Source organism: Camelus dromedarius, chromosome 10 (assembly GCF_036321535.1).
Source record: "Camelus dromedarius isolate mCamDro1 chromosome 10, mCamDro1.pat, whole genome shotgun sequence".
NCBI classification, from domain to species: Eukaryota; Metazoa; Chordata; class Mammalia; order Artiodactyla; family Camelidae; genus Camelus; species Camelus dromedarius.
This window is the reverse complement of record NC_087445.1, coordinates 75,894,119-76,025,382: the sequence shown is the minus strand read 5'-3', so window position 1 is coordinate 76,025,382 and position 131,264 is coordinate 75,894,119. Positions and strand designations below refer to the sequence as shown.

At 54.8% G+C, this 131,264-nt stretch overlaps 2 protein-coding genes and 1 non-coding gene across 8 annotated transcripts; 2 read left to right on the top strand and 1 right to left on the bottom strand.

The window, feature by feature from the left end:
* Positions 1-2,692: 2,692 nt before the first annotated feature.
* On the bottom strand, positions 2,693-2,882 carry LOC116152841 (U2 spliceosomal RNA). The gene has a single exon (XR_004136545.1). It is a non-coding gene; the product is annotated as a U2 spliceosomal RNA (small nuclear RNA).
* Positions 2,883-32,123: 29,241 nt separating this feature from the next.
* On the top strand, positions 32,124-51,790 carry UBAC1 (UBA domain containing 1). 2 transcript variants are annotated; one of them, XM_031450803.2, is made up of 10 exons: positions 32,124-32,385; positions 36,286-36,406; positions 37,229-37,302; positions 41,129-41,236; positions 42,202-42,304; positions 42,599-42,707; positions 43,300-43,513; positions 46,501-46,587; positions 47,305-47,443; positions 51,213-51,790. In XM_031450803.2, exons 1-10 carry the CDS (start codon positions 32,248-32,250, stop codon positions 51,326-51,328), a joined length of 1,209 nt encoding a protein of 402 aa, XP_031306663.2. In that variant the 5' UTR covers positions 32,124-32,247; the 3' UTR covers positions 51,329-51,790. The 2 variants fall into 2 exon arrangements, with proteins under 2 accessions (XP_031306663.2, XP_064346755.1); XM_064490685.1 differs by having other exon boundaries at positions 32,178-32,385; positions 46,501-46,591.
* A 22,935-nt stretch (positions 51,791-74,725) lies between these two features.
* On the top strand, positions 74,726-126,456 carry CAMSAP1 (calmodulin regulated spectrin associated protein 1). 5 transcript variants are annotated; one of them, XM_064490681.1, is made up of 19 exons: positions 74,726-74,868; positions 75,032-75,191; positions 89,223-89,485; positions 90,338-90,499; positions 99,627-99,707; positions 100,638-100,670; positions 103,173-103,314; positions 110,857-110,996; positions 111,084-111,180; positions 114,542-114,716; positions 115,151-115,242; positions 115,772-115,856; positions 116,404-118,762; positions 119,591-119,727; positions 119,835-120,043; positions 120,325-120,427; positions 121,889-122,004; positions 122,427-122,545; positions 125,331-126,456. In XM_064490681.1, exons 2-19 carry the CDS (start codon positions 75,032-75,034, stop codon positions 125,631-125,633), a joined length of 4,776 nt encoding a protein of 1,591 aa, XP_064346751.1. In that variant the 5' UTR covers positions 74,726-74,868; the 3' UTR covers positions 125,634-126,456. The 5 variants fall into 5 exon arrangements, with proteins under 5 accessions (XP_064346751.1, XP_064346752.1, XP_031306661.1 ...); XM_064490682.1 differs by lacking the exon at positions 100,638-100,670; XM_064490684.1 differs by lacking the exons at positions 74,726-74,868; positions 75,032-75,191; positions 89,223-89,485; positions 90,338-90,499; positions 100,638-100,670 and adding an exon at positions 90,524-90,706.
* Positions 126,457-131,264: the final 4,808 nt, after the last annotated feature.

The following is a 131,264-nucleotide window of genomic DNA, read 5'->3' as shown; positions in this document are numbered from 1 at the left end:
CTGTGCTGTCCGGGGGCACCCAGCTCCCAGGCCTTTCAGCCACCTGTGGTCCCACCCAGGCCTGGGCACACGGGGATAAGGGATGAGAGAAGGTGGATGTGGTGACATTTTGTCGACAGAACTCTCGCTGTGACAGAGTGAGGCCCTGACCGACCACGAGGCCATCTCCCTCCTTGGGCCCCACTTCCCTGGGGCGTCTGTGGCCACCAGCAAGGGTTGGAGCTGGGAGGGGGCCTGAGGGGGCTGTCATGGGGGTGGGGGTTGCTCCTGGACAGGGACCTCTGCCCAGGGCTGTCCTTCCCCTAGGGCCTGTGGGGAGGGGTGGGCCACTGGTGGAGGCCAAGGGAGGCCCTTTGGTGGGGGCTGGGGTGGGAATGCTCCCCTCCACCTGAGGTCCTGCCCAGCCTCCCCTCCCCAGGCTCCCTCGTAGAGGCAGGGCTCAGCCACAAGTCTGTGATTCCAGGCCCCAGAGAGAGAGGGGTGGCGGTGGCGGGGGGGGGGGGGGGTGCCTGGAGTGTGCATGTTCTAGCCCAGGCAGCATCCGAGGCGCTGGGGGTCTAGTCCAGATTGAGTGCCCTGCCCTCCCCTCCCTCGGGACGCAGGCCTCACCGAGCTGAGAAGGGGAAGCTGGTCCCAGCCTCCTGGGACCATAATTGACTAACAGCTGCAGACAGGCAGGCGGGGCTGGGAGATGGATGGCGCATTGCGTCGCAGGGAGGGGTGCAGAGGCCCCGATTTCCAGGAAAGGCAGCCTGGTTCTCCATCAGGGGCCGTGACCAGGGCCCAGGAGGACTGCCCCCAGCTGGGTGGGTGGCCTAGGGCCTGCCAGCTCTGGGCTCAGGTTCCATTCCTGTGTGAGGGAGGGGCTGGCCCAGGTGTGGTTCCTTCAGGTGAGGACAGAGCAGCCCTGGGGAGGAGCCCCCCACATTTGCCCCTCTGGCCTCCCTGTGGTTGAGCAGCTTCTGGACAGAACTGGCCCGTTGCAGGGAGGTCGGGGCACTAGGAGGCAGCTCATCCAGGGCGAAGGAAGTTCCACGGAGCCCCGCACAGGTGCCCCATACAGGTTATGCCTGCTGACAAGCCGCCTGCTCTGGGCATCCAGCTCTGTGACCCTCACCACCCTCAGGCCCTCAGGCAGCCCTTACCCTGGAGCAGGGGCAGGGGTTCCCCTCAAGAAGGCAGTCATGGCCCTCAGCTGGGGGGCTGCACTTGGGAGGGAGAGGGAGGAGGGCACCCCTAGTGGCAAGTGTTCAAAGCAGGCCCCTAGGTGAGATTCCTTGGGCATTCCCCCAGGGGACAGTCCCAAGGCAGGCATGGGGGACTTGACCTCCAGAGGCCCGGTGGTCTGGGTGTCCTCCCTGAGCTGTCGGTGTCCAGTGCCCCCTCCTCCCCTTGGCCCAGGGGCCTGGGCACAGCTCATGGCTGGGGGGGCACTTCCTGACCTGAGGGACTCAGCCGCTTGGAGGCCCCCAAACACCCTGGGCTTTAGTGCAGCGCTCCCTGCACAGTGAGACCGCTGCTGCTCAACCATCCATCCCCTTCCTCTTCCCCAGCCACACCCCTTTCCCAAGTCCCAGTCCTCCATCCCCAGTGATGTCCCATTGGAGACTCTGGACTGGACGAGGCCTGGGTTCCAGGTCTGCATTGGTGCCAAGGCTGTAAGGGGGCACGTGCCTGCCTGTCTCTGGGCCCCGACCCCAGACAGAGGGCAGGGTCTCCGGAACCTCCGAGCCCTGAGGCCCGGAGCCTCACCGCCCGCCCAAAACATAAAGGCTGCTGTGCTCAGGCTCTGGGAATTCACTTTGGCTGCGAAGGGATTGTTCTATGACCGACATCCACAGAAACATGGACGCAGAGGCGGCCAGGACCAGAAACCCGAGGGGGGATGGGGAGGGTGGGGGAGGGACAGCACTTAAGGACGCCCTGCCTTCGACCCCCTGTCCTCATGTCTTCTGGTCCCCTGACTGGAGGCAGCATTGCCTGGGGCCTTGTAGGGGTAGGGGGCCGAGTTTGACCCCAGCTGACCCTGCCGGCCTGCTGCCCATCGGGGCCTCATTGAGGTCCCACTACAGTCTTGTGAGGTGGTCCAATTCTAGCCCCATTTTTCAGACGGGGAAATGGAGGCTCAGAGGAGTTAAGGAAGTCACTTGAGCACAGCTGGAAGGGGGCAGAGCCAGGATTTGAACCAGGCACTGACCTCACTGACCCTGCTCTGGACAGCACCCCTGGCCCAGCGGAGGGAGCATCCCCAGGTTGGCAGGTTGGATAGGCTCAGAGGGGACCAGCAGAGGGGTGGTCTGGTTCCTTCTACCACCAAGCGCCACCTGCCCATCTGCGTCTCTTGTCAGACCAGGGTGTGGACGGCCTGGTGTCAACTGCAAGGGGAGGCCCCTGCCTGCCCTCTGAGGTGACTGAGGGCTCCTGAGAAAGAGGAGAGCGGCTGGGACAAGAGTCCCCATTACAACCTGACTCACCCGGGATACCTGTGTGGGGGCAAGAGCCCAGAGCTGAAGTCACCTGCCCTGGGCACCCACGTGGGGTTGGCGAAACATGGGTCGGGGCAGACAGCCTGGCTCAGCCTTGGCCTCACCCCGAGGGGTTCCAAGTGCACCGAGGCCAGATCGGCCAAGTCAGTCAGCCTTGAATACCATTTTATTTATTTTTATTTTTTAAAAGTCGGCTTTATTCCCCGAGAAGGTGCACTGTTCTTGGACATTCTGCAATACCAGGTCGATGTGTGACATGGATGGAACAAGCTCCTATTCCAACTCCCTGCTCCCAAAATCCATTTAATAGATTGTCCCGGGATAGGTGACGTAGCAGTTATTAAACTGATAAGAACAAACACTACACTCGATCTCACCAAAAGGCCAAGAAGCGATTGAACGCCATTTTAGAAGCCAGACCAAGATTCATGCTGACGGTGGGCTGGGGCTGGGGGGACGACCAGGGTGAGCCACCAACCTGGGGAAGGGCAGGGGCTCCCTCCTGTAACAGATAGCTGAGGGAAGCCCCAAGCCGCTCCCTTTCTGGAAGCCTCCTTCCAGGTAGCCTGTGTGGGTTTGGAGAGAGCCCTGTGTCCCAGTGCCCAGGTATTTTCACATCAGGGCTCCACACAACAGCCCTGCTTAGTCAGCACCCTGGAATCCTCTCCCTTCCCCACTCCTCGAGGTCTCCCTGGTGCCCACTCCCTCCCTAACGCAGCCCCCATCAACTGCAGCTTTGCCCACCCAGCAGCCCCACTTCCTCTGTGAGAGACAGCCTGGCACGGTGGGAAGTGCCCCAAACTGAATGTAAAACACCTGTGCGATGCCACCTTTTTGTCCCTCAGTTTCCCGTACATGTCCAGCAAAAGGGTGGGCTAGATCGTGCTTCCCAAACTCAGCTGTGCCTCAGATCCCCTGGGCACCTTGGTAAAATGCAGGTTGTGGTTCTGTGGGCTACGGTGGGCCTGGGACTCTGCATTCTAACCTCATGTCGTCTGGTGGACAGACTCCGACTCATCATTTAGCCCCACGTGCAGAGAATCAGAGAATATGCGGGTCTAGATGCGCAGATGGGGCATGGAGTGGATGCCGAGTGCAGGCTCGATGTGTCAGGTGGCCCATGGGTCTACAACGCTTGGCGCCCACGACAGCGCGCTGTCTGGCGTTCCGGGTCCCCAGCAGTGGTCCAGACTCTTGCTGTGGTCCACGCATCCTTGCTGGCTCCTCGTGGCTCGGCTCCCGGGTGCTCCGAGGGGAGGTATCCACCCTTCTTACAGACACCAGCGTGCAGGAGTGGTTTCAACGTTCGTCAGATCCATAGGCAGAAAATCACACTCTGCTTCCTACAAAGCTCGCCGGTGTCTCCTCCTTAGTGAAGCATCTCTCAGGTCTTTCCCCATTTTCTGACCCGGGGTTACCCTGTCCGTGTGCATCTGAGGAGCCTTCCTGTAAAGCCCCAGCCCGCTGTGTCCTCTGTGGGGGTGGAGGAGGGGTGGTTATGGCCAAACAGAGCCTCTGAACTTTTCTGTCCACAGCCTTGCAGTCCTCCTTGACCCAGGAGGCAGAAACGTGCCTTGAGGCTTTCTCCTGGACTCAGAATCTGGCTGTCCCCGTCTGTGGAGCTGGAGGCCCCTTCAGGTGGGAGGGAGGGCCAGGCACCCCAAGGCCCCTCCCCTGGGGAAGGGTCTCCCACCGGCTGCTGACTATGGGGAGCAGGACTTACCATGGGGCTGGCGCCCCACTGCCTCAGTTAAGTGGCTGCACTAGAACTGGTTCCGTAGACCCGGAGCTGCCCGTCTGGTTGGGGACAAAGGTGGCAGGGGAGGGAGGGCCGGCTGGCCCCGGAGCAGGACTGCTCTAAGCCCATCTTGGTGTCACCGCCAGCTGAGCCACCAGTGGAGGCTCTGCAGGGCGCTTGGGAGGCATGAGCCATCTGTCCACTGCAGGGCAGGACAGACGAGAGCGCAGGGTCAGGGCTGAGGGCCAGGGAGGGCGGCTGGACCTGGAATTGGAAGGGACATAGCCCCTCTGTGTCCCAGTGTGCAGGGGCAGGTTCCCGGGCAGCTCGCTCTCAGATGGGAGCCCGCATGGGCTCCTGCCCCTGTTCTGCCTTCAGCTTCTAGGATGGGAGCTGAATCCCTGGAATGGAGCCTGGGGCCTCAGCTGAGAGTCAAGAGGAACCAACTGCGATCAGTGGTAATGCATTGAGGGCAACACCACATCCATTACAAACCATGGCCCCTGAGAGCTCCTTCCGGTGGGGCAGGGGGAGGAGAGGGGCCGGAGCCCTCTGAGCCCTCTGCCACTCAGCAGCCAGGGCCCTCATCAGTTCCAGAAGGGCCCCAGCTCCACGAGGCACCCCATCCCTGACAAGGAAGCGATGACCTGCGGTCACAGCCCCCATTACACCACGTGGACAGGAGCCTGAGGCCTGCAGAGGGCCGCGGCCACAGCTCACAGCTGGCCAGCGGGGTGGGAAGGAGGCCCACGCCCTTGAACACCTGCTCTGCCCTGTAGAGGCCCACAGAGGGGCTGTCTCAGGGCGCCAGCACCACAAGGATGAAGGGGCACCAGGGTGGGGAGCTGGGCAGGTGGGAGTGCCCTGGGCCAAACGGACTCTGACCCTCCGGGAGGGGCTCCAGAACTGGTTTGCCCAGCTATGTGGGAATAGGGGGTGGGGGGTTTGTGAAATGAAGGCCCCACAGGGGCATGGGGCGGGGAGAGGGTTGGGGGAGGTGGGAGGTGGGAGGGCAGAGAAGGAGGGAGAAGCTGGATCCTCCATCCCCAGGACACGGGGGGGGGGCGGCAGTGGGTGTTGCTGATAAGGGTCCCTGTGGGCTCAGGGAGGGGCTGCAGGGGTCCTGGGGGCTGCAGAGGGGAACAGAGCCAGGTGCTGTGGTCTGTGTCCACGCGGGGCATGGGCAGTCAGGTGGCTATGGGACTCCCCCTCCCCACCCCATCAACGGCTCCTGTAGACCCCAAGGCAGCCCGAACTGGAGCACCTGCAGCGCCCTGGCCTCAGCGGGGGTCCAGGTTCTGCGTCCACGCCATTTGCCAGGGACATGCCAGGGAAGCAGGCTGCCAGTCCTGGGCCCAGAGTGATGCCTCCAAGACCGAGTGGTGGAGCCCCCTCTGGAGGGGAGCTGGACGGTGCGGAAGGGAGCAGAGCAAAGCGGGTGTTGGCCTTGGCAAGGCAGCCTGGCTGCGAGGAAAATCAAATCACTGCAGCCCCACCGACCCACCGTCCGGCGCTGAAATGCAGATAAGCCCGGGCGGGGGATCCGCCTGGCTCTGCTGCAGACCCACCCCAAGCGGGAACACAGAAGTGATTAGGCCTAAAAGCTCGGGCCATTTAGCTTTTATTCGATTGGCAGAGAGGTCCACAGTGCCCTCTGCTTTTTGTCGTTTGATTATACATCTGTGTTCAAAATAGGGTTCCTGGAATGGAGGCGGCAGGCAGGGCTCGTTGGAATGGAAATCAATTTGATTAGAGAGCAGTCAGTGATGAGGCTGCGCTCCAGGCAGAACCCAGCTCCGCACAACACCAGAAACTTTCTGAGGAAACGCCTGCAATCCTGGGGGCGGGGGCGTGGCTGGGGCCTCCCCAGAGCACCCCTGCCCTGCCCTCACCCCATGGGCCAGCAGGAGGGGTCCCTGCTGCTTACTCCCTGCCTGGCCTTGGTAAGTGCTTGGCCGCCTCATTTTTCTCCTCCTTAAGATGGGGTCATGCTGGTGCTGCCTCACAAGGTTTGGGGGACTTGAAGGGGCCATGGTCACAAAAAGCCCACTGGCACCTGGTATATAGCATTAATTCGATGAATGCTGGCCAGGTGGGTTCTCAGGCGGAGCAAACACTCAGCTCCCAGCAGACACACACTTGGAGCCCTGGAGCATTTCAGCAGGTGATTCTGTACCAAGTATCCAGGGAAAGCTGGGTCCAGCAGCCACAGCCAATTACATGAGGGACAAGTAACATCGGAGACAAGCCTTGTGAAGGCAAGGACCCTGGACTTATGCTCTGTGCGCCTTAGCCTGGCCACTCTGAACCTCGGTCTCCTCTTCTATAAATGGAGCAGTAAGTCCCACCTTGAAGCTGTTGAGGGAGGAGGGGTGATGTCCACCAGGCGAGCGGCACGATGTCAGAGCACGATCATAGCGGCCTCTCCCCGGTCCCCTTCTGCTGAGAGTGGGAACATGGAGGGCCTGGACTTCAGCCTTCACCCCCACATGGAGGTTGGCACTTGTCTGTACTGCCTTCTCCCAGTGATTCCTCTGGGCTGCTGGGCCAGTCTGGGGGTCCAGGTCCTCTCGGGCCCTGGTCAGGGAGGCAGGTCTGCCTCTAGCCTCCGCCTACTCCTGCAACAGAAGTGGATTGTACCCATATCACTGATGTGCAGCAGTGGGGCAGCCCAGAGCTCCCTGGATGGTCCTGGCACAGTGTGGGCATCCCCCTCTGTCGCCAAGGACCTACCCAGGCCTCCGCCAGCCCTCGCAGGGCCTCTGCTGTGCACAATGGGGGAGCAGAATGGGGACTGGAGAGTCACCCCTTCCTTCCATCCCCTTGCTGGACACCCTGGTCCAGTGAACAACCTGCATGCAGATGCACTTTGGCCCTGCACTCGGGAAGCCGGTGGGCCTGTGACCAGCTCCCAGCTCCACCCTCCGGAGGACTTTCGAAGTCACTTATGTGAGATTTCATAAAATAGAGATAACAGTTTCTGTCTTGCTAGGATGTCATGGAAATCAGAAATCACCTCTCCATTCAGTACTGATAGAGTAACTGTTCCGTGCAGCAAACTCAGCAGCTGGTGCCTCGCAGGGGCCCCCAGACAGGACTCCGACTGTTATGGCTTCATTGGCTGACCCGAGAACGCAGGGTTCCCAGGAGCACCGGCACAGCCCGTTTAAGAACGGGAGAGCAGCGCACAGCAGGTGCAGCTGCGGCACGAAACAGTCTGGCGGTTCCTCGAAAAGCCGGACATAGAATCACCACCTGACCCAGCAATTCCACTCCCAGGCTTACACCCCAAGGGCTTGAAGACAGATGTTTAAACCAAATCGCACACCCTTGCTCACTGCCACATATTCACAGCAGCCAAAAGTAGAAACCACCCACATGAGCATCAACAGACAGAGGATAAACAAGATGTGGTCCATCCGCATGACGGAATATGATTCAACCATAAAAAGAAATGAAATGCAGACTCACGTTACCACGTGGGGGAACCTGGACCACACGATGTCGAGTGAAGGAAGCTGGACACAAGAGACTATGACTCCCTCTATATGAAGTGACCTGAATAGGCAAAGGCAGGTGGAGGGTCGTCAGGGGCCAGGGGAGGGAGGGAGCAATGGGGGGTGGCTGCTGAATGGGTACAGGGTCTCTTTGAGGGGGAAGGTTCTGGCACGAGTCAGTGGTGTTGATTGCACAGCATCATAGGAGTGTGCTTAATGCCACTGAGTTGTTCAGCTTACAGTGGTTAAAATGGTAAACTGTATGTTTAGTGTTTTACCATGATTTTGGGAAAAAACAAAATGGCCAGTGAGTAGTGGAGGGGAGACAGGAAACTGGGCGCAGAGCGGCCCACTGTGCAGGTGGGGTGCCTCACTCATACGGGTGGGGGCTTGCAGGTGGGGGTCCTGCTGGCCCCAGGGTCCCTGCGCTGTGAGCAGAGGGAGCAGCAAGCGGGTCACTTTACTCCCCAGATGGGCATCCCAGAGGCGGCGACAAGCACTTCTGCCCTAATTGTGCTCGTGTCCGGTCTGCTCCTGCTTGTGCCGAAATATGGCTGAGGGTGACTCGCCCACGTGGGGACACTTGGCACAGGAGAGCTGGGAAGGAGGCATGTGCCGCAGCACAGAACCCACCCAAGGCACCCTGGACCCAGGAGGGGCTACCTGGCCCCCTTCCAGACTACGGATGACCTGGGCTGGGTTGGGGGGCTTCCAGGACAACTTCAGGAAAACTGGGGGGTGAGGCAGCCAAGCAGCAGGGGAAGGGAAAGGAGGGACCTCAGAGCCAGTGGACGCCCCACCCGCCACCTCCCCGACTCCTAACTCAGTCATCTGCCTGTGAACCCCAGCTCCCCAGTCAGTGAGAGGAAGATGCTCCCATCCCCCTAGGCCCCTCAGCCACCTGGGAAGTGAGTGCCTTGTCCCTTTAATGGAGCGGTCCAAACCGTAATGGACAATTGGAAGAGAAGCCAAGACCTGCCCCAGGGCTGAGTCCAGTGCCCACAGGCACCCATAACGAGTTCCAGGGACACCTTGGCACGTGTGACAGGGAGGGGCAGAGGCCCCTGGGCGCTCTGGGCAGCGGTCAGGGGTCAGGAAAGCCTTCCTGATGGCAGTGTCCCAGAGCGGCTCTGAAGGATGTCGGAGCAGAGGCACAGCATAAGCAAGGATGGGCCCAGGGCCAGCTGCTCTGAGCAGGTGGCCGAGTGAGCCTCAGCCCTGGCGAGATCCGGAGCTCCCAGAGCTGTGAGTGCCCGGCCTGCAACGTCCCCCTCCCCAGTCGGTCGGGCTCCTTGGCCAGCTCTGGGGCTGTGCCACCCGGAGAGAGCCCTGCGGGCCAGCCTGGCGGGAGGAGGGGCCCACCTCCAGGAGTGAGAGTTGTGCTGTCAGTCCCAGCACCTGGTTTCTGACGCTGCTCTGAGTCACGTGCTCCCCGCAGTTGTACTTGGAGAGTGGAGCAGATGGCGGTGCAGTAACACTTTCAATTAAGGACTCCAAAAGCACATTAAATTTAGATTTAATAAGACAGTTATTGTATGGAAATTAAAGACCCATTGATGATTCTCTGGGTATTGAGGTCCAGCCGTACCTCGTCTGATCACTTGCAGTGTTAATTGCAGGGATGGCTCGGGGTGTGCGCTGCGGGCAGGCATGGCTCTCCCGTCCCAGCCTCCCGTGCCCACCTGCCTCCCTGCACGGACCTCAGTTTCCAAAGCCCTGTCCCCCTGCCTTCCTCCAGAGCTGACCACAGCCCCCATGCTCTAGCCCGTCGGGGCCAGGAGCTACCTTCGCCGGCCTGGCGGATGTCACAGAATCCTCCAGACGGTGTTCCTACTGTGTTCACGCTGCAGGAGAGGAAACTGAGGCTCAGAGAGGAGAGGCCACTCTGCATGGCTGCCTGGGGCCAGGGGGAGGTGAGGGGGAGGGAAAGTGGGGAGGGAAAGGGAGAGAGGGACACGCAGTGCCAGGGAGGAGATGGGCCTGGGAGGGGACCTGCAGGGGACTGGAGGTGGACGCCAGAGCCTGGTTAAAAAAGCTCTCTGAGCCAGGATAGTTGGGGGAGGGGTGCTGTGCACCCCCCAGCTCTGGCCTCCCAGGCTCCCCGCTCCTCCTCCTCCTGAATCCTGCCCACCAGGGGCGATTCTGGGAGCATGGGGGTCCCTCACTGCCCCCTCAGCCCCCAGAGCCCCCCACTTCCCCTCAAATCAGGGGCTGGAAACTGCTAAGTGCATGATGATCTCTCGTGGCCGCAATAAATCTGGTCACTTTGTCCCTCCTGAGACAGAAGGGAGGGGCCCTCTGGTCTCCAGACTGCAGGAAACCAGGTCTCCCAACCTCGGGCAGATTAACACCCCTCGCTGCAGTTCCTGTAACTGGCAGCTGCGCTATTAATAATCAGTCCATTGGCCCTAAAAGCAAACGTTTGTCACCCGCATTCAGGGGGAGCAGAGTGGCCTCCGCGGGTGGGCTGGTGAGGTGGGAACCTGTGTGTGGCCCATTGTCCAGAAGGTGCCCAGCAGGGCTGGGCGAGAGGCCGAGGGCATAGGACCCACCTGGCCTCCTGGTACCTGGAACAGGGCCTCCAGGGACAGGGAGGGAGGCCCTGTGTTTCCTCCGCGAAAGGGGCCGGTTGGCTCAGCCTTTGCCTCTCACCGCACAGTCACCTCCAGGAAAGGACCGTGGGGTGAGGGTGCGGGAGAGCCGGGAGAGAGGCGGCTGCCCTTGGTGTCTACCCCCAGGGCAGGGGCACGGTGTGCACCGGGGATCTGCCCTGCAGCCAGGTGGGCGCCCTGAGTGTCTGTCTTCCCTGGCTAGGTGGCCAGATTTATCAAACAAAACATAACACCTTATTAAAACTGAATTTCACACTCACAAGAAATAAGTGTGTCCCATGCAATTTGGGGACGTACTTACACTTAAAAAAAGTCATTGTTCAAAATTCAACTTTAACCAGGTATTCTGTATTTTATCTGGCAACCCCCTGGCTCTGTGCTGTCCCAGCCCCTTGCTCTCATGCTCTGGCCCCTCTTCTTCTCTGCTGTAGGGCCTTTGCCCACGCCAGTCCCTCTGCCCTGGCTGCCCTGCTCCACCTGCAGGCCAGGCAGGCGTCCCATCCCCGATTGGTCACATCCCCAGGTGGGATGGAGGATCTCTCCTTGACGGCTCTCAGCATGGTTTACATGAACTCGTGATTTGGACCTGTCTGCGGCTGTCCAGCCCTGGGCCGGGCACAGCGCTGTTCCGGGGCACCCTGCCCCCCGCAGGCCCAGGACTAGCCCTTCAGAGGCTCCTCTCCTTTGTAAAGGTGGGGATGCTGCTGCCTGCCTGGGAAGTCCGGTTCCTGGTGACAAAAGCCAAAGTCATCTTGCCTGCTTTTTTTGGGGTACGGGGACCGACAAAGTCACAAGGGTGATGGGACCCAGCAGAGGCCAGTGGGAAAGGAGGCACCTGCACAGATGCTGGTCCCCTGCCCCCCCGACCCCCCACTTGAAAGTGCAAGATGAAGGGGGGTCTCTGTCCAGCTAGAAGCACACCACAGAGGGGTCCCCAGCATACAGGGGGCACCCCGAAACTGGGAAGCCAAAGGAAGAGGTTATACAGGGTTCTGTCCTGCAGTTGTAGGGGAGCATCCAACAGGACAGGGACCTGATGGCCTGACCTTCGGGCAGGGAGGGGAGGGGGAGGGGGAAAGGAAGGGGAGGGGAGGGGAGGGGAGGGGAGGGGAGGGGAGGGGAGGGGGCTGCCCGTCCACCTCCTCAGTGGAGGCGGAGATGGAGATGCAGTGCTGGGCTCTTCGGACTCCACCCTGACCCCCTCCCAATGTGTGCACAGCAGCACTAGTCACACAGCAACTGCCTGTGTCTATGATTTCTTTTTTTTCTAATTAAAGAAATAATAATAATGACCACTAGGAAGAGCAGCGATCATTTTCTGAGTGCTCTCTCTGTGCCGGGAGGGGATCCGGGGCTCTGACCCAGCAAATCCTCCCAGTCACCCACAGCCACCTGTCTTTGCTTATAGGGGCTCCCCAACCCCCAGGCCTCCCATACACCAGTGCTGGGGACCCCCCGCACCCTCCGAGTTCTCCCTGAAGGGGCCGCCTCCCCACTTCCCTGGTGTCTCCTGTGGGGGTTCAGGTTTCCTCCGGGTCCATGGGGATCTGGGGCAGGGGGTGGGGCCCAGTCCTCTAAAGGACTGAGAAGCTGCAGCCTGTCTTTTGAGAACAAGGACACCTGCCAGGGGAGGGGGCGCTGCTGACCTACTGCAGGTTAGGAAGCAGGCCAGGAGGGGAAGGCAGGCTGGAGCCTAGACCCCCCCTTCTTTCTCTCCCTCCTGCTCTGTGCCACTTCATCCCCGCCCTGTGCTGGAGTCCCCCGACCCTCCAGGCTGCCCAGGGATCCTCCCGGGGGTCCCATCCCAAGGCCAGTGCCCAGATGGGCTCCTCGGGTCCCAGGTGATCTGGGGGCGGCAGAGCCTCTTTACGGCTGGACACACACACACACACAATTGGCTCAAACACTCAGGAAGATCGAGGCCCCTCCGGCCCTCCCCCAGCATGGGAGGCAGGCAGGCAGGGGCACCCACCCACCATCCACCAGGCAGAGCAATGGAGAGGCCTCTGTGGGGAGCAGTGAAGGGCAGACACTAGGAACCCAGAAAGGTCTCCTCCAAATCCTTTCCAGCCCAGCCTGGCAGCCCACCTGTGGGGACCCCATCAGAGGGGTCCAAGGCCCCTCATCTTCCCAGGTGCCCACCGTGGTGCCGGGCCACGAGGTGGGCAGGAGGGGAGCCCCCCCACCTCCGCCTGCTCGGGCTCTGTCGTGGGCGCTGCTCCTTTCTTCTGTTTAACCAGCGAGGTTTCAGCTGGGAAACTGTCGCCTGCAGTCTGCAAACATCCCTTCCCGCTCTGCTATGCCGCCTGCCAAGCTCCGCCAGCCGCCAGCTGGGCTCACAGTCAGCCTGGCACGGGCTCCTCGCCGGGCTCCCTCGGGGGCTGGCCAGGGAGGGCTGTCCCCGCTGAGCTCCGGGCCTTGCAGCCCTACTGCGCAGCTCCCAGCCTTGTGCCCCCGTGGCCTCTTGGTCCCTAAGGCCCCACCAGCCCAGGGGGCATCAGGACCCCCGTGCTCAGAGCCACCTCAGGAAGAACTCTGGGGAGACGGTCAACTTGGGAAGGACTGAGGAGCCCTGGGAGGGAGTATGTGTCACTGAGCCTTGGGGACAGGCTCCCTCTGGAGGACAGCCCTGCGCTGGGGCCCCAATCCCTCCACCAGCCCTGTCATTGCCCTCACGTCTGCTCCACTGGCCCCTGGTGGCTGATCAGGGTCACAAGCACCTGTGGTTCCCTGGGGCAACCCTTTCCCTCGTGCAGACACTGATAGCAGCGCCCACTCTGGCCAGAGGCGGGCTGCAGGCCTAGGCCCCTTCTCAGCCTGAGCCCAGGCCGGCCATTCCCATGGCGAAGGGCCCTCCTCTGTCCCTTCAGAAAGGGGCTGGGGGAGAGGGGCTGGCTCTGTCGTGTCCTGTAGGACCCCTGGGGCCCCCTGGTTCCCCTGCTACCCATACTGGCCCCGGCTCCGCAGACCTCACCTCCCCAGGCCCTCCGCTGGCGGGAGGGAGAAGTTTGGTGCCTCCTGGAGCCCCCACCCCCGAGCTGCTCCCAGGTTCCCAGGAGCCCCCATGCGCGGCAGCTCTCAAGCTAAGTCTTTAGGACTGAGTTGCACAATTTAAAATTAATAATGGTGCTGTCTCATGGCCTCATAATTAAGTGTCTGTGCATCCCGATTATTGTCAGAGAGTGATTTGTTGTTCTCTGGGCAATAAAAATCAGTTTGCTTAAGGCGGGAGCCTGGAGGGGCTCATGCCCCCACCTGCAGTCAGGATCCCCGAGGAGGGGCCAGCTCTTCCGGCTGGGGGCCCTTGGCCCGGGCTCTGAGGTGGCCTTTGGGGGCTGCCAGGCAGAGCAAGGGACGGGGGAGCTGCTGGGATCTCAGGGTTCAATGAGAGAGTGTGGGTGCACACACGTGGGACCCAGGCACAGTGAGACTAAAGGGCATCTCTTTGGGGCTGGGGGAGGACCTGCAGGTGGGCTGCAGACGGGGGTTTGGGTCTAGTTGGTCTCGGTTCTTCTGTCAGGAGTCCCACTTGTGCCTCAGTTTCTCCATCAGAGAGAGGGTGACAGTCTCCACTCGCTCCCATCTCCTGGGGCCGCAGGACAGAGGAGCTTCTGCCCAGTGGCTGAGGAGAGCCAGCAACGTGCTCCCTAGCGGGCTGGCCAGGCCCTCAGAGCCAGAGCCACCTCGCTGCCCCTGCAGTCCCTCCCCAGTTGTGTCTGGGTGCCTGACTCCTGGGACCCCTGGTTTGTGAGCCAGGTCACCTGGAAACCACCCACCCATCGGGGTCCACTGGGGCCCACACCTCCTGGGGGTCTGGCACAAGACAGTGTCCAAGCCGCCCACTCCCAACCAAGAAGGGGTGAGCTGTTTAGTTTTTGCAGGTGTGGGAGGGGACAGAGGGGCCCAGAAGAGCTGGGCACAGTGCTCAGGTCCTGGGGAAGGTGGGCACCAAGGACAGAAGATAGGGCTGTTTGTCACAGAGGTCGCCTAGGTGTCATGCCTCACGGTCCCCACAGACTCCAGGGGCACCAGGATGGAGGAGGGCTCCTGGGACTAATGAGTCCCTTCACCCCCTAGGGTATCGCCTGGCCCAGGGCTGGCAGGGGCCTGGCCCAGTGCAGCCCGTCCCACACCAGCAGACACAGCCCCGGGCACCGGGCTTGGCCATTATCTTTTGAGCATTTAAAAAATTAGGCCAAAACACACATAAAAGAGGTTTTTGTGAGGGAGGAGAAAATGTGAAATAATGAGCTAACGGAAGAAATTTGGTCAAACATAATCTAACAAGAGTTGACTTTAAAATTATGGTTATTAGCCATATTTCCTTTCAGGAGCAGTTAAAGTTGCTTTGGAAGGTGAGGCAATTAATTTTTAAGTTTATGCTGAACATTATAGCACAGTGAGCCATTAATGAGGTGGCGGCTTTAAGCTTCCTGTACTTGGCAAACAGCTGTGGACACTTGCAGGACACTCGCAGGACGGCCCCTCACTGACCGCCCCAGCAGAGAGCTCCACCCGGCGCCCAGTCTGGGATGTGGGTCCCCGAGCCCGGCTGGTGGAGGATGGTGTCCGCCCCGAGAGGGACAGGGTGGGTGTGGGCTGCCCAGACCCTCCTGTGACCACACGTCCAGCAGCTCGACGGCCACAGGGGAGGGTCCAGGGGGACGTGGGGCTCAGTCTGGGCTGGCCTCAGAAGTCAGGGCTGTCGGGAGCCTGGTAGGAGGTCAGAGACGGGGCTGGGGCCTCTATCAGCGTCCTGCCGCTGACCTGCTGCCCCAGAGCTCTGAGAGCCCGGACTACTGGAGGGCTGGGGGCCCCAGGACCTGCTCAGCTGACAGCCCGGGTGCCTGGGGGTGGGGGACACTTTGCATGCTCCCTCCCAGGTCTGGCCTGACCCTGAAGTCAGCACTCCTGCCTCTCCCTGGACCTCGGTCTCCCCACCTGGGGGTTCTCTCCCAACTTCACCTACTGCCAGCGTCAGCTAGGGCAGGGACATGGCTCTAACCGCAGCTCGGAGGGCCCTAGGGGCTGGAGGTGGGGGCCACTTGGGCCTTTCTGCAGCCTGGCCCCCGTCGACGGACCCCTGGCTCTCCCTCTGCAGGCTTCGTGGCCGGCTTTCCCCTCGGAGGGGTCTGCGGTGGAGAAGGGGCACGAGTGAGCGTCCAGTGGCTGCGTGAATGCAGAGGACGCCACGTGCACTGGCATCTCAGACCCTGACACCTGAGCGGGAGGCGGCGTTGAGTCAAGGGTCAGGCACAGACTGACAAAGAGGGCAGCCCGGCCTTGTGGTCTGGGGTCAGGGACGGAATGGGGCCTCATGGCCTTTGGACAGGTTCTCTGGCCTGGGAGGGAGGGGTGCTCCCTCTGACACCCCCCAAGGTGAGCATTGCCGTTGCCCTCACATGGTTCTGATCTGGCTTCCTCGGGCTGGAGGGGGCTGGAGTTATGGGTCAGTGCATTTCCTTAAAGCTGACCCACTTGAATGCTAGACCCCATTAGGCCATTTGTGTTGGAGCTCTTCTAAAAAGCCACCTCCTGACGGCCTGCCTTCTCACAGCTGCTGTGGACGGTCCACCGTGGGCAGGTGGGGCCGAGTCCAGCTCTTCCGTCCCTCCATCTGTGTCCCCCAGCCCCCCTGCTCCTTAGCCATGGGGTGGGCGCCTGAGCCAGAGACCCAACTCAGGGTGAGGAGGTCTGGCAGGTGTGGGCCGGCCCTTTGTCACTGAGGAAGCTCCCCATTCCAGGTTCTGCTCCTGGAAGCAGCACCGGGCCCCCCACCCCCGCCCTCTAGGGTGGGGTCAGGTTGGGCTGTGCACAGTCGGGACCTGCTTGGGCCCCATCTTCCTCCCAAGGCAGGAGATGGGGGTGGAGAGGGCGGGGCTGCTGGGCAGCAGCCCCCACCTCTTGCCGTGGGCCTCCGCCAACGAGACTCAGATGGATCTGAGACGAGACTCAGATGGATCTGAGACGAGCCTCAGATGGATCTGAGACGAGCCTGCGGAGTCCCATACCTATAACTTTAAATTAAAAAAGCCATGTGCTGTTTATGGGTTCTCCCGGCAGCTCAGCCAGGCAGCCCCATAAAGATCAGATTATAGTACAAGCCATTCTGCGCCGAGTTTACTATATACACATTTCTAAATGGCTCGGCAAACAGCAGACTGCTTACGGCAGGGAAGGGGAACTGGTTCATTTGGGGTAACAAATGATCCTTGATTTGATTTTAAATGCAATGACAGCCAAATTTATTTCGTATTTAATCACTTCCCTGTGCTGCTGAGAGCAGGGTGATATTAAACTCCACAACACGGAGAGACTCCAGGATCAGCCGAAAGACGCACATGGATAGATTATGTTTATGGGGTGGAGTGAGGCTGTCGAGCAGAGCACATAACCAGAATGGGCGTTTGTGTCATTTATACAGTAGCTTATATCATCATTTCTTCCTGCTTCCAATTCTTCGGTAATAAAAATATAGGCAATGTGATTCTCTTTGCATTACAGATAAACCATCTTGATTCTTTATTAAATATTTTTATTAATCTGAAGGACTACAAAGCGTTCTCGCCGATAAATCAGGCTGGGAGCCGTCACCCCTCCTCTGCCAGCTCTCCGAGAAGCAGCCCCAGTCATGAGTGCGCCGCCTCAGAGAGGCAGGTTTTCATATTCATTGCCAGGCTCCCCTCTGTCCCTGTTTTATGGCCGCGTGTACTCGGCAGAAGTGGCGCTAACGGGATATTTGTTCTTCAAAGTCCAACCGGTTTGGGCAATCACCCCACCGTCCTCAGTGCTGTGTCCTGTTTAATTGGGCATTACTGCTCTGGGATCGCTCACACGCGCCCGCTGGCCCAGGAGAGCTTTTCTGCCTGGGCTGGAGGTTGATGGGGTCTCAGGGGCTCTGGGAAAGGCGTTGGCCCCCGCAGCACCCAGCAAGCATTTGGGACCCAAGAGACCATGGAGGCCACCTGGGTCATGCGAGGGCCCTGGTCCTGGGGGTGGGGCCCTCTTGGGGGCAGAGGGCAACAAAGAACAGGGGCCAGCTCTGGCCCAATCCACCTTCTTGGGTGGCCTGGGGTGAGCTTGCCTGTCCTCTTGCCATATTGAGGGACCTGGGTGAGAGGGGACAGCCTAGGATCACCAGTGGAGACAGTCTCTTGCTGGAAAGTTTTCCCTGTGTGGACCCACCAGAGCCGGGGGGATCCCCTCCTTGGGACGCTGTAGGAGCTGGTGGTCCCCCAGATGCAACCCACCCCAGCCCCGTGTGTCCTCCCTCCCCCCACCTCCAGACTCGTCTGCTCCCTGGGGGAGGGTCAAGTGTGTCGCCAGATGCTCAGGCTCCGAGGACATCACAATAGTAGGGCCCTTCCTGGGGTCCTCAGGGTGTCTGCTCTCGGGTGGGATACTGATCTCAGCCTGGCCCAGCTTGGGGACGTGTCTGTGAGGGATGGTGGCTGGGTCCTGGGCCTTGGAGGCTCCAAGGGTCCCCCAGGCTGGAAAGGGGTTTAAATGGCTCTGGGGACATTGCAGGGTGGCCAATCAATGGCCAGGGTGTGGGTGGCACGTGGACTAATGCTGAGACGGTGGTGACGTCTTCTACTCACAGGCCAAGATGCAGCCACAGCCATTCTCCCCAATGCCTGGACCCCCTCCTGTCCAGCCACCCCACCCTCGCCCCCAGCCTGTCCTGAGAATGACAAGGCCCAGCAGCCCCTCTTCTCCAGGCCCCTTGGCCAGCTCCAGCTGGGGCCTCTCCAGTCTCCGGCTCCTGCATCCTCCCTACAGAGGCCAGGCCCACTGACCTCACATTCGGGGCCCATGTGAGGCTTGAGTCAAGTCCTGATTCTGTCACCCAGGATCTGTGGCCTTAGACAAGCCCACCCTACAACCTCCACACCCAACTTCTGTCCTGGCAGGGCTGCTGGGGGTTCTGGTGAGTGGAGGAGTGAGCCTGTGGGAAGGAGCTGTGTCCCCCATGCCCTGGAGGACACCCCAGGTCCACCTCAGCCAGGTGATGCTGGAGGAGCAGTCTGGGCGGCTTCATGGAGGAGGTGCTGTCGAGAAGGTCCTGTGTCCAGTGTGAGCCAGGGCCAGAGGAGGAACCAGCCTGGGGAGGGGGCAGTACAAGGACAGGGGTTGGATGGGAGCAAGGTGGAGGGCAGTGCTGGATGGGGCAGATGGGAGAGGCCCTCAAACGCCAAGCTATGGAGCCTGCACGACTGCTCAGGGAGGGCGCCATGCCTGCAGCTGCCCAAGTGACGCCGCGTGGGGAGGAACAACCACATGACTCTTACTGAGAACCGCGTGGGGATGGCTCCACGCGGGTGTCCAGCACTGGACATCCAAAATGATGAATGTCCCCACGAGAACCTGTCAAGTACAGAAGGAGATAGAGCTGGCACCAAACCCAGGTCAGGCCTGAGACCCAAGCCTGGCGACACCCAGAGGAAGGAGTCCAGCCCAGGCGGGTCAACAGTGGCCAGGCTTAACTCCTGTGGGGCTCCTGGTGCCCCACCGTCCATCTCCTCCTTGGCTTACAGGCAAGCCGGGCGTCCTCAGGGCCTGGGCAGTGGACAGTGTGTGTGTGGAGTTGGGCAGCGCCTGAGAGCTCAGCTGCTGCTGCTGGAAGTGGCCCCACGGAGGGGGCAGGGCGGACGGGCCGCCTGGCCGGGCACCAAGGGAACGCCGCGTTCCCGCCACCCCCTCGGCAGGGACCCGCTCTGCATGCAGCGAGTGCACCAGCGGCCGCCCGAGTCCAGTGACGCTGAGCTGGGGGAGGGGAGGGGGGGCGTGGGCTCCTCCGGGACTGTCCAGAAGGGCAGGGGGCGCCCCCTATGGCAGAATCAGCTGACTGAGGTGGGGTCTCTCAGAATCCTGCCCCTTCCGAAAGTTCTGGACTTGCTGGAGGAATGGGGGGTGGAGTGGGGATGGGAGGGGAAGCCAATTAATTTTAAGAAGCTATCCCTCTCTGGGCTTCAGTTTCCCCTCCTCTTAGTCAGCCTTGGCCCCGAGGGCAGGAGTGGCGATCACATGTGGCGGATACTGCACGAGCCAGGTGGGTGCTGGCCGCAGCAGGTGGGGACCAGGTCACAGCACTCAGTGCCCCCACGTCTCCAGCTCACTCCTCGCCTGTAGTCAGAGGATCCTTGCTCTCCAACAGACTCACTCTGGTCTCACACACACCCCACGGCACTGGGGGCCCCCGCCCTTCCCTCCCCCAGCAGCACTCGCCTGCAAGGGGGTCTCTTCTCAAGCCCCACGCCAGGCTGGGTGCTGGGCCACCCAAAGGCTCTGGCGCAGCACGAGGGCTGGGACCTGGGCCTTACCTTGTGAGGTGGTCTGCCCTTTATAAGGTGCACCTGCACTCTTCTTCTCATGGGATCCCCAGACAGGCTGCTGGGGAGGCGGGGCCAGGCCGCACTTCAGCTGAAAGGTGGGAAGTCGAGTCTGGGTAGGGAGGGTGGTCACCTGGTGGGGCTCAGCATCTGCCTCCAGTCCAGGCCCCGCTGTCGCCCCTGTCAGAGGTGAGCCCCCTGCGGAGGCTAGACCCCTGGAGGGCTACCCTTGAATATGCATTTAAAACAGTGAGCCTGAGCCGGGGAGACCCGGCCCCAGGTCTTCTCTCAAGTCTGAGAGCCCCTGGGGACCCCCCAGCTTGGCCTGAGGACTGCGTGTGTGTCAGCCAAGGTGACAAGGGGCTTCTGGCCCTTTCAGGCGTGCGGGTGGCTTAAATGTGGGGCGTCAGACACAGTTTTGGGAACAGTGGGTCGAATCGAGCCACAGCCGAGGGTAAATGAGTCCAAAGTTAAGCTGGACCTTGGCCTTGAGCTGTGGGGCAGAGGCAGGGCCTGGGCCAGGCCACACAGGGGACAAGATGGGGCTGCGGCCAGGGCCAGCCCAGTGCAGACCACTTCCCCTCCCTCCACCCTGACTCTTGAGGAGTGTTCCATCGCTGCTACCTGTTTGCCTGAGTGCCAGGTCCCAGGGGGTCCGGAGGTGGACAGGGGAGAGACCAGGTGTCCAGTCCCGGCACCTGTGCCGACTTGCCTCAGGACTTTGGGCAAAGCATACCGGCCTCTGGGCTCGGCTCCCTCCCCAGAAACCAGGGCCGCTGTGGTAGGTCTCAGTGGGGGCGTGTGACCGAAGAGTGCTGGCTCTTCTCGGCCACCCTCAGGTCCTCAGGCTGGACCCCCAGGGCTTGAGTTTCTCCCGGGAGTGGGGTTGTGGAGAGGATGCCGCAGAGCCAGGCTGGGGTCCCTGAAGTTCAGACGCTGAGGCGCCCCGGGCCGCTCTCATGCAGGCAAGCCCCTGCGGGAACACCCCTCTGGAAGAGGCCATTCATTCCTTGAAAGAAATTAATTTTGTTTCATTCAAATCATGCCGGCAGCGTATTTGAACGGCACATCTAACGGGCTCTCAACAGCTCTGGTTTCTGGGATTTTAGGAGGAGTTTGGAAACTTCCCGGACTCTCTAAGGCACCATGGGGTTGAGGGGGTGGGAGCTGCGCCTAGGGTGCACAGGGTGGGGGCCCCTGGAGCCTGGGAGCTGGGGACTGGCCAGCCGGATTTGCCTACCTGTGCTGGGCACCCCACCCAGCCCCAGCGTGAGGGGGCAGGACTCTCCTCGGTGGCCCCCAGCCAAAGGCTCAACCCCTCTCAGTGATACCTGTGCTGAGCTGATGACAGCTGTGTAGAGACAGGTCAGCCAGGGTTCACCAGGGGATCAGAGGGCCCGGACAGCCCCCTCTGCCTGCATCTGGGGCTTGCCCGTCTCCCTCAAGGGTAGGGAGCCTTTCTGGGAAGTGACAGACTCTGTGGCCAGGGAAGGTAGTGGCAAAAAGTTCCTAGAAGGGGGAGCTCAGCATTGAAAAGGAAGGGAACCCTGAAACACACAGCCCTGACGAACCTGGAGGACATCGTGCTCAAGGAAATGAGCCCGGCGTGGAATGACAGGTCCCGTGTGATTCCACCCATGCGAGGACTCAGAGGCCTCAAACCCACAGAGACAGGAAGTAGACGGTGGGGCCAGGGCTGGGGGAGGGGACGGGGTGTGAGCGTTTAATGGGGACAGTGTTTCAGTTTGGGAAGATGAGACAGTTCTGGAGACGGATGTGGTGATGATCGCACAACCACGTGAATGTGCTTAGTGCCCCTGAGCTGTGAACTTTAAAGTGGTGAAGACAGTAAATCTTACGTGTGCTTTACTACAATTTAAAAAATCTTTAAATACATATTTTAAAAGTCCCTGTGGAGGGGGAGAAAACAGACCCAAACTGACGGAATAAATTAAAGGGACACAGGAGCCCTGAAAGCCCCAGGGACAAAAGCTGGGACAGTTGAGCAAAAAGTAACGCAGTATTGGATTGTGACCCAAAGCACAAAATAAATACCCAGGCAACCACACTGACGTGGATGACAGCTGAGTAGATCAAGAAAGGGGACAGCAGAGACGATTCTCAGTGCAGAACCCCGAATAACATGTGCACACGCCCCGGGGAGCAGGGCTGCCCGTTCAGCATGGGCTGCACACAGCGACTTCCTTCCAGAGGGCTAAACATGTGGAAGGAGGGGAGGAGCCACTTACAGGGAGAAACCTGACAAACCGAGGTCACCATTGGTAGTGACGGTCACAGTGACATCCTGCACCCCATGGGACAGGGGGAGAAGGCACCTCACCTCTGGGGTCTCCCGCAAGTCCCCCACCCCAGTCTAGTCCCAAGGAAAACATGAGAGAAACCCCAACAGAGCAACATTCTATGAGATCCCTGCCCTGTCTTCTTCCCAGCAGTCAAGGTCATCAAAAGCCGGGAAAGTCTGAGAAACTCGAGGCCCAGAGGACCCCAAGGAGATGTGATGACCCGCTGTCATGGGGGGTCCTGGGACAGGAGAGGGGCTTCAGGAAGAGTGAAGGAAATCTGATAAAGTATGGACTTCAGTTAATTAAGAAAAAATGTATTCCTGGGGGGTGCCAGGCAGCTCTCAGGTAGATGTGACCTTGGGTGAATCGTGGCCTCTGAGGCTGGACCCTGTGTAGGTCCCTCCAGCCCCAGACCCCAGGCCACTGTGCAGGTGGCAGATGGGGCAGGGCCTGTCCCCACCCTTCTGGTGTCACACAGCCATCACACGTGCCTCCATCTCTGCATCTGAGGCCTGGCAGAGGACCTCAGGACTGTAGACGGGTGGGTAGCATCTGTCCAGAATGGGGCGAGCCTCGTTTAGGACACATGGAACTTGAGGGCCCCCAGGGAGAAGAGTCAGGTGGACAGAGGAATGAGAGAGCCTGGTGCTTGGGGAGGGCGTTCAGCGAGCGAGTAGCCGGAATAACCACATTTTAACCCGTCATAATGTGGACAGTTTTGTTATAAAAAAAAAACACCAGAAAGCCATTAATGTAAATCATGAAATATTCAGCAAGGAAGTCACTTAAATGTCTCATGTTCCCAGAAACGGTGCCGGAGACTTCCTGCATCAGCGGCGCCCGAACATCAAGTCTTCTGTGCACCTTCAGAGGCTGTTACCTCAGGACTGAGAAGCGTTAGACCATTGCCTCGTGGGGGGTGGACACCAGGGTTGGGACAAGAGGCACTCCTGGGGCAGGGCATCGGCCACGGTCCACCTCCCATACAGCCATGTCCACGTCCTCCCATACAGCCACTCTCAGGGCCCTCACTCTCAGGGCTCCCACCAGCTCCCCCCGGGACCCCCACTCACACAGAGGGGCCAGCTCCCGGGCCCCGTGTGCTGTCCTCGGAGGACTAGGGCAGACGGTAGAGCCACCAGCACTGCCGATCTCTGGTGGCCCGGCTGCTCCCAAGGGTTCCTGGCTCTCAGCCTCCGGGGTGAGCAGCCCTCGGCATTCACCTCGGCCCGAGACACGCAGTCCTGCCTCCAGCCATGCAGACTGCAGAGGAGCCGCAGTGCTGTGCTCCTCGCAGACATTCTCTGCTTTCACCCCGACTGCCGTCTCAGAGCTCACAGCAGGTGAGCGTCGAGGCGAGGATTTGGATCCAGATCTGCTTGGCTCCAAAACTGTGCCTTCAACCATCATCCTGTCTGTCTCTGAACAGCTCCCTGCTGCAAAAACCCAAGACGAAGCAAAACAGGAAAAGCTGGGTGGGAATGAAGATGAAGATGGGGCCTCTGGGATGGCCACTGTCAAACAAAACAGCAAGTGCTGGTGAAGAGGCGGAGAACCAGAGCCCTCGCGAACTGCGGGTAGGAGTGGGAACAGGGTGGCTGCCGCAGCAGTCTGGAGATTCCTCAAAAAATTGAACGGAGAATCCCCAGATGACCCAGCAACCCCACATCTGGGTGTGTCCCGAAGAGACTTAAAAGCAGGTCTTGAAGAGACATTTGTACACCAATGTCCAGGGCAGCGCTATTCACAACAGCCCCAAGTGGAAACAACCCGAGTGTCCACTGACAGAGGAATGGACAAGCAAAAAGTGGCCCATCCATACCACGGAGATGATTCAGCCTTAAAAACCAAGGACGTTCTTACACAGGCTGCCATGCGGATGAACCCTGAGGACAAGATGTTCAGTGAAATGAGCCCAACCCAGAAGGACTAATACTGTATGATTCCGCCCACATGAGGCCCCAGAGAAAGCAAACCCAGAGACAGGAAGGAGACGGCGGGGTCAGGGGCTGGGGGAGCGGAGGGGAGTTAGTGTTTCATAGGACAGAGTTTCAGTTTGGGAAGATGAGAAAGTTCTGGAGACAGAAGGTGAATGTACTTAATGCCACTAAACTGTGCACCTTAAAAATGGTTAAAATGCCAAATTTTATGTTATGTGTATTTTATCACAATGAAAAAAATGAATGCAAAGAAGAGGAGGATGGCGGAGGGGGTGTGGGGGAAGGGGCTGCGTGTGTCCAGGCGTGACGGTGAGGCGGGCAGCCAGGGGCAACGGGAGTGTCTCAGCACCTCAGAGAGAGACACCGCACCTGGATTGCCCAGGGGACTCGGGGACCTGGTCCAGGAGGCGCTGGGCCCTTTCTGAAGACAGCCTGCTCCTTGCTCTGGCAGAAGCAGGCAGATACTTGGTGACACTTCTCGGGACTTTGCTCCTCTGGCTCCACAGGGCTCCCCTGGGAAGGGCGGGGCGTTCCTTCTAGAGGCTTCGCTCTTGAGGGCCACTCCAGCTCCTTGTGGGGAAAGGGATGTGCGAGGGTCCTCAGGTGCTGGGTTCCACCTGCCCTGTGACCTTGGGAAGGCCCCTGCCCCTCTCTGTGCCTCCTGACCCCAACCACGGCCACAGGGGCTTCCTGGAACCAGGGTGCCCATCTGCACCAAAGGCAGGACAGAGAGGAGGGAAGGTCTGGTTTCTTTACCCGCGCGCACCTGGCCTGAGACCTCCTTTACACCAACAGTCTCTCCTGGGGTGGTGTGGCCCCCCGACCCCTCTGGGGGCTCATTGCCCTCATCACAGCAGGGCACAGGGGCGTGCTACTGGCATTCAGTGTGCGGGGGCCAGGACTCCAAAGGCTCCTTGTGTGTGAGCCAGCTCTGCCCCTAGGACCCTCCCTCCCCGACAGGGCTGATGGCGTCCATGTGAAAAATCAGCAGCGAGTCCCACAAATGCCTTTTCAGCAAAGAGCACACAGCCTTCTGGAAACGGAGCCTCAGGGGCCCAGCCACTCAGAGTCTCTGCGACAAGATTCCCAGGGACGGCTAAAGACGTCCGGTTACAGGAAAATCCCCTGGTCCTGATTCAGTAGTTTTCCCAGGGGCACCACTGACGCGGTACGTGTGCACAGCTGTCCACTGATGGGTTCGGGCTTGCCCAGCGCAGGCTGTGCTTCCAATGGGGAGGTGGAGAGGCCCACCATCTGAGCCCCTCAGAAGCGTCCAGCCCCACAAGGTGTTGGCCTTATCTGTCGGTCCCACCCCTGGGCCTGCGTGTCAGTACCTTGGTGGCCAGCAGAAGGCACCATGGGTCCCTGGAGGCCAAATCCACTTCTTTGCCCACTGTTTGTATCACTGTTCTGGAAAGTGATTGTTGTGCAGTTCACTGGAAAGTGTTTTCTCTGTGGATCACACTTTGTAAACACGGTATTTCCAGAGTAAACTGTCAGGGCAAAGTCTCCAACATGAGCTTGTTCATTCATTCATTCATTCAAAGCAAATGGAAACTTGGAGACTGTCTCCTCTCACAGGAGCACTGTGTTACGGGCTGGGGTCCAGGAAATAAGACGTGTCATGGGGGGAGGGGCAGGAGTAAACGCAGGGACACTGGGAGACCTGAGCTCCGATCCTAGAGGACCTGAGTTGGGGGAGCATGAACAGGCCCCGGTCCCCAGCCCCATGGGGCAGCCAGAGATGCTCAAGGTGAGTCTCCAGGGCTGGGTAGGGGTGGGGGAGAGGCAGGAAATAGAACCCCAGAGCAGGGGCACTGCGGGGGCAGAGGGTAGAAAGCCCAGGGTGGTGAGGAGATGGGCCTGGGGTGTGTGGGGCTGGGCCTCCTTGGTAGCCACCCTGGAGGCCATGCTGAGGAGATGCCCCTCAACCTGCAGGGGCGGCTGTGGTGGGGGCCTTTGGGGGTCCCTCCAGCAATAGGCCAGGAGCAGGGAGGCCAGCAATGGAGAGGCACTGAGTCTCAGGAGGAGGGCTGCGTCTGGGGAGAGCCCTTCCCAGCCACCATCACCCCATCTCTGGAAAGGTGCTCCTTCCCGCATGAACAGCTGGAGGAGTCATGACGTCTGACTTTCCACTTAACCACGCATTTAGTGAACGGCTATGCTTTATTGGGCACTTGAATGGCCTATAGTTGCATCGAGTGATAGAAATTGCGTTGGGAAGACGCTCCTGGGGAAGCTGTGGGGCAGCACTGACCCCTGTCCTCTCCAGGTGCCATTGGCTCTGCTACATGCCAAACAGAAGCTCCAGCCTTCAGGCCAGCACACCCTGGTCTCCGTCTCTCCAGACCTGAGGCAATAGACTAGGGCACGAGAACACTGGCGCCGGTGTCAAATACCAACTCAAGACTCTCGTCTCACAGATGAGGAAACTGAGGCTCAGAGAGGTTAAGTAACTTGCCGAAGATCACACAGTGTCAAGGTTTGAACTGGAGTGTGCCAGACTCTGTGGCAAAGCTTCCCACGGCTTCACTTGGCTCACAGACGCTGGTTCTGCTGCAGCCCAGCACACAGTGTGGCTGCAGAGACATGGGAGCTGAAGGTGGACCTACTTATAAACTGTGAAGTGCCCAGAGGGGAAGAGGGGACATGCCGCTATGAACTAATGTGCCAAGCAGAGGGGCGGAGGGTACGGCACCTTAACACCATTTGGTGATGTTCCCACAGGCTGACTGCATGTCTGCAGCCACAGGCAGGGAGGCCTGGCACCCCCAACCCCATCCCTTACAGGGCAGGGACCAGGGAACCGGCTCCAGGGAACTGTCTGGCTGACCAGAGTAGTCACCACCATTTCATCATTTTAAGGCCTGGAAAATGGCTATCCATGACAGTCAACTTAAAAATGAAATAATAAGTCTGTCCTTTTGAAAAGCAAATTGCGACTCTGGAATATTCATGAGCTGTGACTTCATGGGGACCGGTAGCAGCCAAGAGATGATCATTGGGTTAAGTCAGCAGCGGAGGAATTTAGGGAAATGCACTTGTCACTCTGAGGAAACGGTGATTAATACTTTCCTGTTTGTGGGGCCCCTTAACAGACACATTTTTAATGCCCTAATTAATTAACCTAAGGACCACCACTCGCCTATCCTGCCCCCGAGGCCTCTGCCCAGCTCCGCACAGCACAGCCACTAGGAACTGACCTCCACTCGGAGCCGAATCTCCTGAAGGCGGTGGGGGAAGCTGCAGGCTCGGGACATCCCCACACACACTAGTAAATGCCCATGACCTCTGAGTTGCGGCTTGAGTAGGGTCCCCCAAAGCTCACATCCACCCAGAAGCTCAGAAAGACTTTATCTGGAAATCGGGTCTTTGCGGATGTAATCAGTTAAGGATCTCGAGATGAGATCAACCTGGAATTAGGGTGGCCCCTCAGTCCAGGGACTGGTGTCCTCTCCAAAGAGGAGAGGCGCAGAGACATAAAGAGAAGAGGGAGGTTGGGGATGAGGGGACATGTGCAGGCAGGGGTGCAATTGGAGGGCTGCGTCTCCCAGCCAAGGAACCCCGAGGATTTCTGGCAACAACGGAAGCTGAAGACAGGCCTGGAACAGACCCTCCCCACAGCCCCGGAGGAAGCCAGCCCTGCTGGCAACTTGGGCTCACACTGTGGCTTCCAGAGCAGGAAAGCAGCATGTCCTCAGCCTTACCCGCCACCCTGCCCACTTTCGGAACTTTGCCACAGCAGCCCTAGAGACACAGTGGCACTTGGTTGGGAGGTGGTGCTGGGGGTGGCTTTTGCAGCAGATAGGATGGGTGACAGTTGCTGGCCCCTCCTCTCTCTGGGCCTGGGGTCTCCCTGCAGGGGGTTGGACCAGAGCCCGCTTTTCCAACTGTGGTCCCCATGCACCCTACAGGGGTGGTGGGGGCTGTTTCCTCTTGTTGGAGTGCCTCAGTCCCTCTGCCCTACCACCATTTCCCATTCCCATAACCCTCCCAGTGGGTGAGGAGAGGATGGTGGCCAAGCCCCTGTGTTCCCAGAGTTCACCCGCTCGGCCCCCCTCCACCAGGCTCTCAGCATGGGCCTTGGGGAGACAGGAAGAACCCGCAGCCCTAGTGCCCGCAGGACCATGGCTCGCCCCCGCCCTCTAGTGGCCACCTGGGGGAACCACCAGGCAGCCCTGTTGGCAAGTTTGGTGACTTTCAGGGAAGGGTGGGCAGCCCTGGGGGTGACAAAGGCCAGAGTGGACACCTCCTTGTTCAGACTTGGAGCCCTCTTGGCAAAGAGACCCTCCCCAGCCTTCGTGGCCCAGCCGTGCCTGCTAAGGATCCAGGGGCTGAGTCCAGGGAGGGGTTGGAGGGGTAGGAAGACCACAGAGGGATGGTCATCTCCTTGGTCTCCAGCACCCGGGACATATGGGGCCATTCCCGGGGACTGGCAGTGCTGGAGTGATGCGCTGGACCCTGCTAACCAAACCAGGCCTGGCGGCCAGGGCTGGCTCTGCCCCACGCAGGGAAACCCTCGATGCTCACTGACTCCTGGCTGGGCCCTGGGCGGAACACTTACCAGCCGGGCCCTTCTCACTCCTAAGAGCGACAGTGATCTTGGAAACCTCCCAGAAGGGTGATGGTGTGGGCTCTCTCTCCACCTGACCCTTGCTGCACCTCCAGCCCATAAAGCAGCACCCAGCACGTAGCAGGTACTAAAAAACACATGCTGGACAGCCAGGTGGGTGTGCCAGTGCAGGTTCTTGGGAAACAAGGCCAAGTTTGGGTGGAAGATGGGCTTTGGGACCAGCAGCTGTTTTGGGGGAAGGGGAGGCAGCAAGGTTTGGCCAGCTGGGAGTGGGTCCTCCCCTTCACAGAAAATGTCTGGCTTTTTACACCCCACTGGGTCAGCACCGGGAGAAGCGTGACCTCACAAGGCTGCTCTCTGCAGCTTAGGCTGACTTGGAGTGGATGACAGCCCAGCATCTGCTGACCGCTCCCCGAAGGTGGGCAACTGGTCGTCCCTTGAAGGGGGCGCTCTCGAGACCACATGGAAACCTAATCCTCCTGGAGAAGAGGAAACAGGGCTCAGAAAGGGAGGAACCCACCGAGGACGCCCCAGGAATCCTCGGACAGCGCCTCGACACTGCTCCCAGTGGACAGATGGGGAGTGCAGGCCGAGAGGGAGCCCCGTCCCAGGCCCTCTGTAGCCTCCTGCATTCCCAGGGTGGGCGGAGTGGGGAGACAATTATCACCGACTGCCTCTGCTCTGAGGAGGAGCTGCCACCAAAAGGAGACCACATACTTCCATCCAGGTTCCTTGGAAATAAGGGCGTCCAGCCTGCAGGGCTCAGCCCTGGCGATGGGGTCAGCCAGGAGAGGGGCAGGCAATTCACAGTGTGCTGAGTGACCCAGAGGAGGTGCAACCAGGGCAGTCTTCCTGAAGGAGGAGGTCCTGAGTTCTGGGGAACGGGCTGAGTTTGCACAGGCAGTGAGGCCAGGAATCGGGAAGTCCGTGGGGAGACTCAGTGGTTGGAGGACACCAGGCACACAAGGCTTTTAGATCCAGACACTTTATTAGCGACATAGTGAAAGGAAGAGGGCCCTGGTCCCACACACCAGGGACAACATTGGGACAAAAGGGGCCAGTGACACTGTCAAGAGCTGGGACACCTCTCTGCCAAGGAGCCCCCAGAGCCTCAGTAGGCAGAGCTACATCCAGCCCCTAAGACAGTCTCTCTGAGACCATGAGTGACATCTGCAGTTCCCTCACAGGCCTTCATTTTCTCTTTGAGATCCCCTTGTGGATTCCATGGGGCCCCACTCTTAGAACTTTATGGTAGGTACCCTTTTCCCTCTGTTTTCTCCAAGCGCTCCTCTATGTAAAGTGGGGGCAGGGGAGGGGGGGGCAGCATCATTGTCTCAGCCACCACCCACGTGTTGACAGCTGCTCAGTCTTTGACCCCACCCTCTCTCCTGGACTTCAGCCCTGTGCATTCAGCTGCCCCCCGGCCATGTCCACTTGGAGGTCCCCCTACACAGCCAGGTCAGTTTTCACAGAGCTGAGCTTGACACACTTCCCACTCCCCCTCCTCCTCCGTTGGGTAGTGGCATCACCATGGCGACGATGGTGGTGTCACCTAAGCTGGAAGCTTCCCTGTCATTCTCAATTCTGTTCTTATTTACAGCCACCCTCCATCAAAGGTTCAGCTCACCTGCTGGTGCCACTGTCTTCACTGCCTCAGTTCAGCCCCGCGTCACTCCTCTGCCAGCACTCAGCATCTTCCCGACTTTCTATTTCCCAGGACTGTATCCAAGTCTCCAATCTTAATCATTACTATATTTTCAGTGACCAGCAGACGGTCTGGCTCATGGAGGCAAGCAGGAAATGCTAGACTGGACAAAAGAAATTTGGAATGGTTGGAATAATTGTAGGGGAGAATGAGGTGTGGATAAAATGGCAAGAGATGCTGGGACCACCTCTGCATTTAGACCACCAGCATCCAAGGACAGGGAATTGTGTTGCATTCATCTCTGCCCAGTAAAGGTTCTTGGATGAATGAGATGAGTGAGTGCAGGTCAGTCACCTGGTCTAGGTTTGTCCCAGCTGCAGCCTTCACACTTGTTGCCTCCCTGAAAACGAGTGCACTGAGTTCCACGGGGCAGCTGTGGGAGCTCACAAGTCCATGTGAGTGCACCTCTGCAGGTCTGCAGCCTGAGTGAAGGAACTGCAGAGTCCTGGGCCCCACCCTGGAGTCCCTGATAGGGGAGGATGGGGTGCAGTGGGAGAACCCGCATTTCTTTCTTTCTGTTTTTATTGAAGTATAGTCAATTACAACGTGTCAGTTCCTGGCACTACAGCATAATGTCCCAGTCATGCATATATATACATATATTCATTTTCATATTCTTTTTCACTAAAGGTTATTACAAGATATTAAATATAATGCCCTGTGCTAAACAGAAAAAAATCTGGTTTTAATCTATTTTTATATATAGTAGTTAATATTTCCAAATCTTGAACTCCCAAATTTATCTCTTCCCACCCCCTTTCCCTCAATAACCATAAGATTGTTTACTATCTCTGTGCATCTGTTTCTGTTTTGTAGATGAGTTCATTAATGACTTATTTTTTTTTCTTAGATTCCACTTATGAATGACAGCATATGGTATTATTCTTTCTCTTTCTGGTTTACTTCACTTAGAATGACAAACTCCAGGTCCATCCATCTTGCTGCAAATGGCATTATTTTATTCTTTTTATGGCTAAGTAGTATTCCATTGTATCAATATACAACTTTTTTCTCTAGACATCTGTTGAGGGACATTTAGGTTGTTTCCTTGTCTTGGCTATTGTAAAACTGCAGCTATGAACATTGGGGTGCATGTATCTTTCCGAATTAGAGTTCCCTCTGGATATATGCCCAGGAGAAGGACTGCTGGATCATATGTGTAAGTCTATTTTTAGTTTTTTGAGGAACCTCCATACTGTTTTCAATAATGGCTGCACCAAACTACATTCCCATTAGCAGTGTCGGAGGATTCCCTTTTCTCCCTTTTCCACAGTCTCTCCAGCATTTATCGTTCGTGGACCAAGTATGCATTTCTAACAAGCTTCCAGGTGCTGTTGCTGCTGCTGCTTGAACGGGGACCACTCAGAGACTCTGCTCTAGGGCAGTGCAGCCCAAAAGAAACACAACAGCAGCCACACATACAATCTAAAATCTTCTGGTAGCCACATCTTTAAAAAGTGAAAGGAAACCGGTGAAATTAATTTCTATGTATTTTATTTAACCCAACACATCCAAACTATTATTTCAATATGAAGTCAATATATAAACATTATTGAGGTATTTTTCATGTCTTTTCCCTACCAACTCTCGAAGTTCTAGTGTATATTTTACACTGAATGCCCGTCTCAAAACGGACTCACTGCTCCCGCGTGGCTAACGCCGCGCCCGAAAAGCGCAGCCAGGTGCGGGTCGAGGGAAGCAGCCCGAGAACTACACCTCCCGGCACGCTCCGCGCGCTCCCGTGACGCACATCCGGCGCGGCGACGGCGGCGAAGCGGCTGCCGGAGAACCACATTTCCCGGCGTGCTCCGGGCACGCCCTGTGACGTACTTCCTGCGCGGCGGCGACAGCGCGCCCCCGGCGGCTCGGCGGCGGAGCGAGGCTACATCTCCGGCCGCGGCGAGTGGCGGGCGGCCGGCCGACGGGAGCCGGGGCGGGGCGGCGGCGGCCAGCGAGGGAGCGCGCGGGCGGCCTGGCCCCGCCCCCGGCCCGCCCGCCCCGGTGACCTTCAGGGCCCGGGCGACGGGCGCAGGCCCCGGCGTTGGCGGCGGCGGCGGCGCGATGTTCGTGCAGGAGGAGAAGATCTTCGCGGGCAAGGTGCTGCGGCTGCACATCTGCGTGTCCGACGGCTCCGAGTGGCTGGAGGAGGCGACCGAGGACACCTTGGTGGAGAAGCTCAAGGAGCGCTGCCTCAAGCACGTAAGTCTGGCCGTGGTTCCAGGCCTTCCCCACTCCCTCCGCCCCTTTTCGCAGCCGCCCCTCTTCCAGGCCCTGGACACCCACTAGACGCGCCTCCGCGAGCCGGGCACCGGGCTGGGTACTTTACCCTCCACCCTCTGGTTTAACTTCGACAGCAACCCGGGAGGTGGGGGCTGGTCGGGAACGCAAGCTCTGAGAGGCGAAGTCGTCGCCAGAGCGGTGCCTCACGCGTTTCCAGCATTCGTGCTTGTCGCTGGAATAAGGTTCCTCATTTGTCAGCAGCTCCCCCAGGAGCTGGGAATTAGTGTCCGAGGAAGTAGAGACCCGCAGTGGAGAGGCGCCTTCCCCTGGCCTGCAGAGCCGGCTGCTTGGAGCTGTTTCCTGCTGGCTGGCGTGTGGGCTGGGGCCTGGCTCTGGCTATTTGTGCCTCGAATAACTTAAAATAGTGCGGCTGCGGGAGCCGTCCCTGCGGCCTTTAAATTGATTACATGGGTAGGTCCAGGAGAAGGAGCTTTGCGCTGAGAGGACCACTTTTTAAAGTTTGTTCACCTGAAATACTCCTTGCACAGTTAGGTCCTTAGGTAACTAACTTTTGGAACTAGTTCTTGATGGGTTTATTTCTGTAAACTTCTTGTCTCCATGAGTCGCGCTAAGACATCTATTTGCCTGTCTGACTGCCTAAGGAAACTCTGTCCTTGGCATGATGCCGTGTCTCCATGTCAGAACTTAGGACAAAGAAGGCCACAGCCTCTTAGTGTGCACTCCATGTGATAAATTATGTATCTATCAGTGTGGTCTCCAAGAACAAACTTCTTACTGTTATACTGACTACCCACAAAGATGCTTTTGGGTCACTTTTGTGAGTATGGTTCTGTGGAGTTGTCAGGGGCAGGGCAAAGAGTATTCTGGTTGCCAGAGCCCCCTTCTGGAACATGCTGGATGTGAATAACCATCTTGGTCTCACATCAAACAGGAGGGGGATCCGGGCTCTCATGTTCGGGCAGGTATGTTTTGGCCACTTCCTTCTTTTACTTCTGACATGGCTGAATGATGTCATCATCTAGAAAACCATCAGGGCGGCACTAAGCTGGAAGGCTGGGGGCTCCGTGAGCATCTGGGCTATTAGAGTTAGGCATGGTGCTTGTCTAGTCGTGTGCACTTTTAATAAACCTCCCTGAGATGCTGTGTCTCACCCACTCAGGATGCGAGGTCCTCACAAGCTGGAGTTGTATTTACACAGCCAGGGCCAGGCTCTTGGTGGGCCCCAAACAAACGTGTGGATTAATGGAATACAGACACACCTCTGAGACACTGCGGGTTCAGTTCCAGACACTGAAACAAATGAATATCACAATACGGAGTTACACAAACGTGTTGGTTTCCCAGTGCATGTAAAAGTTATGTTTGCAGTATAGTCTGTTACGTGTGTAGTAGCGTTATATCTAAAACAAAGCAAAACAAAACACAATGCACATACCTTAATTTAAAAATAACGCCATTGGAAAAATGGCACCAGTAGGCTTGCTGGATGCAGGGTGGCCACAATCCTGCAGTGAAATGAGGCTTGCTAGTGAATTTCAGGATCACTTGGCGTTAATTAGGCAGCTAAGTTTGATATGATGGTAATTGTTACAATCCTGGTATTTATTTTTCCAGTCAGTATTGAGATGTGTCATTTGGGATCTTTTTCTGACATTACCCCACTTTGAAGTGAGATTTTATTCCACTCTGCAGTCTCTCCAAGTGTGGGGGTCCAATCAGCAGGGGAGTATCACACCCAAAGAGCCGCCATAAATTATGGGACTCAGAGCTGAGGCTTCAGAACATACTCCCTCCATGCCCACCCTGTTCTGTGAGCCCGCTGCCTTGTGAGCCAGGCAGGATGAGTTAGTCAGGAGAAGGAATTCTCAAGTTATGTACTGGAACGTCTCCTGGAAACCAATCCCTGAACGTCATGTTGCTGCCGGCAGTGAGGCCGAGTGTGTGCCTGCCCTTCTGCTCCTCCTTCCCAGTTTTCCCTATGCACACGTAGGGAATTCTTTTTTCCTTCCTCTTTCCCAGAGTAGCTGATGGGGGCACTGGTTTCTTCCCCTCGCAGTATTCCTGGGAGTTGATTATTTTTTTATGTATTTTTATTATACATAAACTTTTAATCAATAAAATTGCTTTATTAGTGAGGGTTTATTGTCCTAACTCTTTCAGAAAGGGGTTGCTATTGTGGCCTTTCCCTTCTTGGTTTTATATAGCTTGGGATCACCATGATGGTCTCTAGGCCGGGCTTGCAGAAAGGGGCAAAGTAAAGCCTCCTGTGTACCCGGGGGTTAATGCTTTTAAGAAAATCACACCTGTGATGTGGTGGCGTGTTTCTGTGTGTGGTACACTTGCGTGAAGTTGGCAGGACATAACTTGCTAGTGTGGCGGTTAACATGTTTTAGATCACATGAAGATGTGCCTTCAAGTGAAGATGTGCGTGAGGGAACCCAGCCTCTGCCCTTCTGGGGAGGAGGCAGGTCGGTGTGTGTCAGAGCCCCTGCCCTGGCGAAGGGCTTTGTTGGGGCTTCTTTGCTGCCTTATCGCAGCTTGGTCCCAGTGTTCCTGCTGAGAACAAAGACACAGAACGAAATAACTGCTACACTGTGGGTGACTCACACTTATGTTTTGTTCCTATTGACACATGGCAGAGTACAGTTTTTCAGGAACCAGTATGAGGATTGTTTTGGAAAATTGTGATTCATAGACTAGATTCTGAACTTGGCAAATCAGCTAGCCTGCAAATTTTAGAATTAGAAGAAGCACACCCAGTATTTCTGGGAGCAGAGCCATTGTGGGATTCAAGGGAAGGGGGCGTTCTCTGTCATAAATGGTCAAAGTATATCTTACTGTTGGCTGGATTCCACCTTTGTCCCCCCATTCCTCCAACTCCAGGCTTCCCAGTTCTGTGTGCATGTGGGACAGCCCTTGAAGCCTTTTATGATCCTTTATTCCTGATTTCAGTGTCAGAATAGCGAGAATTCTGGTTGCTTGTAAATTGCCAGTGTCAAGAGGTGAAATACACCTTTAGCTTTTCCTCTCTTTTAGTGAGCATGTGTGTGTGGTGGGCTTCTTTGAGCCTCTGGGTGGCAGAGGGAGGTGACCAGATGGCCCTGCTTAACCTGAGGGAGGCCAGGAGGACCGTGGCACCAGGGCTCTGGGGCAGGCAGGCCCCCAGGGTTATGGCACGGCCTTCCAGCCTGGACTTCAGTACTCGCCCCTGGTGGGTTCTGGGGTTTCTGGGTCCCTGATCAGGGAGACAGCCATGTACCAACTGACCCCCTTCCAACTCCCAGGAGGGGCCTCGCCAGCTACATCTGTTACTTGTTTTAGGGTCTCTGTGGCTCGCGCTGGCTGAGCTAGGGGCTGAGCTGGGGCCGGTCGTGTTTCCTTGGGGTTTTGTGGGTATTTAAATGGTCAGGCCCCTAGTTCTTGCTCTCTGGACCAGCCTTCTTTCTTTGCTGTCTCTTGGTTCCCTTCCATTTATCTGTGGAAGAAGGAAAACAAGTGCACAGATCACACTAAGATCTTTAGATTTTCGAGGAACGATGGACTTGCTATTTTCATTTTTAAATCACTTCCCAGACTAGTTTACCAACAGAGTATCTTATGTCAGAGCTGTGAGTGTGTTTATAGAGGTGCTTAGCAGGTTGGTGTACAGATCACTGCCCTTGGGGACCAGGTGTTGTGGCATTTGGTCTGGCTTCCACCAGTGACAGGAGTTCTTTGATTTCATCTATGCTTTAATTCCTTACCTAGTAAAAAAACCCAGTAAATTCCTGGCATGACTTGGGATGACAGGTCCTATGTTATTAGTATTGTGATTTATCTGCTATTTTGAAATATATTCTATGATTTCCCCCCCCCCAGTGTGCTCATGGGAGCTTAGAAGACCCCAAAAGTGTCACCCATCACAAATTAATCCATGCTGCTTCAGAGAGAGTGCTGAGTGATACCAAAACAATCTTGGAAGAGAACATCCAGGACGAAGGTAAGGCTGCCCCAGGGACAGCAGTGAGCAGGGCGCCACCTGGGGCAGGGGACCCGTGGGCACAGGCGCTCTCTGCATGGAGGTTGCTGCCCCGAGTTGGAGCTGAACTGGGAGACTCATCAGAGAACAGAGTGTTTGTGGGAAAAGCAGACCTGAATTTGAACAAGCGGCATGCGTCTGAGAAACCCACTGTGAGCTTCATCATTAATTTTGTCCGTGGTCTCCAGAGCTGCTGCAGGCTTTACTTTGGAGCTAGAACATACAGTTGTGGCATTCGTCTCAAACTTCTAGGAAGGTGTTCTTAATGTACACGTGTCTGTCTAGTCCCTGAGAGCTTTGTGTGTGGAGGTGCTTGGGAAGAAAACTTTGGTTTTCTGGATGTCATTCAAAGCATAATTTTAATTCTGGGACTCCCTTAAGTAATCTGTTCTGGAATTACTGGCGTGTTGTGTGCAGACCTGCCTCAAGTCTGGTTGACAGGCCAGAACTAGCTGGGAGCTGACCACACTGTGGCCTGACTGCACCCCAGGTGTTTAGCTCTGAGAGTTAAGTCCAAACACTCCAACCTCCCAGACTTTCCAGACAGAGCCCTTAAAATGAGAACACTGGTCAGCTCTGGTGACCCACAGCCAGGCTCCTGCCCGGCCTGAGCCTGTGGGTGAGTGGGGTGTACAGACGTGGGAGCCAGGGGACGGGGGCTTGTGGGGTTGCTCCGGGGAGGGGGCGCCGGGGACCCCTGTTTCTGCGTCCTTGGGTCATCAGGCACCGTTACCCTACGGTATGAGTACAGAATGATAACCAGTGTGGTGGGCTTCTCCCCAGATGTCTTGCTGTTGATAAAGAGGCGTGCTCCAGCTCCGCCCCCTAAGATGGCTGATGTCTCAGCAGAGGAAAAGGTGAGTTTCAGAGTTGGGAGTTGGAGGGCTTTGTTAGTGGAAGCTCCCTTCAGTGAAGACTGTGGACAAGAAATGTCTGTGTGCTAGTGTCTGCGGACCCTGCTGGTCCCAGAGTCACAGGAGGTGTGGGCCCTGTGTCGTGGCCAGCCTGCTCACTGATGCCGGCTCCCAGGAAAACCGGCTCCACCTTCGGGGCCACAGAGAAGAGTGCAGCCCATTCTTGAGGTTGGGTTTACCTCTCAAGTCCTGTCCTTCCTCTCCTCAAGTGGGTCCCAATAGAAAAAGGTCAGAAAGTCATTCAAGATCACCCACGAGACAAGGAATACGAACGCAGCGGGGGTGGCAAAGGAGCACTGAGGCCCTCCCCAGGAGCACTGACCCACTCCAGGGAGTCACTTCCTGGAGAGGCCAGGGTGGCCTGCAGAGTGGCGCGCTCTGCAGCACAGCACGGCAACGCCACGGTCTTTGCTGAGCTCAGGATGCGGAGTTTCTTACTTGCGCTTTGAAATGCTGGGAGGCCATTCACCCCAGAGAAAGCAGGCCACACACGTTGGGCCTGGGCCTGGGCCTGGGCCTGATAGCAGAGCGAGCTATTTTAGGGTCTCCTCTGGGGCAGGCGGCACAGGAGGGGGCCCTTCTTATCTGCAGCTGCACCTGCCACGGTGCAGGCAGGCACGTGGGCAGGCCACTCGCTCCACCTCCAGCCATCCCTGACTCAGGCCCGCTTCCCAGAAGTGCTAGGGCGGACCCAGTTCTCTGGTTACAGTTTTGATCGTTGGTGACTAGGTGAGCCTTGGTGACTCTGTGAATGCTCTCGGTAGCTTGCAGGGTGCTGTGGTCTTCACCTTTTCTCTGGGCATATTTGCAAAATGAAACATTGTAAAATGCTAATGCCTAGTTTTGTGAATTATTATTAATTTTGGGGGGGTATTTAGGTTGATTGATTGATTGATCTGTTTATTTTAATGGAGGTATAGTGGGGATTGAACCCAGGACCTCGTGCATGCTAAACAAGCACTCTAACATTTAGCTCTACCCTCCCCCTGAATTATTATTAATTTTTAAAGTCAAAGCAGCACATGTATTTAAAAAGTCAGAGAATGAGACACATCTTTTAATAAAAGTCAGTAGCTTCCTGTCCCCGCTGAGTCCTGCACCTAGAAGGCCGCCACGCAGGCTTCTCCCACCTGTTTCTCCAGTAGTTCTCTTCCTGACTTCCCACACTGTGCAGTCTTGTAATGTCTTGGACTATCAGCTTTAGACTACTGGCTTCTTGGTGATCTGGGCGTGGACCCTCGCCCCCTACGATTGTTAGATCATAATGTTGGTTGAAGACTCAGAACCTCTGTTGTTGTTGTTATGTGAGTGTTGCTTTCTGCTGTGAACAAAGTGTGCGAAGGTTAGTTATCCTTTTTTTAATACGATTTTGTTTTTCTTGGAGTCAGTAATTGTTGCATCATTTATTTTTCTGTGTGGCTTATTGCTGATTTTTTCAGATTGTTCACCAAAACTGATAAACCTTTCTGAGAATGGGGCTCCAAGTGTGAGGCCATCTACCAGCTCCCCCTTCCCTGGAGACACCCCTCCTGCTCCTCCAGGCTGCGTCCATCTGCATCATTGCCTGTTGTGCAGCTGGGCTTGCCCACCTCCCTCTGGCTCTCCCACGTCGGCATTTCCTGACAGCGTCCATGGTCAGGCCTCCAGGTCCGCGCTGGGTGGGCTCGGGAGTTGAGGTCAGGCCCGCCTTCCTCTCTGGAGGCTCCAGGGAGGCTCTGCTTGACGCTCTCTCAGATGGCACAATGCCACTCCCGCAGTTAGAAGGGCTGAAGTCTCGTTTTCCTGCTCGCTGTGAGCCGAGGCCACCCTCATCTTCTGGAGGCCATTGCATCTTCAGAGCCAGCCCAGGAGACCTCATGTGTCCAATCCCTGTTGCTTTGAATCTTGATTCCCAGAAATAGCCCCGTCCTTTGTAAGGGCTCACCTGACTAGGCCAGGCCCACCGAGGGTCACATTCCTCAAGTTGCCGTGCCAGGTGATGTGACCTGACCAGAGTGAGACCCACCTGCTCGCAGACCCAGGGCTTGCAGGTGTGACAGCCAGGAGCGGGTCTGGGGGCGGTCTTCGACTTGCGTGTGCCTCCTGCAGAGTCCGGTGTCTTGCTCTCGCCTTGTTCCTTGGTCCCGAGGGCCAGACTCCCTCTAGCATCCCAGAGGAGGAGGAGGTCTGGAGGCCCTGCGTTCCAGCGTTCCATGGCTGTTGAGTGGGCGCCAGCTGCGAGCGTGATGATGGCTTTGGCTCCGGTCTCCAGGGTGTCCAGGTGGCGGGTGGGAGCTCATCAGCTCTGATGCCCGTTTTGCTGTGTGCGGTTCTTTTCCTCTTCCCTGACTCTGTCTGGAATTTGTAGGGTCTCCTGATGCTCGTTAGAGTACTGAAATGTGAAGGTTTGCTTTGCGTCGGGCGCTCTTCCCCCTGCACTGCACTTGGCACGTTGACTGCAGACTCACGTGCTGCCGTTGTGGAAGTTTTTCCGGGTTGTTCTGGGCCATTTCGTCCCCTTGCTCGCTTTTCTCTTTCTGGACCTCCTGCTGGCTGGACGCGGGACCTGCTTTCTGAGGCACATCCTTGGCTTTGTCTTCCAGCCGCCCTGTAGCCGCTTTCATCTGGCTGTGGTATTCTTAAGTTTTCCAATTAGATTCTTGTTCTCACATTATCTTTTGTAGCGTCCTGTTGTGTTCCTGTTTCTCTGAGTGTCGTACAACAGTGCTTTCTGCTTTTCAAGGTCTTCTCTTCCCTGTGTTGTCTCTTCCCTTCATGCTTTTTTGCTTTCCCAGCTTTTATCTCGGTCTCTGTCTTTCCCATCGGAGGCTCTCCTCCCATCCCTTGCGCTCCTTGGCTGGCCGTCCCTGTCAGAGGCCCTGGCAGCCACCAGGCTGCTCTGTGTGCCTGGCAGCTGGTGCCGGCAGTGGGCTTCACAGTGGGGCAGGGGCCAAGCCACCGTGCCCTCCTGCCCCGGGGCTGCGTCTCGTCGTTGGGGTTAGGGTGGTGCCTTTCTCCCCTGGGCTCCCTGGCTTCCCCAGGCCACTCGCGGCCTGGGTAGTCGCAGGCCGAGCAGGCTGGGGGAGGAGCTCCTGGAGCTCACCCCACACCTGGTGCGCTGCCTTTGGGCTCCGGGACTAGCCTGGCCTTGCCTCTCCCCATGCCCTTGGCCTCCGCGTTCGTAGCTCTGCCAACTCCACCAGCTGTTTGCTGACTGTGGAGCGTTTGGTGCCATCTCTCCCGATTTTATTTCTTTTCTCACCTTTTGTTCTGGTGTGTTTCTCCTTTGCTCTTTTACTGTCCAGCCAGGGGTTCCAGAAGGAGCAAAAGGTAAGTGCGTGTTCCCAGCCAGCCAGGCGCCATGTGATGGTCGTTCTGTGGCCACGAGAGACAGAGTCTGTCTTATCCCACGTCCTGCGCTGCCGCACTCCAGGGCCGCCCGCCAGCCTTGTGTGTGGTGTTCTGTCCCTGAGGCCTTGCACAGAACCCTCCAGAAGCCTCCCCTCTCATCAAGGAGTGCACAGCTCTAGCTCCCAGGGAAACTGGTTCTCTCCCTGGTTAGAGCTGTGTATTCAGTGCACAGAACCTTGCCTTTTGTTGCTCTTATATTCACTTCTGACTTTCTTTTTTGTAATATTTAATTTTGGGGGGAAGGTGATTTGGTTTATTTACTTACTTTGATGGAGGTACTAGGAATAGAACCCAGGACCTCGTGCTGCTGAGCATACCCTCTACCACTGAGCGGTACCCTTCCCCGACTTCTGAATTTCTAATTACTTTTCTGTCTTAGAAAAAACAAGAGCAGAAAGCCCCGGACAGAGATGCTATATTTCGCGCCACTGCCAACCTGCCCTCCTACAACATGGACCGGGCTGTGGTCCAGACCAACATGCGAGATGTGAGTGCTCACGGGGGCTGCTGGCCACTGCGTGGGGCCACGGGAAGTTCTTGAAAGCATTTGGGAAGCCGGGGGAAGCAGATACTACTTTGGAGCTTTTTTGTAAACCTAAAATTAATTCAAAATAAAAAGTTTAAAAAATATCTAAGGGCAGGACTGAAAGGATAGATACTGTTGGAAAAATGTTAGTTTTGTCCTGAGTTTGGCAAAAATGTTTATATAGAAATCTGGACTCTTGGTTATTTTGGCTTGGAAAGTCCTCAGTTGAAAAATCAGCATGTTCCCAGGGCCCCCGTGGGAGGGGGCGGCCAGAGCCCAGCGCCTGTGCCGTCCAAGAGTTGGGGTGGCCGCCCCCGTGGGTTGGTGTTTAGTCTGAGGGCTCAACCACAAGCCACTTCATTCCCAAGCACACCTCTCCAGGGTCTCTTCCGGAGAGTTCTGTGTGGACCAGGGCATGGGGGCCCTGGCATGCCCGTGTGTGTGTCTGCCCCACGTGGTGTCTCTGGCATTTTGGCTGAGGCTCGTTGGGGTGGGGGGGCTTCTGGTGACACAGACCCCCTAGTTGAGAAGTTGAATTGGCTGCAGATCGTTCTTCCGACCAGTCGAAAATGAGAGACCCATGTCTGTGGGTCCCGTAGGAGCCCTGTTCTCTTCAGCGAGGCCACAGAGGGCTCTCAGCTCACCTAGCCCCCAGCGGGCCAGACACCTTCCTCAGGGGCTAAAGGGCCGAGTGACACCACCGGATGTCTGGTTCTCGTGTTGCCGGCCTGGCTGTGCCAACGAGAGCCTCTCTCCTTCTCGGCCCTGAGATGCCTTGTTTCTCCTCCGGTCTCCCCCTCTTATCCTTGGGTATCTTGACGTGCTTTGACTCACAGGTGTGGGGTTCAAGGACAGGGAGTGTCGGTTCAGGTCCCAGTGGATTAGTGGGCATGGAGACGCGAGCTGCTCTTTCCTTCTCACTGCAGTTCCAGACAGAGCTCCGAAAGATCCTGGTGTCTCTCATCGAGGTGGCTCAGAAGCTGCTGGCGCTGAACCCGGACGCGGTTGAGTTATTTAAGAAGGCCAATGGTAGGAGCAAGCCCCAGGTAGATGTGACGTCCTGTGCCTGGACTCAGCCCTTCCCCATGGGCACTTGCCATGGCCCCCAGCCTGGAAATGGGAGAGTCGGTGGGTGGGGCTGGGTCAGCCGTCCACACTGTCCTGGGTTTACATGAGTGGGAGCTGATGGTCACTGCTCAGACTTTTTGGGGTTTAAGAGAACTGCCATGGATGCCTGGTGCTCAGACGAGGCCCCGGCCCTCCAGGGGGTGAGGAAGCACTGGGCACAGCCCGAGGCCTGACAGCCGCGTCTCCTGCCCGCAGCCATGCTGGACGAGGACGAGGACGAGCGCGTGGACGAGGCGGCTCTGCGGCAGCTCACGGAGATGGGCTTTCCCGAGAGCAGAGCTGCCAAGGCCCTGCGGCTGAACCAGTACGTCCGGGCCACCTCCCTCCCTGGGCGCGACGGGGCTCGGTCTCTTGGGATCACCCGTGGGTGACACCTTCCATCCCAGAGGCTTTGATTGAATTGTTTCTAGTATATGTAAGTTTTAAAACAGGACCTGCAGTGCATGTCCTGGGAGTAACCTGCTTGTGCATCTCCAAGTGTTTTAAGACATTGAACGTGATGATCGTTCTGTGAGTTCTTACTGGGAACTCAGATCAAAGCCGGTTTATAGCAGGGACGTGGACAACCCCAAGAATACATGCAGTGGTGTCCTCAGTCATCACCTGTGGTTTCTTGTGTTTATGTTCAGGTCTGAAATAAACGTGTAACCAAAGGATGGTCAGCAGGCTGTGTTCTTTTGTCTTTGGACCCAAACTCTTGTTTGGCTCCCTTTGCTTTGCGGGTGGGTTTCTGCGTTTGGCCAGGGCCTGGGGCAGTTTAGGGCGGGGCTGGGGCTTCCAACGTGCTGCATCTGAGTCTTGTTATCAGGGTCAGCAGCTCGGAGAGGCTTTTCTCGGGGAGACAGAAGGCCTGGCTTCCTGGCTCAGGGTGCTGCAGAGTCTCCCTTCCCTTTCAGCATGTCGGTGCCTCAGGCCATGGAGTGGTTAATCGAGCATGCAGAAGACCCCACCATTGACACACCTCTTCCAGGCCCAGCCGAACAGGGAGAGGCGGGCGCCGAGGCCTCAGCTGCTGCTGGGACTAGCACGGAGGATGAGGAAGCCAGAGACGAGCTGACAGAAATCTTTAAGAAGATCCGGAGGAAAAGGGAGTTTCGCCCTGACGCTCGGGTATGTGTTGACAGACCTGGATCCAGCAGGTGGCATGACTGTCTCTCCCTTGCGGCCGTGCTGTGCACAGGAACGGGAGCCCGGCCTCCCGGCCCTGTGCTGAGTGAGGCTGGGGGAGGCTTTGCAGATGGGCCTGGGGCCACTTGGGTTCCTGGGTTCGGTTCTAAGTTCTCCTCACTTGCCTCCAGGCGGCTTTATTTTCCTCTGAACCACTAGTTGACACATCTGACATCCGAAAAAGTCATCTTGTCTGAGTTACAAGTGTCCGCGAGCCGTGGGGTCGGGCAGAGTCTGCCCCGAGACCAGAGGGTCAGGCACCGAGTGGGTCACCCTGTGATCCGGGGAGGCTGGCCAGGCTGCTGGCCCTCTGGTAGCCACGGCGTCTGTGGGATTCAGGGAACTGAGGCCCGGCCGCCTCTGGCTGTGCTTGGCGAGTGGACAGCCGCGTGCAGTTTCATGGCCTCTTGTCACTGTGGGCTTGCTTCTGATGCCTTGGCATCTCCGTATTCTTTTTCACCGTTCTGTACTTTTTTAGGGTTTTAATTTGATTTCACCTTCTTGGATATTTTGCATACTTTTGAGCATGTTCTGATTTCTTTCAGATCATAGGTCTGCCGACTCCAGGGGTCAGGGCTCTGAGTCTTTGTGTCCTGATTCCACTTGTAGCTCAATTTTCTTGGTGTGATGCTTCCTCGTGGGCCCACCTGTGGGCTGTGTTTCTGTGGAAATCTTCCGTGGCCAGGCCGTGGGATGCCCACCGTGGGTGGTTTAGAGCCTGCTTTTGCGGGTTGAGCAGGACCTCCGGCCAGGGGTGGGTTTTCATGTTAATCACCCAGGCAGGGCTCCTGGGCTATGTGCAGAGTACAACCCACTCTCTGGGGTGGAGTCTTCCCCTGCCCCTCTCCTTGGGGATGCAGACCCCATTCAGGGTCCTGGTTTTAAGCTATAACTCTGCATCTCACATGGGCCCAAGGTCCATGTCCTGCGTGTGACGTTGGCCCCCAGCCCCACCCTGGTAAGACCTGTGCCCTTCCTGGGGCACACACACCCTCTGTGACACTGGTGTGTTCCTTTGTTTCTGTTACTTTGAGATTTTCCTTTTGTGAGTTCAGCCATGCCTTCAAAGTACGTGTTGTGTTTTAGTCCCGAATTACTAGGTCCAGAAGGAAGGGTATCTCACTGTCTCGGTCTCTTGGGAGCCAAGCCAGGGTCTGGAGCTGCCCTGTTGGGAAAGGCAGCTGCTCTCTGGGTGGGTACTTTGTGCCCTGCTGCCAGGCCCCATGCTTTCCCCTGTGGGGGTCCACCATGGTCCCCATCAGGCCTGCTGCCAGGTAGCTCATGATCTTGGTTGCCGTCTCAAAGACCTTCCCCGCCTGGTGCCCTTCCTAACGGTGTTAAACGTGCGCGTTTGCCCCAGGGTGCGGCTCTGCTGCCGCTCCTCCCCTCAGCGTCACTGTGTGCTGGGGACGCTCTGTGGGCGACTTCTCCTGCAGCGGGCGTCGTAAAAGGGCTCGAGGGGCCAGGAGACAGGAGGGTGGTCCAATAAGGATCGAGACACTAGTGTAGATCCTGGGAAGGCCGGATTGGAGAGCAGGTCTTGGCCTTGAGACTCCGCTGTGGATGGGACGTGGGCATGCAGTGTGCAGAGCCTGCGGAGCAGGGCCCCCCAGCGCCGCCACCGGGAGGCCCTTCCTGGAAGTCGGGGGGGGGCAGGGCGGGGGCTCTGGTATCACCACCCCCGGAAGTCCTGGGACATCATTTCCTGGGCTGAGACAGAAATGAGGAGAGAGGATGGGTTTCTTTTTAACTTAATGAAAAAGATCCTCCTCTCCTTGGAGTTAGGAGCATGTTCCTGGTGATTTATATGACGTTGATATCAAATACTGCTACATGGTGGGGCCTTCTCCCAGCGTTCGCCCGGGGGCCCTAGGGCTGAAAGCGGCCCAGGAAAGCAGACAAGATGGAGTGCAGGCAGAAAACGCTGGGCTCTGAACACACTGCTCTGTCGGGTTCCACTTAAGCGTCTCTCCTGATGAGCACCCCCAGCTGCTGCTGCTTCTGTCGGGTCTCTTGGAAACAGTCCGGACTGACCACAGCGTGAGAGCACACGTCCACAGAAGGGGTGTGCCCGGGAAATCAGGGTGCCAGGCTGTGCGCGTCCACGCACGCTGACTCCGAGGGGCGGGCAGCCTGAGGCCAGCCAGCTCCAGGCGGAAAGTCAGGGAGGCGACATCAAGGTCACAGGAGTGCTGTTTAACCTTCAGAGAATTAAGAGCACCCCTTGAAACTTTGGGAATGAAAGCTTTACTTTTTTGTGCAGAGTTGACCTTTTCAGAGACTGTGTGGTAAAAGTCAAGAGCAAAGTGAAGGATATATCGTCTTACGGTTTTTGTCCTGAAAATGTGCACCCCCCCAAAACACTGAACACAGGGTCATCAGCCCCTCCAGAGACTGCCATACGTTTATACTTGTAGCTTAAATTTTTTTAAATATGTATAGAATTAATTTTAGTTTCATTTTTTAAAAGATAAAATATGAGGGAAATCACTCCTTTTTTCCAAAAATTACTGTGATTTTTTTGTCTCCACTTAAATGGGACTTGCTCATGTGACTTTTCCGTAACACAGTCCTTCTGGGTGACAAGACCCTCTGGAATGAGCGGTGCATGGTTGTGGAGACAGTTCTCCCCAGACGGTCGTTGGGCGAACTTGGAAGGACCTTGAGTCAGTCTGGCCACTTCTGTGGTCGGGCCATGGGCGTGCCCTCCACCCTCCGGCTCCCCACCCCCTGGCTCCGTCCCGAGGTTGTTCAGAAAACCAACAAATGTTTTTGTAAAGCTATAGCGAAACAGAGTCTGGAGCAGGGAACCCCATGGCATGATTTAAAACACCCTTTGCTCAGATGCCGTTCGTGGGACAGGGCTGCGGCCGGGGCCTGGGGGAGTGCAGCACTGAAGCGCCCGCGGGCCCTCCTCTCGTCTCCCCTAGGCCGTCATCTCCCTGATGGAAATGGGATTCGATGAACAGGAGGTGATGGACGCCCTGAGAGTGAACAACAACCAGCAGAACGCGGCCGTGAGTACGGGCTCCTGCGCGCCGCCCGGGTCCGTGTGCTCAGTCACCTCCCAGCGCGGTCGGGTCGGGCACTCTGCTTCTGGAGGGGAACAGCAGGGTCGGTGGGTCCAAGGCTGAGAGAACCTGGGCTTGGCCCCTGTTTGGTGGGGAGTGTGTAACGTGTTCCCTGGCCCCGTTACACTAACTCTGAGCTCGATTCCCGCCCAGTGGACGCACGGCTGCTGGTGCAGAGCTGCTGGCCGGGGCTGGGGGCCGACGGCAGCGTCCGTCTGGGGTGATGAGTCCTCCTGTGGCCGCGGGAGCCAGAGCCAGTGTGTCTGTGCTTACACGCCAAACTCTGGGCTCACTGATAAGCTCCCAGAGGCCCTTGGTCGCACCCAGGGGTCCAGCACACAGCAGCGCTCAGGTGTTGGGTGCGTTTCTTAATTCTTCCGGCACTCGGATGGGTCATGCAGGGACCCCGTTCAGTGACTGGAGAAGCTGCAGCCGTTACGCTGAGCTGCGGCACCAGGATCTGCTAAGGAAACCAGGTGGTGTTTCTCTCCCTCTGCTGGCCTGTCCGGACGTGCGTGGTACCTGAGTCTGGGCCAGGCTCGTCTCAATGTCAAGGTCCCTCACGGTCAGAGCAGCTCTGGGAGCCGGCCAGGAGTCCCCGCTGCCGTGCCTGAAGCTGACGGGGGCCAGAAGCATTAACGGCTGTCGCTCTTGTGTTCGCAGTGCGAGTGGCTGCTGGGAGACCGGAAGCCCTCTCCCGAGGAGCTGGACAAGGGCATCGACCCCGAGAGCCCTCTCTTCCAGGCCATCCTGGATAACCCAGTTGTGCAGCTGGGCCTGACCAACCCGAAAACGTTACTAGGTGTGTGCCTTCTCTGTGCTTGCTCAGGGGTGGGCCCACCCACGGCACAGATGTCACAGGGCGATACTGCAGTCGCCACGCCCAGTATCTCCCTGAGAGCGCGGCAGGGTCCCATGCGGCTCCAGCCTGAGTCACTTTGAGGCCCGAAAATCAGGTACTCCTCGTGATGTGACAGCTTCCTGTTTGGTGACTCCACTCAAGCTTTGAAAATCCAGTTCAAGTGGATCATCCAGTCTAGGGGGAGTGTAGACAGTGCCCAGCAGGTCAGGGCCATGCGTGAGGACCTGTTGGTTGACTGTAGCTCTCACTGTTTGTAAAGGATTCTTTGGCACTTGGTTGGACTGTGAAATATAATATAGGGACAAGAGTGTATGTAATTCTTGTAACTTTAAAGAGTAATGACAAAACATATAACCACGTACCACCATTCAGCTTTTAAAAAGTAGGCTTTTAGAAAACCTGGCGCAGCCCAGGCCCCCTCGAGCCCCCCGGGCACCCCTCCCCTGCTGCAGTGACCTCGCGAGCCTTTGTCCTTCCTGGGTTCCTCGGCAGTGTCACCGTATGTCTGTCCTCGCACGGCTGCGGCTCAGGTGCTACCTCTGTGTTCTAGGCAGGCTCCTTCTGTGACTGACTTCTGCCTTCTTTTCTTAAGTGCCGGGAAGGACTTCACCGAACACGATACCACAGCTGACTTCTCTGTTCTGCTGCCCGGTGGCACATCATGGTTTACTTGCCTGTGGTTGTGCTCTGCACACCGGTGCTGCCCGGCATGCAGGAGGGTCTCTCCGGGCCGTGTGCTTCGGGCCGGGCTTGCGGGGGCCCCGCGTGTGTGTGCGGAGCCCGTTTTCCAGCCAGGGCGCCCCCGTCTGCGGCAGCTCAGTCCCCGGCCCCCAGGTGCAGCGTCCCAGGCAGGCACCAGTGCTTCCGCTCTTGGCCATTTCCCTGCCTTCTAGGGCTGAGCCCCTTTCCCTGCAGGACTGCCTCGTCGTTCATCAGCTTCTGCCTGTGTGCCGAGCGCTGATCCGTGTCAGATGTTTATATTGTGGATACCGTTTATCAGTTTCTGGTTTCTTTATCACTTTGATGAGCAGACGTCTGAATTTTGAATGTATCTGTTTCATTTGTGATGCGAATCTTAAAGAAGGCCCTCTGATCCCAAGGTCAGGAGGACATTCACCTTTATCTGTTTCTAGTGGTTTTGAAGTTTCGCTTTTCTTACTTAAGTCCCTGCCTACTGGAAGTGTGCGGGGTGAAGTAAGGAAGTTTCCTCTCTCCACCCAAGTGCTGTGCTTTGATGATGTGTCTTACGTGAGCTGATTTTCATCGTTTGCGCCGGGCACTCAGCTGTCCCTTCCACACCGAAGGTGTCTCCTCGCCCTCCTGCCCCTCAGACCTCGGGAGAGTAGCCTTTTCTGACACGTTTCCTTCAGCGCTTGGCCGTTGAGTTTGTGGCTTGCTGTAGGCTTTTTTTTTTTTTAATTTTTGAAGATATAATTGGTCAGATTAAGGCAGTTCCCCTTTTCCTCCAGTTTAGAGGCTACAGGTATTTATTCACGGAAGGGTGGTCAGTTTTACTGAAGGCTTTTCCCTACCTATTGTTACTACGTGGTTTTACATCTGCTGTCTCGGACATTTCTCACATTTCTGAAACAAGCCACACGGAGTGAGTGCACTCGGTCTGCAGGCTCTAAGTTGGTGATCTGGACAGCACCACAGGACTCGCACTGGCCTAGGTTCCTGCCTCCTCAAGCCCAAAGTCCCAGGCCTCCTGCGGTCGCCAGGTCCCCACCTGGAGGGAATGGCCTGCCTGTGTGCAGTTGCCGGGCTGCAGGCGCCTCTGCACCTGCTCACTTCTCTCGAGAAATTTCTGATCAGGTTTTTAATGAACTGCATCTTTTTAGATGAAGTAATGTGTTCATTATAGAAAATTTGGAAGACGCAGAAAAGCACGAAGAAGTCGAAGTCGCCCCGTCGCCCGTTGTTGGTTTTCCTTCTGTGGTTCCCTGGGGTCTAGAGCGGGTGCAGCCGCACTGCTGTGTGGCTTTCACGCTGCCTTTCTCATCACGTCTTGGTGCGTGTACCCTTTCCAGCAGTAGCTTTTAGTGGGTACAGGTATTTCATTCTATAGCTATGTCACAAATTATTTAACAAATACTGTTCCCCTATTATTGGCCATTTAAATTGTCTTTCATTTTGTTGCTTTTGAACCTACTGCTTCAAGAAACCCTTTGTGGACGGGCTTCTTGGGTGCAGCTATTTCCTGAGGATACGTAGCTGGAACTCAAATGACAAGTCAAAGAATAAGAGCATTTTAAGCTCTTGGCCATATCTTGGCAGCCGACAGGGCCTCCATCTGGGTGAGGTGCCCCCCCCACCCCTTGGACAGAGACCCTCGGCCTTGGCTGTGCCCCTCCGTGACCACCTGCATGGAGCACGGCCTGGCCAGTCACGTCCTTTCACGGGTTGTCTGTGCACATCTCTGGTCTTTCAGCCGCTGTGTTCATGCTCGAGCTTGTTGACAGCTTCTTATACATTAAGAACGTCCCTTGTCGTGTGCTGCACTTTTAATTCTTTTATTTGTTTGTTTGTTTGTTTGTTTATTTATTTAATGGAGGGACTGGGGGTTGAACCCAGGACCTCGTGCATGCTAGGCATGCACTCTATCACTGAGCTGTACCCTTCCCCCCTTTTAATTCTTAATGCACAAGTTAAGATGTGCAGAGAAAGCCCTTCCTCAGATAAATCTTCATCTGTGTGGTTTTTCATGTTTACCACTTTTTTCATCTCTTTACGCAGTTTTCTTCTCCTGGGATTTGTTCTGCCGCTTGCTGGGAGGAAGGGTTGGGTAACAGAGCAGCCTGTCCCCGCCTCACTAAATCTGCTTCCTGTTTCCTTCTTCCAGACACCAAGTCATCTTTCTGGGTTCCTTTCTGGTACTTTTAACTGGTTTTCAGAGGATTTTGATCAGGAGGACCTGGTGATTGTTTTGAGGTCTGGGAGGGTCCTCAGGTCTTAAACACTGAGCCCTTGGGCTAAGGGCCCCCGTGGCTCCTTGAATAAATGCTTCCCATGAAGCCTGTAAGCTTGGGGCCACTCTCACTGCCGTGGTTTGCCTGCCATTGGCTGCCTGACGGTCTGGTGTAAAGCTGTCCTGCCCAGACATGAGCGCAGCCACCCGCCCTACGTCACTGTGCTGTCCACCGAAGTAGCCAGTGTGTGTCTTGGGCCAGAAGGCACCTCTGTTTGGGGGAGAAATTTTGTAAAACTGTTTACAAATTCAGTTTTCACTCTAGAGAACTGCTCAGTTAATTTTAATGTGTTAGTTTTTTTAAAGTCATTTCCTTAAGGTTAGACATTTTGGTTTTTCCAATTAGGTATTGTTAAATTTGCAACGATATCTTTATGTGAGCCTTTTCTGCCTCTGATCGTTTGGTCAGGGTGGGATTGGCAGTGGAATTACTGAGTCACAGGCTGTCACTATTTTAAGGTTCCTGGTGCTGCTGCCACATTGCTCTCCAGACTCTCTGTGCCAGTGAATACACGGGCACATCCCCCACCTGCCAGAATGGAGGACGCTGGCTTCTGTTCTCAGCCAGTTCGATAAGCAGATGAGACCTTGCTGGGGGTGGGGGTTTAGGAGGGGTCTCCGCGTGGGCCCGGGCTGTTGGAGGCGTGCTCTCTCACTGAGCAGCTGCTGGCGCGGGAAGTCTGCCTCGGCTTGTCTGCATGTGGAGGGGGGTCCCTCAGCGGCTCTGCTGTCTCCCCACAGCGTTTGAAGACATGCTGGAGAACCCGCTCAACAGCACCCAGTGGATGAACGACCCGGAGACGGGGCCGGTCATGCTGCAGATCTCGCGCATCTTCCAGACCCTGAACCGCACGTAGGCCGTTCTGCCCCGCTGCCGCTCCCGCAGCCCGCCTGGGGGTGGGCCAGGGTCCACCAGGCCCTATTCTTCCTCCCAGCCAAGCCGCGGGAGGAGCGGGCGGACCCCAGGTCTGTGGGGCTGAGGATGGCCGGGCCAGAGGGGACCCCCCCCCAGGTTGTCAGGTGCCGGTTCTCATGCTTTGATCTTCCTGCTGAAACCCCTGGTGGCCGCGTGCTTGGCCCGGCTCCAGCCTCCGACAGTGTTTACAGACGCGCGGTCGTCACACCCGCCAGGGGTCACCTCCCTCCAAGTGTCCTTTCGGGCTCTTGAAAGGCTACTTGAATTGACCCATAGGCGCTGCTTGTAGAGTCCGCTTGTTACGAAAGAAGGCATGTTTCCATCCAAAGTGTTAATGTCAAAGGCACTAACTTAAGTAGAAGACACACAGATGACTTTTCTTTAATAAACTCCCCTTTTCCAATCTTCTGTCTTGGTCCTATTTCAGCACCAAAGAGGGAGTCGTGGGTGTCCTGGTGAGTGAGTGCGTTCTCGAGAAAGGGCAGTTGCTGCTGTCTCGTCTGCATTTTCTCAGCAAAGTCTCATGTTTTAACTGGAGTTGAGGGTCTGTGCGGGCACTGGAGCTGGCGTGCACCCTCGCGGCTCCGCGGGCAGAAGCTGGGCACCAGCAGGGACTCCCCTGCCCGCCTCCGGCCACCTTTTTTTAAAATGTTATCTGTTGTCTTTATTTTATTTTTTGGTTTCTTGTGTGTGCGTATGTGTGTGTTTTGGTGGGAGGAGGGTAATAGGTTTATTTATCTACTTGTTTTAATGGAGGTACTGGGGATTGAACCCAGGACCTCATGCGTGCTAAGTGCGTTCTCTACCACTGAGCTATACCCACCCACCCCACTGTTGTCTGTTTTTAAATGAGAAGATGGGTTCCTTTCTTTTTCACTCTGCTCATTATATATTGCTTAAAGCGGTTAATTGTCTTCTGCAGCAGCTCCACCGCCCGAGCCCGCACCTGGTCTGCCGGCTGCTGGCCTCAGCCGAGCCGGTGCCTGGCGGGCCGCCCGCCACGGGGAAGCCCCCACCGGCTCGGAGCCCTAGGTTTTTTCATTGTTCTTTAGATTCAGATTGAAAACTTCTGGACAGAAATGTTAAAAATCATTTTTCAAGGTGGTGGACCTCGCGCTGAGACAGTGACATTCGTTCCTGGGCCGTGGGTGTGAAGCCTCAGCGACCGGCTCTGCGTCTTACTGTTATTTGATCCCGTGTTTGTTGGTAAGACGCCCAGCAGAGGTGCTTCTTGGACTTGTGTCTTGTTTTTCTTCTTCGTGGTGCTGCCAGGTGGTGCCGCCCGCTCCCCATTAAACTTGAGCACAGCCCCAGGATGAGGCTTGAGGGGCTTTGCGGGTTTCAAACCCTAGGCAAGCCAAGTCCCTGACCTGAGACGGACCGGCCGCGCCTCCAGGGGCTGGCCTGGGTGGGGGGTGGGCCAGCGCGGACCCAGTGTGGGTGTGGGTGGTCCTTGGACTCACCGAGGGCACCTTCCTTCCTGGCAGACGTTTAAGGAGATCCCTCAGTAAGAAAAGATCAGTGCACGAGTCAGCCCACTTCTCAGATGCCTGTGCACTGCCAGCGCGGCCCGGCCATTCACTTTGGTTGAAGAAATCCCTTACCTTTGAGACCTCCTGACGGCCAGCCCTCCGTCAGACACGATTCCCATGTTGCCTGCTCCAGGTTGGAGGGAGGGGGCCGTGGCAGCTGGGTGTTGGGTGCCGTTTCCCGGCGGCCGGCGGCCCCACCTGCGCTCTTGCTCCTGCTTGGCTTCCTTCCCCGTCTGGGGCCCTGGGCGGCTGCACCCCATGCAGTCAGTCACCTGCCGCAGAGCCGGTGTCGTGGCCCGCTGCTCCCACCTGCGGGGGACGTCCGTGGTGTGCTCTGCTGGTGCGCGTGTGTGCTCCGTGTGGTTTTCCGCACACACGGGGCTGGCCCAGCAGAGTGGCTGTGCGGTGTGAGGCCCTTCACTGTGGTTCCCGGAGGATGTGGGTCTCAGGGGGCACCTGGCGGCGTTGGAAGGAAGGCTGAGGGGAGGCCTTGGCAGCCGGGCCCCGCGGTACAGGGCGCTGGGTGTTGGAGGTTTCCGTCCTGGGTAGGAGGTGGGGTACTGTTTATGCCGCGGGCCTGCCCACGGGCGGCCACGCTGCTGGTGCTGCCGTGGGTCCACTTGCCTCCAGGCTGTGCCAGGGTGGGCGCGGGGTCTGGGCGCGGCCAGGGCTTCTCAGCCCTGTGGACTCCCACCCGCTCTGTGACAGATCTGCAGTGCCTCCCTTACTGTCTGCAATGAAATTCCCAGAAAATATAACCTAGTTACATGCCTAGTTTAAAAAGTCAATTCAATGCCGTCACAGGAACGTGTACTAAAGATTGCAGTTTTCATAAAACGTACATCTGAATCAAGATTCTCAGGCATAACTGCACAACTGTCGTAGAAGGAGAAGGGAAGTTGTCTGTTGCTCACAGAGTCGAGTCCCTCTCCCTTAGCAGTTACCACATTCAGACAGACAGGCCTGGGCTTCTGGCGCAGATGCTGGGGAGCACTGCCGCTGGAGCCCCGACTCAGAAGGGGCGTCTGTTCTTGACGGAGTTACAAGTACTGCCAAGTGCTTTTCTCCCTGGCTCACAAGGTAGGGGCGCTCCTAGAAAATTCCTAGAATGAAGAGTGCGTGCAAGAGATGGAGAAAATGTTCACGTGCTGAGGAGTGGGGAGGTCATTCTGGACTGTACGTGGTTTGGCTTGAACTTCGTGCTAACCAGAACAGACTGTCCCCTGGCCTGCCAAACAGGCATCACACATCTGCTTTAACCTTAAAGAAAAGGATGGAGCCGGGTGGCCACTGTGCATGTGGTTTCAGATGATTCCTGCATCAATGAGAACTTGACTTTTCTGAACTGTGTCAGACTCGAGGACACCACCAGCCGTTCTCAAAACAGTATCTGTCAGCATCTGCCACCTGCAACCTTATGGTCTCGGGGTCTCCCCTTGTAACTGCATTTGGACCCCAACCAATTCTTGCTTAACAAGCACCTTTACTTTTTCCAGCTCCAATCCTAATTCCTGAATCTGTCTCCCAACCTATGGTCTTCTGTTTGGCTTGAGTAAAGCTCTTTTCTATCCTGTTACGGACAGTTGACTGGTTATTTCCGTCCACACACATAGTACTGAGCTTGAAGCAGCCAGTTTCTAGGCACAGGTAATGCTGTTCAGGGCCTCAGCCACATGCTGCCCGGCAGCCCGAGGAAGCCACGTGGGACAGGGAAGCTCCTTCAGTGAGTGGACGCGCCACTGCTAAGGGTTTGGGACACCCAAGGTCAGGGCCAGGCAAGCAGAGGAGCCAGCGTTAGAAGAAACAGGAATGGACGAGGGTAGGGGGTTCACCTTCAACGTCCTGCACACAGTGCGCTTCCTTGGGGTCCCTTCCATTCGTCCCCGCACTGCTCAGGCTTGCCAGAAGGAGGCAGCTGTGTGACTGCTCTTTGGGGCCCATCGGATTCTCTACTCTTCCAGGTCATGAAGGTTGATGGTCATTAACGAATGTGCCCCAGAAGATTCCTCAGAGTGCCATGCTTATGGCCACATGGTCAGCGTGGAGACCCACCAAAGCAGTGGTGTGAGGAGTGTGGAGAAGGCCAGGCAGGTGGAGAGGCCCCAAGACCTGGGCGGTCATCCTGCAGAGCACCACCCTGTGCAGGGCCCCACCCGGCCTGAGGCCACGCTGCTGCTCCCAGACTCGGGTGCTGGGCAACGGCCCTGCCCACCCCCGCCCCCTCCACCCTTAGGCTCTGGGCTGGGAGAGGACTTTCTCTTTGGAGGTTGAAGTCAGGGAACTGACTGGGGTCTGGACAGGCGAGCCCTTGGAGAACTTTCTTGCAGGGGCAGTTTCCCGTGCCTCAGAGCCCCGCGGGCCGGGCCGTGGGCTTTCCAGGCCCCGGCTGGCACCCGTGAGGCCTTCTCGCTGTGATGTCAGTGCCCCAGCCTGATGGGCGACCGAGCAGACGTCCACCCCGATTTTGTGATGTGGGGAGTTCTGTGTGCTTGCCCTTTCCTCCCTGGAGATAGTGAGTTTGCGTGTCTGGCCCCGAGGGCCTGTTCTGGCCGCGCCCCCGCTGGGCCACGCCCAGCCGGGTGTCCTCTTCCCCAGGCCTGTCCTCCTAAGGTAGGTCCGGGTTTTCACCTGAATGGCTTTGCCTTGGCTGTAGAGTCAGTCGAGGAAGGAGCTGCCGCGGGGAGTGAACGTCCCCCCATCGAAGCTCGCAGTTGCTGGTGGTGGCACGTACGTGGGATTTAGGGGGGCAGCTCTGCTTTGTCATGGGCTGATCGGTGCGGCGAGCGTGACCTCTGCCTCTGCACCCACCGCTGCAGCAGGACTCCCAGGGCAGGAGAGGCCAGGCTCACTCTCAGCAGGTGGGTGGGGGTGTCCACCAGGGTGGACCTCTGCTGGATCCCCATTCTAGGATCAGCTGGCCTGGTGGCACTCCGGAAACACTTGATGAGACAGCCTGGCTGGGCAGCATGTAGGGACTCCCCTGGACAGCGCACGGAGAGTCTCGTGTCTGCCGGCACGTCGCTGGATTACGGTCTGTCCCAGCGGCTGTGGAAGCCGGGCTGCTGCCTGAGATCAGCGTCAGGCCTCAGCTGCAGGCTCTGCTCCCAGGGCCTGCGCCTCGCACTGCGTTGTGCGAGGTGCTCATTCTCCACTCCACACCCCACGATCCCCAGCAGGCTGTGCATTCTGACGTGAGTGTATGTCAGTGTACCAGCCCGGGTCTCGGCCCAGGGACGGATGCAGAGCTCCCCGGGCCCAGCATCAGGCCAGTGGCGGGGGTCTGGGAGGTTGCTAGTTTGAAGGAAACTGCATTGCAAACAGGACCCCGAGGTGACCCTGAGCAGTCCTAACTCTTCAGAGGGTGCCTCCCAGGGTGTGGAGTGCCCAGGGCGCCTTACCCACCCCAGCCTCTCCCGGGATTAGAGGCTGGGTTGGGTGTGGCAACTGCAAACTGGCTTTCTGTGTCAGCGCCCAGGGAGGTGGGCAAGGGAGCTGGATGGCGCTAGTGCTGGTGCTCAGCACACCCACCCACAGCTCTCCCTGGGGGCAGGGGGCCCCTCCGAGGCTCTGAGAAGTGGAATCCAGCATCTTCCTGCTTCACCCAAGGACGGGGTGGCACAGCCCAGGCCAGGTCCTCTGACTGTGAGCAGGCAAGCAGGTGCGCCCCAGTTTGAACCACATGCTCCTGGGCCGCAGGCCAGGGCTGGCCTGGCCGTGCGCTGGTATGCATTACAGCTCCACCAGCTGGGTGACATGTGGCGTCACCTCCATGGCCTCTGCTTCCTCGCCCTCAAGAAGAGACAGGATAATCACAGAAGAGCGACTACCGCATCATGTTTTGGCGAGTCCAGCCCTGGCCGTTCTCAGAATCAAGAGGAACAACCAGCTGGGGTGGAGGAGCTGCTGTCAGGCCCGCCCGCTCCTGGCTGCCGCACCCTGACCCAGGCACCTCCTTCCAGACAACATTTAATAAAACCAATGCTAGGTTCTCCGGCCTGTCCTGCCCAGAACGTGGCTCCGTTTTACCAGAAAGTTCTTTCTCCCCAGTCTGGCTGAAGTGAGCTCCAAAGGGGACTTGCCCAGACCATATGCACACTTGCGTGTGTGTGTTGGGGTGCCCAGGGGGAGCCTCAGGGCTGAGTGCCAGGTGTGTTCCCAAACTCTGGGCTCCCCCGTGAGTCCCCCAAGACAAAGGCCTCTGAGCAGGGCTGGCAGCTCTGGACCCCAGGTCGGGGTGGTGCCGGCCCTGCTGAGGTCAGATGCAGGAAGGGTGGCCCTGAGCTGGGGATTTGGTGCCACTGGGAAGACGGGCTGAGGCTGGGCAGGCCATGTGGGCAGAACCCCTGGACCCCAGACAGGCAAGGACAGAGCATCTTCCTCCACTTGGCTTCCTTTCAAAGAAGAACCCTGGGGGGGGGGGTCTGTTTCAGGGTCTCAGAAGCCCCGTGAGGCACTTTGGGGTTGGTCCCACTCCCTGGGCTGCCACGGGGACGCTGGAGCCAGGAACGGCGGGATGGACTCGGGAAGCAGTGGGCATCCCGGCCAGCTCTGTCCCTGCGTTCTGAGGCCTGGAGTGAGCCCCTCCTCCCTGCATCACGAGAGTAGGGGATACCATGTGGCCCCGATGGTTTCTCCAAATCCTGGGAATCCCATGGCCATCAATTGTGGGTCAGCCCAAGAGGGGTCAGCAAGGTGACTATCAGCCCCCCAGGCCTGTCAGAGGGGCCTGCCCTCTAGCCAAGACTCACTCTTCTTGCCCTTAGGGCCTCGTAAGGCTCCACTCCCCATGGAGGCCACGCAGGGGCCATGCTGGGCGCTTGGGGTGTTAGCCAGAATCCCCCACTGCACGTGTGTGATTCTAGTCCCAGGGCTCACCCGTCATTCCCAAGGCCCAGGCTCTGGAGTGGGGACCACCTGTCCTGACCCAATCGGCGAGAGTGCTGAGGAGCCGAAGCTGTTGCCTGGTCACTGGCCCCAGCAGTTACCCCGGAACCGCAGGTCTGGCCTAGAGGCTGGTCTGCCACCTGCTGCCCTGGGTGCAGGGGACCTGGAGAAGCCCACTCTGCTGTCTGTGCCCGGGGGCGGAGCCTGGGCTGAGCCTGGGCTGAGCCTGGGCTGAGCCTGGGCTGCACTGGCTTCCCTCGCATCCTGGCCCACCTGGACCACCGAGGCCGCCCCGGAGAGGACCTGCAGAACTTGGTTCCTGAGAGCCTCTCTTTGGGAAAAGAATGAGCTGCTCTCCCTCCCGCCCCCAAACTCTGAACCTTCCGCACTCCTCCGGCCACGCCCACACCCTGCATCATGACATCATGATCATCTCACTTTCTGACTGACGGCTCTTGTACTGAGGCTGCTCATATTGGTCCAAGGCTGGAAATGGCGGCTTTCAGAGAAGGCTGAGGCCCTTCATTGTCCCTGGGGCTCCCCACCAGAGGGGCTGATTCTGCAGGACCCCACTGGGGTGACCCTCAGGACAACAGGGCGTTCTGGTCACTCCCTGCCCGGGCTGGCCACGCCTCGCCACAGAGCCACCCTCCCACGCCCTTGCCTGTCCTGGGTATTCACTCAGAGGCAGGGGAAGCGGACCCGGGGTGGGGGTGGGGGTGGGGCTGCGACCCTGTTCATAGCCCAGGGAGGGGCAGTGGCCCGCCAGGCCAGCAGGTCTGGGCAGGGCCAGAGGGCTCCAGGGCAGGTGCAGGGGGATGTGGGGCCTGGGCAGGGTGGAGGGCGGGGCAGAGATGCCTCAACATGTCAAATCTTACCTCTGGGGACCCCTCTGAAATCTTTTAACTTTTTCGTAAGTGCGCAACAGCCTTTTAGAGGCCTTTACTTGGTGGCAGGGGAGAGGGGGTTCTGTCACTCACCCCAAAGGGTAGCCCTTGATCCCTGGCCCGGCCTTGTTCCCCAAAGAGAGGCACTGACACCTGTGGTGCCCACCTGGGCTGGCGTCCTGCCCACATGTCACTACGGTAGACTCCGACCCTCAGGGACACTCAGCTGAACCAGACCTGGGGCCCCAGCTGTCAGCCCCTTTCCAATCCCTGGTGGTCTCATCTCGAGACCCTTCATTACATCTGCAAAGGTACTTTTTCCAAATGGGGTCATGTGCACAGGTTCTGGGTGGACATGACTTTCGGGGTCGCACAGCGTCTCCTCTGTAGGGGACCCCCTGTCAGCACAAGGACAGGCGTTTCCCCCATCCCCTCCCCACGGGGTGAGGCTGGGGGCTCCGTCCTGCCCTGGGCTGCTTACCCAGGAGGACTTGGCTGGGCTTTCTCCCCCAGAAGGCGCTGGGCGGGGCATGCCGTTTTGTGCAGAGGCTGTGAGGGGTGGTGTTCTTGGCAGCATCTCCTCCCAGAGAGCCCCTTCAGCCCTGAGACCCCAGAAAAGGGCCCCGGAACCCCAGCCCCGTCAGCAGTGCGCCCATGTCTTTGCTGACCACAGACACTGTCTCTCTGGGGGTCCAAGCACCCTGCTATTCCCGTCTCTCCTCCTCCTGCACATCTTCCGGCCACGGTATCAGGGAGGGGGAGGTGCCAGGCCAGCTTTCGTGAGAGCCGCACTGTGGGTGTGCCTGACACATGGTAACTCACGTGTGTGACGTGTGCACACCTGCAAGGTTTGCACGCGCCTGTCTCCGTCTCCTGGTGCCCCTTTGAGAGCCCCTCCTTGTCCCTTTCCAGGCAGCCCCCAGCCCATCTGTGCCCTGTTACACGGGGTGTGTTTGCATGCAGTCACAGACATCCCCAGAGCCGGAGTCAGCTGTGCATCACTCTTTCAAGCTGCGTCTACACAGTCTGGGTGCCAGCAGTTCACTCTGGTGGTTGCCGAGCTGGGACCTGCTCATTCTCTCCCTGCACACCTTGCGAGGGGCACAATTCTACAAGTCCAGCAGCTCCCGAACCCCACCCTGGGGCTTCTGGGGAGCTGGCAGGGACGTGGCCCCCGGATGTGACCTCCGGGTTTGAGGCTGAGGTGCGGCACGGGGAAACCTCTGCACACGTCGTGTCTGGGGAGTGGGGACCACGTCCTGGGTGGCGATGCTCTGTGCCTGGGGTGCTGTGCTGACCCTGCCTGGCTGCAGGGGGCGCCGTGCTTGTGACCCACGGGCCACCTTTGGGGCGGGGGACCTACAGCCGCCTGGCTGCCTGGTGCGTGGTTTCATGGTTTCTTCTGACAGGCTGCAGGCGGACGGCCTTGGAGTCCACGTGGAAGAAGCCAGACACAAACGCCACACAGGATGCGATTCCACTCACAGGAAATGCCCAGAACAGGCAGACCCACGGACAGAAAGTGGATCCGTGGTTTTCGGGGCTGGGGAGGGGCTGCGGACAGGACTGGGTCTCCTTTGGAGACAATGTAGATGTTCTGAAACTAGACAGTGGTGAAGGCAGAGAACCGTGAGCGTGTCCAACACCCTGAACTGTGCACTTTAAAGGGGTTAATTTTATGTTGTATGAATTTCACCTCAATACCAAAAAGAGGGAAAAAACCCTGAATTTCCTCCAATTTTCTTTCCAGTTACAACTTTTATGATTTCAAGCCCATTCCACCTGTAATTTGTCCTTCCTAACCACCAAACGAATACATTCCATTTTCTAGAAGGTTCTTGAAAAAAATGACAAGAGGGGAAAGCTCCAGAGCTGAGCCCAGGGAGGAGCCCTGGCCGCAGTGCGGCGTCTGGGAGCCTCTTCTCGGCGGCGGTGGGAGGTGGGCAACAGCCACGTCCGCAGTGAGGACGTCCAGCCGGTTAGGGCAGGGTGCCGCCCCTGAGAGGCCGCAGGCCAGGCTCACGGTGAGAAGGTGAAGCCCTAAGCTGCGTCTCCCCTCCTTCCCTCCACAGTGGGAAATGGCGGAGCAGAAAGGCTGGAAGGAAGGCAGCGGGTCTCCCCGGGGACAGACCGTGGGCTACGCTCGCCTTTCCTTCATGTTTGTCTGTGGTCTTCAGATTTCCCACCTGTGCCTGGGATGATGATCAGACGGCTTGTTAAACCCAGTCTGCATGTTTCTTCACAAAAGAGTAATTTCTCACTACTGACACGTTTCTCAGAGCGGTATTTTAATACTGTCAGGGGAGCATGTTGTGGTTTGGGTTTTGCACGTTTGGATGTGGACATCATGGGACTGAAAGCATTTGTCGAGGGCAGAATGCAGCCTGGACCAGAAGGGGCCTCTGGGGTGCAGGAGCTCACCCCCCCAACCCGGGACCCCACCTTGGCTCCTGGGACCCAGCTCGGCAGCTGTGGGGGAATGAGCCTGCGGTGTCCATGCGAGGGGAGTGGGGTCGGGTGACCGGCCCTCTGTCCCTGGTGCACCTGTGGGACGTGGCACCAGACCCAAGGTCCTAAGCAGGCTGGGTGTCTGGGACCCGCTTCCCCCACTTGGCCTGGGCGGGGGGTGGTGGCACCTGCTCCATGGTGATGTGTTTCATCTCCGACGACTGAACGCAGTTCTTTAAAAAGCTCCCCTCGGAGGGAAACTACACGTGCCGAATGCTGTTAGAACTTTATCAGGAAAAATGGTGATGTGTTGAAATCACTTCCTTGCGATGAGGTGCCTTCCCTTCTGAAGGGCCCGGTCCTGCCTGCCCGGCCATCCTGGGGCCGCAGAGAAGGCGTGGCCGTGAAGACGCCAGCCAGGCCAGAGTCAGGGAGCTCCGGCCCGACCGTGGCCAGCGGGGTCCTTGCTGCTCACCCTGCTCATGCCTGGGGGCAGCCTGCCGGGCTCAGTCTGGGGCGCCCAGGGGCTCCGGGGCCCGACAGACAGGTGAACAGGCACTTCCACCGGGGCTGCCCTGCTGAGCAGATGAGCCCAGGGTGCGGGGGAGGATGCAAGGAGAAGGGATCCTGGAGGGATGGGCTGGGGGTCCAAGGATGAAGGGGGGTGGGGAGGGGCCAGGGCATTCAGCAGATGGGAAGTCCTTTCACCTAGAGCTGCACAAGCTGGAAGGAGGGCAGCAGGACGGTCAACCTCACCGGTGCAAGGAGGGCAGGGCCGGGTTGGGGAGCAGGGGTCCACCTGGAGGGGGCGGAGGGACCCGCGTCCACCCTGGGACGCTGTGAGGGGGGCAGTGGGTGGCCGGTTAGCTTTGCCTCTGTCTCTGGCAGGCCCACAGGGTCCACAGTCGGACTGCCGAGCTCTCCTCCTGCTCCCACAACCTGCCCCCGCTGTGGGTATTTATAAGCCCCCACTCCTGCACTGTCCCCAGGGGTGGGCGTGGGACCCAAGCGAGCTGATCTGAGAGCAACCTGGGTTTGTTCCCCCGGGAGCAGGTCCTGGAGCAGAGACGGGGACTGGAGGGTGAGCGTGTGCCCCCAGCACCACTGGAGGCCCTGCACCAGCTCTGCCCCGAGTCCCAGCCTCAGTTCATAGCCCTTTCCTGCCGCAGCCCGGCTGCCGGCTTCTGTCCGTCCAAGAGCTGGGTGCTGCCCAGGTGGGTGAGGGCTGCAGGACCAAGGGGACAGGACAGGAGGGACGGAGGGAGGCCAGACGGTGGGAGACACCTTTGAACACATGTGTGCAGGCTGGAGGTGGAGACCAGGGGCAGGGGACAGAAGGAGGGCCCGGTGTGCAGTGCCCACGCCAGGTGGGGGGCTGGCGGGGGCTGCACAGGGGCCACTGGGGTCTCCAGCCAAGATGGAGAAGGAGGACAGGAGTAAAGAGCTCTTTTTCCAAGACCCAAGGCTCTGTTCGCGCCAGCCAGGAGGAAAGGCTCCCTAGGGAGGAGCCGGGGGGGTGGGGGGCCCCGGGCCCTGCCTGCTTCCTGGAGACAGCTTTGTCAGCGGAGCTATCATCAACTCAAAACTCAGTGTTGTCAAGAAAGGAAGTGGATCAGAAAACCAGAAAAGAAGTGTTGGTGAGGATGTGGAGACACTGGGACCCTTGTCAGGAGTGCAGGGTGGAGCCACCAGCATGGAAAGTGGTACGGAGGGTCCTCAGAAATTACAAGTGGAATCCCCATATGACCCAGCAATCCCGCTCCTGGGTGTGTCTCCAGAAGAACTGACGGCAGCGTCCCGAAGAGATGTGTGTTCACTGCAGCCCGAGCTGGAAGCAGCCCAGGTGCCCACCGACGGACGGCGGCATAAACAAGTGTGGTCCATCCACACACTGGAACGTTACTCATTCTTAAAAGGAAGGAAATCCCAACACAGGCGGCAGCATGATTGAAGGACACGAGGACATTATGTGAGTGAAACAGGCCAGTCACAAAAGGACAACTATCGTGTGATTCCACTCACACGAGGTGCAGAGGAGTCAAACCTACAGAGAAAGAAAGTAGGTGGTGGGGCTGGGGGCGGGGAGGGGGTGGTGGGGAGTGTCTGATGGGGACAGAGGTTCCGTTTGGGAAGACGAGAAAGTTCTGGAGATGGATGGTGGGGGTGGTTGCTCAACAGCACGAATGTGCTGAGTGCCACTGGGCTGTGCTCTTAAAAGTGGTTAACAGCACAGGGAACTATATTTAATGCTTGTAACGGCCGATAGTGGAAAAGAATATGAAAAGGAATATATATACTTGTGTATAACTGAATCACTATGCTGTCCACCAGAAATGAACACAACATTGTAAATCGACTATACTTCAGTTTCAAAAAATGGTTAAGATGGTAAATTTCTGTGATGTGCGTTTTACCACAATAAGAAGGGGGATGTTGCTGTCTGTACCCTGAAAACTCCTAAGGGAAGGGTAGAAGGAATCGGTGCCCCATCCTCTTGGTGACACTTGGCAGAGAGAAGGAGCGGTGAGGCCTGGGAGACCGGATACGTGGCTGTGTGTTTGGTGCCCCGGCAGAGCCTCCAGTCACACAGGGGATGCCTGGTGGCGGGGAGTCCCGCCTGCCCCGACGCCCATAGCTGGACCCCTTCCTCACTCCTTTGGGCAAGGCCGTTTTGCAGAGTGGCCTGCTCTGCGCTGTGTCTGGCCTCCTGCCAGCTCTGCGCAGAGGCCCTCGGCTTGCCCCAGGGAGAGGGCAGGCCCCTGACTGCAGCTCTCTCCCAGGCAACAGTCAGGGTGGCCTGCAGGCTGACACCACCCTCCTCTCTTTGTCTGGGCATGGGGGTGTGTGATGGCCACAGACATTCCAGGCTGCTTCTCGGGGCAGTTGGGCTGCGAGGAGCCACCACCCGGACACCCCAGACCCCTCAGCACCGCGGCAAGGGTCTGCCCCCCAGACAGCCCGAGGCCCTCTCCTCCGGCAGGTGTCTCCTCCCACAGCGCAGAGAGGGGACTGCTGCCCCTCGGATCTCCACTGAGGGACCCCATCTCTCTGGTTGGTGGAGGGGCTGCAGTGGGGACTGTCCCCCCAGGAGGCCTCTGCCACCCACCCTGGGCAGAAGCTGGGCAGCTCCCACCACGAGGATGTGCCCCAGAATTTCCATCCTTTGCCTGGGCCAGGAACTTGGGGCTGCTCATTGGTGCCCTGCTCAGACCCAGATCTCCTTCCTGTGGCCTCCTCAGTGCTGTCTGCCCTCCCTCCAAAGTGGCAGGGGGGGAGGTGGGGGCTCGGGGCCCAGCGGACGTCGGATTGTCCTCCAGAGTGGCCCTCCCTGCACACTCTGTCCCTTCGGGAACTGAGGGGCTATTTTAGGGCCATCGTGGGCCCCTAAGAAGAGGTGAGCATCTGCTCGGGTCAACAGGTGTGGTCCCAGAGTGCCTGAGGAATCGTCCTTCTCAGGACATTGTGCCCCCAAAGCTCAGAAGGCTCCACAGGACATGTGGCAAGCAGTTCTGCCCAAGTCCCTTGTGCAATGACTTAGGGGTCATGGGGAGAGGGTGCGGCCAAAAGCCAGCATTCCAGAAAGTCCTGGCCCTGACCATGGGCCTCAGGACCAGGAGACCCCAGTGTTGGGCTTGGGGTGCTGGGGATTTGATGCACAGGCTGCAGGCCACTCTGAGGTATCCCCGCTGCCCTGTCCTGCCACGAGGGCTGGGACCCTGGGCCAGCGTGGGGGCTCCATGGTCCACGATCTACTGACCCGTGAGGAAGCCGCGACCACTCACATCGTGGCCCGGTTGCTAGGAGCCTGATGCTGGTGCAGGACGGGAAGGTCAGCGCAGCGAAAGGACGGGGCAGCCCGGGGGGTGTCAAGAGAGGAGCTCAGGCACGTGTGGAAGCCTGGAGTGTGTCCTGAGTGCACCTGTCCCCAGGAGCTGGAGGTGGGCAAGGAGACAGCAAAGAGTAGGCTGCAGAAAGAGGGCCCGAGGGGCCAGAGTGTTGGGGACAGGGCTATTCCAGAAGAAGGCAGACGGAGGTGCAGGGAGGCAGCATGTAACGGTGGTTGTGGTCCTTCACAGCCCAGCCCGCCCCGACAGACTCTCCTAGTCGCTCTCACAAGGGGCATATTACATTTTAATTAATTAATTCAATTAATTAAGCTTAAATTGAATTAGCATTTCTCCCTGGGGGAGCGGCGACGATGGGAGGGCTGGGAAGCCAGCATTTTAGGCTGAACTTCGGGTGCGTGGTGCTTAGTGGGTGCCCAAGTTAGGAACGGTCAGGCCCCTGGCACTAACGGAGAGCCACGTTGTCACTGCCCCCAGGTTCTCCCAGTGGTTGGTTAGCTGTGGGATCGTCAGGTCCAGTTACCACAGGGGTGGGAGCCGCATTGCCGGGCCTCCCCACGCCGGGTTGTGCCCCCTCTCCTGCTGCCATCTGAGGGTCCGCCTGCAGTGCTAGTTTGTGCCCAGCTGCCCACTGGCCATGGTGAACGGGCCGTCCCACCAGGCCTCCCCAGAGGTTCTCATGAGCGTTTGACAGAAGGTCTGGTAGTGAAGCACTGGGGCAGGTGGCCTGTGGGACCTTGGCCGTCGGCTGGAGAGGGAACATCACATGGAATGGTGTCTGGGCAGGGAACAGCATGCTCTGGGCCAGCAGGAGGTGGGGATAGGACCCAGTCCCCTGGGGGCTGGACCAGAGGGGCGGGTAGACCTGGCTCAGTGGGTTCTCCTGGGAGCAGTGGAGCTCCCAAAGGCTTGACTGGGGCTGGGGCCTGGTCTTGAAACTGTAGCTGCATAGCTGGGCCCTGGTTTTGCTTTGTTCTTTTAATTAATAGATTTTATTTTTTAGAGTAGTTTCCGGTTCACAGAAAATTGAGTAGAAAGTACAGAGAGTTCCCACGTCCTCCCCCAAACCAGCTTCCCCTCTTATTAGCATTTCTCCTTAATGTGGGGCATTGGTTACAATAGAACACATCTTGATACACTGTTACTGACTAAAGCCTACAGTTTGCATTCCCATTCACTCTGCTGTAGGATGGTGTATGTAGTGGTGTATATTCCATGGGTTTGGTCAGATGCATGAGGACACGCACCCACTGTTGTAATACACAAAGTAGTTTCACTGCCCTAAAAATCCTCCGTGCTCCACCTGTTCATCCCTCCCTCCCTCTTCCTGGCCACCATTGATTTTTTACCATCTCCACAGTTTTGCCTTTTCTGGAACGTCATAGAGCTGGAATCACATAGAGTGCAGCCTTTTCACGTGGGCTTCTGTCACGTGGTCACACACATTTGTGTCTTTTCATGGCTTGATGGCTTATTGCTTTTCAGTGCTGAATAATATTCCATTGTTCATTCATTCACCCGCTGAAGGACATCTGGGTGCTTCCAAGTCTTGTCAATTACGAATGAAGCTGCTATGAACGTCCATGTGCTGGTTTGTGTGGATGGAAGTGTTCAGCTCATCTGGGTAAATAGCAGGGAGCACGACTGCTGGGTCTGTCCCATTTTCATTAATGGGGTGGGGGCATCGTGTGGGTGTTTGATGGAGACAGGAGGGGCAGGCCACCTCCAAGCCACCCTTCCCTGGGCGTCCTGGTCTGGGAGCTCTGGTGGCACATCTGCCTCCCCGGGTCTGACTCCTTTGCTGGTGCATGGCCCCCATCCAAACTGATGTCCAGTCTGCTCTCCCTGCTGCTCCTTGACAAAGTGTCCAGCCACCTCCCTGGGGTCCAGACCTACTGCAGGCAGTCTGCCCAGGACCCTGTCCTTGCCGCATCCCTGAGAAGCAGGGTATGCATGGGTCCTCATGGGGTCTCCCGAGACCCAGGGGAGCTTGTGCCCACAGGGAGCACCCCATTCTCTCCTCCTGACCTCTCCCAGCTCCACTGGCCCTCAGCTGCTCAGGTACAGGGTGCTGTCACCAGCCTGGGCCAGGAAGCCCCAAGTGCTGTACACATGCCTTCTATGGGAGTGTCAGGGGCTCAGGTGCAAACGAGTCCAGGTCTCTCTGTCAGAAGGGTCCCAGTGCAGGTGGCGTCCATCACATGGGCAGACAAGGGGGTTCCCCCTTGGAGGCCCCCGTTGTATCCAGCTGAGAACATTCCAGATGCATTCTGCCTGCGTCAGCAGGACTTCCCTGCACCTGTCACCGCATCTCGGGATGGGAGTGGGAACGGTTTTCGATATTTAATTACATCATTACATTTGTCCAGAGGGGACGGAGGGGGTCTCTGATGGCCCTGTAGCCACCACTGTTACAGCGCCCAGCTCGAGGGTGGGGGGGGGGTGGGGGGCGGGACCTCCTCTGGCCCAAGTGTCCTCATGGGCTGTGGGGACCAGCTGCAGCTGGGCACGTGACTTGATCTATAATTTTCCTCCCAGTCAATCAGCTTTCATTGCATCTTATGTTTAGACAATAGGACAATGCGCATGCGCTGTCACTGCAGCGCGGAGGATTCTATGGGGGATGGGCTGCTACTCCCTCTGTTCCCAGGAGCAAGGGCGATTCTTTCTGCCGAAGCCGTTTTCTGGTGAGTTACAGACTCCGGGTGAGATAGGATGTCCTCCGCAGCAGCTCCAAAGTCCAAATTCTGCCTCTTTGGAAGCAGGAGCCTGAACACCGGCCTGGATCGGCCCCCCGGGACCCGGGGCCAAGTCCATTGGCGCCCTTCTCGCAGGGCTCCGGGTCTCCCGGCCACCCCGCGGACTGGCTGGGCTCTAGTGCTGGTGTTAATTTTCTCATTTTTGTTTCATGTTTTAGGCTTGTGTTGAGGAGATGATTTTCTTAACATTTAAGGATATTTAAAATTCCGTTCCTCTTCCCCTTTTTATTGAGGTGAAACTAACATCCAGGAAGTGGCACACGGCACACGTGTGAACTGAGCTGAAGGACTGTGGCCTCCTTTTACCCAAGTCATCCATCGTCCCAGTGCTGGGTAGGCAGCGGGCCCAGTAGGACAGAACTGCCCCCACCCTTGAGCCCCCGCCCCGGGAGAAAGAGACAGAGAACCAGCAATGAGAGGCAAAGTTTGTGAAAGTCCCAAGTGTCCCAGGAACAAACTTGGGGGTCCACCCTGGTTTGGGAGGGGTGTCAGGAAACAAAAAGCAAAACTGCAAAAAAAAAAAAAAGTATGGGAAAAAAAAAGCATGGGAAAAAACTGCACCTCTGACCTCAAGTGCATTACAGTGAAGACAGAATCGGTTCTGTGGCGGCATTTTTGACTTCTAAATTTTTGACTGAATACTAACCTACATACAGACATCACTGGGTCATCCCAGAGTGAGCGCAGCTGGGTGCCTGCCATCCAGGCCATGACACAGGACACGGTTGTCCCTGGAAGTCCCTCGAGTACCCCCAGCCACTTCCCCTCCCTGACTGACACCAAGGTCAGCCTTGCCTGTTTTCAAATAATTTTTCTACTGAGAGCTAATTCCCACATCTTAAGACTCACTCTTTCAAAGTGTACAGTTCAGTGGATTAGAGCATATCCCAGAGCTGGGGGAACATCACCACCATCTAGTTCCAGAACATTTTCACCACCCCCAAAATAAACACCACACCCACTCACGGTCCCAGGGCAGGGGAGGTCTGTATGGTAGTGTCTGTCGGGGCTTCCTTTTTAAGGCTGAATAATATTCCATTGCATGCTACACCACATTTTATTCATCCATGCACCCGTTGAGGGGCATCTGGGCTGTTTCTGCCTGTCAGCTACTATGAACACAGCTGCTCTGAGCAGGTGTGTACATGGCGTGTGGTACCCTGCGGCTCTGAGGCTGAGACGCCTCTCCAGGCTCCCTGTTCCCCACCGGCTGCAGCAGACCCACCACTAATCATTCCTGCGCCACGGACCCTGTGGGTGATCTAGTGAAGCCCACAGACTCCATCTCAGATAACCCCTTCTGGTCCATACAGTAAGATGAACGTGGAAGTCAACTGTCCTGAGATGTTACTATCAAAACATTTTTTATATTGTGGGAGAGTCATACGCGTGCTTCCTAAGTTATAAGCATCCTAACTTTCCACTTCAAGAAAATAGAAAAAGAAGAACAAAGTAAGCCCAAAATTAGCAGAAGAAAGGAAGTAATAAAGATTAGAGCAGAAATAAATGAAATAGAGACTAGAAAAAAAGAAAGCAGGAAAAAAATCAACAAAGCTAGGGGTTGGTTTTTTGAAAATAAACAAAATTGACAAGTTTTGCTAGACCAACCAAGGAAAGAGAGGCCTCAAATCAACAAGAGTGTAAATAAAAGAAGAGATATTACAACATATACCAGAGAAATACAAAGGAGTATAAGAGACTACTATAGATAGTAATACTCCAACAAACAACAAACTGGATAGTCTATAGCCTAGAAAAAATGAATAAATTCGTACCAAGACTGAATCATGAAGAAACAGAAAACCTAAAAAGACCAATAATGACTAAAGAGATTGAAAGAAACATTAAAAATCTTCCAACCAAGAAAAGCCCAGGACCAGATGGTTTCACTGGTGAGTTCTACTAGATATTTAAAGAAGAATTAATGCCAACCCTTTTCAAATTCATCAAAAAATTTTTAGAGCGGTGAGTACTCCAAAACTCCTTTTACAAGGTCAGCATCACCCCAATAACAAAGCCAAATAAGGACACTATGAGAAAATAAAGCTACAGGCCAATATCATTAAAGAGTATAGATGCAAAAATTCTCAACAAAAGGCTGACAAACTGAATTCAATGGCATATTGAAGGATCGTACATCATAATCAAGTGGGATTCGTCGCTGGGATGCAAGGATGGTTCACATATGTAAATCAATGTGATACACCACATTAATAGAATGAAAGATAAAAATCACACGATTATCTCAACAGATGCAGAAAAAGCATCTGACAAAATTCAACATCCTTTCATGTTAGAAACTCCTCACAAATTGCATATGCAAGGAATGTATCTCAACATCATAAAGTGTACATATGATGATCATAGCTAACAGACTCAGCGATGAAAGGTTGAAAGCTTTTCTCTCAAGATCAGAAACAAGACAAAGGTGCCCACTCTCAACAATCTTATTCAGCATAGTCCTGGAAGTCCTAGCCAGAACCATTAGGCAAGAAATAGAAATAAAGGCATACAAATTAGAAAGAAAGAAGTAAAACTCTCTGTTTGCACATGCCAAGACCTCATATATAGAAAACTCTAATGACTCCACTAAAAAACTGTTAAAACTAATAAACAAATTCAGTAAAGCTGCAGGATACAAAATCAACATTCAAAAAGTAGTTGCATTTCGGTAACAGCGAACTATCTGAAAAAGAAATGAGGAAATCAATCCCATTTACAATAGCACCAAAACCAACAAAATACTTAGGAATAAATTTAACTAAGGCAGTTAAAAATGTGTACACTGAAAACTATAAGACATTGATTGATGACAGAAATTGAAGATGACACAAATAAATGGAAAGATAGCTTGTGATCATGGATAAGAAGAATTCATATTGTTAAAATGTCCATCCTACTCAGAGCCATCTATAGATTCAATGCAACCCCTGTCAAAATTCCAATGACATTTTTCTCAGAAAGAGAAAAAAAATCCTAAAATTTATATGGAACCATAAAAGACCGCAAATAGCCAAAGCAATCTTGAGATAGAAGAACAAAGCTGTCATCACACTTCCTGATTTCAAACTGTATTCCAAAGCTTGAACAATCAAAACAGTATGGTACTGGCATAAAAACAGACACACAGACCAAGGGAAACGAATTGAGAGCCCCAAAATATGCCCACCTCACACACAGATGGCCAACTAATACTCAGGGAAATGACAGTCTCTTCAATCAATGGTGGTGGGAGAAGTGGATATTCACATGCAAAACATGGACCCTTATCTTACACCACTCACAAAAATTAACTCAAAACAGGCTAAAGACTTAAATGTAAGAATCCCAAACCATGAAATTCATAGATGAAAGCATAAGAGAGAAGATTCTTGATGTGGGTCTTCGCAATGATTTTTCTGGATATGACACCAAAAGCAGAAAACAAAAGCAAAAATAAACAAATGGGACTAGATCAAACTAAAAAGCTTCAGCACAGCAAAAGAAACAACAAAATGAGAAGGCAACTGCTGGAGTGGGAGAAAATATTTGCAATATTTCTGCTAAAGGGTTAATATCCAAAATATATAAGAAACTCATAGAATTCAACAGCCAAAACCAAATAATCCAATTTAAAAATGGGAAAAGCATCTGGACAGATTTTTCCAAAGAAGGCATACAAAGGGCCAATGTGTACAGTAAAAGGTGCTCAACATCAGTACTCATCAGGGAAATGCAAATCAAAACCAAGGAGATACCACCTCACACTGGTGAGAATGGCTGTCATCAAAAAGATAAAAGATGACAAGTTTTGGTGAGGATGTGGAGAAGGGAATCCTTGTGCACTCTGGTAGGAATGGAAATTGGTACAACCTCTATGGAGAACAGTATGAAGTGTCTTTAAAAAATTAAAAATAGAACTACCATATGATCCAGCAGTCCCACTTTTGAATAGATATCTGAAGGACATGGAACCACTATCTCAAAGAGGTATCTGTACCCCTGTGTTTACTGCAGCATTATTCACAATAGCTAAGGCATGGAAACCACATAAGGGTCCCTCAGTGGATGAACAGAGGAAATGTATATATAATGAAACATATTAGTATAGTCTTTAAAATGAAGGAAACCCTGCCACATATGACAACTTTGATGAACTGTGGGGGAATTATGCTAAATGAAATAAACCAGACAGAGAAAGACAAATACTGTATGAACTCAATTATATGTGGGATCTAAAAAAACAAACTCATAGAGACAAAGAGTTGATTGGTGGTTGGCTGGAGCTGGGAGAGTGGGGGAAATGGGGGAGATTTTGATCAAAAGACAGAAACTCATAAGGTGAATATATTCTGGGGAGGTAACGTACAGCATGCTAACTATAGTTGACAATACTTATTGTATACCTGAAAGGTCTTAGGAGGGCAAATCTTAAATGTTCTCACCACACCCACACCCGCACACTAGATGAAGTGATGGATGTGTTTAACCTTATTGTGGTAATCATTTCACAATATATACTTATAGAGCAAATTACCACATTGTACACCTTAAACTTAGACAATGTTAGATGTTATTTATTGTATTTTAGTAAAGCTCTAAAAAAAAAAAAAAAAAACGATTTGCCAAACTCGAAAAAAAAATAATACGCTAATACCTAGAGGGATTTATCCAGGAATGCAAGGTTGGTTCAATAACTGAAAAAAATCAATGTAGTGTACTACATTAACAGAATGACTAAAAATACCACACATGATCATCTCAATGGTTACACACACAAAAAGCATTTGCTTAAATCTGACACCCTTTTATGATAAAAACACTCAACAAAATAGGAATAGGAGACTTCCTCAACCTGATTTAAAAAAAACAAAAAAACCACAGTTAATATCATACATACTCCATAGTGAAAGACTGCATGTTTTTCTCCTAAGAGCAGAATCAAGACAAGAATATCTGCTCTGTTACTTCTATTCAACGTTGTGCTGGAGGTTCTGGCCAGGGAATGAGGTGAGAAGAAATAAAAGACATCCAGACTGAAAAGGAAGAGGTACAGCTCTCTCTATTCACAGATGTCCTGATCTCATATCATAGAAAATCCTAAGGAATCCTCCAAAAAATAAGAAGTTTGAAAAAATAAAAAGAAGTAATGAATAGGTTCAGCAAGGTTGTAGGAAACAAGGTCAAACAAGGGTCAGTGGCCCCCCCACCCCTTCTCTTTCTCCTGATCTCCACACCTTACACTCCTCCACACACCCATCAGGGAATGGTCTTTCTGCTTCCTTCCTACACCTATTCTTCACCCAGGAACCCATGTGACCCCTCTATAGGGTCAGTCACATCCTTCCTCCCTGTGCTTGAAAGTCCTTCTATTGCTTCCTGTCTCACTCACAGAACAGGTCAAGGTTCTTACTGTGCACCATCTGCCACCACCTCTCCATCCCCCACGCCCTTTCCTACCAGTGTCTCTGCATCCTGGGTTCTGGACTGGGCAGCCTCCTGGCTTCTTAAATATCAGGCACTCCTGTCTCATGGTCTCTGTGCCTGCTGTACCCCCTGCCCAGAACCCAGCTGTGCTCCTGCAGCCCTCAGCTCAATGTCCCCTTAGTTTTCCTTCCCTGTCTGCCTCAGACCCATCTACCTTTCCATGGTGCTGCTCACTGCCTTACCTCCTACTCCTGCAGTCACATTCTCTGCTTACTAGATCTCAGCTCCCTGGGGTGGTGGGGTGGGCAGGGATTTGTGTTCTGTTCTCTGCTGTGAGCCAGAGTAAGGCCCATGCTTGCACACCAGGAAGTGTTTGTGGATGACCGGCTGGGTCGTCTGAGTTTACATCACTTGATAACCTGCATCTTCTTTCCAGCTTAAGGATGCTGGGTGAAGTGGAGGTGGGTGGCACTTTATAAACCCCTGGAGGCTGGAAGCCCTCTTGCCCTCACCCCCAGGGCACCTTAGTCATAGGAAGGGCCGTTTCTTCTTGCCGTTCTCCAGGCCTTGGGTTCCTTGACCCCTGCGTTTGGCACAGTTGTAGTCCTTTCTTAGTTTGTCTGTGAGGTCCTCACATAAACATCACTTAGACACGAGGTTACACAGTGTTACTAGAATTATAAGCCCAATAAGGGCTCTCTGATGCCGACTTAGGACGAAGCCATCCCCTTTTTGGGGGATGTGCCTAAGGACTGTCCCTACGGTTGCACGGGGTCGGCGGGGAGGCCGGTGAGGACGCTTCATTTTGTCTCAAGTGTCCAATACCCACCTTCCCTGGAGACCATGTGCCCACTTGGCGCACTCCTGGTCACAAGTGTCTCTGGCAGGCTCTGGGGGTCCCTGAGGCTCTACATGCTGCAGGAGGAAGGGGTTTCCCTGGCCACCAGTGCTGCGGTGGGTTGGGGGTAAAAGGGTACTCCAGAGGTTGCTTTCTGGGTGGGGTCCCCGCGCTCCGGGCCCCAATACGGTGGGAGGCCCCCCCCAGGCTACTTTGGGTTGGGGGGAAGTCCTAGGCACCGAGGGCCAATGTGGACGGAGGCGTCCCCGGGCTCCTGGCGTTGCTCGGGGAGGGTGAACCCCCGGGCTGCTCCGGGGTGTGGGGTCGCCGGCTCCGAGCGCTTCCCGAGGTTGCAGTCGGCACGCACAGGGGGCTCCGCGAAGGACTCGGCCCTCGTCGGGCGGCGGCTGAGCGCCGGTGGTCCAGACGACCCAGTGCCGGGGAGAGGGAGGCGCCGCCCAGACAAAGAGATGCTGCGGGACCCGCCAGGGCCTGTCCGCCCACGCCGCCCGCGCCGCGCGACCCCGCGCCCGTGCCCGCGGAAGGGGGCGGGGCCTTGGGTGGTGCCCATTGCGCCTGCGGGAAGGGGCGGGGCGAGCGCGGGCCGGACCCCACTGCGCCTGCGGGAAGGGGCGGGGAGGGCGCGGGCCTGTGGCCGCGCCCACTGCGCCTGCGCCGGCTTCGGCGGTGCGCGCGCTCCCGCCGGTTGGCCGCCTCCTCAGCCACCGCCGCCGCCCCCGGATCCGCGCACGCGCCCCCCGCCCGTGCCTGAGGCCCCGGCCCGCGCCCCCCGGCTCGCAGCCCTCGGCCCGCGGGCCCCGGCTCGGCCGCGCAGTATGCAGCAGCAGCACCCGCGGCGGCGGCGACGGCGGCGGCTCTGAGGTGAGGCCGGGCGGTTGCGCGGGCGCGGGGCGCGGGCGGCGGGGGGCGCGGGCGGTCGGTGCCCAGCGGCCCCACGCGGGTCCCGGGCGCGGCGAGGGGCGCGGCGCCTTTGTTGCGGCCGCGGCCCGGCGCCGCCCGCGCTACAGCGCCCTTTTGTGTGCAGATGGTGGACGCGGGCGGCTGCCCGGCCGGGGAGGGCTGGAGGAGGATGGAGGCCGCGCCCGACGGCGCCGTGGACATCGTGCCGCTGGACCGCTACGACCCGGCGCGGGCCAAGATCGCCGCCAACCTGCAGTGGATCTGCGCCAAGGCCTACGGCATAGGTGGGCCGGGGGCGCCAGGGGAGGGGCGGCGAGGGCCGGGCCTTTGTGCGGTGACCGCCCGCAGCGTGCGGGCCGCGGGTCGCGGGGTCGCGGGTCGGTCCGGTGTTCCGGCGTCCGGGGGCGCCTGGTCCTGCAGGTGCAGCGAGGGGTCGGCGCTCCTGGCGGAGCCTCTCCTGTCCGTGCGGGTCGGGCGTGAGTCCAGCCCAGGAACGCTTGGCCGGGGCCTGTCTTGGTTCTGACCGAGTGTCAGGTGTTGGGCTTTCCCTAACGAGACCATGCTTTGAATGGGCAGTGCTTGCTCAGAATCCCTGCCTTCGGTTAATTCCTGTTTTGAAGAACTGGGTAACCTTGTTACTGAGTCCAGTTTGTTAGGCCGTAATATGCTTAGTGGATTAAGACGCTCCTATTTCCAGCTCTCGGAATTTTGCAGACCCAGTGACTCTCCTAATTGCTGGGCTCTAAAGGTTTTCTTTATTAACTTCAGGTGCTTTGTTTCAGCTACAAGATTGAGTGCTCTTACTCTGCTTTCTTTTAATTTGAAGCATTTTAAAAAAATTACCTTTGTTCTGGCGAAAACACTCGTGTTTCTAGATTGAGACTGAAGTGGAGAGGTAACCCGTTCAGAAAAGAGTTGGGTTGACCAGTTTTGAAAAACTCGCTGAGCAGGCGTTTCCCTGAGACTGGATCTCACCAGTTGGAGTGGCCTGTGCGGTAGGTGGACTCAGTCATGAGGACAGACACGCTCTGCAAGTCACAGGGATTAAATGCAGTGCCTTATTTTAAGTTGGTTTTGTAGCGTACAAGGAGCATTTTCCCCTTCATTTTGTAGTTTTCGGTTTTGCAGTTCTTTTTTATGGTTGCGCTGAACTTCGTTCAGTGTCCGTATGGTATGATGGAGAAACACTGCTTTGGGGAAAATACGAAATTGATAAAAAGCATATGTAAACTTTTCGAGTAAGGTGTAATTAGTAACCAGAGTGACCATTCAGGTATCTAGTGGTCAGTTTAAGGAAAAGGACGTGACCGTGGAGCTTTGCAGAGCAATGTGCGGCTGTCCAATGCCGTGGCCTCCTGTTACGCCCACCTCGTGTCTTGTGTTGGCTGTTGGTTTGCTTTTCTTTATATTTCACCATTTACATTTGCATCACTAAGCTGTATTATTTACTTTTCCGCATTTTTGCTCCTGTCAGAGTGACTGCTTTATTCACATCACGGTCTTAGGTTCTTCTTAGCTTCCTCTCCTTGCTTTTCTACCACTGTGTAGTATTTCATCGGGAGCCTGTTCACTGCTCATGGGCACTGGCTGGGTTGTGGGTCTCTGCTCGGAAACACTGTGCATTCTTGGGCTTGGCTCTTGTGGCGCATGTGCAAAGATTCGTTCCTGTTTGTATTTTTAAGATTTTACATATGGAGGTGGCAAGATTCTGGTAATGAATGCTACAGAGACACAAATACCTTTAAAAAGCCCTCTCGTCATTTGCTTTCCAGTTTCTTAAGCAGAGTGAATTCGTTTTTATCTCCTTGCCTTTAGCTTTGGCATTCAGCGTGGGATTTGTTAGCTATCTGGCAATAAATGTCTCAGTGGTAGAGCGCGTGCCTAGCATGCATGAGGTCCTGGGTTCAGTCCCCAGCACCTCCTTTAAAAATAAATGAGTAAGTGAAAACTTAATTACCTTCTCCCCCAAAAGACAAACAAACAAATACATTGAAAAAAATGTGTCTTTCTCAGGGTCAGTGTTGGGTGAATCTAGTTTTATTTCCAGTACCAAATCACTCTTTAATACTTGTTGATTCTTCAGATAATTAGTTCAAAAGCTGATATTAAAATTAACTTTGAAGTTTTGAAATATGAAAGGCGTGTGGTTATAGAGCAGGAGCTGAAGGAGCCTGGGGCGCCTGGGGCTCCGAGGCTGGGCTACATGTCACCAGCATCCCTGGGCTGCGGGGAGCTCGTCAACTGCTGGCTGTAGGAGGTCTGCTCTTCACTAAGTTTTGCTAAATGAGAATGATTTTCCATTCTATACCTTGCTTCAGGAAGGCAAACATGTATCTTTTTTCTTTTTGAGAATTGCTCTTTAAATTGACAAATTTGGGTGACCCCCAATTCAGATGACCAAGAAGACTCAGCTTGGCTCAGCCGAAGTGATTTAATGGGTGTAGTTGGCATGGGGGGGTGCTCAGCCTGAGTGGGAGCTTCGCCACTTACCCAGCGTCGGGGCTTGGCTTTGAGGAGGCAGGGTGGGGAAGGGATTTTGGTAGGGTAGTGTAGATCTTTCTCCCCAAAACTCTTTTCCTGATCTGGGGGTCTGTTATTGCCACCATCTTTTGGACATCTCCATGTGTCTCTCCAGCTTAGCTTGCAGTTAAGGAGAGCTGGTTCTTTTAGCCTGCATTTCCTTGCCAGTCAGCTTTTACGGGAGGGGCGGCGGGGGGGTGATGGTGACAGGGGCTCGAATCTTTACTTGTTGTACAATTGCTCATCAAGTAGCCAGATGAAGCCAAACAAACAGTCTTTCCGTTTGTATAGGAATTGAAAGCATGCAGACACACTGGAGCAAGGTGCTCTGAGGCCACCTTGTTTTGCGTTTGCCTTTTGGGACTCTCGGTGTCCCCGGGGTCACCGTCTGCCATTTGTAGTAACGGGGGGAGGCTCAGGAGCGCTCGCCCTTGGCCAGGCCTTGAGGTGGCGTCTGGTTGTGCATAAACGTCTTCTCCAGTTTTCTTCATCTCTGGTGTCACAGCCAAGAACTGTGGGCTGGCTTGTGCTTTTATTTTTAGATTCTTCTCCTCCTGTTTTGGGGTAACTCTTGTTTCATCGACAGTGCTTTAATTATCTCTTTAGAAATAATATATTGGATAGGTTGAAAGTTATTCACTTAAAAGTGTCTGTAAGAAGGCGGAGAACCTGTTTCACTGGAATATTTTTGTTACGTCCATTGGGGTGAAAGTTATAATAAATTGGTTAAGTTTAAGGGAGTGACTTGATACTATTTATTTTACAGAATAGAGCACTGGACTGGGGCTACTACATTCCTGGCCTGGCTCTTGCTTTTACTCCCTGACCTTAGGAACCTTAAAAGTATTTAGGCCTTGGTTTCGGTAATAGCTTTTGTTATCGCCCAAGGACAATTTTGAAAGTACTAGAAGGCACTCAGCCCTTTGCTAGTGTGTTGCTGTGTCGCTCAGTGGGGGTGATTTCGCCCTCTGAGGAGCCCTGGAAACCAAGTTGCAACTCACAGCCTGGTCAGCTGCCCTGAACCAGGCCCAACTGTGGGAGCATCCAGGGTCAACCTTCTCTTGTCACCAGCCACAGACTGGAACGGAGAGAGGCCACAGGGCTTTTGGAGCCAACTGCTAGTAAGGGGTCGACACTCTTGTCCTCTTGCCCTCTCGTCAGTTAAACTGCTGATTTGGAAACCGTGCTGTGGGACAGGAGTTCTACGTGTGGATGGTTTGCCCTGTGCAGCCACTGACAGGGTGTCTGTGGGCACAGCGGCTGCCAGCTGTCTCTTGCACAGACCGCAAGAGCAGCTTGGACTCTGTTTGCTTTGCCGGTATTAGGAGCAGAAACCCTTCTTTGTCAGCTCCGGGAGCCACCACCTACCTGTGCTGTCGTGACCTCTGGTTAAGATGAAACGCGTGCTCAGAGCTCCTCTCCAGGCCTCGGGACTGGAAGTGAAGGCCTGCCAGGCCCTCATCCCTGAGCTCTGGGAGGACAGTTGCCGAGTCTCAGCGGGGAAGCCCTCATTCAGAAACATGTAGAGTTTTTTTTAACATGATGATTCACTCAGGGTATTGATTTTTGAGTTTAGGTTTTATATTTTAGTAGTCTTCTGTTCTTAGCAAAGGAATTGGGTGCTGCTGAGCTGGGAGGTTACAGAAAACCTAGGTGCACCTGCTCAGCGGTGCTGGAGACCGTGGGGTCAGGTCGCTGGCTGGTTTTGTAGCATCACCTTCCCTCTGCGTGGGTGGGCTGAGAACCGCCTGGTGTCCGAGGTCAGGGGTTATGGTTGTCTCATTTCATGCCATGTCTGCAGGTCAGAGTCAGTGCTCAAATACTGGTCAGGTGGATAAAAGAGTTAGAAGCACCTTTGAAACAGGTGGAATAGAAAGATGTGCTTTATCATTTTGTCCGGGAGGCCATGCCTGGATGGGTTTGTATTTTTAAAGATGCACCAGTTGGTGCGTGTTCTCTTTCCTGTCCTGATACCACAAATTAATATTAATAAATTTTAGTTAATTTGTCTCATTAGAGTTTTAATTATATAGTTTAATAAAAGGTAAATCCATCTTTAAGTTCAAACTGCCCCAATCCTTTAAATCTGAGTGACCCTCAAAAGGCTTGGCCACTGTTGTGCTTTAGGGCGTTAAATCTGTGCACGTGGTCTTCCAGGAAGCCCGAAGTGTTTTCTTCTTTGTATTATATTTATCCTCCTAATAGCTCAGAGGCTTCTTCTGCTATTTTTACCATATATATTTATTTTTTATTGAAGTATAGTCTGTTTACAATATTGTGTTAGTCTCTGGTATACAGCAAAGTGATTCAGGTATACATTTATACTTTTTCAGATTCTTTTGTGTAGGTTATTAAAAGGTATTGAATATAGCTCACTGTGCTATACAGTAGGTCCTTGTTGTTTATCTATTTTATACATAGTAGTGTGTATATGTTAACTTCATACTCCTAATTTATCCCCCTCTTCCTCTTGGGTAACCATAATTTTGTTTTCTATGTCTGTCAGTCTGTTTTGTAAATAAGTTTATATGTGTTATTTTTTTAGATTCCACATGTAAGTGATGTATAATATTTGTCTTTCTCTGCCTGACTTACTTCACTTAGTATAATAATCTCTGGATCCGTCCACATTGCTGCAAATGGCAATATTTCATTCTTTTTTCATGGCTGAATACTACTCATTCCATTGTATATATATGTGACATCATCTTTATGTGATCATGTTGATGGACATTAGGTTGCTTCCATGACTTGGCTATTGTAAATAATGCTGCTCTGTACACTGGGGTGCATGTATCTTTTTGAATTAGAGTTTTCATCTTGCTAATGATTTTTTTGTGGCTATGTCACCATTATATGTACCAGTGTCCTTTTTTACTTCCTAGTCGAACTGTTGAAAAACTCAGATTGCTATCATTTTTTTCATCTAATCTGAAGGTGACCAGGACGGAGCCAATATTACATTCATAGTCTCATAACTGTTGTGTGTGTAATTCTGTTCTGCACTACAGGAAATACAAGGGGGAAAGTTATATGATGCAGTCTCTTTAGTTGCTTAGAATCCACGTGAACTATCGACCTAGACAAAGGAAAATGAAATAATGCAAGAACTGAAACATGGCAGCATGGCATTAGCACGGGAGCTGTCTTAAGGTAGAAAGTGGAGCTGTCAGGTGGGCAGATGGAGACCAGAGTGCCTACACTGCAGGGAGCAGTGGTCGCTGTGGAAGGGGTGTGTGGCGGGGCTTTGTGGGGAGAGTAGCTGGTTTTGGGGTAGTCCCCCCAAGAGTAGAGGGACGGCATCTGGCCAAGTTCCGTGCAGAGGAAGAAGTGTTTGTGGGCACTGAGTCGATTAACCTTGTTGTGACAGAGGATTTGTGGACCGAAATAGTAGGTGATTAGTTTGGAAAATAGTGTGGGCCAGATTGTTCATGGTGTTCCAAGCTGGCTAGGGATTTCTTTCATGATATGTGCCTGGGAAGGTTTTTGTACAGGGGGGTGATGTGATGAGAGACAGCCTGGCAGATTCTTCTAGCAGGTTGGAGCGGGTAGAAGCTGTAGTCAGTGGAATATCCAGGAGCTTGTCCTAGTCCGTTCCGGCTGCTGAAACAAGATGCTGTAGACGGGGTGGCTTACGAACAGCAGACGTTTATTTCTACGGTGCTGGAGCCTGGAAGTTGAAGACCGAGGTGCCAGTAGATTCAGTGTCTGGTGAGGGCCCGCTTCCTGATTCGTAGACGGCTGTAATCTTACTGTGCCCTCGTGGGCAGAAGGGGTGAGGGACTTCCTTATATGGGCTCACATCCCATTCATGGAGGCTGAACCCTCATGACCTAGTCGCTTCCCCCAATCCCCACCTCCTGATACCTTCACCTTGGGGGCTAGGTTTCCGAATGTGAATTTTAGGGGACGCACACCTTGAATCTATAGCATAGCTGATGTCGTTTTGGCCTGAAGTGCCAAGGCCTTGCCTAGTTTGTCTGTGGTGGGAATGAGAAAGTAGATTGAGCCAGCAGATCTTGGCAAAGCAGAGTCCTGGAGACTGGGTTGACTGGCGGGTGGGGGTTGGGAAGTGGGCAGGAAGGAGGAATGTCAGCTGGGGGTACTCCTGACAGGAATATTTATAGTCTCTATTCCATAGAACTTTCTTCTTTCATGGCTTTGTTGCCACAGAGAGAGATCATCTCTGAGTTTTTCTTTCTATTTCTGATTTATTTCCTGCACCCTTGCCTGGCGCTATCTTCTTGTTCATGCCAACTAGTTCACTTATAAATCCATCAGTCACTGTCTTCCAGTTACTTCAAACTCACGGAGTCAAAATTAAACTTGTACCAGTTCAGTTGAGTGTTCCGATGTGCGCTGGGCCTGCTTCTCAGGGCTCACGTGGCACTGGCTGTGGCCATGACCACAGACCTGCAATGCAGGGTCACGGAGACAGTGCCCGAGAGGGGAGCAGGTGCCCTGCAGAGCAGGAGAGGGAGAGGGAGGGAACATGGACTGGTTAACAGCTGAGCCGGTGACTTTGGTGGGTGAGAACTAGGTAAGAGTAAGGGAAGGGGCAGGGCAAGGCAGGGAGGAGGGGTGTGGCCTCCTTCACACTGAGGGGAGGCTGGTGCTCTAGTTGTGTTGAACTGTGAATTAAGGTGCTGCGGAGATGAACGTATATTGGAAAGAATGCAGAGGGTCGGATCTTGGAACACCTTGAACAGCTGATAAGCTGGGATTTCGCTGTGTGTGTGAGCTGGGGAGCCACTGAAGTTTTCTCAGGAGGGAGGAGATGTGTTAAACCTTGGGTTTCAGGGAGGTCTCTGTAGGGCAGGGTAGTGGTTGCTGTTGAGTGTACAGTGAAGAGCTTTGTTTTGGACCTTTGAGAAAACCAGCTTTCGTGAGGCATACTTTATACACAGTAGAATGCATACATTTTTTAAAGTATAGTTTGATGAGTTTAAACAAGTGTAGATGCCTCTGTGGACAGGACCACAATCAGGGTAAGACATTTTCATCACCTCCAAGGGTTCCCTTGCGCCCCCTCCAGTCACCCTCACCCCCACCCGAGGCTCACTGATCTGCTCCTGTCAGCGTAGGTCAGGTTGGTCTCTAGAGTTTCATATGCCTCTAGTCCTACACCAGGTAATTTCTGTCCGGCTTCCTTGACTCAATGTGGTATTTCGGAGACTCATCCATGTGTGTAGGTCTTTTTTGCTGAGCACTGGTAGCAGTGTTCCTTGTTGGGCTGCCCACATTTTACTTACTCATTCACTCATTGAGGGACACTTGGATTGGTTCGAGTTTTGTCTGCTCTGAATAAAGCTGCTGTGACCATTCATCTACAAGTCTTTGTGTGGGCGTACGTTTTCATTTGTCTTGGGTAAATATCTGCGCATGGAATTACTGGGTCATATATAAGTGTATTTAACTGCTCAGTTGTCTTCCAAAGTGGCTGTGTCATTTTTTATTTTCACCAGCAAAGTGCTCTGTGTCCTTGCCAGCACATGGCGTTGTCAGTCTTTTTAATTTTAGCCAGTCAAGAGGATGGGTTGTGATATCTCGCCTTGGTTTTGGTCTGCATTTCCCTGATGACTGGTGATGATGAGCATTTTTTTTTAATGTGCTTATTGGCCAGTTGGATCTTTTTTTCTGTGAAGTGTCCTTTCAGATCATTGGCCAATTAAAAAAACTTTTATTTTGAGAATTGTATGCTAATGTGCAGTTGTAAGATATCACACAGAGAGGTCCTGGGCACCCTTCCCAGATGGTAACTTCTTGCACAATCATAACATAATATCACAACTAGGGTACTGACATTGTGTAACTAGGCATTCCATGCCTGCAAAGACCTCTCCTGTTCTGTTGCCTTTTTATAACCACCTTCCTCCCTCCCTTCTGCTTGCTCTGGGTTTATTTTGCTCTTTTTCTAGTGCCTTGAGGTAGGGGCTTAGATCATTGATTTGAGACCTCTCCTCTTTTCTAGTACAAGCATTTAGTGGTATAAATTTTCCTCTTGGTATTGCCTTGGCTGCATCTCACATATGTTGATATGTTGTATTTTTGTTTAGTTTTATGTATTTTTCTTTATTTTCTTTGATCCTTCCTGCTTGATTCATGAGTTATTTTGAAACGTGGTTTCCAGTTGTTGAAATTTTCCTATTTTGTCTTTTTGTTACTTCTAGTATGATTCTATCTTGGTAAAATAACATATTGTGTATGATTTCTGTTCTTTAGAGCTTGTTAAGGTTTGCTGTGTGGCCCGGGGTAAGGTCTGTTGTGGTGAGTGTTCTGTGGGCATTTGAAGAGAAGTGCTTTCTGTTGTTGCTGGGGGAGTGTTCTGCACATGTCAGGTGACAGGAGGTGTTGAGGTCCCTAACTGTACTTGTAGTGTCTGTTTCTCTTTTCAGCTCTGTCTTTCTTTTTTTTTTTTTTTAAACAAGCTCTGAGGCTCTGGATTTGGTGCATACACATTTAGGATTGTGAGGTCTTCTTGGTGGACTGACTCTTTTGCTATTATTGTAACATCTCTATCTGTCACTAGTAATTTTCTGTCTACTTTATCAGATATTAATATAGCTGCTCCTGCCTTTTTAAAACATAAAAACAGTATTTGCCTGGTGTAGCCTTTTCTGTCCCTTTACTTTCAACCTAAGTTGTTGAATTTGAAGTGAGTTTTTGTAAACAGGGTATAGTTGTGTCATTTTTTAAATCCATTCTGCCAGTCTGCCTTTTACTTGGTGTATTAAAGTATTTACATTTAATGTAATTGTTGCTTTGTTATGGCTTATGCTTGACATTTTATTACTTGTTTTTGTTTTCTCTGTTTCTTGTTACCTTCTTTTTTTTTTTTTTTTTTTTTTGCCTTCCTGTGGATTACTTGACTATTTTTTAGGATTCCGTCTGTGATTTATTTGTATCATTTTGGGTATGTTTCTTTGTATGTTATCTTAGTGGTTGCTCTGGGTATTATGATATATACATGTGACTTAAAACACTTGACAGGTATTGTTTTACTATTTTGAGTGAGGTGTGAAGACTGTTTTTCCATTTAGGTCTCTTTGCTCTCCCTGCTTTTAAGTACTACTTGAGTTAACTCAAGGTGTTGCAGGTTTTGTCATCAGATATAATTTAGAAAACTCATGAGGAGAAGGATAGTCTTTTGTCTATTTATATATATTTACATACATTACCCATTTCTTTACGTTATTTTTTCCTGATGCTCCAGGATTCCTTTTTTTTTTTTTTTTTTTTTTTAATACCATTGTCTTTCTTTTTGGAGAATTTTCTTTAGCCATCCTTCTAAGATTTGCCAGAGACTATTTTTTTCTTTTTAGTTTTCAGTTTTCTTTTGCCTGAGAAAGTCTTTATTTCTCCTTCATTCCTAAGGATAGTCTCACCAGGTATGGAATCTGGTTGGTAGTTCTCTTCCTCAAGCCCTTGAGAAATGGGTGCTGCTTCCCTCTGGCCTCCCTGGCTCAGGTGAGAAGTTCACCGTCAGTCAAGTTCGTGCTCCGTTATCCCTGAAGTGTTGTTTCTCTCTGGCTGCTCCAAAACGTTTTCTTTGTCTTTAGTGTTCAGAAGCTTGATCATGATGTGTCTTAGCATGGATTTCTTTGGATTTGTCCTTTTGGGGTTCACTCAGTTTCTTGAAGTCTGTGGTTTTATATCTTTTGCCATATTTGGGAAGCTTTCAACCATTATTTCCTTAAATACGGTTTTAGCCCCACTTACTTTTTCTTTTCCAGGGACTGTAGTCGTACAAATGTTAGCTCTTTTGTCATTCTCCCACAGGTCCCTGATATATTTTTTCAGTATATCTTCCATCTGCTGTTCAGATTGGGTAAATTCTGTTTACCTGTCCTCAAGTTCACTGATACTGTCCTCTGTCGTCTCCATTTTACTATTGAGGCCATCCAGTGACTTTTAAAATTTGTTGCTCTACATTTTTTAGTTCTATATTTCATTCTTTTTGTATCTTCTTTACTGAATTTTTTTTTTCATTTTTCATTTGTTTCAAGAGAATATGTAATTGTTTGTGGAGTCATTTTTATGATACTTGTTTTAAAGTCCTTTGTCAGGTAATTCCAACATCTGACTCATCTTGGTGCTGGTGTCAGTTGATTGTCTTTTCTCATTAAAGTCATGGTTTTTTTGGTTCCAGGTATGACGGGTGATTTTCGATTGCTTTCTGGTCATTTTGGCTGTTATGTTAGGAGACTTTGGGTACTATTTAAATTTTTTATTGCAGTAGGCAGTCTCCCTGTTTAGATTCAGCATGCAGATCCTGGCCTCCTCTTGTGGATGTGGTTCCAATGACAGTCTAGTGTTGAGAGCCCTTGTGGTGCCATTTTGTTGTGCCTGGCGTGTCTGGTGCCGCTGGGGCCCCCACTGTCCCTGCTGGTGATGCTTTAGGAGGCAGGAGGATCTCCCTGGGGTCGGATTGCGTGCTGCCTCCGGGTGGATGGGGTTCTCCACCCACAGGACAGGGAGCTTCCAGGCTGGGGGCTTGCTGAGGTAGGTGTCTAGGCTGTTTGTTAGTGGGGCTTCCTGTCAGTCCCCTGCTGGTCCTGCCAGGCTGGCCTGGGGTCGTAGGTGGGACTCCTCGTCCATCTGGGTCAGGAATGAGCCTGCTTGGCTCGCCTTCTGTTTCTAGGGGCTCAGAAAACACGAGACCTGGGACACTTTCTGGTGGGTGGGAGGTTGTAAAGCACCCTGTTGCTGTGCTCTTCCAGTCCTGGGATCCCAAACCGGTTTGCCTTCTTCCACCTTTCAGACTTCTCCTTTGGTTCTCCTTTGAGTGATTTCTGGGGTTTATACTTGCACCTTGTGGAGAGGAGCTGGAGACACAGGTGCCACCCTGTGTGGTCCTTCTGGCTGCTTTAAAAGTTTTTCCTTTGTCTTTGGATTTTGTCAGTTATTACTTTGATGTTCTTTGGTGCCCAAGTGACCCCCCTCCTTCTAGTTCGCTGGTCCCAGCCTCTCGAATGTTCCTTACGTCTGTATGGCCTCCGTGGTTGTCTTTGCTGGCCAGTTGACCTGAATTCTGCAGTCCCCCTGCTGCTGGAGGGGCTCCTCTCCACGTAGGTCTGTAAAGATACGTGCTCTGTTTCCTTGGTCATCTGTCTGCTCGTTAGTCTTGCCAGGTGTGAGGTCTCCAATTTGCGTCTCCTTTGCACTGGTTATGCTCCTGTGCACCTGTGTCGGGATCCCTGGATGCTTGTTAGCTGGGTGCGGTGTTCCTTGTCTAGGAGGGGACCTAGGGTTAGTGCCTGCCTGGGGAGTCTTTGAGGTGTGAGTGAGGCGGGTCTTGCCTCAGGGTGAGGAGACCCTGGCAGCAGAGTTCATGCCCGGCCATTGTCATTTATCCCCTGCCCACTCAGCCGTCTTGCCCTCTGGGAGTCTGTCCCTCCCCAGGTACTGTCCTTGGGGATCACCTTGAAATGGAAGTGATGGGAGGAGGGGGTGTTGAGGGTTGGTGGGTCCCCTTCCCTCCCCCACTGGGTTGCCTGGTGCCCTGATGGTACCTGCCACCAGGCTGTGTTGCGCCAGTGCTGCTGCTCTTTGCCTCTGGGTGGTGAGGGGTCCCATGGGGGACACGGGCAGCACCGTGAGACTTTCTGCAGGCCCTTCTCAGCAGTGCCTGACCCCCTTCTCCTCCCCTCTTTGGTTTCCCTCCAGCCTGGGACCTCTCTCCCTGGGGTTGCTTAGAGCTCTGGGTTCGTTTTTTGTTCACTGCAGGCATGTTTGCCCTTCCTTTTTAGAGCATGGCTGTATACACTGCTGACGTCTTCATCAGATAATTTTGACTTTGGGGTCATCACGGGGTTGGGGTCTGTTGGTTGTCTTTCTCGGTGGTTGTAGGTTTTACTCCTTGTTTCCTTTGTTGACTAAATTTGGATTGTGCCTTGGACATTCTGACTCTTACGTGTGAGACTCTGGGTCCTGTTAAAATCTAGAGAATGTTGATTTCTTTTTAACCAGGGAGGCCACCCCGCTGGGTTGAGACTGCAGGCCCTGACAGCCTGCCTTCTGCAGCCGCGGCTCAGTGCTGGACTCTCCCAAGCCTTCGTGGCGCGTTCCCGTCTGTCCACCTGAGTTCAGTTCTCAGTGCTGTCGCTGTGCTGATCCCAGTCGGTGTCACACGTGGGCCGCTTGGGGCTGTCCAGGGGGGGTCTACACAGATTTAGGATTCCTTGTTTACCCGCTCTTCTCTCTGATCGCCGCACCCCAGGGCTCTGGGCCCCCTGGGGGTCTCCGTCCCTGGCTGTTTGACTGGAAGCTGAGCCTGTGTGTGTCCCGCAGCTGAGGCTGCCTCAGCCAAGGGGGTGAGGAAAGAGCCCGTGGCGCCCACCTGCCCTCAGTGCAGGGGTGTGGTTTTATTGCTGGTGCTCACTGGTGTAGGGGAGGGAGTCAGTGGGCTCTGCCCGGTGGGGACAGCCGTCAGCTGTTTTCTTTCTCTTCTGTCTTCCTACCCTGGTGTGGGTAGGGGTCCAGAACTAGAAGACCTCTATGAGTGCTTGTCTCCATGGCCAGAGAGGTCTGGGGTCCCTGCACGGGGACTCTGTTACTGGACCCTCCCTGACCAGTTCCGGGCTGCGCAGTAGAGCAAGTGTCCCAGTGAAGCGAGTGGCACGAAGGCTTTGGTTTCCCAGGGCGTGTGGAGGGTGCTTTAGCCTAGATTGTAGTCTGTTAGACATGCAGTGGCGTTGTGTCTGAAAAGCAGTGCACACACCTAATTAAAAAATACTCTATTGCTGAAAGGTGCCAAAACAATTACAGTTGTGACATCAAAGATCACTGACCACAGATCGCTGTAACAAATATAATAATAATGAAGAAGTTCGAAAATTGCTAGAGTTACTAAAGTGTGACACAGGGACACAGGGGAGCAAATGCTGTTGGAAAAATGGAGCCGACAGGGCTGCTCCACGTGGGGTCGAAACAGACCTCCAGTTTGTGAAAAACACAGTATTTGCAAAGCGCGGTGAAACGAGGCGCGTCTGTGCTTGACTCCAGCGCCCCCCACTTTGGGGCACAGCGGTCCCACTTGCAGAGCGAGCACGAGGGACACCAGATGCGAAGACCATGTGGCCGCCTGGAGAGGGAGCGTCCCCAGCTGTGCACGTGCGGCTGGAGTACGTCTGTGGGAGGCGGCGTAGACCCTGTGGCTTGCGCTGGGCTCATAGTTGGTTTCTGACTCTCCTGACCTTGGGCACATCGCTTGCTTCCTCTGGGCTTCAGTTTCCTCCTTATCAAGTAAGGACAAAAGTCTTGATGTGATAGGATTGTGGTGGTGCTTGGTGGCATGGCTCATGTAGTTCCGTGCCACTCGGCCCAAAGATAGGTAAATACTCATTGACGCTGTCCCGGCTGCACCATGGTGGTGGCAGGCCTGGTGCTCCCTTCTAAGACATGGTGCTTGGCCTCGTAGTCACCTCTGATTTGACATCAGAAAAAGGACGCACCTGGCTCCCTGCCCCGGGCTGGCACTTGACGCGACCAGGCCCTGCGTGGTCCTAGCCTGACTTGTCCTGGTTTCCCTTCAGCCACGAGCCCCTCAGGCTCACACACCTGCTTCTCACTCTCCCGTGTCGGCAGAGTTGTCCCTGGGGGTTGAGGTGGTGATGTTGCTCAGTGATGTGCGTGGCCCATGGCCCCAGGTAGGGTGAGTAGCCCGCTTGCCTCCGCCGATAGAGAGGCCGAGGGTTACCGAGTAGCTGGGTGTCTTTGCGTCGTCCATTGCCTTTGTGGTTAATGGCACGCCTGTCCTCTGCGTGGTCCTCACTGGTGATCTCTCCCCGGGGCAGATAACATCCCCGAGGACCTCAGGGACCCGTTCTACGTCGACCAGTACGAGCAGGAGCACATCAAACCTCCCGTCATCAAGCTCCTGCTGTCCAGCGAGCTGTACCGCCGTGTCTGCAGCCTCATCCTGAAGGGGGACCAGGCGGCCACCCTGCAGGGACACCAGTCCGTCATCCAGGCCCTGTCCCGGAAAGGGATTTACGTGATGGAGAGCGATGACACCCCTGTGACGGACCCTGACCTCAGCCATGCGCCCATTAAGATGGTGAGTGCCCCCTCCAGCCTTGTGCGTCGTGTGGTTTGCGGGGCAGGTCTGTCCCACTGCGGGTGGCCCCTCAGCCTGCACTTTGTCAGCTGTCCCTCTGCAGCTCGGCCGCTCGGGTGAGGCAGAGTCAGCCCCGAAACTTCAGGGGTTGGGACGGTGTGAGCACAAGTGTCCAGCAAGACGGCCGGCGAGGTTTGGGCCCGTGCGGGGCCGCCTGCGTGGGGCTTAGTCGCACGGGCCGGGGTGCTTTGGGGAAAGGGGGCCCAGCGGCTTCCGCGCGGCCTTTCCTCACTGGGCGTCCGTGAGAGCGAGGTGGCGTTGTGTTCCCAGGAGCGTCTGTTTGGAGGCCAGCCTTCTGCAGGTGTTGTGATATGTGATTGTCACGCCTGTTCTCTTAGGTTGTTTCATGTATATCTTGTAGGCATTTTGTGCCAAAATAAAGGAATAAATATGCCTTTCCTCCCCCGAGCGTCTCCCTTCCCTTCTTTCTCTGAAAGCCGTGCTGCTGGTGTGACTGCTCCAGGCCACTCCAGGTTGAAGTCCCACAGCGCGCTGGCTCAGGCCATCCTCGCTTTTTGTTCTGTGGTTTCACTCTTGGCCTCTGTGGACAACGTGTTGTGGGTTGAGAGGATGTTACTCGGTGCTGGGGAGTTTAGTCGTGGGGCCTTGGCGCGTCTCTCCCGGCGGCGTGCTCTCCCTGGGCCGGTGGGGGTGGGGGTGGGGGGGCTGCCTGCCTCCTTTGGGGGAGAGGAGGAGAAACAATGGGTTCATTCAGGTTGGAGTCTGAGCAAGTCTGCGTGGAAGTGGGGAGGGAAGGCGGGCTGGGCGACTCCCTGCTGCCTCTGCCCCCAGAGCGCCCACATGGCGATGGTGGACGCCCTCATGATGGCCTACACCGTGGAGATGATCAGCATCGAGAAGGTGGTGGCCAGCGTCAAGCGCTTCTCCACGTTCAGCGCCTCCAAAGAGCTTCCGTACGACCTGGAGGACGCCATGGTGTTCTGGATCAACAAGGTGAGTGTGGGCCGCCTGGAGCGCAAGCAGGAGCCGCAGCCTGGACGGCCGGTGCTCCTCGGGGCCGGTCCTCTTCCCTGAGAGCAGCACCGTCCCCAAGTGTCCGGCTGAGACCAGGCACAGCAGAGGCCTCAGGAGCGTGTCCGCTGCAGTTCCAGCAGACAGGTGACCCTCCTGGATGTGCAGAGGGAGGAGCGAGTCTGAAAGGTGAGGCGTGTTGGTGGTTCTCCATTTTCACCCCAGGCGCCTGCGTGCGTTAAAGGGGACCCCAGTTTTGGAAGGCATTTTGATCATTAAGAGAAAAGTGTCTTCCTAAATGCCTGTTCTCCCCTTACGTTTAGAAGTTTACAGCAGGCTCTTCTGTACATTGTATATAAAGAATGTTCATTTCTCATAGTGGGTGTTGTAAGATTTCCTTAGCAAAGCCTTTTGGTTATTAAGCCTCCTAATTTGCAGAAAGGTGTTTAGTGAGGGACACTTTGTTAATAAAGGAATAGAGCAGCTCCTTGCAGAGCTGTATTAGCATGCAAGAATTGAAAATGATCTCGTACAGTTAGTACGTATATTCCTTTTTTTTTTTTTTGTAGGAGGGTGTAATTAGGTTTATTTCTGTATTTACTTCTGGTGAAACTGCTGGGTGTTGAACCCAGGACCTTGTACGTGCTAAGCACGCTCTCTACCACTGCGCTGTACCTCCTGCCCTGCATGGATTCCTTACCACGTCAGGGCTTTGTAAGAGGTGAGGTGGGATTAGTTGCAGAATATGGCAAAGCCAGGCAGAGTGTGTGCTGCTCCCTTGAGGGGCCTCCTTCATCACATGCTGTGATGTCTGTCTCAGACGGTTGCCCTGCCCTGACTTGGTTTCCCCCCTGGGTACGGCTTTGGGACATCAAGTGGGTGTGCAGACCACCTCCAGTCCTTGCTCCTGCAGGGAGGCAAAGGGCTTTTCTAGGACTCACTGCGGAGCCTCTGGGTCCTGGTTTGGACTGGTGAGCTGGCCAGTGCCCATGAGGTCGCCTCTTGGTGGTGGGCACCTCGTCTTTCTCGTCCCCTGGCTTCACATGGTAGTGCCGTGGAAAGCACCCCGTGCGAACTTGGCCGGGAGACGATGCTTGGGAGGGAGTGGTGCACGCTTCCCTGGGAGACTGGCCGTTGGGTGAGAGTTGTGTAATCCTAGCATGAGTTTCCTTCCTGTGGCTGAAAGTTCACATTTTCTTTATCTTTTTCTCTAACAGCTTTTATTGATTTCCCCCCTTATCAAATAAATGATATAGTTATTATAGAAAATTTAGAAAACACAGATGAGCAAACAGAACACACTGGAAATTCTACAACCTGACCACCTGTAAATGTCATGTTTTGATGTCAGTTCTCATGGTTTGTGCTCATTTGGGTGTGATGCTTAGACTGAAAGGCAGGGTTGAGGTGTTCCCAGACGTTTGACCGCGAGCCAAGGTTTGCGTGACGAGATGCGGGGAGCGCGGCGCGGGGGCTGAGTGGCCTCCTGCCTCGAGCAGCCGGTTCCCGTGCGTCACGAGGATTTCCCTCCACGCGTTCCTGGTGAGCAGTGCTTGTGAAGAAACTGAGGTTCATTTTTTAAAGGCTTTTGATTAGTTTTGCCACGTTTCTGACCATAAGGATTGTACCATTTTCTCGTACTGTTAGTCTAGTTGGTGTTTTTTCCCCATGTTTTCTTGTATATTGGATGTTATTAAAAAATACTTGCCAATTTGAAAGGTGAAAAACAGCATCTTTTGTTTCTTCATTCACTGGTGAAGTTGAAGTTTAAAGAAGAGAGTGTATGTTTGAGTGCTTATCTCTCCCTTTGGGAGGTTGCGGCTTGTTCCCCGTGGCCGTGTTTCTTTGCGGGGACGGGGTGTTCCTTTTCCCTGAGGGGTTTCCCACATCTGCGGGGAGTTGCCTGTTTGCCCTGTGCTGGCGGGTGCTTCCCCAGGTGCTCGGCGCCCCCCTGCCTGTGGACGTGGCTGCGTATCAGTGCCACAGCTCCACTGTCCCCTCACTGCATCCGGCTGTCCCCCGGCACTGTCCCCCCAGCTCTGGCTCTGTCTACGCTAGACGCTGCCTCCCCACTGCCGGCTGTGACTGTGACAGCTGTAGCTCACGGGCGGCCCCTGGGGCCCCTGTTCTGCGTGGCCACCTGGCCTGCCCTCCTCTGAGCTGCGGTCTGACCCAGCGTTGTGGCGATGGCCCAGCAGCCTCCTGGCCACGCCACGTTTCCCCGGGTTAATACATGCCTCGGTTTTTCGTGACCTTTTTGCCCTTGCCCAGTTTTTTCATTTGTGTCCCACACGTTCCACATTCTGCTCTTCCTTTAGCATTCCCACATGCGTTTCAGCGTCTTGCGTTAGTAGGTTGTCCCCAGGGTGGAGTCTCTGATGGGGGCCCGCCTGCACCCTGCTGTCCGGCAGGTTCTCTGAGCCAGATTCTCAGGTCCTGTGGGGATGGGGGTTCCCGCAGTCACTGCCTTCCTGGCTCCTCTCGGGCAGAGGCTCAGGTACAGGTGAGATGCGCCCCTGCGGTCTGCGCATGGAGGTCTCTACTCAGTGCACCTTCCCTCAACTGTGGTGTCGTCTGAGCTCCCCGGACCTTTCCCACCTGCTCTGCACTCCACGGGGCTCTGATGGCTGAGAAGCCCTGAGCCGGGCCTGGGAGCTTTCCCATCTTCCCCCAGTGGCTTTTCTCTCCTGAAAATTGCTGCACCTAAATTTAGCAAGGTTTGGGCCCTGGAGAGGCCTGACCTTGATGAGTTTTCCTTTCAGCGTCGTCCTTTGATGTGTAGTAAGATCTGAAGTCTCTTTGCCGCTCTGCTCGTAGGTTCCGTGTCCCCAGGATTGCTGCTGTGTGAGCACACTGGGAGCCGGTGGCGTGTCCCTCACCCGTCCTGTGGGGCCTCCCTGTGGGGTCACTTCCTTCTCTGGTTGACTCTGCGTCCAGGTGCTCTCGTCCCATCAGCATCTCTGGAATCACAGGGTGGCCTGTGAGGCGGCCTCTGGGAGTGTCCCTTTCCCTGTGGCATCAGTTTGGAGACCATCCTGCCGCAGGCTAGCTGGTTGCTGCTTGGGTCTCCTGCCCGTCGTCTGGGACTTGCCTTCATCACCGTTTAGAGACCGCCTCGCTTTCCGCCAGGCCAGCCCTGCTGCCTCCCAGCTGTGCCTATGTGGGGACCGTCCCTGCTCCCCTCCTCGCCCACAGCTTACACTTCCCAGATGTGGTTCTGAGCAAGCCTCTCCCCTCCCTGGATAATCGGGTGGGTACCCTGGGGGCAAAATCTCTCCCTGGGGGTGGAGCACCGCCCGGCTGTCCTCTGGATTTCCTGCTCTGTGTGTGACTGGATTGGTCCCCTCTTTGTCCCAGGTCTGGAGTTTTACCATGAACCCTCTTGCTGTGGCTCTTCTTATTTTTCGTTGGTGCCTGGCCAGTAGCTTGAGCCTCTTACAAAATGCCCAGGTTTATTGATACATGATTTACATGCAGTAAAAGGACCCAGTTCCTGGAGTTTTGGCAGGCGGCTCCATCTGTTCAACATTCACCATCAGGGTAACACTTCCATCACCCTAAACATGTTGCCTTTTGCTCCTTTGCTGTTAGTCCCCCACGAGGCCCAGATACCTGCTGATCTGCTTTCTTCACTAGAGATTCGTTTTGCCTCTCCTAGGTTCTGTAAAAATGGAATCATGTGGTATGTACTTGTTTTGTGTCTTTCTTTGGACAGAACGTTTTTGAAACTGATCCCGTCATCACACCCACCAGTAGTTCTGTTCTTTGCTACTCGGTAGGATCCCGCTGGACAGATGCACTGCAGTTTGTTTATCCGTTTACCTGCTCATGGACTCTTGTGTTGTTTCTAGTTTTTGCCTATTATGGACAAAGCTGGGAACCTTTGTGCACAAGTCTTTATGTGCAGATATATTTTCATTTCTTGGAGTAAACACTTAGGAGTGGAATTGCCGGGTCACATGATAAGTATATATTTAACTTTAGATGAAACTGCCAAAGTATTTTCCAAAGTGAGCCATTTTAAACTCCCACTAGCAAGACAGAATCCCAGTGGTTGCACGTTCTGTCGACACTGGGTGTAGTCAGTCTTTCTATTTTAGCCAGCTGCGTGGGTGTGCAGAGGTATCTCGGGATTTTAGTTTGCAGTTCCCTAATGACTGAAGATGTTTTTGTGTATTTTTTTAGGTGTTTGTTCAGATATTTTGCTCAATTTTTAATGAAGTTGTTTGTCTAATGAGTTTCAGGACTTTTCATTCGTACACACACACATTTACATACATAGGGATCCAGCGCTTTGTTAAGTGTGTGTTCTTGTAATTTTTTTTTTTAATTGTTTTCGTGTCAGGATAAACGCTGGTGTCAAAAAATGACTTGGGAAGTATTTTCTCCTTTATTTTGTGAAACAGTTTTTGTATAAGTATTATTTTGTCCTTGTATCTTTGACGGAATCACTGGTGAAGTCTTCTGGGCCTGGTGTTTTCTTGGTGGGAAGATTTTAATTATGGATTTAATTTCTTTAGTATACATGTAAAGTACTTAGGGTTTCTGTTTAACTTTGTGTCAGCTTTGATAACTTGTGACTTTTAATGAATTTGTCAGTTTCATTCAGATTATTAAATTTATTGGCATATTCTTATTTCTCTATTATCTATATTGATTTATAAAAATGTATGTATGATCTGTAGTGATGCCTCTCTTGCTTCCAGTTCTTGGTAGTTTCTGTCTTTTTTTCTTTCCCTTAGTTGGTCTGGTTTATCAACTTCATTAATCTTATGAAAAACCTACTTTTGGTTTGTATTGATTTCTTCTGTTATTTTCAATATAATTTCTTCTCTTGCTTTTTTTCTATTTATTTTGAATTGAATTTGCCCTCCTTTGTAGTTTTAAGTACAAAGTTAGTTCTTTTCATCTTTCTTCATTCTACTCTAAACATTTAAAGTTGTTACTTCCTCTTTAAGTAGGGCTTTAGCTGCACCGTACACTTTTTTATATGTTGTGGTTTTCATCATTCTTTTTAAAATATTTCCAGTTTCACTTGTTGATTCTTGTTGTTATCAGTGGGTTATCTAGAAGCTTGTAGTTTAGTTTCCTCATGTTTTGGGGGTGGTTCGAGATATCTGTCAGTGCTCTGGTTTCTATTCTGTTGTGGTCAGAGAACATACTCTGTGTGATTTCAGTCCTTCTAGATTTATTGAGACGTGTCATCCACCGCACAGTCTTGCGGGGTGTTTCGTGTGTCCTGATGTTGTTGGCGGGGTACTTTGTCAGTGTCAGTCAGTCCAGCTTGGCTGTGGGGGTGTTTGCATCTCCGGAGTCTTCGGGCCCCGTCAGTCTGTTACTCGGAGAGGAGAGTTGAAATGTCCAGTGGTAATTGTGTCTGTTTCACCTTCCGGTTGTGTCAGTTTTTGCTTTGTGTGTTTTTCGTCTGCTACTGCATTTATACACGTACAGGGTTTTTCTGTCCTTTTGTTGTCGTGCAATGTCTGTCTGTACTGCGGGTGTCCGTCCTTGCCTCCGCCTTCTCCTGATGAGCGTGTGCGTGGCTTCTCTCTCCCTCCTCTGACGTGTAACCTCCTGTTGTCTTTCTATTTAAAGAGAGTTCCTCATGGATACCATATGGATGGCTTTGCTTTTTATTCACTCTGGTAACCTGTGCCTCATCATTGGAGTGTTTAGACTGATTGTGTTTAATGTGGTTATTGAGATGTCTGGGCCTAACATCTTGTCTGCTTTCCGTTCTTCTCGTCTTTACTTTTCTTCCCCTTTCAGGCTCCATTTTATCTCCAGTATCGTTTAGGGCCCCTTTTAGGATCTGCAGCAAGCATCTTTAGGTTTTCATAGTCTGCCTGCAAACACAGTGACAGCTTTTCACGAGTAGCACCATAAGTGTCCTTTCCCGTCTGGCCTTCGTGCTGCTGTCGTCTTTCACGTCACTGCAGCCAGAGACGTCATTGTTGCCGTCAGTAGCCCCTGATCTTTCAAGGTGATTAAAAATGGAGAATAATGTTTTCCCACGTTTTCCGCCCTTGTTGCTCCTTGTTCCTTTGCGCAGATAGAGTTCTCAAAGCTTCCTGGTTTCAGAGCCTGTTTACACTATTACATACTGTGGACCTCAAAGACTTTTTAAAAATCTATCAGTATTTACCAGATTAGAAATCAAAAACGGGAAAATCTAAAAATTTTTGTTAATCCACCTAAAAGTAACAGTAAACTCGTTGCATGTCAATATAGTAATTTTTTAAATGAAAAATCACTCTTCTGAAACAAAAGTGGTGATATTTCACGCTTTGTGATGCTGGCTTATTGGCAGGTGGCTGGGCTCTCTTAGCTGCTTCTGCTCTCATCTGTTACAGTATGTCTATTGAAGCACATGAGGAAAATCTGGTTTCACAAGGATATGTAGTTGAAGAGGGGGAATATTTTTATGGTCTTTTCAGGTAATTATGTACATCTTTTTCTTTTTTTTTTTTTTAACTCCTTTATTGTGGTAGGGCTCCTGTACAGTAGACTACACAGATTTCAGATGTACAGTTTGATGAATTCTGACAGATGTGCACGCCCGTGAAGCCACCACCACAATCAAGAGAGCTAACACTTCCATCTCTCCCCAGGAGGTGCAATTTTGAATTCCCAGTTTATTCCTTCCTACCCGCTTTACCCTCTGGTAACCATGAGTTTGTTCTCTATGTCTGTGAGTCTGTTTCTGTTTTGTAGATAAGTTTATTTGTGTCATTTTTTTAGATTCCACATGTAAGCGATCTCATGTGGTATTTTTCTTTCTCTTTCTGACTTACTTCAGTTAGAATGATAATCTCCAGGTCCATCCATGTTGCTGCAAATGGTATTATTTAATTCTTTTTTATAGTTAAGTAGTATTCCATTACACACACACACACACACACACACACACACACACACACACACACACACACACATCTTTATGCAGTCATCTGTTGATGAACATTTAGGTTGTTTCCATGCCTTGGCTGTTGTAAATAGTGCTGCTGTGAACTTGGGGGTGCATGTGTCTTTTTGAATTATATTTTTCTCTGGATATATGCCTGGAAGTTTGCTGGATCACGTGGTAAGTCTGTTTTTAGTTTTTTGAGGAATCTCCATACCGTTCTCCATAGTGGCTGCACTAATTTATATTCCCACCAACAATGTAGAAAGTTCCCTTTCTCCACACCCTCTCCAGCATTTATCATTTGGGGACTTTTAATGACGGCCATTCTGCCTGGTGTGAGGTGGTATCTCAGTGTAGTTCTGATTTGCATTTCTCTAACAGTTAGTCATATTGAGCATCTTTTCATGTGCTTGTTGGAGAGATGTCTATTTAGGTGATCTGGTCATTTTTTGATTGGGTTGCTCATTTTTTTGATACTAAGGTGTATGAGCTGTTTGTGTATTTTGGAAGTTAGTTCCTTGTCGGTAGCATCATTTGCAAATATTTTCTCCTATTCTGTAGGTTGTCTTTTTGTTTTGTTGGTGGCATCCTTAGCTGTGCAGAAGCTTTTAAGTTTAATTAGATCCCATTTGTTTATTTTTGCTTTTATTTCCATTACACGTACATCTTTTTTTGATTCTACGCTAAAACTTGACAAGTGGTAATTTCTTGAAGGTTAACCAGAATGTGGAATTTGAAACCACTGTCAATTAACTTTTTTTAGAAGTTGAGATATAATTCATGTGCTGTGAAATTCACTATTTTAAAGTGTACAGTGTGGTGGTTTTTAATGTATTCACCAGTTGTGCTGCTATCACCACCAAATGAATTTATCACACCCGGAAGAGATGCTGGTCCCTGTTGCCCCGCCCCTGCCAGCCACGGGTCGCGCTCTGTCTCTGGATCCTCAGACGTGGCTGTAGACGAAAGCTGCAGCGCGTGCTCTTCTGTGTCTGACTGTTCTCACCTGCCATCCACGGGGTAGCGTTTACCAGTGCCGCATTCCTTCTTGGGGTTGAGTAATACTTCCTGTAGAGATGCCCCAGCCTTGCTGACCCCTTCCTTCCTCAGCTGCTTTCCGGCTGTTGTGAAGACCGCTGTGAACATGCACGTGCAACAGCTGCTCTCCGGCTGTTGTGAAGACCGCTGTGAGCACGCACGTGCACCAGCTGCTTTCTGGCTGTTGTGAAGACCGCTGTGAACATGCACGTGCATGGTTTTGTCTGGATGTACTTTCATTTGGGGGCGTATTTATCTGGGGGTGGAATTGCCGGGTTGCATAGAAACTGTTTGCCTTTGGGAAGAACTGGCCGGCTGTTCTCCACAGCAGCTGCACCGCCTGCACCCCCACCAGCAGAATCTGACTCGAGCTGTGGTGGACGGTGTGAGGTGGCGGCTTGTCGTGGTGGGGCTCACACTTTCCTGGCAGTGACGCTGGGGAGCCTCTGTGCTCACTGACCATTTGTAGATCTTTTTTGGAGAAGTGTCTGTTTTATAGCCTTTGCCCATTTTAAAGTTGGATTGTCTTTTTATTGTTGAAAGGATTCTTTTATAATAATCTTGATCCTAGACCGTTGGATGTCTCATATTCTGTTGTAGTAAAGTCTTTCGTGTATTTTTCCTGGCCCCACTCCTCACCGTGGTTTTGTAGCATCATGCGTGTGCTCTGTAAAAGGGCCTTCCTGAGCTGTAGGGATTGCCCCCCGGGTGCGTGTGGAAGGTCATGAGTGTCGTCTTGGTCAGGCAGTTGCGAGCATCTGCTGGGCAGCAGTGGGGAGCCCCAGGCTATGCCATCGGCAGCATTTGAAGTGGTACTGGAGGACTGGTGCTGCTCGCGCACCGGGGACATCAGGGACGAGGCCGTCGGTCCCATCCTGGGGTGGGAAGCGTCACACTGGCGTTTGGAGGTATAGAGGCATTCCCAGAGTCGTGGGCCGAGCCAGCTTTGTGCTCCACGTGGAGTTGCTGCTCACGGGGAATCTGCGTGTCTCTGCGTGTGTGTAACTGTCCCAAGTTATCACCTGCGTCTGAGGGTCAGCTGCGTCTGAGGGTCAGAGTCAGACAGGCGAGCTGGGCTCTGGGTGGTGAAGGAAAGATGTGCGTTCCAGTGTCAGAGGTCAACTTCAATTGTCTTTTTAATGCATTTGATTTCTTCTACTTTAGGTAAATCTTAAAATGAGAGAGATAACAGAGAAAGAAGTTAAGTTAAAACAGCAGTTACTGGAAAGTCCAGCTCATCAAAAGGTAAAGGGTAAACTTAACTTTTCTGGAACCACTGAGTTAATGTTACTCCCTGTCTTGAAGAGTTGTATCCGTATGTGCTCCCTGCGTGTTCTTTGTTTTTACTCACCAGGCCGGGAGCGAGTGCCCTGGACCCCTGTCCTGGTGGCGAGGGCGCCTCCGCCTGCCCTGCTTTTTCCCAGACAGGGGTGGCCTGGTGTTGAACTTGGGAGGGTGAGGGAGAGGTGGGAGGTATCTGAAGCTCAAGGGTAAGGGATGTAAGGGTCACCGGGGTTTAGCCTCGAGGAGCCAGCAGAGGAGGCGTGGTTGCCTGGAGCCGGAGTCCCCTCTGCCCCTCATTTGTCAAGTCCAGCGTGGGATTCAGGCGGATAAATGTCACCTGTCCAGTGAAATGATGCACTTCTGTCCCATTCTTCCCAATTTTTCTGTCAAGCACATCTGTGACTGAATCCATGTTCCTCAAATGCATGCAGTGCGTGGCCCGGACTCATCTGCAGTCCCTGGGCTGCGGCGTCAGCGAGTGTCCCCTAGCCGCCCTCTCTTGCCCTAGACTCTGGGGATGCCGTCTGTGGGCACCTGACCCCGGGCCATGCTTTTGTTAGCCTCCCTACTCGTTGGTTGGGCACAGATGGCTCGCTGAGCCCCTCTCTGAGTGGCAGTTGGCTCCTGTCCCTTTTGGTGCCCTGCCTGGCCAGTCTCTGGAGTGTTCTTTGCTCCTTCAGAGGCTAGTGTTGTAGAGGTGCCTGTGACCTTCCACTTGAGGCACCTGACGGTACAGGATGTCCCGGGTCACGTGCATGGGACAGGCCTCACTTCTCAGGACATCCCTCCTCCCCCGTCAGCACTGTGAGAAAGTGTGTGTCACGTCCTTCCACACGTGGGCCTGCCCTGCTGACCTCCTCTCCTGCCTTCCTTCCCTTGCTGCCCGAGCAGTCTCCTTCCAAGTGGTACTGGAAGTTAGTGCCTGTAAGTGAACTCTGCGCACCAGCTGCCGTCCAGACAGCCGTCCTGTCGCAATCACTCGCTTCCATTAACAATTGCTCGCGACTGTTTCTCTGTTCATATGTCCTTGGTGGTGGTGCGCGCTCCCTGCGGTGCAGTGGTGACCTGACTCTGGGCTGAATAGACTGTAATTTGGCACTTTGGAGTTCTCTCTTGCTTTTTACAGCCAACACAGAGTTTGGTTTTGCCTGATTTCTTAGGTAATTTTATAGATAGTTTGTCTCTTCTTACAGACACTTAGTTACTTTTTTATGTGATGAACTTAAACATCAATGACGGGATCCGTTCTCCTTGCTAATGGAGCCCAGAAGGAGCCACAGATCACCTGATTTCCCGAATTATTCTTCATAATTAGTTCTTACTGATGTCACCATCCCTGACGGTGCTGTTTAACCTGGTGTCCCTTAGTGACTGTAAGATGGGTCATCCAGTGACCAGGATGCTGCCCTGACCCTTGGGGAGGGTGCTCGTGGGTGGCAGAGACAGACTTCTCTCTCCCGGACCTTCCCCCGGGTTTCGGAGCTGCTCTGTGCCTGCCTGCGTGGGGTGGCGAGGGTCTGAGGTAGGTCAGCGTGGGGGCCCGATTTCTGGAATCCACGCTAATGTTAAATGTGAGTTTTCCCCTAGAAAGAAAGTTGAAAAGTAGTGATTTGGTTCTGCAGTTCTCCCCAAGCTCCACTCAGCGACCTGTCCCGAAAGTGGAACCGGTTGTTATGCTGTTCCCATGGCAAACTTCTTGGTGCTCCAAGTGGTGCATTGTAAAATGAAGTTTTGGAAAACAAGTCTCTTTGCAAACTCCTTTAATTGCCTCTTCCTTAAGTTTAGTTATTTGGATCAAATTACCCTTAGAATTCTCTCATAAAGCAGAGGCCGTGGATATAGACCGTGAACGGGACCCCCTGAGCAGTGATGTTCTGATCTCTGGCTTCTGGAGTCACCCAGAGGGGGGAAGCGTTTTTATGATATTTACGTATCTTTTTTTAAATAGAGATACTGGGGATTGAACCCAGGACCTCGTACATGCTAGACATGTGCTCTACCACTGAGCTACACCCTCCCCACTGCGTATCTTTTAACTTCGAGAATCCTGAAGGCCAGAGAGCGAACCATTAAGACAGTTACGAGGTTTAGTGAGGATGTGGTCAGAAACGCAGGGGTCTGCAGGGACCAGGGTTTCGGGTGAGAGCTTTGCAGAGACCAGAAAGTGCGCCTGAGAGCAGAGACCCTTCGCGCTTCCTCGTGGTTGTTTGTCACTGTGGCTGTCCGACCGCACGGCGGGGCGAGTGTGAGTGTCCAGCCAGGCCGGCTCGGGCAGGGCTGCCTTTGGGGCCCTGCCAGCCGCGCCCCGCCGCCCAGCGCTGTCCTCACCTGCCGTGCACCATCCATTGCTTCACCGCATGCTGTGCTCATCCGGCCTGCTGTGTGTGGGCCCGGCCTGGCGCATGCCTCGTGCCTGCATGCTGGGGCCGGGGGCCTGGCCGGGCGGTGCGGGCCCAGAGACAAGTCAGGTCTCCACCGGGACCGATTAAGTGGTAGGGAATGAGCTGCACTCCTAGTCATAACAGAGGGGGAAGGTGCAGCACCCAGACGCCAGCGCTGTCTGTGCTGCGGGCGACTTGAACTCCTCCACGCGCGGAGGGAGTCCCTTTGCGTGAACCCTCCCACGGCCTGTGGAGGTCCAGCCTAGGGGGACGGCAGGTATTCTCCCCTGGGGTGACACGCGGCTGCAGGCGATGCTGCACTCACCTGTGCTGCGGACGTGGGGCAGACGCCGTGGGTCCGCACTGCTGAGCGAGACCTGGTTATGGGGTGGCGCTGGGGGCCCAGGAGGCTCAGAGCACCATGCCTGGGGCTTCCTGGAAAGGCAGAAGCACAGAAACCTGGAAAAGATGCTTATTTTATGTCGCACTTTGCCCGTGTTCAGGCTCCTGGTGCTTCCATGCAGTTGTTGAAGGCCTGGTTGACGTGCTAGATGGCATTTTGCCTCACCTGGTTTGGGAACCTTCTCAAACTGTATGTTAATGCTGTTTTGTGTCTTTCATAACGGCCAAGCTTAATGCTGACAATTCTGAGCAAAGGAACAGTAACGGGGGTCTTCCAGGCATGAGGATGTTCACCATTTAATCGTTTCTCGTCTGTTTATAGAATTCCAGCCTTTGGTAGTGTAGACAGTCACCCTGCCGCCTCCCCAGGCTGTGCCACAGCACTTGAGAGAGACGGCCCTGGTGTCACGAGCAGCTAAATGCTGTCGCCCAGTGTGGCCTTGAAGCCCGTTCCCTGGATCTTGACATGTGTGTTCCAGGTGGACTGTGTAATCCGGACACCTTGGGTTTTTCCCACGTGGGTGCCGTTGTTCTGAACGTTGTCCAGCCGCGTGGTCAGCTCCATGTTTAGCGGTCCGCCTGTAATGGAGGCAGCGGCGAGGCGCATCGCACGTAGAGACCGTTTTCCTTTTCTCAACTGCAGGTGCGCTATCGCCGAGAGCACCTGTCCGCCAGGCAGCCGCCCTACTTCCCGTTGTTGGAGGACCTGCTGAGGGATGGCAGTGATGGGGCCGCCCTACTGGCCGTGGTCCACTACTACTGCCCAGAGCAGATGAAGCTGGATGGTGAGTGGAGGGCGCTCCTCTTGAGCAGACCTGAGGCTGCTCAGCGACCCAAGCACTAAGGCATCGGGGACGGACACAGCGAGTCCTCAGCACCACCGTGGTCGCGTACAGAGGAGCAGGTCTGAGGATGAGGTGCTGTACTCAGCCTGCATCCTATCTGGTGGGGAAATCGGACCTTGAAGTGTTTGGGTAGTGTGTTAAACATTTGTGACTTTACCTAAGTCTCAGCATGGTTAAGATTTTGTCAGCCTGCTCCAGCTGATTGGAAACATCTGGAGTGTGGTTTGGGGATGGCAGGAGTGCAGAGTCCAGCCCGTCTGTCTGCCCTCCTGAGCTCTCCTCTGCTCTCAGTGCTGGGGCCTCACCACGCGGTGCGTCTCCGGGCGCTCACACTGGGTGGTGGGGAGAGCACGAGGATGCCGTGAGCGGCAGACGGGCACCTGCCGGGGGCCGGGGCCAGAAGTCGGGTGTAGGTTCTGCTGAGCGCCCTTCTGTCTGAGGAGGGAGGCGCGAGGCAGACAGAGGGCCCGACTGCTGGCCACATGGGGAGTGTCTGTTAGACTCGCTGAGCTGACGTTGTCCTGCTCCTAATCCAAGTGCGGAAGTGCTGGGTTTTATAGTTTCTTTAGACAGAGTTTTTCCTGAGACACACGCTGAACTTGAAAGAACCGGGGTGGGGGCAGGTCTCAGGCTCCAAGAGGGGTCTCTATTTTGAGTGAAAACTGCTGGACTGTCACCTGGTTTCCCGGGCCTGTTGGGCCTTTGTGCTCCAGTGGCCTGGCTGTGGGGAGACCTGGAGGCCTGGGGAGGGGCGGCGCGGAGGCATTTCGGGGGGTGGGAGGAGGTGGGAAGGGGGTTGAAGCGGGCGGCGAGTTGGTATGCAGTCGAGCCTGGGACTGTGAGACTCGTGGGTCTGGGCAGGAGTGAGGCGGAGCGGGGGCCCAGGACGCGCGGAGGGGAGCACAGAGCCCCACGCGGCTGGCTCGGCCAAGACGCGGGGAGGGACACTGGAGTGTGAACGGGGGACATTTGAAGTGACGAGGACGCAGGGGGTCTTGGAGCGGAGCGCCTGTGCGCGGGCCGTCCCGTCCGCCTTCCCCCTCCACACCCTGGGTGTTTTCTCCAGTCGGCCTCGCGGCTCACTGACGCCAGCGGTTCTCGGTTCTGGCTCTGGCTGTGTAGCCTGCTTCCACCCTGTCTGCTGAGGGGTCTGGAGACAGAAAGAAATCCTGGGGGTCAGAGTCATTGTTAACGATGATGTGCAAACCCACAGGACAGTTGCTGAAGCTCATTGCCTCACAAAGCAGAACATCCAAGTGGGTTTTAAAATTGCCGGAATTACAGGTGACACGAGCAGAGCCACACTCTCACTTGACTTGCAGAACCGGGCTGATGGGGCAGGTGCAAGCAGAGTGAGGCCAGAGGAGACTGAACACACGGGCAACAGACAGCCCCAGGGCCCCAGCTTGTGGGGAATGTGCCCTGTGAAGTTGCGTAAGCATGGAGGCCTTTACCAAAATGGACCCGATTCAGGCCACAAAAGAAACCCTGATAGATCACACAGAGCTGACAGGTTCCCCACAGCACAGTAAAGTGAGGATCAACAAAAAGATGCAGCCTCTTTTTCCAAACCTCTAAACTCTTCAGTGCTTGGAAACCAAAGAAGATACTAAAATATTTCATGGGTTAAAGTAGAAATCATGGTGGAATTTTCTAGTGGGAGCTTTGTAGGGCAGGCCTTTTTGCCTGTTCTGTTCACTGATTCATCCCAACCATCTAAATAGTGTCTGGGACAAGTTGGTGTTTAGTGGGTATCTGCTGAATAAATCAATGAATGACATGCAGGCCAGAACTCACGGGACGCATCTCAGAGTGGTGGGTAAAGGGAAACTTGTAGCCTCAGTGCATATTCTGGACACCAAGGAATTTAAAAATTAATGAATCAGGCTGATGTCAGCGCATTAGAAAGGAACATGGAAATAAACCCAAAGGAAGTGAAGGAAGGAAAAGGAAACAAAGAGGGGTTGCCTATCTGGGCAGACATCACTCCAGCTCCAGGAGGAGACAGGCTGAATCCAGGTTCCATCCTGGAGGAGATAAGATGTCTGAACTCTGAGCAGCCGCCTGATCAAGAGCAGAGGAGAGGGGGCCAAACCGAGGGGCGAGCTGGCGCCCACCCACACAACCCGGGAAGGTGCCAGAATGGATGTGCTGGGCTGGCAGGAGACGGTGGCCACTGGGCGGGGGTCCTTTAAAAGTCTTCGAGAGCCCAAGTCCAGGGAGACGGGGGTGCTCTCTGGACCTGAGCAGACAGGCTCCAGTCCGGACCCCCAGCAGTCTTGTCCCTCAGTGATCTGGTCCCTCAGCAATCTTGCCGCTGGCAGTCTTGTCCCCCGCGATCTTGTCCTGCGCGATCTTGTCCCCAGTGATCTCGTCCCGCGCGAACTTGTCCCACGCGATCTTGCCCCTCTGTGATCTTGCCCCCTGCGATCTTGTCCCCAACGATCGTGTCCCCGGTGATCTTGTCCCCCGCGATCTTGTCCCTCAGTGACCTTGTACCCGGCAGTCTTGTCCCCTGCGATCTTGTCCCCCGCGATCTTGTCCCTCAGTGACCTTGTACCAGGCAGTCTTGTCCCCTGCGATCTTGTCCCGCGCGATCTTGCCCCCAGCGATCTTGTCCCTCAGTGATCTTGTCCCCCGCGATCTTGTCCCTCAGTGACCTTGTACCCGGCAGTCTTGTCCCCTGCGATCTTGCCCCCAGCGATCTTGTCCCTCAGTGATCTTGTCCCCCGCGATCTTGTCCCTCAGTGACCTTGTACCCGGCAGTCTTGTCCCCTGCGATCTTGTCCCGCGCGAACTTGTCCCGCGCGATCTTGCCCCCAGCGATCTTGTCCCTCAGTGATCTTGTCCCCCGCCATCTTGTCCCCGGTGATCTTGTCCCTCAGTGATCTTGTCCCCGGCGATCTTGCCCCCTGCGATCTTGGCCCCAGCGATCTTGTCCCCGGTGTGCCTGATCAATACCGGAGCATCTAGAGATACTGACCAGGAAGTGCATGCTGCAGCCTCTCCAAGCTCGGCATCAGTGTCAGGGGTGTGGGTGTGCTACAGAGACACCCCCTGATGAGACACAGGCCTAGGGAGGGGCGTTCAGAGTAACAGGGACGTGGAAAACTGAGGGGAGGGTTAGGTCGGGAAAAAAGAAAGCGTGTAAGAAGTGTAAGCAGAGGCACTGTAGCTCAGCTCAGAGGCGGCTCCGTAGCCGTGGCAGCGTGAGACCCCGGGGGTGGGCGTGTGGGCTGGCTGGGGGTGGGCCAGTGGCTCTTACGGAGGTGAGGGATGGGCAAAGATTGCTGCTTCTCTTAAGCTTTTTTTTTCCCCTGGCTTTTTAAAGACTTTGTTAAAATAAAAGTTAATTTAAAAATTTTAGGTAAACTTAATAACCATAGAAAATGTTGAAGTTTTAGGGAATGTATGAAACTAAAAGCTTGTTCTTATAAAGGATTAATAAAATGGACAATCCTTTGGAAAGACTGGTTAAGGAGAGCAAAGTAAAGAGCAGAGTAGTTAGAGGGCACGAACGCAGATGCAGTGAACTTGAAGTGGGTAACGAGGGAGATGCTGAGAGTGTCTGTCCGCCAGGTGTGTTTGAAATGTTAGATGAAATGGACGATTTCCTGTTGAACCAATAGACCAAAACTACAAATAAGAGGGCTCAGTTGTCAGAAATACGTCCATGTGGACGGGTGTCCCACTGGCTTTCCAGGAATTGACTACCCCTGTGTCACAAGACTGTTCCAGAGAAGAGGGAGGCGGGTGCCCCTGCTCTGTGTGGTCACCTTCGTCAGGCTCATTCCGATACCTGGAGCAGAGTTGAGGGGAAGGGCTCTTTCCTTCCTAACCTGGATCGAAAATCCTGCGTGAAGCCCTAGAAAAAAGAATGGGGCAGCTGGATGTGTTCTGTATGGCCAGGCCACCTCAGGAGGGGCACAGAGTTGTCCTAGGGACCACTGCCCACTTGTGATGAATGCTCTCGGCCTCCTGGTGACGTGATCTGACCCCACGGGGGCTCTTGACCCCAGACTGTTGTGGGCAGGAGGACAGGAGGGGGCGCCGTAGCCGCAGCCCTGGGGTCTAGGGGCTGCGCTGTCCACCTGCCCTACATGGGTGCCAGCTCCCGTGAGTGTGGTGACCCACAGAGGACCTGCCTGTGATTCAGGGAATAAATCCACAAAGAGACAAGCCTGCGGGAAAGCGGCACGCTCTCCTGTAGCCGGGGAGGAAGGCTTTGGTCCTTAGACCCCGAGAGTCAGTGTGCACGTTGTGATCTCCCCAGTTATTCATGTGTTTATCACCAGTCCAAGAAATAATTAATTTCCTTCTTACAGAGATTGACACAGAATGTAAAAATTCTCGTGGGAGACTGAAGGCCAAAGGGACAGAGGATGCTTGGAGCCCTTTATTTTGGTGTAAGTTTACATTTACCAAGAAGGCCCAGGACATCCAGCACACTGCTCCCCAGGCCGCCCAGCGGTTACATCTGGCCACATCTGTGCCTCTCTCTGGGGCGATGGGGAGTGATGATAAGGCAGGCACCCTCACACTCACATCGGGGAGGCCGGCGCATCTGCGGCTGACAGCCCGTTTGGGTTCTGCCTGTCGCAGCCGTCACTCCCCCTCGGGTTCTGGTCCAGCATCCCTGCCACGCTTAGCGGCCATGTCTGCTTTCCTAGACCTGGAGCCACATCCCAGCCTCCTTGGTCTTCCAGGAGTGCAGGCCGTTTAATGTGTTGACCGCCCTGGTGTGTCCTGGTCCAGTGTCCCTCCTGACTATGCACGGGGCCTGTGCTGGCGGCAGGAGTGCCTGGATGCGCTGTCGCTGCGCCCAGTGTAGGTGACACAGCTGTGACCCTTGGTCAGGTGGCACACGCTGGCCTTGCCCGCTCTGAGATCACGTTTCTGGCTTTATGGTGGATTGGTCAGCAGTCTGGGGGAGGCTCTGCGACCACACGGACACTGGCCGCCCGGCCTCGTCGCCGCGCTGGGGCTCCCAGCCCTGCTTGCTGACTCGTGAGCCGGGCTCCGTGCGAGGGCCGCTCCTTTTCTGCTCCCCTTAGCCACATGGTGATCATATGAGGGTGGCCTCGTGGGCTCTTCATTTAGTTCAACCAGTTGTAATTCATTACGTTCATTGTTCTGTTCTTTGGTTGTCCCAGATTTCAGGCAGGTTGATTTTGAGGAACAAGAGCATGGGGTCCTTTCTCTGTGAAGACCAAGTTCTGTTCAGTGTCACATCTGCTAAACCGGTGTGTTTGGGCCCAGGAGTGGTCGTGGGGCCCCAGGGAGCTGCAGGGAGGAGCCTGACCAGTGCTGTTCTGTGGGACCCAGTGCCTGTGGGGGCGCAGCTCATAGGGGGAGGGGGACTGGCCAGTGCAGACTGCGGGGGGAAACGCAGTGAGATCTTACCCCCTATGAGGTGAGCACCGTCCTTGGGCAAGAGGCCTAACCCTGCAGAGCAGTGTCTTAAGAACGTGGAGAAGAGGTGGGACATACTTTTATAACATTGATGTTGGGGTAGAGTATTTAAATTACAAAAAGAAGCACAAATAATAGGAAAGAGTCCCATGTTTATAATCATATTAAAATGCAGTATGATGACAGAGGAACGTCATAAACAAAATTAAGTGATAAACTGTATCTGTGAAAAAATACCAGTAACAAATATAAATTGACAAAGGATGGTCACTCCACTGCTTGTAACCATAGTGCACAAAGAATTCCTACAAATCAGGGAGAAAAAGATGAGCAAGCTGGAGGCAAAACAGAGCAGGCTTTTCCCAGGAGAGGAGGTCGGAGCACGGGGGACGGGAGGGACACGCGGCGGCCGCTCCCACCGTCCAGCAGCCACGGACGGGACGTGGCCAGAGTGGGAGCTCGCTCGGCCCCTTTGGGGCGTGCAGGTGCAGAGCGCACACAAGTTTGGATTTTGTGACACTTTTTTCCATGAGAGTGAAAATTGTGGAATCCTATGTAGCTGCTAGAATGACTGGCTGAAATCTACCCCCAGCTGCGTGAAGCTCTTGGAAATCATAATACTGAGTTTGGGGAGAATGGCAGGCATCACAATGACAGGCGTCGTTTGTGGTTGTGAATGTAGATTTTTAACAGCCAAGTCAGCAGCGCAGTGTTTACGTGATTTACGGGCACCGACCTCATGTGGTAAAGACACCTGCAGGGGTCAGGGTCGCGTGGCTCCGGGAGGGCGGTTGTCTCCGAGGTGGGGGGCTTCAGCACTGTGATGCTTTGTTACCAAAAGGGAACAAGGTCTGAATCAGAGAAGGTCTGATGTTGACGTGTTTCATCTGGGTAGGGGGTACATGGGAGTCTGATCTTTCTGTTTGTAGTATTTCATAATCAGAATTTTTAAAAAGAAACGTGTCTTAGCAGTATAAACACGGGCAGTTACTCAGCTTCTAACGGGTTTCTCTCGGGAATCCGCAGTGCTAGGACACCGCGTAGGGCAGAGTTCACGCTTGAGTCCCGGGTGCCGTGAATCTCATCTATGCACGAGCTTTCTAAATCCTTGAAGATGATTTCTTCTTAGCAGTAAAGCTGTTTTGAAATAACTTATGTTTCTCAAATCCTATTTATTGATTTACAGGCAAGGTTAACGTGTGTTGTCAGTGTGGCTCCTCCTCATTCAGTCCTGAGCTGTATTGGGTCTTGTCTTGGGTCTTGTCTGGGGGCTGCCCGCCTCCCCCACGGAGCGCTCAGACTTGTGGGACGCCTGTGCTGAGGGTACTGGTGGAGGGCCTGGCGTCCTGCAGGGCAGCTGGGTGGACACTTGTCCTGCTACGGGGCGCATGGCCCGCAGCGGAGACGTGCTGCACAGAGCCCCCGCCCCTTGTGATGCACGGTTTTCCTGCACTCTTCTCTGGGGAAGTCTGACGCGTCCTGTTTCATGCCCCGCTCTCCGCAGCGTGGAGATAACCCCATGCGGAGGACTGGAGAGCGAAGCTTGGTTAAACGTGAGCTAGCTTTGTGCAGCAAGGCCTTTGTGTAAACTGGAAGTTGATTGTTGCTGTCCATGCTGGAAGTGTCAACGTTTTCAGTGATTTCTGGATGCTTTTTATAATTTATTTTTGTTTATCTATTTGGGGTGGGGTAATGAGGTTTGTTTATTTATTTAGTTTTTAATGGAGGTACTGGGGATTGAACCCAGGACCTCATACATGCTGAGCATGTGTTCGATCACTGAGCTATACCCTCCCCCCTCTGTAGGCTTTTTAGATGTTAACAATTAAATTCAGGTCCTGAAGATTTCTACTATCTTTTTCTTGAGTGTTTTGTTTCTGTATTTAGCATGCCTTATAATGCTGGTTGTAATGTTTAGATTTCTTAACGTTAATACCTTTTTTTTAAACTATCACCACTTCCTTCGTTTAAAATGTTTTTCAGTTTAAAATTATATATTTGCACATATATGTGCACACAAACATATGAAGCAGAATATCTTTATAATGTAGTTTTCTTTTTATCTGTTAGATATTTGCTTGAAGGAGGTAACATCGATGGCTGACAGTCTGTATAATATTCGGCTTCTGAGAGAATTCTCAAATGAGTATCTTAACAGATGCTTTTATCTCACGCTAGAAGATATGCTGTATGCCCCCTTAGTGCTGAAGGTAATAATGAGTTATTAAAGATACGTTTTTAAAGCCACGTGTGAATGAGCTACTTACGGTGTCCTTGGGTCTTTGTGTTCCTTTCAGCCAAACGTCATGGTTTTCATTGCCGAGCTCTTCTGGTGGTTTGAGAACGTCAAACCAGACTTTGTTCAGCCCAGGGATGTCCAAGAGCTGAAAGACGGTGAGTGAGCCACTTCCTGTAGGTTACAGCCGTGTCCTCGGAAAGAGTGTGGGCAGAGTGCATAGAGGGTGTCCTTGGCTGCTTCCCGTGTTCTGTACAGCAGTGGTGTCTGAATGTGGTCGTCTCTTCTGGGGGGCGGAGAGCTGACGGGGCCGAGCTGCTCCCCGGGCTCTGCAGGCTGCGACCTTGTCCTGCAGTGTCAGGGTCCAGGCTGAGCAGCGGTCATTGGAGAGAAGGCTCCAGGTGACGCTGGTGAACCTCCGTGGGTAGGAGGGGCTCTAGTCTGTGACACCCGTCCTCATCCTCCACAGATCTGACTTTCTGCCCTAAAACAAGGCAGAAAATGCTTTTTTTTTTTTTTTTTTTTACCAGAGTGAAATAACCTGCCAGCCTTGGGAATCTGTAAAACTTTAAGATGATGTGGGAGGATATCTTCATGTCCTTGGAATTTTTTGGAAAAGATTAAAAAAAAGTAGCCATGCAAGAAAGGATTGATAATTAACCACATTAAAATTAAGACCTTTTTTTCATTAAAAAATGATGTAAAGAGTAAAAAAAGAAAGAAATCAAGTAGCTACTGGGGTAGGAGATACTGTTTATGTACTGTCAGTATTCCACAAGTGTCCAGGGCGTGGAAGAGCTCAGCCTGGCCAGTGAGGAGAAGGCCCGCCCATAGGAGGCTGAGCAGAAGACTTGAACAGGTGCTTTGTGGAGGCAGGGCTCCAGCTGCCCAGGAAGGTTAAGAGAAGGTGCTTAGCCCCATCAGGAGCTAAAACAAGTGACGACAGCCCCACCCCCGCCGTGCCGGCATGTGCTCGGGGCCGTGGCGGAGGCCTGCCCTGCCCGCCTCATGCCTCCTCAGCTCCGGAACCTCGGCGTCCCCCTCCCCCAGGGGCCCCTTCCGCTGGCCCCGGCCCGGTGCCTGCTGCTCGCGCTGTCCTCCCGTGGTGTCGGCGGGGCTGCATCCCCCGCGTGCCTCTCAGGACCCCGGACCTCAGCCCGCTTGCCCAGGAGCCGCAGCTCCCTGCCCGGTGCTCATTCACTCGAGCGAGGACAGCTGGTGTGGGGCCCCGACGTGAGGATGTGCCGTGGCTCAGCGGCCATGCTGGCCTCCGGGAGACCAGGGGGCAGGGGCCTGGAGGAGCCGCTGGGGAGAAGGGCGGGCGTGCGTGGGGCTGCCAGTGCCGCCAGTGCCGCCAGTGCCATGGTGCCAGCTATGGCTCGAGGCGACCTCCCCTCTCTCTCCCTAAAGCCCGGCCTTGGGAGAAAGGGTTGCACCCCCAGCAGCAGCTGTAGGGGCGCTCGCTCTGGGCTCCGGCAGGGCCGTGGTCCCCACCCACCTCCTGTCTGACGCGCGCTCTTTGGGGCCTGTGTGGCCAGGTCCTGCTCTCTGTTGCTGGCTAGAGGTGGGCTGGGTCCTGTGGACGAGCACATGGTGCACCTGTCTTCCCAGAAGGGACTGCCAGCCCTCCCAGTGAGACTGCCCCCCCCCCCCGCACCGGTGCCATGCTCGGGGCTCAGCGTTGGCCCCGTGGAGCTGGTCAGTGGGAGTCCGTGCCTGTGGCCTCCCGGGCACAGGTCCATCCCTGCCTCTGGCCACTTCCTGCGTGTGCCCGTGGTGCCTGCCTGGTGCTGGCTGATGACAGGCTGGCTGACAGCGGCCAGTGGCGTCTGTTCACGTTTTCAATCCACCCATCTGTTTACCAGACTCAGGCTTTCCTTTTTCTGTCAGCGACCGTCAGGGGTCCCCGTGTGGCTGCAGTTGGAGCTGAGGGGGTGCTGGTGTTGTAGGGGTGGATGGAACATGGCTGGTGGGCCTGGTCCTGCACAGGCTCAATCCCAAGGTGTCACATCAATCTTGGGGTGAATTGCTGACGGTGAGCTCACCCTGGAGACTGGGGGTGTCTGACAGAACTGTGCTCCCGAGGGACAGTTCTGAGTGCCAGTGCCTGGTCCCTGGGTGTCTTGTGAGCAAGGCATGTGGTCTCAGCCATGCCCAGTGCATGCCAGGCCTTGTATCTTTAATGTGTGTGGTTCTTTGTGGCAGGTGGTGTGGCCCTGCCCCAGAACCCCAGGATCCTACCCTCTGCTTCTCCCACTGGGACCTGCCGGAGCCCCTGTAGCTCTCACCTGCCCCGATGCCTGCAGAGCATGGGGCCCACTGGACTGCACAGCCTGGGCCCAAGGAGAAGCTCTGTCCTGCTCTGTGTCCCCTGTCTGGGACGTGCTGGGTGTCCCTGACCCCCAGCACAGGGCACCTGAGGAAGTGGCGTCTGTCCTGTGGGGAGGGGCTCGGGTCAGTGCCGTGCGCTCCAGCCTTAGCGGGTGGGTCTGGCTCCTGGGAAGCTTTTCATGGGTAGGTGGTTCCAGGCTCAGGCCCTGATAGGGGCTTTCCTCAGCGTCCAGTCACCCATCCTTGGTTTCTTCTCGTGGGACCAGCCAGCTGCTGGCTGTTGGCCCCTGGGGAGGCTGTGTGCCCTTCCCATCCCCACCCGCTGTTACCAGTCCCCTTGGCTGCCCCTTCTGCTTCTGGGTGATCTCATCCATGTGGATTCTGCCGGCTCAGGCAGTCACTGGGGGCAGCCCCTCACGCCTCTGAGCTGGGGTGTCTGCCCCGGGCTCCTCATCCCTCTGTAGTGGATCAGCTGTCTGAAGGTAGCCGTGGTGGCCCTCGCATAGTGAGGGCTGTGCTGTTAGTCTGTGTGCTGTGCGTGCCGGGGTCCCTGCTGAACCGTGGGTCCAGGAGTCTTCCCATGTCAGCACGCTCTCCCTGACCCAGGCCTGCCCCGGCTGCTGGCTACACACCCTGTCGGGTCCAGCCTGTGCTTGGAGGCTGGTGGCCGGGACGGGAGGCAGGGCAAGTCCCACAGGGGCCTGGGGAGGGCACCTTCTGCAGGCTCACAGAGTTGCAGGAGATCTGGGAATTTGAGATTTTCAAGGCCCAGATCCCTGACTTGGCCCAGCTGCAGAAGAGCTACTCTGTCCTCGGCCCTCACCCTGCTGTGGCTTGTTGCTGCTGTTCCTGTGGGTCTCCTGGAGCTGCAGGGCGGCTCCCCGGGGCGGGGCCCAGGACGAGGCAGCTTGCTCGTTGTCAGACTTGCATGTCCAGTTCCAGTTCCTGCTGTTCTAGGCTGTGTTGTGGCTTTTGATTCTGGTATCACATTTGTAATATTCAATACAGAATACACTTGTTGAAGTTGAAACCAGCTTTGGGGAGGAGAACTTTGGTTTCAAGTAAAAGTTGCGTTATTTTTAGTGCTTACAAAAACTGGGATTAAAAAAAAAAAAGGATTTCTTGCTAGTGTTTCAAGTAACTGTAAATAATAATGCAACTATTTCTATAAAACTATTGTTTCTGCAGCTAAAGCAGTGTCACACCAGAAAAGCAGCCGGCCTCCTGTCCCCATCTCCAACGCCACCAAACGCAGCTTCCTGGGCAGCCCTGCTGTGGCGAGCCCGGCCGACCTCCAGCCCTCCGCCCAGCTGCAGGCCGAGGGCCACAGGCACCACCTGCACCTCGAGGAGCCCGAGCACCTGTAAGCCTGTCTGCTCAGGGTTAAGTCGCCGTCCTGCCCCTTCTCTCGCTGGTTTACAGCTCTGATTGGAGTTGCCTTTTCTCATGGGGCAATAGAAGAAGTACCGAGTAGGTAGCCAGAGGCCTCTCTCTGGCCCCAGCTGCCCGGAGGCAAGGAGGATAACCTTAATTAATTAATTGCATAGTTGTTAAAAGTTGAGACTTGTATTACAGGCTCCAGCCAGAAGTCACTATGTCTCCTGGCTGCAGTTTGGATATTTATCCCAGGTTTGATGTTCTTGGTACCTTTTTGATTCATTTTTTGGGGAAAATTATAATTTTGGTTCCTTCTTTGGGGGTGAATTCATGGTGTTCTCTGTAGCTTCTTATGCATTTGTCTTTGATCTTAAAGATTGATGAAGTAGTGATTTTCTCTGCCATCCTTCTTCCGTTTAGGGGGAAAGGGGCTTCTGCCTTTAGCCCATCGCATCCTTTGCTGCCCCTGAGACAGAAACAGCAAAAGACGGTGCAGGGAGAGGACCCCCCCGGTGAGAAGCCTCCCCTGTTCCTCGTCCCTCTCAGTGTCGCTCGTGGAAGTGATAGTTCTCAGAAAGATGCTCTCATCGTGACGTCGCATTTCTAGTTAAGAAGCCCGTGGCAGAATGCGTTGTAATTTTTATTGCTGTGCCTTAGAAATTATGGTCTTTGTTGTGAAAATATTACGAAAGTCTAGCACGTTATCCGACGGTTACAGAAGCCGCTGTCGTGCCTGAGGAAGAGCTTAAACGCGTTGCTCTTTGCTGGTTGTTTCAGTTGATGGTGACATCATTTAATTGGTATTGACCTACAACTGGCTCTGATTATGGCCTGGGCTGATTGCTGTTGGATTACGCACTGCTTGTTACTGAAACTGTTGAAAATTGTGTCTTTGTGATTATCTGCTTTCCCTGAGCAGTTCCGGTGTGCTGAGTTATGATGCATTTCCTTGAGAAATGGCTATTATACTGAAAGCACTTCAAGCATTGTAAAACAGGTTACTTAATGCTGAACGCACTTACCGTTTCCTCCGCACTACAGATCAGCGACACCGATCTAATTCTTTAACCCGAGTCGATGGTCAGCCCCGAGGTGCAGCGGTAGCATGGATGGAAAAAAAACACAGGTGAACTACCTGCCTTTCTAATAAGTATCTCCATGCAGCGCCCTTTAGTGCAAGCCCTGGGGCCCACTGAGACCTTCAGAGGTCAGACTTACTTCCGTAACCTGCTTTTCCAATTCCAAGGGCACGGGGCGGTGTGGTGTCACAGCAGGTTGAGTCAGAGCCAGACCTGGGAATCCCGTCGGATGTCTGGGAGGTCTGCACAGGTGTCAAATGAGGCCATGCTTTGAACTCTATTAAACTTCCCTATTTTAGAAAATATGGTCATTGTTCGTGTAACAGATTTCTTACTGTAATTTTTAGTCCTTTTGAAAATGTTCCAGCTTTAATTTCTAGTATGATAAATACTGATTAATGTGGATGAACAAATAAAAGCTTTGGGGGCCCCTCGGCGAGTTTAAGGGGCCCTGGGCCAGGGTGTCTGCCAGTCCCAGAATGGAGAGGACTCCAGTTTTCTCCCTGGGGGAGGGTTTGTCAGTCTCCTGTGTTTGAGATGCGGATCCTCTTCTCATGACTCGTAACCCGTGGGCTTCTTTCCCCCGCATTGCAGGCCTGTGTCTCAGCCGGCGCCCTTCGCTGTCCATCATGCAGCAAGCTGCGACATGGACCCTGGCTCTGGCGACAGCGTCAGCCTGGCGCGCTCCATCAGCAAGGACAGCTTGGCATCCAATATTGTTCATCTGACCCCGCAGAACCAGCCACACCCCACAGGCACCAAGGCTGATGGGAAGGGCCTGTTGAACAATGTAGACATCGAGGACGAGGATGAGGAACTCGTAGCCATCATTAGGACGGATGTCACCCACCAGAGTGGTGACCCAGGCCTGATGGCAAGTGCCAGGTCTCCCCAGCAGCAGGCGGACCCCTTAGAGAGCAAGCCTGACAGTTTCTTCCTGGAGCCGTTGATGCCGGCCGTGCTCAGGCCGGCCAAGGAGAAGCAGGCGATCACCAAGGAGGATGAGTGCGGGGAGGGGCGGCCGAGGGGCTTCTCGTCCCGCAGGCCCGGCGAGGGCCACCAGCCTCTGGTGCGGAAGAAGGCGCCCGGCTGTCACGTCAGCCGTGACTTGAACAGGACTTTCACCCCAATCTCCTGTTCAGAACTTCCTGTGGGCTTCGACCCCGCACCCACTGAGGCAGGGCCGCAGGTGGCGGGGGAGGCCCGCAGCGGGCCCCTGTCCAGCAGCAGTTTCGATCCAACATCTCAGGGACAGTCTGCCGATGGCTTCTTTCTTCACGTAGCCAGAGCTGATGAGGACTCGGAGGGCAGGTTCTATGGGGGCTGCACACGGAGCCCTGGTGCCCACGGCCCAGAGCCCTGGCGCGTCCCAAGGCAGGACTCGGACTCCGACCTGGCTGACCTGGATGAGGCCGAGCAGGACTTCGCTGGCGAGGACCACCCCCTGGGGACAGCTCTGCACGGCGGCGAGGAGGAGTCAGCGAAGCTGCAGGAGGACATGAAGGTGAAGGAGCACGAAGACAAGGACGATGCCAGCGGCCGCTCCAGCCCGTGCTTGAGCACCGTCTCCCAGGTCAGCAGCGTCTCCATGGCCAGCGGGAGCGTGAAGATGACCAGCTTCGCTGAGAGGAAGCTGCAGAGGCTCAACAGCTGTGAAACCAAGTCGAGCACGAGCAGCTCCCAGAAGACCACGCCCGATGCCTCGGAGAGCTGCCCGGCTCCCCTGACGACGTGGAAGCAGAGGCGGGAGCAGAGCCCGAGCAGGCAGAGCAGGGACCACGCCAGCCTCCTGGCCTCCGAGCTGGTGCAGCTGCACATGCAGCTGGAGGAGAAGCGCAGGGCCATCGAGGCGCAGAAGAGGAAGATGGAGGCGCTGTCCGCGCGGCAGCGCCTGACGCTGGGGAAGGCGGCTTTCCTGCACGTGGTCAAGAAGGGCAGGCCCGATGTGGCTCCGCAGCCACTCAAAGCAGAAGCTTTGGCTGGAGAGTATTCACAGCACAACGGGGACGATTTCGCCAGCGGTGGGTCCAGGACGGAGGACCTCCTCGTCGAGGAGGGGAGGGTGGGCCTCCTGGAGCCACAGGACCTGGGCACGGAGGCTCTCATCCAGCAGCACAGCCCGAAGGACCCCGCCGTCCTGCATGAGCTGGAGAGGAGCACAGCGCTGTCTGCGGCCCTCCTGGAGGGCGGCGCCGGTGATGGGGTGGGCACGGGCGAGTGTGAGCTCTCCATCGAGAAGCTCAGCGAGACCATCAGCGCGCTCCAGCAGGCCATCCTCCGCATCTCCCAGCAGCAGGAGCAGCTGCTCATGGAGCCCCCCACCGCACCCGCCCCCGGCCCAAAAAACGGCTCCCAGGACCCGAAGGTCAAGGCGCCCATCCACTTCATTGAGCCGCTGTCTCCGACGGGAACAGCCGGTCACCGCAAGCCCCCGCGGCTCGGCCAGGGTCGGAATTCCCGCTCGGGGAGGCCAGCTGAGCTGAAGGTCCCGAAAGAGCGACCTCAAGGTTCCTCCCGAAGCAAGACCCCCACGCCCAGTGTCGAGACCCTCCCGCACCTACGGCCCTTCCCTCCGCGGACGCCCTCCGACCCGAGCTGGGACGGCATCACTGACCCTGGAAGGGATGCCCACGAGAAGGGCTTCCTGGACAGTTACAGGCTTCATGATGAGAACAACCAGAGGTCGCCCAGGGACGCGAACATCATATCGGAGCAGGGGGGCTTCAAGGAGGCGCTGGAGGGCGTGAAGGAGGCAGGGCTCAGCGCCCTCAGCATCTCGGTGAAGGAGAGTATGGCCCTGGATGAGCCCCCGCGGAGCAAGGCGAGCCTCATCGAGGTGGACCTCTCCGACCTGAAGGCCCCTGACGAGGACGGGGAGACGGGGGGCCAAGAGAGTGCTGTGGACCTTGGTAGCGATGGCGACCAGAAGCCGGGTGTCGGCTTCTTCTTCAAGGTAAGGTGGCGTCTGTGTCACACGGCAGGCAGGTGTCCTCACTTCGCCATGCTCGTGAGGGCAGCACAGACAAATGAGCCTCTTCTGCTGAGGGCCCAGCGCACGCGACTCCTTGGCCGCCGGTCCCTGCGAGGACCCCACCCAGTGGCGGGAGTCTGGCTGCGCTAGCAGAGCTGTCCTCAAGGCCCCGAAGCATGAAAGTTTTTCTTCCCATGGTTTTCCAACCGTGTGAGAATGAAAAACTATTCCTGGCTCGCAGGCTCCAGAAAACAGGTGTTGGGCCTTCGGGCTAAGGTTTGCTGAACCCTGTTACAGGGTCTGGGCAGATGCAGAAGCTTTAGGAAACGGTTTTGTTCCTGTCTGTTCCTTGTAATTTTTTCTTCGAGAGAAGAGAGCGGTAACTGTGAGGCTCTCTTCTGTCTGGACGGGGTCTCCCCTCCCCGGGCAGTTGTGAGGTGGGGACACACTGTGGAGCGGTGTGAGCCGCCCTGTCATGAGACGCGGGTGCTGGGTGGCATCTGCTTGTACGCGGGGAACAGACGAGTAACCAGCCTGGTGGTGGCTCCTGCCTGGGGCTCTAGACGTGGTTTGTAAGGCAGGTAAGTTCAGGTTCAGGCTGAGTTCAGGATGACAAACTGAATGCTTTTTGAGTGGCCTGTTTCTCTTTGGTTTGCGTTCTGCTGTCCACGGGGACATGCTCATTCGTCATCAGCAGGGTGAGTGCTGGGCCCCACGTGGTGTTTTCTCAGGGTGTGTTCAGCTCGGCTGCCGGAGCGTGGCTCTGCTGGGGAGCAAGGTGGCCGGGCTGTAGGTGACGTCTGCTTGCAGGATGAGCAGAAGGCAGATGACGAGCTCGCCAAGAAGCGGGCGGCCTTCCTCCTGAAGCAGCAGCGCAAGGCCGAGGAGGCGCGCGTGCGGAGGCAGCAGCTGGAGGCTGAGGTGGAGCTCAAGCGGGACGAGGCCCGGTAGGTCCACCCCCGGGACGGGCGGGGGAGCTGCTGCCACCTGGGCGGGCTGTGAGCGCCGGCCCTGGCCCCCAGCCTCTGAGCAGGACGGCCGTATCCTCTGTCAGGCGTAAGGCGGAGGAAGACCGGATCCGCAAGGAGGAGGAGAAGGCGCGGCGGGAGCTCATCAAGCAGGAGTACCTGCGGCGGAAGCAGCAGCAGATCCTAGAGGAGCAGGGCCTGGGCAAACCCAAGGCCAGACCCAAGAAGCCGCGGCCGAAGTCCATCCATCGCGAGGAGCCGAACAGTGACTCGGGACCCAAGAGCGCCTCCACCCGTAAGGGGCGCCATGGCCCTGCCCTCAGCTCCCTGCTCCCCGCTCCCTGCAGCGTCTGGGGGCGGACGGGCTCTCTGGTTCTCAGGAGGGAGAGGTGGGCCGAGTGCTGGAGTCCTCAGGTGGTGGAGCGCAGGCCTCGCAGGTGCCCCTCCAGAGGCAGAGCAGAGACACCCCCTCCCTTGGGTGTCCGCCTCTTACCGTGCCCCCGGGCCATGAGGGGCTGTGCAGGCGGTTGGGGGAACAGATGCGTGTCTCATGAAAGCTCTTCTCTTCCCTGGCAGCTGATAACCTGAGCCGGGCCCAGTCGGGCTCCAGCCTGTCCTTGGCCTCTGCGGCGACCACAGAGCCCGAGAGTGTACATTCGGGGGGCACACCCGCCCAGCGGTAAGGGGGCTGGGAGGATGTGTGGGCGATGGCTCTAACTTCTGTGGTGTGACTTCAGGCGTCCAGGGCAGTTGCTGTGATTTCTCGAAAACAGAGCACCCTTCCCCTGGGTTCACCAGATTCGCCACGTTTGCTCTATCTTCTGTCCCTTCGCCCCCTCCCAGCCGCACACACACTTGTGTGTTGATTGTTCAGGAGGGAGTTGGTGACAGCCTGCTCTGCGTCCTTGAATACTTCCTACGAGCGGGGGTGTTGTCTTACGCAGCTGGTCGTCGGGCCGGCACTCTCACGGGGCCCTCGGTCCTTGTTCGCTGTGGCTGGGTGTCCGGGAGTGCCCTTGCGTGGGGGGACCGGGGGGCCCAGGTCGAGCTGAGTCCCTGTCTGTCCGCCTGGGGCACGTCTGCAGCCCTTAGCGTCCTGGGCCCTGACACCTGCTGAGCACAGGCTGGCTGGTTATTTTGTCACCTGCCTCTTGGTGTGCTCTCCCTGGGGTCCGGTTCGGGTTGTACACTTGGCGGGAACACCTGGAGACGGCGCCAAGGGGAGGGGGGTGTTTGGTTCTCGGGGCAGCCTGTCAGGCCTGTCCCTTGACTTGGGCTGTTTGAGGTGTGGTTTTCCCCAGCAGTGAAAAATCTCCCTCTGTGATTAAAGAATCACTTGGGCGGAGGTGCTGGGGTCCTCGTCAGCACCACTGAACGTCTGCCCACTGGCCTCGGTGACCTCCTCTGTGGGTGGGGTTGGCCTCTGGTAGGCGCCCCCACCCCGGTCCTTTGTCACGTGCGTGCACCCGGTGGCCGCATTGTCCTGCCCCTTCGCACGTCTGGTGGCTTCTCATCGCCTGGGCTCTGTGGAGGACACCTCCCGGGGACTCTGAACTCCGGTTGGATCTTTGTTCAGGTGGTCAGTTACCAGGGCTGGATTTGAACTTCAGCGGTGCCTGCCTCCCATGCATGGCAGCATCTGTTGCGCTCAGCGGGGACTGCCCTGCAGGGACGCAGCTCAGGCCTGCTGGGGATGGGAGAGCCGTTGAGACTGGGGCCCAGACAGCCCGCTGTGCCCTCCCTCCTTTGCGGGGACCTGCCCCTTGCTGGGCAGCAGCACAGGTGGACCACGCTTGCCCCTTGGTGCCCGAGCCAGCACGGCTGAGCACTGCCGTCCTGCTCCACGGGGCTGCCTGAGGGTGAACTTCCCTGGCAGGCACTCCTCCCGGCCGTGTGTTTCCATACTCCGCAGTGCCCAGGGCTTGGGTTGTACCTTGCCCAGACCTCGCCGTCGTGTTCTGGGGGAGTAGACCACCGCGCTGCCCCCACCATAACCTCGGGGCTCCTGCCGCAGTGGCTGGTCCCTCTGTGCTGATGGTGCAGCTTGGCCGTTTCAGGGTGGAACCCCACACGCTATGGCAGTTGTGGGTGAGGGGTGTGTCCGCGATCACCAACCCCACCTCTGTCCTTCTCTTCACAGAGTGGAGTCCCTGGAAGCCTTGCCCATCCTGAGCCGCAACCCCAGCAGGAGCACGGACAGAGACTGGGAGACGGCGTCCGCAGCGTCCTCCCTCGCCTCGGTGGCCGAGTACACAGGTGACCCTCGCTCTTCCTAGGTCGCGGGTGCGGCTGTGTTGTCAGGTGGACACTGGCTCTCCAGCTGCCTCCGGGGGGGCCATGCCTTTGTGTGTGCACAGCCCTGCAGCTCAGTAGGGTGCCCCGGGTGCTTTGGAACCTTAGACTTTTATAAATTATTGTTCCTTGGTTTTGTCTTTTTTATATCAAAGAAACTGTTAGAAAAAGACTAAGTAATTACTTAGTTTAATTTTTTCTTAGTTTATTTAAATCTGTAGTTTAAAATTCCCCCATAGATTGGAAGTGGCTGTTACTTCAAAAAATTACAAACATCCTTAATTCAGCCTACCTGTTGGTTGGTTCTACGAAATTGTTCGTTTTCTTTTGTGTGTGTATTTATGCCTTAAGTAGCGAGTTTGCAAGTCTCGGCCTGGCTTTCGCAGGTCCCAAGCTCTTTAAGGAGCCCAGCAGCAAGTCGAACAAGTCGATTATTCATAACGCCGTGTCCCATTGCTGTCTGGCGGGGAAAGTGAACGAGCCTCACAAGAATTCAGTGTTGGAGGCAAGTACTGAGCTTTACCTCTAAGTCTCTGTACAGAATGGCAGTGTCTGTAAATAAGGGCTCCCTCTGGAAGGGAGCAGCACCCTGGTTGTCAACGTGTGAGAGTGGCTCGGGGCATGCCAACCAGCATTCCTGGGCCCTCGTGGTGGGGAGGGCTCTGTGGAAGAGCAGAATTTAGACCAGTGGACCCAGAGGGGACAGAGCTGGGAGTCCAGGGAGGGGCCCAGTGGGAAGCCGCCTGGGTCCGGGTAGGGGACCGGAGGTGGTGAGGTTTCCACAGCAGACATGGTTTGGTAGCTGAGTGCAGGTGACTGCAGGTGGACGAGGCGGAAGGTGCTGAGATTGGAGAGTCCCAACGGGGTGGATGTAAGGGATGGAGACTGGAGGGGTTCACGGGCGGGGTTGTGGGCTCCCAGGGGAGGAGGAGGAGGAGGAGGCTCCAGGAGGGATTCCAGCTCTGAGCGGGGACCCCTGGAGAACGGAAGTTTGGGGGCAGAATGCTGGTGGTGGTGTCTGTCCTGTCATGTTGGCCGTTGCCCCCCTGCGGGCCACACTGCCCACGACTGCGCAGCTGCACCACTGGGCCTCGGTCACGTCATCGGTGAGTTGTGGAGGCTGCGGGGCGTGGCAGATCTGGGAGGCACTGGTAGTCAGGGTCATGCCCATCACCCAACTGAGGCTCAGTCTTGAGGGGACAGCAGGGCCCCCTCCACTGTCCTTGGCTGGTCAAGCCCCTGGGTCGGTCAGGGAGCTGGCCTGACTGCCTCGCCAGGGGGCTTACGATCCAGGGTGTGAGATAGCCCTGAAAGAGGAGTCACACAGGAAGCGACGCCGGCTCGGCTACCATGTCCGCTTGGTGGTGACGTCACAGGACCGACAGTGTGGCTTGGTCCCCACAGGGCCGTGTCCAGGGGCAGTGGTGGCCGGTTGGGCTGCGGCCGTAGGTTACACGTGAGGGGGAACCTCGAAGAGTAACGGAGCAGGGTGGGGCCCGGGGTGGGGTCAGGGAGGGTCTTCAGGAAAGTGATGCTGGAGCAGAGCCCCGTGGAGGGAGGCGTCCGGGCACGAGGCGGGACTGAGCCCCCAGTTTGGGCTGAAGCATGGAGCTGGGAAGTTGGGGCTCACAGGGCAGCTCCTACATGCCTTCTGTTGGCCAAAGGGACTTGGCTTTGCATTGTGGGAGAGGGCAGCTGCACTTGTGGGCAGAGGAGGACCGTGACCCCAGTACAGATGTGGGGGTGGGCGTGGGAGTCAGTGACGGGACCTGGGCCAGGATGCTTCCTCACATCTCATTCTGTTTACGTTCAGACAACTTTTATGGAATTAGAAGTCTGTATTACAGATGCAGGTTTGGATTCTGCTTTTTCCACTTAATTTAAGAAATGTATATTTATTTCTTAATCTATTTAAAATTATAAGCCTGTTATAGGTTGAAAGGGACAGTATATGTTTGTGAAAAAACTACAGTTTTCTGAAAGCAAAATAAATAGAAGAGCGGCGTTGTTTTACATTTTTACAAGTCTTTCTAGTTCTCGGTATTGTTAAAGATAGCTGGCTCTTCCCCACTTCCGCGTCCGGTCTGTTACCTGGCCGCCTGGCCCGTGGCCCCTGGAAACCTGCTGCACACTGAGGGGAGCCTGAAGAGGCAGAGGACGTCCTGCAGACACTGGGGAGAGGGTTTCAGGAACCCCAGGGCCATGCTTTGAAAACTGCTGGGGTAGACAATTAAAGCAGGTATTTTCAAGCGTGAGGAGGATCTGCTTTTAAGAAACTGTCGACACAGAAACATTTCAGAGGTCAGGACCCGGTCTGCAGGCTCCTTGTGCTGGTGTTGTCGACAGGTCACTCACCCGCCGTGAGCGCCACCCTGTTAGAGTGCAGCCTGTTCACAGATGAGCCCCACCGTCACCACTGTCTAATTCCAGAACCTTCATTGCCCCAAACAGGAGCCCTGTGCCGATGACCACTTCGCACAGCCCCTCTGGCCCCGGCCGCCACACACCTGCTGGCCCTCTCTGTGTGTTTGCCTCCCTGCACGTTTCCTGGGAAGGGGCCCCTACGCTGTGCGCCCTTTTGGGGCCACTTCCTTCACTCAGCATGATGTTTCCAAGGCTCACCGTGTGGTAGCCAGTGTGGGGGCTTCATTCCTTTCTGTGGCTGAGTAACATTCTGTTGTCCGTCCACACCGCGTTTTGTGTTCCCATCCATCTGCTGATGGACGTGTGGGTCGCTTCTACTTTTTGACTTGTGAGTAACGCTGCTGTGGACGTTCATGTACAGGTTTTATGTGGATGCGTGTGTTCGTTTCTCTCACGTGTGTAACTAAGGGAAGAGCGGCTGCGTCACGTGACTGTGTCTGCCGTTCTGGTTTCCACGGCGGCTGCACTGCCACTGTCCCCGACAGTGCCTCCCAGCAGCGCTCGTTCCTGTCTGTCTGTCTGACCGAGGCTGGCGGTGGAGCAGGCTTCTCTCTTGCCCTGATCTGCATGTCTCTGATGGCTAATGACACTGAGCGTCTTTTCATGTGATTTTTCACATAATTTTAAAAGCATTTTTCCCTTTGGATGCCTAGACTCTTAAGTAAGCTCTCAGGGGAAGACGATGCTTCACCCAAGAGATAGCCCCTGATTTCGGAGTCGGCACCTGTGGTGGGCACTAGTGAGCCTGCCCCAGGAGTGGGGGGTCAGCTGGCCGCCGGCCTCTCGGTCAGGCCCACAGCACTGTGGTGCCGTGCCTCCTGGAGACACTCAGTCCCTGTCTCTGTTCCTTCACTCCCTCCATACAGGAGCTGGAGAAGTGTGACGCCAATCACTACATCATACTGTTTCGCGACGCTGGCTGCCAGTTCAGGGCACTTTATTGCTACTATCCTGACACTGAAGAAATCTACAAACTAACTGGCACGGGGCCAAAGAGTATCACCAAGAAAATGATCGACAAACTGTATAAATACAGCTCAGACCGAAAACAGTTTAACCTGATCCCGGCCAAAACCATGTCTGTCAGCGTGGACGCGCTCACCATCCACAACCACTTGTGGCAGCCCAGGCGGCCCTCGGTGCCAAAGAAGACCCAGCCTCGTAAATGACCCCGTGCGGGCGGGGGTCTGCGGCGTGCCGGCCGGGCCCGTGTTTATTATTTTCATCCTTTTGGGTACGAAGTGTGCAGAATCACAGACCTTTTACAAGAGGCTTCTGGACAACAGGAGAAAGCCCTCCCCAGGCTCCCAGCACGCAGGCTGGCGGGTGCAGCGGGAGCGGGGAGGTGGTGCGTCCCCCGCGGCTCGGCCGCCGTGGGCCCCCCTCACACAAGGCTTCGGACGAGGGCCGGTGTGTGCGGAGCTGCGGGCAGCAGGTTCCTTTTACTTGAAGTTCTCCTGCAGCATCAGTGGGACATGATTTGCTTTGCTTCCTCGCCGGTCACCTCGCCCCCTTTGCACATGACCCAACCCCCTCGTTGGCCAGCTGTCATCTCGTGAGATTATAGGACTGAGGCTTGCTCTCAGGTCAGGGTGTTCGAATGTCTTTAGGAAAGGAATTTGATTTGGGGAAATCTTTTTCATTTGAGAAATTGTATCATATTTATTGATTATGTCTACTGCCAACGTTTATATCCAATTCTAAGATTTCTGAAAAAAATTCTTGTTCCTTGCTGCTCAGAAAAAGTTTACTGAAAATACCAGTTCACTAAAAGCACTGAAATCTGCAAAGTCTGTCTTCTGCTAAAACGACATTTACAAGGACGGAGGTGGCCTCGCTGACACGCAGTCGTGAGGACGTGGGCGTGCTCTCTGCTGGCGTCTGCCCGGTGGACGACAGGCGGGCTGAGCAGATTACAGGCTCGTTCATCCAGTTTCGGATTGCGCTCGTGACTTGTTCACTTTAATAAAGACAGATTTTGGTAAAGTAGAATATTTTTCACTCTGAGCATGTTTCTCTTAAAAGGTGATGCACTTGAGCTGATGGTTCGTTTAGTGTCTTTATTATGTCGTCACTTGTCCTGTCTTGATCCTTGCTTCCGGAAGAGCAGCGTGCCCGGAGTGGAGTGTGCAGCTCCTGCCTGAGACTGGTCACTTCGTTCTGCCACCTGCTTAGAAACAGTGGTTGTTTGCAGCCGTCTGTGAACTCCACGTAAGTGGGATGCTCCGGGCTCCTCCATGTTGCCCTGACGGTCGTTAGCACTTCTCCAGACCAGATGTCCCCTGGGATGGGGCCCCTGCCCTCCTGGCTGTGCGTGGCTGCCGCCACCCGGCAACTGACCAGCTGCTGTGAGTCTGGACTTGACCCGACCGCTGGAAGATTCTGGAGCCGCTTAACGTTAGTTTTGCACATGTTTTCTTGGGAGTGTTACTTGAATCCATCTCAGACTGCAGAAGAAACTCAACATCAGTAGAGAGAAAAAGTTAGTGAAGTAAACTGTTCGGAAATTTTAGGTAGGTGAGGGGGATGAGCTGTGTACACAAGGAAGGAGGGGCGCGGTGCAGGAGGGCCTGGGGGGTGGCGGGCTTCCCCCCTCGTGTGGGGGGGTGCCTGCCATCGGCCCGCAGCTCCGCACTGTGAATCCGGGCGGGGCTTCCGGTCCCCCAAGTGCAGAGTGTGGACCGGTCCTGAGTGAACGCTCCTGTTCCCACGCTGCTCACACGTGTGCTTTATTTCTCACTGTATGTTTGATATTATATTGTTATATTTATTTTAAAGAAAGCACTAAACTGTAATAAAGTAATTAACTAATACGCTTTTATTACCACGTGTGTGTGAGGCGGTCACGGCTCATTTTGTTGGTCTGTGTCCCAGCTCTGTGCTGCCAAGAGCCGTCCGGTGGTTTGAGTTAACCGGTGTCTCTTTATCAGGAAGCCACATTTTTCTTCTGGAGAAGTGAGGCTCTCTGAGCCCGCCCTTCATGAAGTTGCAACATGTGACAGCTTCTCTCTCACTTCAGGGCGCAGTGCTGTTGAAGTCAGTGGACTTTGACCATATTCCGCGTAGACTGCGCGGCCCTCCCGGCACGGTGCTGGAAAACCACGTTCCTGCCGAGCTCCTCGGTAAACTTGGGTCTTTCTTGGTGCACTTAGCGTGCGGCGTGTCCTGGGACTTGCTCGTTCACGTGCGAGGGTCTCACCCTTTACCAGGCCAGCAGGCACGGCCGCCGGTTCTGTTTGTCACAGACAGTTCCCATCCCAGGAGTCACTTCTCGGGTGGAGATTTTAGTCCTCAATGGCTTTGGTGGTCATGGCTCTCTCTGTAAGTGTCCCACGTTTTCCAGAGCCCCTGCGGGTTTGTGTCCTGTTTTTATGGCAGAAGGGAGTTCTTGCCTCACCTCCTAGATTTCTGTGTCACGTAGGACAGGCCACCTTGTCTACCCATTTAAAATTTAACTTGGTCAAGAAAGCATTAACCAGATGACTGAGTCTGTGATGAGGTTCGTGTGTGTCCTTGACAACGACTTAGGGTTCCGGGAGCCCTGTCGCTGCACAGGTGCACGTGCGGACATGTTTGTCCTGTTCCCACACGTGTGCACGAGCGAGCGTAGGTGTGGGAGGTGCACTGTCCCCTCATGTCCTCTGCCTGGACTTTGCATGTCTCTGCAGAGCGGCCTCTGATGGCGGCGTCCGGGCCCCAGCCACGCTCTTCACGCAGGCTAATGGAGAGGTGTAATCGTTCCAAGTTGCCTCTGGGTTATACTTTGATTCCTTGAAACTGTAGTTGTGTTGGGGCGGAGAGTACCTGAAATAAAATTCCCTGGTAAGAGTAGCTTGGATAACCTTTTACAATTGATGCTGACGTGTTTTGTGAACTGGGGTTTGACTTTGGAGAAGTGGGAGCCAGTGTCCTTACACAGCTTCCCACATAGGTGGTTTCCCTCGTTTCTGGAGGGGTCTGCGGTGGAGAGGGCGGGGCTGTGCTTCTGCGTCACGGCCACAGCCAGGTCCGTCCAGGGGGCATCTCTGGGATTCAGGGAGGACCTCACTGTGGTCTGGAGCCCTTACCCGGGCTGCTGCTGGGCAGCGCCCCACAGGCCTGGAGTCAGAGCAGAGCTGTCGGATGCTCTCCCTCCCGTGGTCTCCGGTGCCGTGACTTACCAGGCTCAAGGCAGGAGCTGTGGACACTGGTTGAGGTCCCAGGGGGCAGGAGTTGCCCTGGTGAGCATGCAGGCTCCCCGTCCCTTCCCCCTTCCTGTGTTCACCTGGGAGGGCCCCACCACCACCTCCCCTGGCACTCGTCTTTTGATGAGAATTAGTTCCTAAATGGCGAGGAAAAGCCACTTACAATGGGAATGAGTAACAGAACAAAGAAATGTGGTAAAAATTACAGTCTGAAATCCACGTAGTCCAGCCCAGATGTGATTTATGAAAGTTTTGTTTTGGGGGAAACCCTTCTTGGCAATGAAAATGTGGAGTTGCTTCTGGTGCAGAGAAATAGCAACAGCATGATAACCACGTTTCCCATAAAAGTGACATCTGGGCTAATTATTGTGAAGGTCGGAAGCTGACAGACTTGGCCTTGGAGGCACTTTCCTGGGCCTGTTTTTTCTCCAGGTGACTGTCTGGAACTGGAAACTCTGGGGCTCAGCCTGTGCACACGGCCAGCCTGGGTGGGGACGAGTTCCGGCCCGAGCACTCCGTCCAGCATTGGGGTTACTGAGGTGTGGTATCAGGGTGCCCACGTGCTCTCCTTGTTGGTAGTTTGAAATGCTCTTCCGAATGATGGTTAAATTGACAAACAGAGGATCCCGAGCACTGGGCCTGCTGCTCTAAGGACCAGGCACTGAGACAGGGGGCTCAGGCGGCCCCAGACAAAGCGTGCTCTTTGCTCACCCAGGTCGGGTCCCAGGATGGGGTTTTGTGAGCCTTCAGAAGGCGTTAGCAGCACCGTGAGGCAGGCTGAAGTGCAGGACTGGGATTTAAAGCTGTTCTTTTCAGTTGAACTGATAAAACCTCTCTAGTCTCCATTTTTGCAAGAAACATTTTTTTTTTTTGCTCTTTTTATTCCAAGTGGTAAGTTTTTGTCTTTTTTTTTTATAAGAGCAAACTTGATTTTTTTAAAAACTTTTTTTTTATTGAGTTACAGTCATTTCACAATGTTGTGTCAAATTTCAGTGTAGAGCACAATTTTTCAGTTACACATGAACACACATATATTCATTGTCACTTTTTTTTTTTGCTGTGAGCTACCACAAGATCTTGTATGTATTTCCCTGTGCTATACAGTATAATCTTGTTTATCTGCTCTGCATATGCCTGTCAGTATCTACAAATTTTGAACTCCCAGTCTGTCCCTTCCCACCCTCCCCTCTTGGCAACCACAAGTTTGTATTCTATGTCTATGAGTCTGTTTTTGTTTTGTATTTATGTTCTTTTGTTTGTTTGTTTGTTTGTTTTAAGAGTCCACATATAAGTGATCTCATAAGGTATTTTTCTTTCTCCTTTTGGCTTACTTCAGTTAGAATGACCTTCTCCAGGAACATCCATGTTGCTGCAAATGGCGTTATGTTGTCGGGTTTTATGGCTGAGTAGTATTCCATCGTATAAATATACCACATCTTCTTTATCCAGTCATCTGTTGGACATTTAGGCTGTCTCCATGTCTTGGCTATTGTAAATAGTGCGGCTATGAACACTGGGGTGCAGGTGTCTTTTTGAAGTAGGGTTCCTTCTGGATATATGCCCAGAAGCGGGATTCCTGGGTCATATGGGAAGTCTATTCCTAGTCTTTTGAGGAATCTCCGTACTGTTTTCCACAGTGGCTGCACCAGCCTGCATTCCCACCAGCAGTGCGGGAGGGTTCCCTTTTCTCCACGGCCTCTCCAGCATTTGTCATTTGTGGACGTTTGAATGATGCCCATTCTGACTGGTGTGAGGTGATACTGTTGTTTTCATTATAATCTTTGTTCTTTTCTAAAAATTGAAGTAGAACACACCTAGAGAAAAGTAAATGGATCAGAAGTGATACGTTTTGATAAATTTTGAGTGTTTATTCTGATTTTTAAATGAGCGGTTCTCGTTATCTGTCACCGAAGTTCTCCCTGGAGTTTTTTGCTCCGGAGTTGTGTTTAGCAGTGATGACCCTGTCCGGTGTTGGTGGCATCAGCGGGGCCGTTGCTGCTGTGCGGAGGTTGACGGGAGGGCCGAGCGTGCGGACTGCTGGCCGGTGGGCTGTGTCGCAGCCCTGTTTCTCAGGCACCGGGGGTGTTTTGCGTGTGTTTCTTCACATCAGGCTCGCGTTCAGCTCGCAGGTGCCGTGCTTGGTGGGCGGTGCGATTCCTCACCCAAGCCGGATGCGCTCTGGAGGGGCGCCGCTGGACAAGGCGGATGGGGTTTGGGCATTGCGGCGCCTTCCTGAGGATGACCGCGCTGTGGTTTGTAGGGTACACGGGGGGCCCGGTGCTAGCAGAGGGTCGGGGACGAGGGCGGGGAGTGAACAGCCAGGTGGGGGCACATGGGGCAGGCTGGAGGGGGGGGGTCTTCCTTTCTTTGTTCCTGGCCCTCCGACTGTGTGGCTGGCACCGACTGGCATTCAGTAAAAGCTGGTTAAACTTCCTGTTGGGTTGAGGCCGGGGGGCACCTAGTCCTTGCTCCTGCACCTGGTTGTAAAACGTTGGTGATGGAAGTTTGCATCAGAAATCCCGGGGACCCACTAAGCATTGAGTGGGGACTGGAGCGCGGCGCCGTGGAAGTAGACGGCCAGCACAGCTGGGGTGATGGCTGATGTCAGTGTGGGAA

Excerpts from the sequence above, each read along its gene's own strand:
- UBAC1 (XM_031450803.2), top strand. The coding sequence starts at position 32,248 with ATGTTCGTGCAGGAGGAGAAGATCTTCGCGGGCAAGGTGCTGCGGCTG. Across the intron at positions 41,237-42,201 it reads TCCAGACCAACATGCGAGAT|TTCCAGACAGAGCTCCGAAA; the intron begins GTGAGTGCTCAC and ends TTCTCACTGCAG. Across the intron at positions 43,514-46,500 it reads AGTTTCGCCCTGACGCTCGG|GCCGTCATCTCCCTGATGGA; the intron begins GTATGTGTTGAC and ends CGTCTCCCCTAG.
- CAMSAP1 (XM_064490681.1), top strand. The coding sequence starts at position 75,032 with ATGGTGGACGCGGGCGGCTGCCCGGCCGGGGAGGGCTGGAGGAGGATG. Across the intron at positions 103,315-110,856 it reads AGAGCAGATGAAGCTGGATG|ATATTTGCTTGAAGGAGGTA; the intron begins GTGAGTGGAGGG and ends TTTATCTGTTAG. Across the intron at positions 118,763-119,590 it reads GTGTCGGCTTCTTCTTCAAG|GATGAGCAGAAGGCAGATGA; the intron begins GTAAGGTGGCGT and ends GTCTGCTTGCAG.